Source organism: Bufo bufo, chromosome 5 (assembly GCF_905171765.1).
Source record: "Bufo bufo chromosome 5, aBufBuf1.1, whole genome shotgun sequence".
In the NCBI taxonomy this organism is placed as follows: domain Eukaryota; kingdom Metazoa; phylum Chordata; class Amphibia; order Anura; family Bufonidae; genus Bufo; species Bufo bufo.
The window spans coordinates 556,345,071-556,489,249 of NC_053393.1; the positions used below are offsets into that span (position 1 = coordinate 556,345,071).

The 144,179-nt window shown below is 45.2% G+C and overlaps 2 protein-coding genes and 1 long non-coding RNA gene across 6 annotated transcripts; 1 reads left to right on the plus strand and 2 right to left on the minus strand.

Annotated features, from left to right (window-relative positions):
* The first annotated feature begins 26,903 nt into the window (after positions 1-26,903).
* Positions 26,904-106,261, plus strand: LOC121000887. Of its 2 annotated transcripts, none has more exons than XR_005778929.1 (3): positions 26,904-27,195; positions 27,869-27,927; positions 106,155-106,261. It is a non-coding gene; the product is annotated as an uncharacterized LOC121000887 (long non-coding RNA). The 2 variants fall into 2 exon arrangements; XR_005778928.1 differs by lacking the exon at positions 106,155-106,261 and adding an exon at positions 28,270-28,309.
* Positions 45,370-63,810, minus strand: LOC121000835 (oocyte zinc finger protein XlCOF6-like). Of its 3 annotated transcripts, none has more exons than XM_040431532.1 (3): positions 63,638-63,810; positions 61,212-61,282; positions 45,370-47,444 (listed from the first exon to the last, which is right to left on the minus strand). In XM_040431532.1, the coding sequence occupies exons 1-3, from the start codon at positions 63,673-63,675 to the stop codon at positions 45,370-45,372; spliced, it is 2,184 nt and encodes a 727-aa protein (XP_040287466.1). In that variant the 5' UTR covers positions 63,676-63,810. The 3 variants fall into 3 exon arrangements, with proteins under 3 accessions (XP_040287466.1, XP_040287465.1, XP_040287467.1); XM_040431531.1 differs by having other exon boundaries at positions 61,212-61,278; positions 63,631-63,810; XM_040431533.1 differs by lacking the exon at positions 63,638-63,810 and adding an exon at positions 61,358-61,521 and having other exon boundaries at positions 61,212-61,278.
* Positions 106,262-124,800: 18,539 nt separating the features above from the next.
* Positions 124,801-127,234, minus strand: LOC121000865 (oocyte zinc finger protein XlCOF7.1-like). The gene has a single exon (XM_040431604.1). It carries the CDS (start codon positions 127,077-127,079, stop codon positions 125,592-125,594), a length of 1,488 nt encoding a protein of 495 aa, XP_040287538.1. The 5' UTR covers positions 127,080-127,234; the 3' UTR covers positions 124,801-125,591.
* Between the last annotated feature and the right edge of the window lie 16,945 nt (positions 127,235-144,179).

Below are 144,179 nucleotides of genomic sequence, written 5' to 3' on the forward strand. Positions count from 1 at the left end.
GATGGTAAGGTAATGATACAAAAACCACTCCCATCCTGTGCGTCTGCACAAGAGGCGGAGTTGAAGGCACTCACTGATGCATGTACAATGGGTAAGGGACTGAGAATAAATTGTTACACAGATTCCAGATATGCTTTCGGGGTAGCACATGACTTTGGTGTTATCTGGAAAACCAGGGGATTTCTGACTTCATCGGGCAAACCAATTAAGAATTCAGAAGCAGTACAGAGCGTCATAGAGGCCCTAGAGCTGCCCACAGAGGTAGCCATTGTTAAAGTGCCAGCCCATGTGAAGCAAGATGATCCGCCAGCCGTGGGAAACGCTCAAGCAGACCAAGCAGCCGGTCTGCCGCTCCTGACATTGTTTTTTTCCAACTATGCCAGATTTGTCGCTCTTGCAGGAATTACAGGCCCAGATAACGCCTCAAGACAAAATGGTATGGATGGAGGCGGGGACCACGAAGACAGGAGAGCACTGGCAGGTAAATGGCAGAACATGTTTGCATCGGAGTCTGTATCCGATGATGGCCAGTTTTGCACATGGCCCTACATATTTGGTGAAAGGAGCTATGAGCGCACTAGTGTTAGAACATTGGTTTGCACCTGGAATTCAGACCCTCTTTGAAAAGTTTGTTCAGGGTTGTCTTACATGTGCCAGACATAACCCTGTGAGGTTTGTAAAGACCCCCAAGAAACACACTCCCAAACCCTTGTACCCGTTTCAAAGAGTGCAGGTGGATTACATACAGCTACCCAAGGTGAGCACATATGAGTATGTCCTTGTAGCCATTGATGTATTCTCAGGCTGGCCAGAAGCCTGGCCAGTAACTATGGCTACGGCCAAAAATACTGCTAAGAAAATATTGTCAGAGGTAGTCTGCAGATATGGGATTCCAGAGGTGATAGAGTCAGACAGAGGTACCCACTTCACTGTGGAGATAATGGGACACATACTGAAGACCCTAGGGATCACACAAGCTCTACGCTCTCAACAGTATGGAGTCACTATAGTGGTGGTCCCAGATGGAATCACTCAGGTTGTACGGTTATTGTGTTTATTACTTTCTGTTCTGTATTAAGTAGCTTTAGGACCTAAGTAGAAGTTCGGATGGAGGCTCATCTTTGGCAGGAAGGAAGTGTCCATCCAAGGTTTCCCATCACCGAAGTGTCCATAACGTTGACTAGAGGAGGACGGAGGTGGACTTTCAAGGCGGTTCGAGGCCTACTCCACGTAGCTACACTTCCAGGTCGCACCATATTGGTCAAGGGATATGCCATGATTGACAGCACTGTCCAACCAAGGGACAGCAACGCCCAAGATGATGTTCATCTTCCTGATTCTACAACAGAGGACCACAGCTACACAGAAACTTTTAGGCTTACTACTGATGCTCCTAGCGGTATAGCTGACCTACCAGCTCCTAGAGATTCCAACACAGGAGCAGAAGAAGGTGTATCCAGAACTATGGACAATAATGTATGGAACAACAATGCTGCACCTACATCCACTTAGATAGTGTGTGTTTGTGTGCTGTGGTTTTAATAAAATGTATGTATGCTTAATCAAATGACAACTACTAGACAGACTGGAATCGATGCTTGCATCGCATGGTCTATGCAGCTTATCTGTATACTCTGTGAAGTACGGGCTGTCTAAGGGCTCATTTGTTTGTTCAGGCAGGTTAGTAGTTAGCAACACACACACAGGATACAATGAAGCCTTCAGAACAAAACGTCTACCACGTGAACAGAAAAATTGAAAAAAAAAGGAGGGAAAATGTTAAGGAAATTATCCAGCTTTTCTGAAAGTGGATATAAAATTCATAGATGTTTTTCATTTTCTCGGTGTACGTGATATAATGTGGTGACATTTGGAAAAAAAACAAGCATATAACAAGCGCAACCACAAAAAAGAGTGCGAAACACACTATTAATGAATCATAAAATGTAATATTTATTAATAACAATAGTTATAAATGATGTTCACAATGCTTGCTTGTGAATAAGCAGGGACAAAAACACAGTTGCACACCACCTCAATAATGGACTCTCAGCTATAACAAGATGCAGCAGTATCGGCGACCTCTAAGGATGTAAATAACAATCCCAATACAGGGTAGAGCGGTCGAGTTTATATAAAGTGCGTATGCATATAAGGATGTGCCAAAAAGTGACTAGTGCATATAAAGAGCAGCGAAACTAAACTACAAATGCGACATAAATGGCAACATACCAATAAGAAGAAAGGCAAAGAGAGGGTGGTGGCGCTCCTCGACGCGCGTTTTGCGCGTGACTCCTCCTGAGGAAGCGATCACACGCGAAACGTGTATATTGGTCTCGGAGTACCCCTTAAAGGGTGCAAACATTCCTTTGATAAATGCAGTAATACTTTACTGGGGAATATGTCCTTATTATTCCAACATGAACCCTCTGTATTCTCAATCCTAGAGTTTTCTGTTCCATTGACCTTTATCAAAAAGTTGTAGCACGGACTTCCGACTTTGGTGCTGGTATGTGAGGACGCAGTGACTTCAGCTCCTCGCTGCCGAGAAATCAGAAGCCCGCTCCGACATATCCTCCTGAGGTAATGGGAGAGTACTTTAACAATTGCCGGCTCCCCTACGTGTATGGAGCGTTATTTACTCTGGTGCGGGCAGAAAATCACCTCCTCGGGCCGACTCAATAACATACAGGGACACGTGCTTCCCAAGATGGCACCGACTCAGCCCGCCGATGCAGTGGGACCTTTGAAAGAGCACTGTGAGAGATAGAAGTCCATCTTGTATATCCTATATCTATCTGAACCAGAGTTCAATTAGAGGTTATTAAAATTTTAGACAAGTGACAGCTCTTTGCAGGCACGCTAGGGGGAATTCAGCTGACAACCTATCGCCCCCTTCCTGTTCTATTTTTATAAATGCTAGTTTCTGGTTTTTGCTGTTCTAAGTTTAAAGGGAACCTGTCATGTGGATATTTGATTATAATCTGACTAAATATATACAATCATTAACTACTAAAAAATACCTTAGATGTATTCACTTACTGGTGTGACAGATGGTTCCCTCATATTATACACACAAAGATGCCGCATGCTAATGAGCTGATTTAAGTCCAGCGTGATGTCATTGAGTCCAGCGTATATTTAATTAACAGCTATAGCCACTCCCCTGCCCACCTGCTGCTGATTCATATGGAAAATAACTGTCATTCAGCAGCAGGTGGGCAGGGAGAGTCAGAAGCGCATGAATATTCAGGACTCATCATTATCAGCTGGAGCTTTTCAATACAAGATGTTGGCAGATTGACTGGGTCAATTAAAGAAAGTGACCCAGCATTTTGCTAAGAGAATCAGTCACTTATTTATGTTGCCCTTAGTTAGGACACCATAAAACTGCTGACAGGTTCCTTTTAAGATCCTCTTTCTAATAAAGGTTTCATTTCTTTTGTCTTTTTGTGATTTTATGTGACACACGGCTGTTGGGCGTCTACCAATAATTATGGTATAAGATTGTCTGCTAATGTTACAATAAAATAGATTACTGATTACAACCATTGCGTGTATCAGCCTTCTCTGTGCACATTACACTATTTGAATTCTAAACCCATAATCATAGATGCAGGGGTAATTGCCCTCACAAAACTTGGCCCCCAAAGTGGGGCTGGACTAATCGGCTCTCCTTCGACACCCCGATAACCACGGTAAGACAATCAGAGGATGTACAGATCCACTTAACCGCCTCCGGACCACCTAACGCAGGATTGCGTTCCGGAGGCGGTCAATTCATTTCTCCTCGACGCACCGGCGTGTCATCTCTCGAGACGCGAGATTACGCGCACAGCCGGCCCGCGCATGCGCATTGCGGGCCGGCAAAAGTTAGAGGAGTATTTCGTCACCAGCCTGCCAGCCAATGATCATTGCTGGCAGGCTGATGATTTTCAAAAAATCGAATCACAAGACAGTTAACACATTATATTTATAAATATAATGTGTTAAATGGCTTCTGTGCTCCTCTGCTGGTCCTTTTCGTCTGTTGGTCCCAGCAGAGGAGCACACATCACTGTGAGTACACCAAACAGCACACTTAGCCCCAGATCACCCCCCATCACCCCAATTAACCCCTTGATCACCCCTGTCAATCACTAGTGAAAGGGAAAAAAGTGATCAGTGTAAACTGTCACTTTTATTTTTCACTAGTATTGACGGTTAGGTTTTAGGTTAGTTTAGGCCCCTTTGTTAGGTAGTTAGCTCCCAGCCCACCGCACCGCAGTCACTGATTCGCTGATTAGTGTATCGCTAATCAGCATTGGTACTTTATAGTATCTGTAAGTGATCAGAACTGATCACAGTCAGATCTATAATAGTATTAGTGTCACCTTAGTTCGCCCTCCACCCAAAACGCAGTGTTTGCCCGATCAGGCCTGAACGGTCGCCCACACGTGCGTTCACCCACGCCCGCCCTGCCGCAGTGTCAAAAAAATTATTTTTTTTGATCACTGCACAATTACTTTACAAGCGCTGCGGCGATAAAAAAATCAGTTTTGATATTTTTTATCAATCGCAGTGGCTTCCTGTACTTCGCTAGCCTCCCATTTGTAAGACAGGCTTGCTTTTTTCTTGGGTAGTCTCAGGGAATACCCCCTAAATTGAGTTGACCAAATGGCAAGTAAGGGGTATTCTTCTGAAGAGGCCTACAGGCTTCTGACCCAGTCGGATGAGGAATGGCAACCCTCATCTGACGAATCCAGCGGGTCAGAATACGAACCTGTAGAAAGCAGTGGCAGTCTGACCCAAAGTTCGGACGATGAGGTTGAAGTCCCTGATATCACCAGGCGTACCCGGCCCTGTGTTGATAGACCACAGGTTGCGCAGGATCCGCTTCAAGGGCAGCAGAGTGGGGCTGGCGCTGTCGGATTACGTGGTGAGACATACACCAGCAGCACAGCCCATCCTGGACCTAGTATCAGCACTGCCGTACAACATGGTGAAGTACCAGAAGGGCAGTTGGGCTGGTACGGTGGCACGTGCATTAGTTCCCCCGTCGCAGCCACCGCACAGATAGGCCCGTAGAGCCCCTAGAGCCACTGAGGTGCTGGCAAACCCTGATTGGCAGCTCCCAACTTCAGCCGCACTAGTAGTTCCCCCTTTCACCGTCCAGTCTGGAGTTCGGGTTGAGACAGCTCAGATCGGATCAGCACTGGGGTTTTTTGAGCTGTTCTTGACTGCGGAGCTCTTGGACTTAGTCGTGGCAGAAACAAATCGGTATGCCACTCAATTTATAGCCGCCAGCCCGGGAAGCTTTTATGCCCAGTCTTTCCGGTGGAAACCTGTCCAAGTTTCCGAATTTAAAACTTTTCTGGGCCTTCTCCTCAACATGGGCCTGACAAAAAAGCATGAATTGCGGTCATATTGGTCCACGAACCCAATTCATCACATGCCCATGTTCTCTGCTGCCACGTCCAGGACACGATTTGAGGCCATCCTGCGTTTCCTGCACTTTAGTGACTTTGTAAGAAAAAAAATATATAAATAAATCATCATTTTCCGCTAACTTGTGCCAAAAAATAAATAAAAAAATTCTAGGAACTCGCCATGCCCCTCACGGAATACCTTGGGGTGTCTTCTTTCCAAAATGGGGTCACTTGTGGGGTATTTATACTGCCCTGGCATTTTAGGGGCCCTAATGCGTGAGAAGTAGTTTGAAATCCAAATGTGTTAAAAATGCCCTGTGAAATCCTAAAGGTGCTCTTTAGAATTTGGGCCCCTTTGCCCACCTAGGCTGCAAAAAGTGTCACACATGTGGTATCGCCGTACTCAGGAGAAGTAGGGCAATGTGTTTTGGGGTGTCTTTTTACATATACCCATGCTGGGTGAGATAAATATATCTCTGTCAAATGACAACTTTGTATAAAAAAAAAATGGGAAAAGTTGTCTTTTAGAGAGATATTTCTCTCACCCAGCATGGGTATATGTAAAAAGACACCCCAAAACACATTGCCCTACTTTTCCTGAGTACGGCGATACCACATGTGTGACACTTTTTTGCAGCCTAGGTGGGCAAAGGGGCCCAAATTCTAAAGAGCACCTTTAGGATTTCACAGGGCATTTTTTACACATTTGGATTTCAAACTACTTCTCACGCATTAGGGCCCCTAAAATGCCAGGGCAATATAAATACCCTACAAGTGACCCCATTTTGGAAAGAAGACACCCCAAGTTATTTCGTGATGGGCATAGTTAGTTCATGGAAGTTTTTATTTTTTGCCAAAAGTTAGTGGAATATGAGACTTTGTAAGAAAAAAAATAAGAAAATCATCATTTTCCGCTAACTTGTGACAAAAAATAAAAACTTCTATGAACTCACTATGCCCATCAGCGAATACCTTAGGGTGTCTACTTTCCGAAATGGGGTCATTTGTGGGGTGTTTCTACTGTCTGGCCATTGTAGAACCTCAGGAAACATGACAGGTGCTCAGAAAGTCAGAGCTGCTTCAAAATGCGGAAATTCACATTTTTGTACCATAGTTTGTAAACGCTATAACTTTTACCCAAACCAATAAATAAACACTTATTGCAATTTTTTTTTATCAAAGACATGTAGAACAATAAATTTAGATAAAAATTTATATATAAATGTAGTTTTATTTGAAAAATTTTACAACTGAAATTGAAAAATGTCATTTGTTTGCAAAAATTTTGGTAAATTTCGATTAATAACAAAAAAAGGAAAAATGTCAGCAGCAATGAAATACCACCAAATGAAAGCTCTATTAGTGAGAAGAAAAGGAGGTAAAATTCATTTGGGTGGTAAGTTGTATGACCGAGCAATAAACCGTGAAAGTAGTGTAGTGCAGAATTGTAAAAAGTGGCCTGGTCATTAAGGGAGTTTAAGCTAGGGGAGCTGAGGTGGTTAAAGCAGCGCTGCAAGGTAAGAGATTTTATCTTGCTAAAATCTGTGCCTCATCTTCTGTCTGTCCAGATCGGTGTGGAGTTGGAGTCTAAAAATCTGATTTACAGTCCAGCCTGTTTTTGGTAAAGAATAGTGTTGAGCGAACAGTTCGAGCATAGTTCGGGTCCGTACCGAATTTTGGGGTGTTCGTGACACGGACCCGAACCCGAACTTTTTCGTAAAAGTTCGGGTTCGTCGTTCGGCATGTATTTTGGCGCATTTTGAAAGGCTGCAAAGCAGCCAATCAACATGCATCATACTACTTGCCCTAAGATGCCATCGCAGCCATGCCTACTATTGGCAAGGCTGTGATTGGCCAAGTGCAGCATGTGACTCAGCCTCTTATAAGCTTGTGCGCACGTCGGGACGTGCTCACTCCCGATGTGAATAGAACAGGGATAGACGCAGCTGATGCTAGGGCGAGAATAGGCAGGGATAATTGAATAACTGGAAGCAAATTTCTCTCCTCCACCTGTGATTCATCTGAACAACTGCAGCTGAGCTGCTTTTTTGATAGGGATTGGCTATTTTTAGAGTGGCCAGAGTGATTTTTCCATCCACATGTACCCGGGCTGACCGCCGGCCGCCATTTTGCGACTTGTAGTGCTGCAGCAGAAGCTGCCACAGTGTGCATTCCAAAGCTCCAAACAAGTCAGACATCTACACCTGGGATTCAGACCAATAGCGATTTAGCAGCACAGTCCAAGGCTATTTTTTTTAAAGGTTGTGCAGACCATTTTGTGGCACATGTTACTGGGCTGATAGGCGGCGGCCATCTTGGGACTAGTGCTGCAGCACAATCTCTCCCAACGTCCATTAATCACTTGTAATAGTGGTCTGTGCCATAGAAATCCTACATCAGGGACTTGGGTGTGCTTGTGTCACCCCTACTAATACCAGTCCACCTGTAATCCATACAGTGAAAAGCCATAAAGTATTCCAGTGAGGGAATTTTTTTTTTATTTAAAAAAGGCCAAGTTAGTTTATCTGGCGTTCAATATACTAGATACAGTTAGGCATGCGTTTCATACATCTGGAATTAGCAAACTAATGTGCTGGGGTTGGGAAAACATATATGTACCCATACTAGAATCTGTCAAAGAAAGCGGTACTCACATATAACAGTCATTCCATCTGTAATCCATACAGTCAAAAGACTGAAAGTATTCCAGTGAGGGAATTTTTTTTATTTAAAAAAGGCCAAGTTAGTTTATCTGGCGTTCAATATACTAGATACAGTTAGGCCTGCGTTTCATACATCTGGAATTAGCAAACTAATGTGCTGGGGTTGGGAAAACATATATGTACCCATACTAGAATCTGTCAAAGAAAGCGGTACTCACATATAACAGTCATTCCATCTGTAATCCATACAGTCAAAAGACTGAAAGTATTCCAGTGAGGGAATTTTTTTTATTTAAAAAAGGCCAAGTTAGTTTATCTGGCGTTCAATATACTAGATACAGTTAGGCCTGCGTTTCATACATCTGGAATTAGCAAACTAATGTGCTGGGGTTGGGAAAACATATATGTACCCATACTAGAATCTGTCAAAGAAAGCGGTACTCACATATAACAGTCATTCCATCTGTAATCCATACAGTCAAAAGACTGAAAGTATTCCAGTGAGGGAATTTTTTTTATTTAAAAAAGGCCAAGTTAGTTTATCTGGCGTTCAATATACTAGATACAGTTAGGCCTGCGTTTCATACATCTGGAATTAGCAAACTAATGTGCTGGGGTTGGGAAAACATATATGTACCCATACTAGAATCTGTCAAAGAAAGCGGTACTCACATATAACAGTCATTCCATCTGTAATCCATACAGTCAAAAGACTGAAAGTATTCCAGTGAGGGAATTTTTTTTATTTAAAAAAGGCCAAGTTAGTTTATCTGGCGTTCAATATACTAGATACAGTTAGGCCTGCGTTTCATACATCTGGAATTAGCAAACTAATGTGCTGGGGTTGGGAAAACATATATGTACCCATACTAGAATCTGTCAAAGAAAGCGGTACTCACATATAACAGTCATTCCATCTGTAATCCATACAGTCAAAAGACTGAAAGTATTCCAGTGAGGGAATTTTTTTTATTTAAAAAAGGCCAAGTTAGTTTATCTGGCGTTCAATATACTAGATACAGTTAGGCCTGCGTTTCATACATCTGGAATTAGCAAACTAATGTGCTGGGGTTGGGAAAACATATATGTACCCATACTAGAATCTGTCAAAGAAAGCGGTACTCACATATAACAGTCATTCCATCTGTAATCCATACAGTCAAAAGACTGAAAGTATTCCAGTGAGGGAATTTTTTTTATTTAAAAAAGGCCAAGTTAGTTTATCTGGCGTTCAATATACTAGATACAGTTAGGCCTGCGTTTCATACATCTGGAATTAGCAAACTAATGTGCTGGGGTTGGGAAAACATATATGTACCCATACTAGAATCTGTCAAAGAAAGCGGTACTCACATATAACAGTCATTCCATCTGTAATCCATACAGTCAAAAGACTGAAAGTATTCCAGTGAGGGAATTTTTTTTTTATTTAAAAAAGGCCAAGTTAGTTTATCTGGCGTTCAATATACTAGATACAGTTAGGCCTGCGTTTCATACATCTGGAATTAGCAAACTAATGTGCTGGGGTTGGGAAAACATATATGTACCCATACTAGAATCTGTCAAAGAAAGCGGTACTCACATATAACAGTCATTCCATCTGTAATCCATACAGTCAAAAGACTGAAAGTATTCCAGTGAGGGAATTTTTTTTTTATTTAAAAAAGGCCAAGTTAGTTTATCTGGCGTTCAATATACTAGATACAGTTAGGCCTGCGTTTCATACATCTGGAATTAGCAAACTAATGTGCTGGGGTTGGGAAAACATATATGTACCCATACTAGAATCTGTCAAAGAAAGCGGTACTCACATATAACAGTCATTCCATCTGTAATCCATACAGTCAAAAGACTGAAAGTATTCCAGTGAGGGAATTTTTTTTATTTAAAAAAGGCCAAGTTAGTTTATCTGGCGTTCAATATACTAGATACAGTTAGGCCTGCGTTTCATACATCTGGAATTAGCAAACTAATGTGCTGGGGTTGGGAAAACATATATGTACCCATACTAGAATCTGTCAAAGAAAGCGGTACTCACATATAACAGTCATTCCATCTGTAATCCATACAGTCAAAAGACTGAAAGTATTCCAGTGAGGGAATTTTTTTTTTATTTAAAAAAGGCCAAGTTAGTTTATCTGGCGTTCAATATACTAGATACAGTTAGGCCTGCGTTTCATACATCTGGAATTAGCAAACTAATGTGCTGGGGTTGGGAAAACATATATGTACCCATACTAGAATCTGTCAAAGAAAGCGGTACTCACATATAACAGTCATTCCATCTGTAATCCATACAGTCAAAAGACTGAAAGTATTCCAGTGAGGGAATTTTTTTTATTTAAAAAAGGCCAAGTTAGTTTATCTGGCGTTCAATATACTAGATACAGTTAGGCCTGCGTTTCATACATCTGGAATTAGCAAACTAATGTGCTGGGGTTGGGAAAACATATATGTACCCATACTAGAATCTGTCAAAGAAAGCGGTACTCACATATAACAGTCATTCCATCTGTAATCCATACAGTCAAAAGACTGAAAGTATTCCAGTGAGGGAATTTTTTTTATTTAAAAAAGGCCAAGTTAGTTTATCTGGCGTTCAATATACTAGATACAGTTAGGCCTGCGTTTCATACATCTGGAATTAGCAAACTAATGTGCTGGGGTTGGGAAAACATATATGTACCCATACTAGAATCTGTCAAAGAAAGCGGTACTCACATATAACAGTCATTCCATCTGTAATCCATACAGTCAAAAGACTGAAAGTATTCCAGTGAGGGAATTTTTTTTATTTAAAAAAGGCCAAGTTAGTTTATCTGGCGTTCAATATACTAGATACAGTTAGGCCTGCGTTTCATACATCTGGAATTAGCAAACTAATTTGCTGGGGTTGGGAAAACATATATGTACCCATACTAGAATCTGTCAAAGAAAGCGGTACTCACATATAACAGTCATTCCATCTGTAATCCATACAGTCAAAAGCCATAAAGTATTCCAGTGAGGGGATTTTTTTTTTATTTAAAAAAGGCCAAGTTAGTTTATCTGGCGTTCAATATACTACATACAGTTAGGCCTGCGTTTCATACATCTGGAATTAGCAAACTAATGTGCTGGGGTTGGGAAAACATATATGTACCCATACTAGAATCTGTCAAAGAAAGCGGTACTCACATATAACAGTCATTCCATCTGTAATCCATACAGTCAAAAGACTGAAAGTATTCCAGTGAGGGAATTTTTTTTATTTAAAAAAGGCCAAGTTAGTTTATCTGGCGTTCAATATACTAGATACAGTTAGGCCTGCGTTTCATACATCTGGAATTAGCAAACTAATGTGCTGGGGTTGGGAAAACATATATGTACCCATACTAGAATCTGTCAAAGAAAGCGGTACTCACATATAACAGTCATTCCATCTGTAATCCATACAGTCAAAAGACTGAAAGTATTCCAGTGAGGGAATTTTTTTTATTTAAAAAAGGCCAAGTTAGTTTATCTGGCGTTCAATATACTAGATACAGTTAGGCCTGCGTTTCATACATCTGGAATTAGCAAACTAATGTGCTGGGGTTGGGAAAACATATATGTACCCATACTAGAATCTGTCAAAGAAAGCGGTACTCACATATAACAGTCATTCCATCTGTAATCCATACAGTCAAAAGACTGAAAGTATTCCAGTGAGGGAATTTTTTTTATTTAAAAAAGGCCAAGTTAGTTTATCTGGCGTTCAATATACTAGATACAGTTAGGCCTGCGTTTCATACATCTGGAATTAGCAAACTAATGTGCTGGGGTTGGGAAAACATATATGTACCCATACTAGAATCTGTCAAAGAAAGCGGTACTCACATATAACAGTCATTCCATCTGTAATCCATACAGTCAAAAGACTGAAAGTATTCCAGTGAGGGAATTTTTTTTTTATTTAAAAAAGGCCAAGTTAGTTTATCTGGCGTTCAATATACTAGATACAGTTAGGCATGCGTTTCATACATCTGGAATTAGCAAACTAATGTGCTGGGGTTGGGAAAACATATATGTACCCATACTAGAATCTGTCAAAGAAAGCGGTACTCACATATAACAGTCATTCCATCTGTAATCCATACAGTCAAAAGACTGAAAGTATTCCAGTGAGGGAATTTTTTTTATTTAAAAAAGGCCAAGTTAGTTTATCTGGCGTTCAATATACTAGATACAGTTAGGCCTGCGTTTCATACATCTGGAATTAGCAAACTAATGTGCTGGGGTTGGGAAAACATATATGTACCCATACTAGAATCTGTCAAAGAAAGCGGTACTCACATATAACAGTCATTCCATCTGTAATCCATACAGTCAAAAGACTGAAAGTATTCCAGTGAGGGAATTTTTTTTATTTAAAAAAGGCCAAGTTAGTTTATCTGGCGTTCAATATACTAGATACAGTTAGGCCTGCGTTTCATACATCTGGAATTAGCAAACTAATGTGCTGGGGTTGGGAAAACATATATGTACCCATACTAGAATCTGTCAAAGAAAGCGGTACTCACATATAACAGTCATTCCATCTGTAATCCATACAGTCAAAAGACTGAAAGTATTCCAGTGAGGGAATTTTTTTTATTTAAAAAAGGCCAAGTTAGTTTATCTGGCGTTCAATATACTAGATACAGTTAGGCCTGCGTTTCATACATCTGGAATTAGCAAACTAATGTGCTGGGGTTGGGAAAACATATATGTACCCATACTAGAATCTGTCAAAGAAAGCGGTACTCACATATAACAGTCATTCCATCTGTAATCCATACAGTCAAAAGACTGAAAGTATTCCAGTGAGGGAATTTTTTTTTTATTTAAAAAAGGCCAAGTTAGTTTATCTGGCGTTCAATATACTAGATACAGTTAGGCCTGCGTTTCATACATCTGGAATTAGCAAACTAATGTGCTGGGGTTGGGAAAACATATATGTACCCATACTAGAATCTGTCAAAGAAAGCGGTACTCACATATAACAGTCATTCCATCTGTAATCCATACAGTCAAAAGACTGAAAGTATTCCAGTGAGGGAATTTTTTTTATTTAAAAAAGGCCAAGTTAGTTTATCTGGCGTTCAATATACTAGATACAGTTAGGCCTGCGTTTCATACATCTGGAATTAGCAAACTAATGTGCTGGGGTTGGGAAAACATATATGTACCCATACTAGAATCTGTCAAAGAAAGCGGTACTCACATATAACAGTCATTCCATCTGTAATCCATACAGTCAAAAGACTGAAAGTATTCCAGTGAGGGAATTTTTTTTTTATTTAAAAAAGGCCAAGTTAGTTTATCTGGCGTTCAATATACTAGATACAGTTAGGCCTGCGTTTCATACATCTGGAATTAGCAAACTAATGTGCTGGGGTTGGGAAAACATATATGTACCCATACTAGAATCTGTCAAAGAAAGCGGTACTCACATATAACAGTCATTCCATCTGTAATCCATACAGTCAAAAGACTGAAAGTATTCCAGTGAGGGAATTTTTTTTTTATTTAAAAAAGGCCAAGTTAGTTTATCTGGCGTTCAATATACTAGATACAGTTAGGCCTGCGTTTCATACATCTGGAATTAGCAAACTAATGTGCTGGGGTTGGGAAAACATATATGTACCCATACTAGAATCTGTCAAAGAAAGCGGTACTCACATAAAACAGTCATTCCATCTGTAATCCATACAGTCAAAAGACTGAAAGTATTCCAGTGAGGGAATTTTTTTTATTTAAAAAGGCCAAGTTAGTTTATCTGGCGTTCAATATACTAGATACAGTTAGGCCTGCGTTTCATACATCTGGAATTAGCAAACTAATGTGCTGGGGTTGGGAAAACATATATGTACCCATACTAGAATCTGTCAAAGAAAGCGGTACTCACATATAACAGTCATTCCATCTGTAATCCATACAGTCAAAAGACTGAAAGTATTCCAGTGAGGGAATTTTTTTTTAATTTAAAAAAGGCCAAGTTAGTTTATCTGGCGTTCAATATACTAGATACAGTTAGGCCTGCGTTTCATACATCTGGAATTAGCAAACTAATGTGCTGGGGTTGGGAAAACATATATGTACCCATACTAGAATCTGTCAAAGAAAGCGGTACTCACATATAACAGTCATTCCATCTGTAATCCATACAGTCAAAAGACTGAAAGTATTCCAGTGAGGGAATTTTTTTTTTTATTTAAAAAAGGCCAAGTTAGTTTATCTGGCGTTCAATATACTAGATACAGTTAGGCCTGCGTTTCATACATCTGGAATTAGCAAACTAATGTGCTGGGGTTGGGAAAACATATATGTACCCATACTAGAATCTGTCAAAGAAAGCGGTACTCACATATAACAGTCATTCCATCTGTAATCCATACAGTCAAAAGACTGAAAGTATTCCAGTGAGGGAATTTTTTTTATTTAAAAAAGGCCAAGTTAGTTTATCTGGCGTTCAATATACTAGATACAGTTAGGCCTGCGTTTCATACATCTGGAATTAGCAAACTAATGTGCTGGGGTTGGGAAAACATATATGTACCCATACTAGAATCTGTCAAAGAAAGCGGTACTCACATATAACAGTCATTCCATCTGTAATCCATACAGTCAAAAGACTGAAAGTATTCCAGTGAGGGAATTTTTTTTATTTAAAAAAGGCCAAGTTAGTTTATCTGGCGTTCAATATACTAGATACAGTTAGGCCTGCGTTTCATACATCTGGAATTAGCAAACTAATGTGCTGGGGTTGGGAAAACATATATGTACCCATACTAGAATCTGTCAAAGAAAGCGGTACTCACATATAACAGTCATTCCATCTGTAATCCATACAGTCAAAAGACTGAAAGTATTCCAGTGAGGGAATTTTTTTTATTTAAAAAAGGCCAAGTTAGTTTATCTGGCGTTCAATATACTAGATACAGTTAGGCCTGCGTTTCATACATCTGGAATTAGCAAACTAATGTGCTGGGGTTGGGAAAACATATATGTACCCATACTAGAATCTGTCAAAGAAAGCGGTACTCACATATAACAGTCATTCCATCTGTAATCCATACAGTCAAAAGACTGAAAGTATTCCAGTGAGGGAATTTTTTTTATTTAAAAAAGGCCAAGTTAGTTTATCTGGGGTTCAATATACTAGATACAGTTAGGCCTGCGTTTCATACATCTGGAATTAGCAAACTAATTTGCTGGGGTTGGGAAAACATATATGTACCCATACTAGAATCTGTCAAAGAAAGCGGTACTCACATATAACAGTCATTCCATCTGTAATCCATACAGTCAAAAGACTGAAAGTATTCCAGTGAGGGAATTTTTTTTATTTAAAAAAGGCCAAGTTAGTTTATCTGGCGTTCAATATACTAGATACAGTTAGGCCTGCGTTTCATACATCTGGAATTAGCAAACTAATTTGCTGGGGTTGGGAAAACATATATGTACCCATACTAGAATCTGTCAAAGAAAGCGGTACTCACATATAACAGTCATTCCATCTGTAATCCATACAGTCAAAAGACTGAAAGTATTCCAGTGAGGGGATTTTGCTTATAAAAAATAATATATTTCATTGTGGTGCGAGTTGAATCGCAACAATGAAGAAAAATACTATTAAGGGACGAGGACGCGGTCGTGGTGGTGTCCGTGGAGCCTCTGTTGCTGGTAGAGGACGTGGCCGTTCGGCCCCAGGCGCACACAGTAGGGAACGAACTCCCTCAACTAGCCGGCAGAATGTACCGCAATATCTCGTGGGGCCCAATGCCGCTCTTAGGATGGTAAGGCCTGAGCAGGTACAGGCATTAATCGATTGGGTGGCCGACAGTGCTTCCAGCACGTTCACCACATGGTCTTCCACCCAGTCTTCTGCGGAAAGCGCACAGGTGGCACCTGAAAACCAAGCCCATCAGTCTGTCACATCACCCCCAAGCATATCAGGGAAACGGTCTGAGCCACAAGTTATGCAGCAGTCTCTTCTTCTGTTTGAAGACTCTGCTTCCAGGGTTTCCCAGGGGTGTCCACCTAGCCCTTCCCCAGTGGAGGAAGACATACCATGCACTGACGCACAACCACTTATGTCTCCAGATGAAGAGGACATGGGAATACCACCACAGCAGAGTCACCGACTCTCTGATGATGACGAAACACAGGTGCCCACTGCCGCGTCTTTTTGCAGTGTGCAGACTGAACAGGAGGAGGTCAGGGAGGGAGACTGGGTGGAAGACGATGCAGAGGACGATGAGGTCTTAGACCCCACATGGACTGAAGGTCGTGGCGATGACTTTCACAGTTCAGAGGAAGAGGTAGTGGTGAGACCGAGACAACAGCGAAGCCAAAGAGGGAGCAGGGGGCCAAAGCAGACGAGCCGCCGCCCCCAGAGTTCGCCTGCTACTGGACATCGCCAACAGGGACCCAGCCCCACAAAGGCAGCTTCAAAGAGTTCCCTGGCATGGCACTTCTTTAAACAATGTCCTACCGACAAGACCCGAGTGACTTGCACGCTCTGCCATCAGAGCCTGAGGCGAGGCATTAACGTTCTGAACCTCAGCACAACCTGCATGACCAGGCATCTACATGCAAAGCATGAACTGCAGTGGGGTACACACCTTAAAAACCAGGCACTCGCTGAGGCTCCCCCTGCTCCCTCTACCGCTGCTGCCTCAGCTTCCGCCTCGAGAGGAATGTTGCCACCTGCCGAGCAGCAAACAGAGGATGTGCCACCGACACCACCACCACCGCCACCGTCAACTAGCGTCTCCACTATATCACACAGCAGCGTTCAGCTCTCAATATCTCAAACCTTAGAGAGGAAGCGCAAATTCCCCCCGAGTCACCCTCGAGCCCTTGGCCTGAACGCCAGCATTTCTAAACTGCTGGCCTTTGAAATGCTGTCATTCCGGCTGGTGGACACAGACAGCTTCAAACAGCTGATGGCCATGGCTGTCCCGCAGTATGTGGTTCCCAGCCGCCACTACTTCTCCAAGACAGCCGTGCCTTCCCTGCACATGCAAGTGTCCGATAAAATCAAGTGTGCACTGCGCAACGCCATTTGTGGCAAGGTCCACCTAACCACAGATACGTGGACCAGTAAGCACGGCCAGGGACGCTATATCTCACTAACTGCACACTGGATGAATGTAGTGGCGGCTGGGCCCCCGGCGGACAGTTCCTTGGCGCACGTCCTTCCGCCCCCTAGGATCGCAGGGCATCATTCTCTGCCTCCTGTAGCCTCCTCCTCCTACTCGGCTTCCTCCTCCACTGCTTCCACCAGCTCATCCGGTCAGCCACACACCTTCACCACCAACTTCAGCACAGCCCGGGGTAAACGTCAGCAGGCCATTCTGAAACTCATATGTTTGGGGGACAGGCCCCACACCGCACAGGAGTTGTGGCGGGGTATTGAACAACAGACCGACGAGTGGTTTCTGCCGGTGGGCCTCAAGCCAGGCCTGGTGGTATGCGATAATGGGCGAAATCTCGTGGCAGCTCTGGGACTAGCCGGTTTGACGCACATCCCTTGCCTGGCGCATGTGCTGAACTTGGTGGTGCAGAGGTTCATTCACCACTACCCCAACATGTCAGAGCTGCTGCATAAAGTGCGGGCCGTCTGTGCGCGCTTCCGCCGTTCACATCCTGCCGCTGCTCGCCTGTCTGCGCTACAGCGGAACTTCGGCCTTCCCGCTCACCGCCTCATATGCGACGTGCCCACCCGGTGGAACTCCACCTTGCACATGCTGGAGAGACTGTGCGAGCAGCAGCAGGCCATAGTGGAGTTTCAGCTGCAGCACGCTCGCGTCAGTCGTACTGCCGAACAGCACCACTTCACCACCAATGATTGGGCCTCCATGCGAGACCTGTGTGCCCTGCTGCGCTGTTTCGAGTACTCCACCAACATGGCCAGTGGCGATGACACTGTTATCAGCGTTACAATACCACTTCTATGTCTCCTTGAGAAAACACTTAGGGCAATGATGTTAGAGGAGGTGGCCCAGGTGGAGGAGGATGAGGGCTCGTTTCTAACACTTTCGGGCCAGTCTGTTCGAAGTGGCTCAGAGGGAGGTTTGTTTAAGCAGCAGAGGACAGGTTCACAAGTCGCCAGCCAAGGCACTGTACTGGAGGACGAGGAGGATGAGGAGGAGGAGGTGGAGGGGGACGAGGATGACGCAAGTTCACAGCGGGGTGGCAGCCCAGGCCCATCACTGGTGCGTGGCTGGGGGGATACGGTGGACGATGACGATACGCCTCCCACAGAGGACAGCTTGTCCTTACCCATGGGTAGCCTGGCCCACATGAGCGAATATATGCTCCAATGCCTGCGCAACGACAGCAGAGTTGCCCACGTTTTAACGTGTGCAGACTACTGGGTGGCCACCCTGCTGGATCCCCGGTATAAAGACAATGTGCCCACTTTAATTCCTGAACTGGAGCGCGACCGTAAGATGCGCGAGTACAAGCGCACGCTGATAGAGGCGCTCTTGAGAGCATTCCCACATGTCACAGGGGAACAGGTGGAAGGTGAAGGCAGAGGAGTGGCAAGAGGTCGCCAACGCAGCTGTGTCACGGCCAGCTCATCTGAGGGCAGGGTTAGCATGGCAGAAATGTGGAAAAGTTTTGTCTCCACGCCACAGCTATCTGCACCGACACCTGATACGGAACGTGTTAGCAGGAGGCAGCATTTCACTAACATGGTTGAACAGTATGTCTGCACACCCCTCCACATCCTGACGGATGGTTCGGCCCCATTCAACTACTGGGTTTCGAAATTGTCCACGTGGCCAGAGTTAGCATGTTATGCCTTGGAGGTGCTTTCCTGCCCGGCGGCCAGCGTTTTATCTGAACGCGTATTCAGCACGGCAGGGGGCGTCATTACTGACAAGCGCAGCCGCCTGTCCACAGCCAACGTGGACAAGCTGACCTTCATAAAGATGAACCAGGCATGGATCCCACAGGACCTGTCCCTCCCTTGTGCAGAGTAGTCCTTATTAACTGCCTAAAACATGTCTTGTTGTGCTACGGGCCACTTCTTTATTTGATACAAATTTTATGAAACCCACAGTTGAATGAAACTCTTCTCTGTCTGGGCGCCGGGGCCTAACCAGATGAAAGTGGCCGGTTAAACTAACGGGTGACATGAAGCCATAACCTCTGCCATGCTACCTCTGTCTTCTGTCTGGGTGCTGAGGCCTAAGTCAAATAAAGCGGTCTTCTGCTGTGCTGGGGGATATGAAGCTAATCTCTGACCTCTCTCCTCTGTCTGGGTCCAAAGGCCTAAATCACTGAAAGAGGCCTTCTCCTGTGGTGTGTGATATGATGCCAGAATATGTGCTGTGGGGCCTCTCTCCTCTTCCTGGGTGCAGGGGTCAAATAAACTAAATTGTGGCCTACTCCTGTGGTGGTTGATATGATGCCTGATTCTCTGATGTGGAACCTCTCTCCTCTGTTTGGGTGAAGGGGTCAAAGTAACTAAATGGTGGCTTCTCCTGTGGTGGCTGATATGATGCCAGAATATGTGCTGTGGTGCCTCTCTCCTCTTCCTGGGTGCAGGGGTCAAAGTAACTAAATGGTGGCTTCTCCTGTGGTGGCTGATATGATGCCAGAATATGTGCTGTGGGGCCTCTCTCCTCTTCCTGGGTGCAGGGGTCAAAGTAACTCAATGGTGGCTTCTCCTGTGGTGGCTGATATGATGCCAGAATATGTGCTGTGGTGCCTCTCTCCTCTGTCTGGGTCCAAAGGCCTAAATCACTGAAAGAGGCCTTCTCCTGTGGTGTGTGATATGATGCCTGAATATGTGCTGTGGTGCCTCTCTCCTCTTCCTGGGTGCGGGGGTCAAAGTAACTCAATGGTGGCTTCTCCTGTGGTGGCTGATATGATGCCAGAATATGTGCTGTGGTGCCTCTCTCCTCTTCCTGGGTGCGGGGGTCAAAGTAACTCAATGGTGGCTTCTCCTGTGGTGGCTGATATGATGCCAGAATATGTGCTGTGGGGCCTCTCTCCTCTTCCTGGGTGCAGGGGTCAAAGTAACTTAATGGTGGCTTCTCCTGTGGTGGCTGATATGATGCCAGAATATGTGCTGTGGTGCCTATCTCCTCTGTCTGGGTCCAAAGGCCTAAATCACTGAAAGAGGCCTTCTCCTGTGGTGTGTGATATGATGCCTGAATATGTGCTGTGGTGCCTCTCTCCTCTTCCTGGGTGCGGGGGTCAAAGTAACTCAATGGTGGCTTCTCCTGTGGTGGCTGATATGATGCCAGAATATGTGCTGTGGGGCCTCTCTCCTCTTCCTGGGTGCAGGGGTCAAAGTAACTCAATGGTGGCTTCTCCTGTGCTGATTGATATAAAGCTGATGGTTGTGCCATCTGACATGGTTGCCAGGGTCTGATTCAATGGGGGCCTACTCCTGTGGTGGGTGATCTAAATGCCTGATTCTCTGCTGTGAAACCTCTCTCCTCCGTCTGGGTGTAGGGGTCAAAGTCTTTCAAAGTCGCCTTCTCCTGTGCTGATTGATATGAAGCTGATGGTTGTGCCATCTGACATGGTTGCCGGGGTCCCATTAAATTGTGGCCTACTCCTGTGGTGGTTGATATGATGCCTGATTCTCTGATGTGGAACCTCTCTCCTCTGTTTGGGTGAAGGGGTCAAAGTAACTAAATGGTGGCTTCTCCTGTGGTGGCTGATATGATGCCAGAATATGTGCTGTGGGGCCTCTCTCCTCTTCCTGGGTGCAGGGGTCAAAGTAACTCAATGGTGGCTTCTCCTGTGGTGGCTGATATGATGCCAGAATATGTGCTGTGGTGCCTCTCTCCTCTGTCTGGGTCCAAAGGCCTAAATCACTGAAAGAGGCCTTCTCCTGTGGTGTGTGATATGATGCCTGAATATGTGCTGTGGTGCCTCTCTCCTCTTCCTGGGTGCGGGGGTCAAAGTAACTCAATGGTGGCTTCTCCTATGGTGGCTGATATGATGCCAGAATATGTGCTGTGGTGCCTCTCTCCTCTTCCTGGGTGCGGGGGTCAAAGTAACTCAATGGTGGCTTCTCCTGTGGTGGCTGATATGATGCCAGAATATGTGCTGTGGGGCCTCTCTCCTCTTCCTGGGTGCAGGGGTCAAAGTAACTCAATGGTGGCTTCTCCTGTGGTGGCTGATATGATGCCAGAATATGTGCTGTGGTGCCTCTCTCCTCTGTCTGGGTCCAAAGGCCTAAATCACTGAAAGAGGCCTTCTCCTGTGGTGTGTGATATGATGCCTGAATATGTGCTGTGGTGCCTCTCTCCTCTTCCTGGGTGCGGGGGTCAAAGTAACTCAATGGTGGCTTCTCCTGTGGTGGCTGATATGATGCCAGAATATGTGCTGTGGTGCCTCTCTCCTCTTCCTGGGTGCGGGGGTCAAAGTAACTCAATGGTGGCTTCTCCTGTGGTGGCTGATATGATGCCAGAATATGTGCTGTGGGGCCTCTCTCCTCTTCCTGGGTGCAGGGGTCAAAGTAACTCAATGGTGGCTTCTCCTGTGGTGGTTAGTATGATGCCAGAATATGTGCTGTGGGGCCTCTCTCCTCTTCCTGGGTGCAGGGGTCAAAGTAACTCAATGGTGGCTTCTCCTGTGGTGGCTGATATGATGCCAGAATATGTGCTGTGGTGCCTCTCTCCTCTTCCTGGGTGCGGGGGTCAAAGTAACTCAATGGTGGCTTCTCCTGTGGTGGCTGATATGATGCCAGAATATGTGCTGTGGGGCCTCTCTCCTCTTCCTGGGTGCAGGGGTCAAAGTAACTCAATGGTGGCTTCTCCTGTGCTGATTGATATAAAGCTGATGGTTGTGCCATCTGACATGGTTGCCAGGGTCTGATTCAATGGGGGCCTACTCCTGTGGTGGGTGATCTAAATGCCTGATTCTCTGCTGTGAAACCTCTCTCCTCCGTCTGGGTGTAGGGGTCAAAGTCTTTCAAAGTCGCCTTCTCCTGTGCTGATTGATATGAAGCTGATGGTTGTGCCATCTGACATGGTTGCCGGGGTCCCATTAAATTGTGGCCTACTCCTGTGGTGGTTGATATGATGCCTGATTCTCTGATGTGGAACCTCTCTCCTCTGTTTGGGTGAAGGGGTCAAAGTAACTAAATGGTGGCTTCTCCTGTGGTGGCTGATATGATGCCAGAATATGTGCTGTGGGGCCTCTCTCCTCTTCCTGGGTGCAGGGGTCAAAGTAACTCAATGGTGGCTTCTCCTGTGGTGGCTGATATGATGCCAGAATATGTGTTGTGGTGCCTCTCTCCTCTTCCTGGGTGCGGGGGTCAAAGTAACTCAATGGTGGCTTCTCCTGTGGTGGCTGATATGATGCCAGAATATGTGCTGTGGGGCCTCTCTCCTCTTCCTGGGTGCAGGGGTCAAAGTAACTCAATGGTGGCTTCTCCTGTGGTGGTTAGTATGATGCCAGAATATGTGCTGTGGGGCCTCTCTCCTCTTCCTGGGTGCAGGGGTCAAAGTAACTCAATGGTGGCTTCTCCTGTGCTGATTGATATAAAGCTGATGGTTGTGCCATCTGACATGGTTGCCAGGGTCTGATTCAATGGGGGCCTACTCCTGTGGTGGGTGATCTAAATGCCTGATTCTCTGCTGTGAAACCTCTCTCCTCCGTCTGGGTGTAGGGGTCAAAGTCTTTCAAAGTCGCCTTCTCCTGTGCTGATTGATATGAAGCTGATGGTTGTGCCATCTGACATGGTTGCCGGGGTCCCATTAAATTGTGGCCTACTCCTGTGGTGGTTGATATGATGCCTGATTCTCTGATGTGGAACCTCTCTCCTCTGTTTGGGTGAAGGGGTCAAAGTAACTAAATGGTGGCTTCTCCTGTGGTGGCTGATATGATGCCAGAATATGTGCTGTGGGGCCTCTCTCCTCTTCCTGGGTGCAGGGGTCAAAGTAACTCAATGGTGGCTTCTCCTGTGGTGGCTGATATGATGCCAGAATATGTGCTGTGGTGCCTCTCTCCTTTTCCTGGGTGCGGGGGTCAAAGTAACTCAATGGTGGCTTCTCCTGTGGTGGCTGATATGATGCCAGAATATGTGCTGTGGGGCCTCTCTCCTCTTCCTGGGTGCGGGGGTCAAAGTAACTCAATGGTGGCTTCTCCTGTGGTGGCTGATATGATGCCAGAATATGTGCTGTGGTGCCTCTCTCCTCTTCCTGGGTGCAGGGGTCAAAGTAACTAAATGGTGGCTTCTCCTGTGGTGGTTGATATGATGCCTGATTCTCTGCTGTGAAACCTCTCTCCTCCATCTGGGTGTAGGGGTCAAAGTCTTTCAAAGTCGCCTTCTCCTGTGCTGATTGATATAAAGCTGATGGTTGTGCCATCTGACATGGTTGCCAGGGTCTGATTCAATGGGGGCCTACTCCTGTGGTGGGTGATCTAAATGCCTGATTCTCTGCTGTGAAACCTCTCTCCTCCGTCTGGGTGTAGGGGTCAAAGTCTTTCAAAGTCGCCTTCTCCTGTGCTGATTGATATGAAGCTGATGGTTGTGCCATCTGACATGGTTGCCGGGGTCCCATTAAATTGGGGCCTACTCCTGTGGTGGGTGATCTAAATGCCTGATTCTCTGCTTTGAAACCTCTCTCCTCCGTCCGGGTGTAGGGGTCAAAGTCTGTCAAAGTCGCCTTCTCCTGTGCTGATTGATATAAAGCTTATGCTTGTGCCATCTGACATGGTTGCCGGGGTCTGATTCAATGGTGGCCTACTCCTGTGGTGGGTGATCTAAATGCCTGATTCTCTGCTGTGTAACCTCTCTCCTCCGTCTGGGTGTAGGGGTCAAAGTAACTAAATGGTGGCCTACTCCTGTGGTGGGTGATATGATGCCTGGTTCTCTGCTGTGGGACCTCTCTCCTTTGTCTGGGTGCTGTGGTCAAAATAATAGTAAGTGACCTTCTCCATTGGTGGGTGACTTGAAGCCTGATTCTGTGCTATGGGACCTCACTCCAATTAATATTGTTTAATTTTTATTTATTTTATGTTAACTCATCATTTCCCTATCTACATTTGTTTGCAGGGGATTTAACTACATTTTGCTGCCTTTTGCAGCCCTCTAGCCCTTTCCGGGTGTGTTTTACAGCCTTTTTAGTGCCCAAAAGTTCGGGTCCCCATTGACTTCTATGGGGTTCGGGTTCGGGATGAAGTTCGGGTCGAGTTCGGATCCCGAACCCGAACATTTTTCGAAAGTTCGGCCGAACTCGTCGAACCCGAACATCCAGGTGTTCGCTCAACTCTAGTAAAGAACTCTAAAGAGATGATATTCCTATGATTATTGGGTAAGACTTTTGACTATGACGTTTGAGACAGTAAACTGGGATTGCTGACATAGATGTCTGTTGTCCGTTATGTTTTGCGGAAAATAACTAAGAACACCAAAAAGGGAAATAAGGAGCCCTGTAACCCCCTGAGAAGTTGAATAAGCTCAGGCTCAGTGCAGATTACACTAGGTATATAGTGGGAAAGTTCTGTGGAAAACTGAGTTGGGTTCCCTGAAAAGATAATTTTAGTCTTCTAGAGTACACTGGTACAAGTGAGGAAGCTCTAGGTAAGGACTAAGAGAAACTGACGTCAGGAAATTGTATTCTTTGGTGTTTAATAATAAAACTTGTGGACAACTGACAGATATGGCTAATAATCTTAGTGTCCCAAAGGGTTACAAGACAGCAAAGACTCTAGTGAAAGTGTTGGAAAAGTTCAAACAAACTTATGGTGGTTGGATTAGGGATCATGGATGCAAAGGAGTTGTTGACATATGTATAAAAGTAGTTTGTGAGGTTGAGAGAGAATAAAGCATCGGTAGCCAACATAAATGACCTCCGGGGCGTTACGAAAGGCACTTGAGGAGGGGACCGCGGCCCAATGAAAAGGTAAGCAATCTTGCCTGCCTCTAGTTGCTTTGTTTTGTTACATCACGGCTGTCTGTCTGCTGGACGATGATCATACTGTGAGTAGTAATTGGTGTTGACATTTTGGGTCTTTAGAACCAGACTGAGAAGGAACATTTTACTCTATTGTGGATATTCTTCTCTGTGTTTTCTGTGGTTTGTGTTGTGTGTCAGGCGCCTCCCAGGTAGCAATTAACCAGGGCAAGAGAATTCCCCTGGCAGGAGGTTGCGCTTTAAGTGCAGGGACGGGACTGATGGAGACCACCAGAGATTTCTGCCTATGAGAGTGTGGAGGAATTGCCAGACGAGGGGGCAGAAGGGGTGGTCCGACCAGCAGGCCAACCATGGAAGACGGTGAAAAATCCTGTCTGCCAGTGAGGTAAGCCCTGCATGTTGTTAAAGGGGAGGTGCCACTTGTTTTTGTCTTGTTAATGTTCAAGTAGGTAAACAAGAAGTTGAAAAGTTTATCTTTATTGTGTATACTTGTTGATTGTGTCTCCCCTTAGAAGAAGAAAAACAAACAAAAAGAAAAAACCTGAAGTTGCGACTCATCAAGTGCGGTTGTTACTGCCATCCCTCTCAGGAGTGAGGGGTAAATGTACATGCTGCAGAACCCGTAGGAACTCTGTTTGCTGAGATAGAGAACATATGGACACGGAGAGCTGGGTACTTGTAAGGGACACCCTGTGTTAAGGTTATTATAGATCTGGTGGGTTCCCAAGGTGGTCTGTGCTTAAGTCTTGACTAGGTGAACCAGAAGGACTGTCTGAGGCAGGATGACCTAGATTAGGTGAACCAGAAGGACTGTCTGAGGCAGGAGGACCTAAGGTAACGTTTTAACTAGGTGTACCAGAAGGATTATGATCCGAGGGAGGAGGACCTAGGCCCGGCCGGCAAATTATGTAATTCAGGATTTGGGGTGTTAAAGTGCCTTGTGAGCCAGACCCAAATCCTGGGATTGGACTGAGACAGACCATGGGGACCATACCAAATAAGTCCGGGGAGCAGAAGAGGAAAACTTCCAGACAAATAGTGAGAGAGAGAGAGAGTAGGAAAGAGTTTCTTGCAGCCTTATCAGTTAACCCCTTGTTATGTACCGGCTGTGGGATTTATGGGAGAAACAGTTTTTATCCGTGAATCTGAGCCAGTTAAACTAAAAGATAAGACAGTACGGTTGTTACCCAATTGTTACTAAAGAAGAAACCCAGTTAAGGGGCCGCCTGTCAGTTACAGGATGGTTCATGTTCCTAGAGAAGTTAACAAGGTGACAATTTTGAAAACCCAAGATAGAAGGGAGGCTGTTTAAAGGATTCAAGTGCCCAAAGGAGCACAAAGCCTAAGGGGGCTGGTGTCAAACTGTCGCCCCTGGATTAGACATGCCTCGATGTTAATGCAACCTCTGTATGATTGTCTGTTATCTGACCCATTTCATCTGACAGAAGAGGCAGTGAATAATTTTCATACAATGAAGCTGTGCATAACCTCAGCCCCAGCCCTGAGTATTCAAAAATATGATGAGGAATTTAACTTGTTCTATTCTGAAATTCAGGGTCACAGTCAGCCAGGTTATACCCTGTGGCCCCCTCCTGTGTCAGGGCAGTCACAGCAGTGCAGGCAATTAAATTAATGAGCAGCTGTGAAGACATGGCAGTTTCTGTGTATATATAGCACCCACACGCACCCCCTTCCCCTCAATTTTCTCTTCAGCAATCTGTTTGAGTTTCAGGAAGTGCAGGGGGGATGGAAACATACAGTTGTGCAAACACACAGGACATACTCACACAAGTGCAACCAAACCATATTTCTATGGCTAGACAACTCAGACTCCAATGTGCACTCCTCATTTCTTTCAAAAGATGTACTACTCTGAATCCTGCTACTTTGTTATCAATAACAGATTCAGAAATAAGGGAGGGTAGCACAGGTAGCCTTTTGTCTGATTTAGCTGAAAATGCTCCTCATGATTGTATACAGTTGATGCAACAAGAAACTTCTGGATTTTCTCATGAAAAACCTATTGATAACCCTGATTTTGAGTGTTTTGTAGATGGAAGCAGGAATATGGGAGAGGATGGCCGGTTCCACACTGGATATGCAGGGGTCACACAGCATGAGGTAGCCATTGCTGAACCACTCCCTCACACATGAGCTGAAGGCACTCACTGAGGCGTGTAAATTGGCTGAGGGGGAGAAGGTGAACATCTATACAGATTCAAGGTATGGTTTTGGTATTGCACATGACTATGGACCCATATGGTGGGCTGGAGACTTTCTAACCTCTGCAGGTCAGCCCATTAAAAACAAAGACTCAGTATTTGAACTAATGAACTCACTACTGCTTCCAGAGGAAGTAGCCATTGTCAAGGTTAAGGCACATACCAGACAACAAACCCCGTGAGGATAGGGGCAACAACAGGGCAGATGGGGCTGCAAAAGAGGCAGCAGTGAAGTCTTGGAAACCCGAGGTAATCCCTGTCGGTGTCCTGGAGCCTCACCACATGTCTGAAGACGTGTTGATTAAACTGTCTGCACAGGCAGATGAAGGAGAAAAGAGCTCCTGAACTCAGAGAGGAGCAGTGCCGAATGGGCAGGGACTCTGGGAAGTGTCAGAAAAAATATGCCTACCCAGAGCCCTCTATCCTATGATGGCTCAGGAGGCACAGGGGCCCGCTCACCTATCGAAAGGTGCCATGGTAAGTGTGGTTAATACAGGGTGGATTGCTCCAGGGTTTTCTCTGTGCACTGAATAACCCTGGTCAAGTGGTGAAGACTCCAAGCAAGCACACCCCCAGGCCACTTTAACCGTTTCAGAGACTGCAGATAGACTATATACAACTACAAAAGGTAGGAGTGTATGAATTTGTTCTCATGTGTGTTGATCTCTTTTCAGGTTGGCCGGAAGCCTTCCCAATAGCCAAAGCAAATGCCAAGAATACGGCAAAGAAAATGGTCAGTGAACTGATATGCAGGTATGGTGTTCCTGAAGTTATTGAGTCAGATAGAGGTTCTCATTTCACAGTTGAAGTTGAGCGTTTGAATGGATTAAAGGCCATGCGGGAGATCCAGAGGCTCTAGACAGAGTGCTTGCCTCTGGCTCTATATTCAGTAAGGACTTCCCCAAACAAGAGGACAGGGTTGTCCCCATTTGAGATCCTGTTTGGAAGTGCCCCCAGGTTATGGTTGTACTTTCCCCAGCAGCTGCAGATGAATAATGACAGTCTGACCAGTTACATACAGGCCCTCACAAAAAGGCTAGAATACACCATAAACAGGTGTTTGCTTCATTTCCAGATCCTGACTCAGTAGAAGGAACTCACAACTTGCAGCCCGGGGGCTGGGTGGTGATAAAAAGGCATGTGAGAAAAGGACTAGTTCCAAGATTTGATGGCCCATTTCAAGTACTGTTGACCACCCACACCACTGTAAAGGTTGAAGGAAAACCCAACTGGATACACGCTTCTCTTGGAACCACAGGATGAAGATCCTTCTGCTGACAGTGGCTCTGACCCTGAGCGTGTCAGCAGTGTTTCGTACACTGAATGATGATTGGGACAATGCTTTGATACAACACCATCAGGTGCTGTTTGAAGGAATGAATGAAAAATGATAGACTGTTGGATCTGTACTCACAGTCCTGTAAGTTCAGCCAGTATGCCCTATTTTGCTGTGCCCCTCAGTTTTTCTGAATTGACTGAACTGGCCAACTCTACTATCTTTTTCACAGGCATGAAGCAGGTTAAGCCCAAACTAAAACAGGGAGGTACCCTTACCCGTTGCAGGATGGGCTGAGCCCCCCTGGCTGATGGCAAACAGATCAGGGCCACCAGTTGATTATAGCTCTACCCCCTGGAACGAGAACATGAGGTACAATGTGTCATGCTTTACAAGTTGGACACACTGTTATTATTTGCAAATACGGTCGAAAGGTATGTCTTTTAGTCCTCATGACAAATTCGGCTGCAAATACTCTAACCCGAACAGCCTGGTGCAGTGTGTTGGTATACAGTCGTGGCCAAAAGTTTTGAGAATTACATAAATATTGGAAATTGGAAAAGTTGCTGCTTAAGTTTTTATAATAGCAATTTGCATATACTCCAGAGTGTTATGAAGAGTGATCAGATGAATTGCATAGTCCTTCTTTGCCATGAAAATTAACTTAATCCCAAAAAAAACTTTCCACTGCATTTCATTGCTGTCATTAAAGGACCTGCTGAGATCATTTCAGTAATTGTCTTGTTAACTCAGGTGAGAATGTTGACGAGCACAAGGCTGGAGATCATTATGTCAGGCTGATTGGGTTAAAATGGCAGACTTGACATGTTAAAAGGAGGGTGATGCTTGAAATCATTGTTCTTCCATTGTTAACCATGGTGACCTGCAAATAAACGCGTGCAGCCATCATTGCGTTGCATAAAAATGGCTTCACAGGCAAGGATATTGTGGCTACTAAGATTGCACCTCAATCAACAATTTATAGGATCATCAAGAACTTCAAGGAAAGAGGTTCAATTCTTGTTAAGAAGGCTTCAGGGCGTCCAAGAAAGTCCAGCAAGCTCCAGGATCGTATCCTAAAGAGGATTCAGCTGCAGGATCGGAGTGGCACCAGTGCAGAGCTTGCTCAGGAATGGCAGCAGGCAGGTGTGAGCGCATCTGCACGCACAGTGAGGCGAAGACTTTTGGAAGATGGCCTGGTGTCAAGAAGGGCAGCAAAGAAGCCACTTCTCTCCAAAAAAAACATCAGGGACAGATTGATCTTCTGCAGAGAGTATGGGGAATGGACTGCTGAGGACTGGGGCAAAGTCATATTCTCCAATTAAGCCTCTTTCCGATTGTTTGGGGCATCTGGAAAAAGGCTTGTCCGGAGAAGAAAAGGTGAGCGCTACCATCAGTCCTGTGTCATGCCAACCGTAAAGCATCCTGAGACCATTCATGTGTGGGGTTGCTTCTCATCCAAGGGAGTGGGCTCACTCACAATTTTACCCAAAAACACAGCCATGAATAAAGAATGGTACCAAAACACCCTCCAACAGCAACTTCTTCCAACAATCCAACAACAGTTTGGTAAAGAACAATGCATTTTCCAGCACAATGGAGCACCGTGCCATAAGGCAAAAGTGATAACTAAGTGGCTCGGGGACCAAAATGCCCCAGATCTTAATCCCATTGAGAACTTGTGGTCAATCCTCAAGAGGCGGGTGGACAAACAAAAACCCACTAATTCTGACAAACTCCAAGAAGTGATTATGAAAGAATGGGTTGCTATCAGTCAGGAATTGGCCCAGAAGTTGATTGAGAGCATGCTCAGTCGAATTGCAGAGGTCCTGAAAAAGAAGGGCCAACACTGCAAATACTGACTCTTTGCATAAATGTCATGTAATTGTCGATAAAAGCCTTTGAAACGTATGAAGTGCGTGTAATTATATTTCACTACATCCCAGAAACAACTGAAACAAAGATCTAAAAGCAGTTTAGCAGCAAACTTTGTGAAAACTAATATTTCTGTTATTCTCAAAACTTTTGGCCACGACTGTAGATCATGTAAAGGGTAAGAATCTGGCCTGCAGCAACCGTACCTTAATTGATTTAATTGCTGGAATAACCTCTAACTCCTCAGAGGGTCAGGAAAAGGGACCAAAACTGGCAGAAGGTGTCCAGCTGGCCAAATTGATAACTCAGTTGTTTAATAGTACGTGGTTGCAGTCCCAGAAGATATATTCCTGGTCTGTTGGCATAAGGAATACAAGTGGTTGCTCAGAAATGTCACTGGTTTATGTACAATCGCCCAGCTTACTCCTGCAACCTTTATAATACCCCATTCCGACATAGATATGTTTATTAATAAAGTTTGTAAGAAGGGAATCCTTAGGGCAGAATAGGATTAGCTTGTTCTGAAGTACCTTTGAGCGGTAACAGTTCACAGATTTCTCAAAATGAGGAATTGTGAGAGATAGAACTCCATCTTGTATATCAAATATCTATCTGAACCAGAGTTCAATTAGAGGTTATTAAAATTTTAGACAAGTGTCAGCTCTTTGCAGGCACGCTAGGGGGAATTCAGCTGACAACCTACCCCCCCCCCCCCCCGTTCTATTTTTATAAATGCTAGTTTCTGCTGTTCTAAATTTAAGATCCTCTTTCTGATAAAGGTTTCATTTCTTCTGTCTTTTTGTGGTTTTATGTGACGCACGGCTGTTGGGCGTCTATCAATAATTATGGTATAAGATTGTCTGCTAATGTTACAATAAAATAGATTACTGATTACAACCATTGCGTGTATCAGCCTTCTCTGTGCACATTACACAATTTGAATTCGGAACCCATAATCATAGACGCAGGGGTAATTGCCCTCACAAGCACCCTACAACAACCTCTTCAAATGCCAACCAAAGACAAAAACAAGTAATTGTTATTCAGATAAGGAAGATATATTGAGGGCATACAGAATATGGTGGGAACCGCTGATTATAAGGGGCACCAAAGTATTACTATTTGCTGATTACTCAGTGGAGGTCACAAGAAAGCGCAGAACCTTTAGTGGAATCTGCTCGGGACTCCACAAAAAGGGGATTAGATTTCAACTTGCATATCCTGCTATATTAAGAATCAGACAACGTGATGGTTCAACAAGACAGTTTGACAACCTGAAAGAAGTTGAAGACTACTTGCTGCTGCCAGACGACATCGAAGGGGAAAGAGGAGGAGTTGAGATACGATTGAGACCCTCAGCTGTACCTTCCAGACATAAAGAATGGAATCATGTTCCTCCAGAAAGAAATCCAACGTATGAGGGTCTCCAAAGGCTCAAAGACCCCACAGTGGAAAACACCTCAAGAATTTCAAGGGACAGTGATGCTCTCTCTCATTCTGAGAGGCAAAGACACTCCTATGGGTCTGGGTCGAGGAGGGAAATGTGGTGAGCTTTAAGTGTTGTGGCGGGGTTCTTACGTGATTACCAGAAAAAAAGGAAGTTCTAGTAAGAGAAATGTATAAGCTGAAGTTTTTCTAATTGTTTTATTATGTTTTATTAGTTTATACTGTTAAGTGTTCTGGGGTATCAGATCTGCATATCTTGGGTATTAGGAGGCGAGAAAGGTGCTGTGCTGGGATATACCCTTCCACTGAAAAAGGCTCCTACTTGGAGACTTGTTTGTAAGTTGTATAGAAATGGTCATGGATCTTCCTACAGTAATAGAATATGAAAATGATCTCCTGGAATGTTAAAGGGTTGCACTCCCCGAATAAGCTCATGAAAATCTTAAGACATCTTAAAAGATTGAAAGCAGATGTAGCGTTACTGCAGGACACCCATTTCCCAAAAGCAGATTATCATAGAATGAAGAAGATGTGGGTTGGAGAAGTGTTTGGCTCAGCGGCAGCAAGAAGAAAAGCTTGGGTGCTGATACTTATAGGACGTCATCTTTCACATGTTTATTCAACGGAAGAAGATAAAGATGGCAGGATGGTGGGTATCCATATACCGGGACCCTTTGGTGAGTACAATATATGTAATGTATATATCCCAAATAATGGCCAGAAGAGCTTTTTAGATTCATTATGCCAGAAGATACTTCAAGATACACACCCAAACAAAATAGTTGAGGGAGACTTTAACTTGGTCATAAACACACAAGAAGACAGAAGCTATGACAAAACTAAGGGCAAACAGGAGATTTTAGCAATACACTGTCTTTGAGAGATAGCTGATAAAAAAGAGGTTACAGCAGCATCTCCGGTGTATCCTTTATTGAAGCCTTGAGTGCGTACAAAAAGCAAAAATAAGACGTTTCGGCTTCATAGTAGCCTTTATCAAGCATGGTCGATGAGGTCCATTGTTGCTGCTCTACACCTTTGCCTTTATACTGTTTGAGAGATAGCATCACCTGCAGGGAAGAGAGTTCAAACATTATTCACATGTGCATATAAATTGGTCCCGAATTGATTTCATTTTCCTGTCCCAGGGGATTCTCCAGATTGTATCAGAGGTCATCATCAAAGACATGGTTATATCTGACCACTCTCTTCTGCTCCTGGATTTTATGGACCAATAGCCTAGAGGTGCAGACTTTATATGGAGATTCCCAAATTTTTTAATACAAGATGAGAACTTTACAAAGTTACTGCAGGGGTGGTGGATGGAATTTATAGATAATGATATGGAACACATCCACTCACCAATGATATTTTTAGAAACAGCTAAGGCTGTCTTGAGCGGTCGTTTAATGGCATATGTCTCGTCCATCAAAAAGCTGGCGAGAGCAAACTTTGAAAAAGCAAGTGATAACTTGAGAAAAGCATATGTGAATTTTCTCTTGGCCCAGACCCAAATCACAAAAGAGAAATGGGTTTTGGCCCAGAGGGACTTTGACGTGTGGGCTGATAAACAGGATAGTATTAAAAGGTCCCGACTTGAAATAGAGTTACATAAATACGGACACAAATCGGAGAAACTGTTAGCCTCCCTGGCGAAAGGTAGATGCCAAATGACACACAATAATAGCTTAAAGAGAGGGGATGAGACTAGGGAGTGTAGACCCAAACAAATCACTGGATTGTTTGGAGATTTCTTTGATAGGTTCTATCAAGAGGAATAGGAGAAGGCAGTGAGAGGAAGGACACTTCTACATGCATTGTCTTTACCAAAAATCACTGATAAACAACTTGCCTATTTAAATGCCCCAATAACAGCAACGGAGATTCAATCTACTATAAAATAATTTCCCTCTGGTAAAGCCCCGGGTCCAGATGGATACACCTCAGACTTTTAGAAAGCCATGTCCACCCAGATAGCTCCAGTACTAACTACTTTATATTCTTCTACAGTGGAAGGAAGCAGAATACCGGATCACATGAATACTGCTTTCATTACCCTAATACACAAAAAAGGAAAGGATCCGGTAGATTCATTGATAAATCAAGATATGAAAATACTTTCCAAATTACTAGCAAATAGATTAGCAGAAATACTCCCTACACTATTCTCACCCAGACAGGTGGGTTTTATTAAAGGTAGATCAGCGGTCACTAATATACGTAAGGTATTAGTGGCACTATCTGTGGCAAGATAAACGATGTATAAAGGGAAAAATCCAGCAATTGTCACGCTAGATGCCGAAAAGGCATTCGACAGTGTGAGATTGAAGTGGCTGGATTTAGTCTTAGATGATATGGGATTTACTGGTCTTTTTCGAGCAGTTCTTAATGAGATATACTTAAACCCAAAGGCTAGGATATATAATGTGGGATGTATGTCTAACCCCTTTACTCTACAGAGGTGGACTAGACAAGGATGTCCTCTGTCCCCTCTGTTGTTTGACCTGGCAATTGAACCTTTAGCCAGATATTAGGATTCGCCCGAAATCTTTGAGGGTCTGGAAGAAGGACAACATAAAATGTGTTTGGCGCTATTTGCAGATGACATTGTACTTTTCATGGCTGACCTTATCAACAACATGCTCAAAGTCATGCAAGTATTAAAAGCATTCAGGTCCTTTTTTGGACTTCGAATTAACTATTCAAAAAGTGAGATACTTTTTATGCAGAGTAAATATCCTGCTGACTAGATGATAGAAGTAGAGGGCATACCAGTAGCCAAGTCTTTTATAACTTATCTGGGGAATAAAATAGGAAACACCATGGAATCAATCTATAGATCGAACTATGTCCCCCTAATTGCTAAGATCTTGAGAGAATTGCAGCAATGGCATGATTTACAGTTATCACTGATGGGACGCAATCATTTACTTAAAATGATGTCCATGTCCAAATTGCTATACCCATTACAAACTATCCCTTTATTACTAAAGCACTCTGATGTTAATAAACTAACAAAAGTCTTTATGGTATTTTTGTGGCATGGAAAATGTCCCAGAATTAAAATGCACAAATTGATGAATACCAAAGAAAAATGTGGCATAGCTTTTCCAGATATTAGAGGGTACAATTTAGCGTGCATGGCTAGACATATAGCGGACTGGATTAATGGGACAAGTCACTATTCGGATTTGACCTTGGAGGGGTTCTGTGCTCCCTGGTCCTTGGTGGCGCTGCTTCATGCTAGGCTGACGTGCATTCCTGATTGGATTAAACAATCCATACTTATAAAGAACACTATAGCAATCTGGAGAATATTACGGAAACGATATTGGTTGTCGTATAGAATATCTAAACATCTCCCGCTATGGAATAACCCAGAGTTCATACATAGTCACACTAATAGCCTATTTGCAGAGTGGAAATCTAAAGGGATTATTCAGGTTAAGCACTTGTTGAATGACCTGGAGCCCAGATGGCTTCAAGAGAAAGAATTAATAGACAAATTCTCTCTGCGCCCTTTTCAGACAATTCAGTTTGCTCAGATCAAAGCAGCTCTTATTTCACACCTAATAGTGGTACACAAGGAAATGAATCAAAACATACTAGATAAAATTCTGGAGTTGGGAGGAGGAAGGGTTTCAGTCTCTTCTATATATTATAGAATGAGAGAAGCAGACTCTCAGATAGAGAAAAAATGGGAAGAGCAGTTAGGAGTGGAGAACATTACTCAAGTGATACAAAAAGGATGGATGCGAGTGAGAAGGCATATTCTAAATGAAGCATGGAGAGACACGCAATTGAGAATAACACATAGAGCCATTTATGGCTTCAACATACCTCCACACCCAGAAAAACCTGACCGAATAACAAATTGTCTCAAATGTGGTCAAGGATATACTGACTTATATCATGGGCTTTGGACTTGTCCAAAAAGTAAGCAGCTCTGGAATGAGGTAGGACTTAGTGGGACTTTAGTAGGAATGAGATATGATCAGGATTTTATGGGGAGTGGAAGTTACCCCGCAACTCTTTATATTTCATTTTGAGGGTGAGGAGAGTAACAAGATCTCTTCCTGGCCTATTTAATTCGATTTGTATGGTCGTTAAAAGATATATACTGCAAATATGGTTACAAAAAGAAATGCCAACAATACATACCATTAAAGAGCAATTAAAAAAAACGATTTCATATGGAACGCTTAGACATAATGAAATCCAAGGATAGACATACACACAAACTCTTTCAAAAGTGGAAATGCTTTATTATCACATATATTTCTGACACAGAAATACAAAACATAATGCAACCTTTTTCTCTAAAAGAATGGTATTTGATTGAGCAGATGAAGGGGACATTGGGTAGATTGTTACTACAGCACATGAGCCTGAGACCTGCACAAAATACCTACTAAATAAGGTATCACTGGTTAACACAGGGACGGCTCAAGATAGAGTCAATCGGTAGAAGTAGAGTGATATGAGTTTACATCTGAATAAAAATATTGCTTTTTATAATTGAATGATGCTCAATTGATGTGCTGAGTGGTACCCTAGATTTATATGATACAGTTTGAAGATTTACGGATTTGTTTGGTCTGTAAATAAGTTTAGGGGTTTGCGTACCCCAAATCATAATTATATTTACATATTGTAAAAAAAAAAAATTGTTTGGGTCTGCGTACCCAGCTGTTATTTAATAATAAAAACTAAAACTACAAAAAAGCACTGCTGATGAGGAGGATCCAGGCGATCACGCGTGCCGTGAAGCTTCCTTTTTGTTAATGGGAGGCTACATGTTCCCATAACTTATTGGTATAGTCACATACCATAACATATAGCAATCAAGTCATAAAAATATGTAGGGAAAAAAGAAATCTGATGGGAGCAGAGAGGCATATACTGAATGATAACATGGATGGACAGATCAACAGCACACATCAATCACAGGAACGAGATAGTAAGAGTAGAAGAACAGGTCTGAATGGTGACGGTGATGGACCTGCTGTATGGTGCCATCAGATGACAGGAGTCATCACATGTGTGGAGCGGTGATGAAAGCTATATCCAAACTATTGTTGAAGTCGCTTTTAATTGAAGCATTTAAGATACACTCTGCGGCTACAAATCAAGGTTCCCCAAGGAATTTATATCCACGCGTGGAGAGACTAGACGCCGACACTAAGAGGGTCAAGGCAATCTCTTTCTTTATTACAATGAGTTAAGCTGTATATACATCTTCAGGCTCATGCCATTATTTCATTAGCTAAGAAGATAAGATAACACTTGGCTTCTGCGCAGTGTGCACTGTCTTACAAACCTTGGTATGTGAACATCTGGGTGTCAGCCGCCATCTTGTAATGGCCTCTTACTAATATCAATACTGCATATGTCATATGTGACACTTCAAGGGGGTGCTTTTTTATAGGCAGTGAGTATACATGTGTATTATCTAACCAAGTCATTGGTTCAAGCTTTCTTCCACAGTCTATACATATGTGAGACCAGGGGGCCTTCGATGCTCGCAGCTTCACCCCCCCTCCTTCTCTCTCCAGAGTTGTATACACATACAGCTTGGCTAGCAAAGGGGGAAGCACTTAAAGGGGTATTATCATCTTGGTAATCATCTTTCATCCCCCCCACCCCCTCTGAGGCTTTTCCTAAATATATTCCTTTTTCTAAAACATATAGTTTTTTAATAAAAATGAAAAATCATATATGCTTGTTTATACTCGCTGCCCATGGATACGGCCAACTATCGCCGGCCGCATCCATGGGCCGCGCCTGCGCACCGCTTACCCTGGTGATCTAGTGGCCGGCCTGCATTAGAAGATGTGAATGCGCACGTCGGGCGGTCGCGCATGTTGAGATCAAGTATACTTCGTGCTGAGGCTCCAAAGAAAGGAACATACTTCTGCGCATGCGCCCGAATACTTCGGTGGATGAAGAAAGGAGTCGGATGTCTTTAGAACAGCCAGCGCAGGACATGGGTAAGTATTATTTGTAAATGCCCCACCAACGATTTAATAATGAGAGCATCATCAATGGGGGGCATCATTCTAACTGGTGGAGGGGCACTAATGGGGGCATTATTTTACATGGGGGCATAACAGGAGGCATCATTTTAACTGGGGTGGCACTAAAGGGGGCATTATTTTACATGGGGGCATAACAGGAGGCATCATTCTAACTCGGGGGCACTAAAGGGGGCATTATTTTACATGGGGGCATAACAGGACAGTATTATTCTTATGGGCACTAAAGGGGGCATTATTATTCTTGGGGGCACTAATGAGACAGTATTATTCTCAGGGACACTAAAGGGGGCATTATTTTACCTGGCACAACTGGAGGCATTATTCTAACTGGTGGGGCACTAATGGGGGCATTATTTTACCTGGCACAACTGGAGGCATTATTCTAACCGGGGGGGGGGGGGGGCACTAATGGGGGCATTATTTTTCCTGGGGGCACTAATAAGACAGTATTATTCTTATGGGCACTAATGGGGGCATTATTTTACCTGGCTCAACTGGAGGTATTATTCTAACTGGGGGGGCACTAAAGGGGGCATTATTTTACCTGGCACAACTGGAGGCATTATTCTAACTGGGGGGGGGGCACCAAAGGGGGCATTATTTTACCTGGCACAACTGGAGGCATTATTCTAACTGGAGGGGGGCACTAATGGGGGCATTATTTTTCCTGGGGGCACTAATGACATGTAGCAGTGCTGTATAAGAAGTTGATCAGCCACAGTGCTAGTGGTGGAGACAGATGTAGCAGAGCTGTATAGGAAGCTTTTCATCAAAAATGCTAGTGGTGGAGGGGGAGACAGATGTAGCAAAGCTGTATGAAAAGTTGTTCAGCAACAGTGCTAGTGTGGAAATGACTATATATATATTTATATATGTAGCTGAGCTGTATAAGCGGATGGTCAGCCTCAGTGATGGTGGAATAAAGAGTTGTAGCAGAGCTTTATATGCGGACCGTCAACCTGAAGGATGGTGGGAGAGTATAATAAAGATGTAGCTGAGCTGTATAGGAAGCCCTTGAGCCAAACTTATGATAGGAGACTGGAGAAGAAACATGTTCCTGAGCTGTATATGCATCTATACATATACATAGTGTAAGGTTTATACACAATTGTATTATAGCTGTAATAGAAAGAAATCTGCATCAGTGCTGGTGGGTGGTCATGTTTTATGGGAATCAAATGCACAGATTATAAGTCTACTGGCTGACAATCTTTAGAGCTAATGTATAATATGGAATTATAGTTTTTGCTGCACAGAATTCGTTTGTAAAAGATCAGACTGAGATTGTGTATAAAACTGTGCAGAAGAGCCACATGTTACTGTACACTGAGCTCACTTATTACAGCTCTCTGAGGATTCCACAGCAGGGGGAGGGGACTCAGACACTGCAGGCTGCCAGACTGAAGAGTCATACTTTTCACATGAACGAGCACATAAGAACTCAGTGCTCAGTGTGATGTCATAAGGAGGTGTGGCCGGCCTTCACTCTAGCTGCCTAAGCCCGCCCAGCCTTATCTGCAGAAAACCAGGAAGTGGACAGCTAGCTGACTGCAGGGAAGGCTGAATAAGCGAGATGAGAATACCCATTTAAGATAAGAAAGAAGCAGCTTAAAGTAAATACATAAGAAAATCATCTAGTTATACAAAAATTATATTCACATCTCTATCACTACCACGAGGTAAGAACAGAAAATACTCCATTATTATGTAAGCAATCTCTCTAATGGTTTGTTTATGGTAGCTATGGTAAAGGCCTTGAACTACAATCCATTCTCTGTTATATCTTTTATTCACTATACATTATGTGGCTATTGTTATATTTGGTTTTATGAAGTTATCTATGGTTCTAATTCATATGCTCTTCAAGCTGTAACACCTCGCTCGCTCCCAGTAAATGATTGCTCAGATGCTGTGGTTGCAGTTGGCTATAGCATCTGATGGAATGTCAGCGATCAGAGCTATCTCCAATCATGTCAACGCTGCTGTGTGAAACCGCACGCATGCTTCGCCTATGGCACTTAACTCTTCAGTGGGCACCATCTTTATATTCCCGACATCCGCCATACATGTATGGAGGATGTTGGGAAGGGGTTAGAACTTCTTCTCCCCTGTATGAATTCTCTGATATTGAAAAAGGGCTTATTTCTGAATAAAACAGTTTCCACATTCTGAACATAAACATGGCTGCACCTAATGATTCTCAAATTTACATTCTTTAGTAAAACACGTTCTGGCCATTAACCACCTCCGGACCGCTATACGCACAGACGCGTCCTGGAGGTGGTTGATTCATTCCGAGTGGACGCACCGGCGCGTCCTCTCGCGAGACGCGAGATTTCCTGTGAACGCGCGCACACAGGCGCGCGCGTTCACATGATCGGAAGGTAAGCGAGTGGATCTCCAGCCTGCCAGCGGCGATCGTTCGCTGGCAGGCTGGAGATGTGATTTTTTTTAACCCCTAACAGGTATATTAGACGCTGTTATGATAACAGCGTCTAATATACCTGCTACCTGGTCCTCTGGTGGTCCCTTTTGCTTGGATCGACCACCAGAGGACACAGGCAGCTCAGTAATATGTTGCACCAAGCACCACTACACTACACCCCCCCCCCCCCCGGTCACTTATTAACCCCTTATTCACCCTATATAGACTCCCTGATCACCCCCCCTGTCATTGATCACCCCCCTGTCATTGATAACCCCCTGTATGGCTCCATTCAGAGGTCCGTATGAATTTTACGGATCCACTGATCGATGGATCGGATCCGCAAAACGCATACGGACGTCTGAATGGAGCCTTACAGGGGAGTGATCAATGACGGGGAGTGATCAATGACGGAGGTGATCACCCCATATAGACTCCCTGATCACCCCCTGTTATTGATCACCCCCCTGTCATTGATCACCCCCCTGTAAGGCTGCATTCAGATGTCCGTATGATTTTTACGGATCCACTGATACATGGATCGGATCCGCAAAACACATACGGACATCTGAATGGAGCCTTATAGGGGGGTGATCAATGACAGGGGGGTGATCACCCTGATCACCCCCCCTGTCATTGATGACCCCCCTGTCATTGATCACCCCTTAAAAATGTTTAGACATTTATATTCCAGACTTCTTCTCACGCTTTAGGGCCCCTGGAATGCCAGGGCAGTATAAATACCCCACATGTGACCCCATTTCGGAAAGAAGACACCCCAAGGAATTCCGTGAGGGGCATATTGAGTCCATGAAAGATTGAAATTTTTGTCCCAAGTTAGCGGAAAGGGAGACTTTGTGAGAAAAAAATAAATAAATCAATTTCCGCTAACTTGTGCCAAAAAAAAATAATTTCTATGAACTTGCCATGCCCCTCATTGAATACCTTGGGGTGTCTTCTTTCCAAAATGGGGTCACATGTGGGGTATTTATACTGCCCTGGCATTCTAGGGGCCCTAAAGCGTGAGAAGAAGTCTAAGATCCAAATGTGTAAAAATGGCCTCATAAAATGAATGTAGGCCCCTTTGCGCATCTAGGCTGCAAAAAAGTGTCACACATGTGGTATCGCCGTACTCAGGAGAAGTTGGGCAATGTGTTTTGGGGTGTCATTTTACATATACCCATGCTGGGTGAGAAAAATAGCTTGGTCAAATGCCAACTTTGTATAAAAAATGGGAAAAGTTGTCTTTTGCCGAGCTATTTCTCTCACCCAGCATGAGTATATGTAAAAAGACACCCCAAAACACATTGCCCAACTTCTCCTGAATACGGCGATACCACGTGTGACACTTTTTTGCAGCCTAGGTGGGCAAAGGGGCCCACATTCCAAAGAGCACCTTTAGGATTTCACAGGTCATTTACCTACTTACCACACATTAGGGCCCCTGGAAAATGCCAGGGCAGTATAACTACCCCACAAGTGACCCCATTTTGGAAAGAAGACACCCCAAGGTATTCCGTGAGGGGCATGGCGAGTTCCTAGAATTTTTTATTTTTTGTCACAAGTTAGTGGAAAATGATGATTTATTTTTTTTTTTTCTTACAAAGTCTCATATTCCACTAAGGCCTCCTGCACACGACCGTTGTGTGCACCCGTGGCCGTTGTGCCGTTTTCCGTTTTTTTTCGCGGACCCATTGACTTTCAATGGGTCCGTGGAAAAAACGGAAAATGCACCGTTTTGCAGCCGCATCCGTGATCCGTGTTTCATGGCCGTGAAAAAAATAAGACCTGTCCTATTTTTTTCACGGCCAACGGTTCACGGACCCATTCAAGTCAATGGGTCCGTGAAAGAACACGGATGCACACAAGATTGGCATCCGTGTCCGTGATCCGTGGCCGTAGGTTACTTTTTATACAGACGGATCTTCGGATCCGTCTGCATAAAGCTTTTTCAAAGCTGAGTTTTCACTTCGTGAAAACTCAGAACCGACAGTATATTCTAACACAGAAGCGTTCCCATGGTGATGGGGACGCTTCTAGTTAGAATACACTACAAACTGTGTACAAGACTGCCCCCTGCTGCCTGGCAGCACCCGATCTCTTACAGGGGGCCGTGATCAGCACAATTAACCCCTTCAGGTGCGGCACCTGAAAGGGTTAATTGTACTATCATATCCCCCTGTAAGAGATCAGGGCTGCCAGGCAGCAGGGGGCAGACCCCCCCCCCCCCCTCCCCAGTTTGAATATCATTGATGGCCAGTGCGGCCCCCCCCCCTCTATTGTAATTATTCGTTGGTGGCACAGTGTGCGCCCCCCCCTCCCTCCCTCTATTGTAATAATTCGTTGGTGGCACAGTGTGCGCCCCCCATCGCCCCCCCCCTCCCTCTATAGCATTAACAACATTGGTGGCCAGTGTGCGGCCTCCCATCTCCCCCCCCCCCCCCCCATCATCATCATTGGTGGCAGCGGAGTTCCGATCGGAGTCCCAGTTTAATCGCTGGGGCTCCGATCGGTAACCATGGCAACCGGGACGCTACTACAGTCCTGATTGCCATGGTTACTTAGCAATAGTACAATAGTAGAAGATTCATACTTACCTGCTGCTGGCTGCTGCTGCGCTGTTCGTGTCCGGCCGGGAGCTCCACCTACTGGTAAGTGACAGCCTCAGGTCTGTGCGGCGCATTGCTAAATGAACTGTCACTTACCAGTAGGAGGAGCTCCCGGCCGGATACGAACATCGCAGATCCCAGGTAAGTATGAATCTTTGCTAGTGACCCGCTGCCACCAATGATCGGGGGGGGGGGGGGGAGATGGGAGGCCGCACACTGGCCACCAATGTTGTTAATGCTATAGAGGGAGGGGGGGGGGCGATGGGGGGCGCACACTGTGCCACCAACGATTTATTACAATAGAGGGAGGAAGGGGGGGGGGGCGGTGGGGCGCACACTGGCCACCAATGTTGTTAATGCTATAGAGGGAGGGGGGGGCCGATGGGCGCACACTGTGCCACCAACAATTTATTACAATAGAGGGAGGAAGGGGGGGGGGGGGCGCACACTGTGCCACCAACGATTTATTACAATAGATATTCAAACTGGGGAGGGGGGGGGGTCTGCCCCCTGCTGCCTGGCAGCCCTGATCTCTTACAGGGGGATATGATAGTACAATTAACCCCTTCAGGTGCGGCACTTGAGGGGTTAATTGTGCTGATCACGGCCCCTTGTAAGAGATCGGATGCTGCTAGGCAGCAGGGGGCAGTCATGTACACAGTTTGTAGTATATTCTAACTAGAAGCGTCCCCATCACCATGGGAACGCCTCTGTGTTAGAATATACTGTCGGAAATGAGGTTTCACGATCTAACTCATATCCGACAGTATATTCTAACATAGGGGCGTTCCCATGGTGATGGGGACGCTTCAAGTTAAAATATACCATCGGATTGGAGAAAACTCCGATCCGATGGTATAAAAGGGACTCCTGACTTTACATTGAAAGTCAATGGGGGACGGATCCGTTTGAAATGGCACCATATTGTGTCAACGTCAAACGGATCCGTCCCCATTGACTTGCATTGTAATTCAGGACGGATCCGTTTGGCTCCGCACGGCCAGGCGGACACCAAAACGACTTTTTTTTCATGTCCGTGGATCCTCCAAAAATCAAGGAAGACCCACGGACGAAAAAACGGTCACGGAAAAACGGGACCCGTTTTTGCGGACCGCAAAAAAATACGTTCGTGTGCAGGAGGCCTAACTTGTGACAAAAAATAAAAACTTCCATGAACTCACTATGCCCATCACGAAATACCTTGGGGTGTCTTCTTTCCAAAATGGGGTCACTTGTGGGGTAGTTATACTGCCCTGGCATTCTAGGGGCCCAAATGTGTGGTAAGAAGTTTGAAATCAAAATGTGTAAAAAGTGCCCGGTGAAATCCGAAAGGTGCTCTTTGGAATGTGGGCCCCTTTGCCCACCTAGGCTGCAAAAAAGTGTCACACATGTGGTATCTCCGTACTCAGGAGAAATTGTGGAATGTGTTTTGGGGTGTCATTTTACATATACCCATGCTGGGTGAGAGAAATATCTTGGCAAAAGACAACTTTTCCCATTTTTTTTATACAAAGTTGGCATTTGACCAAGATATTTCTCTCACCCAGCATGGGTATATGTAAAATGACACCCCAAAACACATTCCCCAACTTCTCCTGAGTACGGAGATACCACGTGTGACACTTTTTTGCAACCTAGGTGGGCAAAGGGGCCCACATTCCAAAGAGCACCTTTCGGATTTCACCGGCCATTTTTTACAGAATTTGATTTCAAACTCCTTACCACACATTTGGGCCCCTAGAATGCCAGGGCAGTATAACTACCCCACAAGTGACCCCATTTTGGAAAGAAGACACCCAAAGGTATTCGCTGATGGGCATAGTGAGTTCATAGAAGTTTTTATTTTTGTCACAAGTTAGTGGAATTTGAGACTTTGTAAGAAAAAAAAAAAAAATCAAAAAAAAAATCATCATTTTCCGCTAACTTGTGACAAAAAATAAAAAGTTCTATGAACTCACTATGCCCATCAGCGAATACCTTAGGGTGTCTACTTTCCGAAATGGGGTCATTTGTGGGGTGTTTGTACTGTCTGGCCATTGTAGAACCTCAGGAAACATGACAGGTACTCAGAAAGTCAGAGCTGCTTCAAAAAGCAGAAATTCACATTTTTGTACCATAGTTTGTAAACGCTATAACTTTTACCCAAACCATTTTATTTTTACCCAAACATTTTTTTTTTATCAAAGACATGTATAACAATAAATTTAGAGCAAAATTTATATATGGATGTCGATTTTTTTGCAAAATTTTACAACTGAAAGTGAAAAATTTCATTTTTTTGCAAAAAAATCGTTAAATTTCGATTAATAACAAAAAAAGTAAAAATGTCAGCAGCAATGAAATACCACCAAATGAAAGCTCTATTAGTGAGAAGAAAAGGAGGTAAAATTCATTTGGGTGGTAAGTTGCATGACCGAGCAATAAACGGTGAAAGTAGGGTAGGTCAGAAGTGTAAAAAGTGGCCTGGTCTTTCAGGGTGTTTAAGCCATAGGGGCTGAGGTGGTTAATATCACTTCTCCTCTGTGTGAGATTTCAGATGATTAACAAGATTTGCTTTCCGAGTAAACCATTTTCCACATTCTGGACAGGAAAATGACCTCTCCCCTGTGTGAATTTTTAAATGCTTAGCAAGATGATTTTTCCTAGCAAAACATTTTCCACATTCTGAACATGAAAACGACTTCACCCCTGTGTGAATTCTCTGATGGTTATGAAGAATTGATTTGTCAGCAAAACGTTTACCACATTCTGAACATGAATATGGCTTCTCCCCTGTGTGATGTCTTTGGTGGATATTAAGATGTGATTTCAGAGTAAAACATTTGCCACATTCTGAACATGAATACGGCTTCTCCCCTGTGTGATGTAATCGATGGATATCAAGACTTGATTTCAGAGTAAAACATTTGCCACATTCTGAACATGAATACGGCTTCTCCCCTGTGTGATGTCTTTGATGGATATCAAGATGTGATTTTTGAGGAAAACATTTGCCACATTCTGAACATGAATATGGCTTCTCCCCTGTGTGATGTCTTTGATGGATATCAAGCTGTGATTTCAGAGTAAAACATTTGCCACATTCTAAACATGAATACGGCTTCTCCCCTGTGTGATGTCTTTGATGGCTCTTAAGACTTGATTTCTGAGAAAAACATTTGCCACATTCTGAACATGAATACGGCTTCTCCCCTGTGTGAATTCTCTGATGGATATCAAGATGTGATTTCAGAGTAAAACATTTGCCACATTCTGAACATGAATACGGCTTCTCCCCTGTGTGATGTCTTTGATGGCTCTCAAGATTTGATTTTCGAGTAAAACATTTGCCACATTCTGAACATGAATATGGCTTCTCCCCTGTGTGATGTCTTTGATGGATATCAAGCTGTGATTTCAGAGTAAAACATTTGCCACATTCTGAACATGAATACGGCTTCTCCCCTGTGTGATGTCTTTGATGGATATCAAGCTGTGATTTCAGAGTAAAACATTTGCCACATTCTGAACATGAATATGGCTTCTCCCCTGTGTGAGGTCTTTGATGGATATTAAGATGTGATTTTCGAGTAAAACATTTGCCACATTCTGAACATGAATACGGCTTCTCCCCTGTGTGATGTTTTTGATGGATATCAAGATGTGATTTTTGAGGAAAACATTTGCCACATTCTGAACATGAATACAGCTTCTCCCCTGTGTGATGTCTTTGATGAATATCAAGCTGTGATTTCTGAGTAAAACATTTGCCACATTCTGAACATGAATACGGCTTCTCCCCTGTGTGAACTATCTGATGCCTCTCAAGATTTGATTTCACAGTAAAACATTTGCCACATTCTGAACATGAATACGGCTTCTCCCCTGTGTGAATTTTCTGATGCCTCTCAAGATGTGATTTCCGAGTAAAACATTTGCCACATTCTGAACATAAATACGGCTTCTCCCCTGTGTGAACTATCTGATGCCTCTCAAGACTTGATTTCACAGTAAAACATTTGCCACATTCTGAACATGAATACGGCTTCTCCCCTGTGTGATGTCTTTGATGGCTCTTAAGACTTGATTTCTGAGAAAAACATTTGCCACATTCTGAACATGAATATGGCTTCTCCCCTGTGTGATGTCTTTGATGGATATCAAGATGTGATTTTCGAGGAAAACATTTGCCACATTCTGAACATGAATACGGCTTCTCCCCTGTGTGATGTCTTTGATGGCTCTTAAGACTTGATTTCTGAGAAAAACATTTGCCACATTCTGAACATGAATATGGCTTCTCCCCTGTGTGATGTCTTTGATGGATATCAAGATGTGATTTTCGAGGAAAACATTTGCCACATTCTGAACATGAATAAGACTTCTTCCCTTTCTGAGCTCTTTGGGATCCAGCACCACTTCTGTGGTTTGCATTCTGTATAACAGTCTTTTTTAAAGGATCAGGTGGCAGATTTTTAATTTGAAGGTCTGAGAATACAACTGGGATAATGGCACGTTTTTCATATGTATCTGGTGCGACAACCGAATCATCTGCATCATAATATGTAGGTATCAGGTGTTCCTCTGTGCTCCCGGTACAGTCGTCTGTCAAGAACAAAACTTTTAAAAATAATTCTTAAATAATATAATCTTTAAAATGATATAAAAGATCAATAACATAAAAATTCTGATACAAATTGCAAAACATGAAGCAAAATTCTATGATAAATTGACAAAGACAGTAGACCTCAGACCAACAGGCTCGAATGCCAAGTGGAGAATCATAAAGGGACCTGCGAGTCAGTGCTATTAGGTGGTGCCCGTGTCCCTGACAGCTACATGCACTGTCATACAGGGTAGTGGAGAGGAACAGTGCGGTGATATATGAGGAGGCTATGGAGCCAGCGTAAGGCTGGATTACCATTCCCTATTAGAATGTTCTCTTCCCTTAAAATAAAAAATTCAGCATTAAAAAGCATGTGTCAGCAGAATCAACCCTGCTAACCCAGATATACTGCCTCTTAGAGTTGATCACACTGAGTGAAACAACCTCTCTCTTCTTGAAATCCAGAGCCCTGTTTTTCAGAAATTATTTAATATGCTAATAAGGTGTTCACAGGGTCGCAGTGCCATATAAGCAATGTGAGGTGATTGTCTGAGGCGGTTCCGGGTAGGGTCAATTGGGGGTTGGTGGCAGGGACCTGGGCAATGAGCGCTTCCATTGTGGAAGGATTTATCTCTGCATATTAAACTGTAGGATGACTCCCTGCTCCGCCATCCCCTCTGCAAAGCTACAGACACTAGGCCTGAAGCCCATCAGAGGCGAGCGCAGCTCAGGGCACAGACCAGAAGAATCCTTTGCCCTGCATTGTATCCTGACAGACACATGGAGGTAAGTATTTGATTTCTTTTTCTTTGCAGCAGGCTGTTGGGCCAGGTCGGGTGCACATTATTATAACTGGGGGCGCTTGAAAAGGGCATTTTTCCACTAGCACACATTATTTAGTGGGTGGGGCACTAGGGGGCAAAGGTTCTGCTAAGGGCACTAAAAGGGGTATATTTTGTACTGGCACATATTGTAAGGGGGTATTTTTGTACTGGCACACAGAAGGGGAGATCTTTGTACTGGCACACATTATAAGGGGGATTACTACTACTGGGGGACTAGAGGAACATGATTAGTATGGGCACAATGCTGACATTATTACTATTGGGGGCACTGAGTGGGACTTTGGGTAGAAGTATTATTAGGTGGAGGCATCCATCTCAGTGCAATTATTTTTGGGGAACATTATGTTTACACTATTAGTGTCAGGGACACTATTTGCTGAGTGCAGTTATTTTTTAGGGAACCGTGTGCCAATAATGTTTGAAGGGGCAATATCTGTTTAAACAGTACAGTATTGGGGAGCACAACGGGCACAGTATTGGGGGTGGCAGGATGGGATGTTGAGAAGGTGGGAGGATGACGGAAAAGTAAGAAACAAAGATTTCCGTTTGTGAAACTCTGCAGAGACGAGAGATGCTGAAAGAAATCATCATGGCAGTCTGGGGTGAATAGAGAAGATGAAGAAAGAGAACATCTACATCAGAGAAGACCTCACTGGATGTAAGAGGTATGTGGTGCTGTATTACAGATGTCTGCTGGATTCTGCTACAATCACTGCTTATTAAATACCAGTCTTGGGCAGTGGCGCATGTCGTAGGAGTCTCAACAGCGTCCTGAAGCTAAGCGACTTCCTTATTTCTGCATGCTGCCTGCTTAATTATTCTGCATCTATCATATTTTGTATCTTTATCTGAGTACATTATATATAGAAACTACTGGTGTATTTCCATTTTTACTTCTCATCGTCTGATTACCATCCCCATCCTGGTCCAGTCATCTACTGATGGGTTCCTATCTTCTGGCTTTCTTCTTACCTGCTAGTGCTGTGATATGCGCTTTGTACAGTCCTGATCAAAAGTTTAAGACCACTTGAAAAATGGCAAAAAGAATCATATTTAGCATGGCTGGATCTTAACAAGGTTCCAAGTAGAGCTTCAACATGCAACAAGAAGAAATGGGAGTGAGACAAAAAAAATTTAAGCATTCAATTTAATGAAAACAATGAATAAACTGAAACAGGCTGTTTTTTAGCTGATCAAAAGTTTAGAAACACACCTCCAAAAAAAAACTAAACCCCCCTAAAACATGAACTCAGTAATTAGTAGCTCCGCCGTCATTGTTTATCACTCCCAAAATTCGTTTCGGCATGCTTGATGCAAGCGTTTCCATGAGGTGAGTGGGAACATTTCTCCAAGTGGTGAAGATGGCCGCATGAAGGCCATCTACTGTCTGGAACTGTTGTCCATTTTTGTAAACTTCCCTTGCCATCCATCCCCAAAGGTTCTGAATTGGATTTAGATCAGGGGAACATGCAGGATGGGCCAAAAGAGGGATGTTATTCTCCTGGAAGACGTCCCTTGTCCTGCGGGCATTGTGTACTGTAGCGTTGTCCTGTTGAAAAACCCAGTCGCTACCACACAGACGAGGGCCCTCAGTCATGAGGAATGCTCTCTGCAACATCTGGACATAGGCAGCGGCCGTTTGACGCCCCTGCACTTCCTGAAGCTCCATTGTTCCACTGAAGGAAAAAGCACCCCAGACCATTATGGCGCCCCCTCCACTGTGGCGTGTAGAAAAAATCTCAAGTGGGATCTGCTTGTCATGCCAGTAATGTTGGAAACCATCAGGACCATAAAGGTTACATTTTTTCTCATCAGATAATAAAACTTTCTTGTCCCATGTTTGGTGCTCTCTTGCAAAGTCCAAACGAGCAGTTCTGTGGCGTTCAAGGAGACGAGGTCTTTGAAGAAGTTTTTTGTTTTTGAAGCCCTTCAGTCTCAGATGCCGTCTGATGGTTATGGGGCTGCAGTCAGCATCAGTAAGGGCCTTAATTTGGGTCGAGGATCGTCCAGTATCTTGACGGACAGCCAATTGGATCCTCCGGCTCAGTGCTGATGAAATTTTTTTGGGTCTTCCACTTGACTTTGTTCCAAGAAATTCCAAATGACCTCAGCAGCAATGTGGCGCGCTGTGCGAGACCCTACTTATGCAGTTCAACAACCCGACCACGTTCAAAAAGGGAGAGTTTTTTTTGCCTTTGCCATCACAACGTGTGACTACCTGACAGAAAATGACAATGAATCCACATCTTTGCACAGATTTGGCCTTTTAAAGGCATGTGGTTCTAAGTCCAATTCAGGGTCGTTACAGTTACAGACTCATCTCTGCTTCATTTAGTGGTCACTACACACCTGGGCGTTTATCTGTAGGAATCTCCTCCTTACACTGATCATCACCCCTAACATCTGTCTCTGTAGCATTAACATTCTTTATCCTGTTATAAATTATGTTAAATACTGTAAAAATCAGTGCATTGTCTAAAAAAAACTGCATGGAAAATGAAAAACTGGGAGTAAAGCATGGCAATATTTGAAGTACAACCATGCAAAAAGTGCTGCTCTCCAGTGTAAGTTTCATCCTAGTTCGCTTCTTTACTCCCTCCTCTGCAGCTCTGGTCTCTTTATTTTACCAAGGGAGGCAGGAGCTCGTCCCATGTGAACATCAAGAACCTGCATCTCCCAGAAGTGCGCTGCAGCCAGGTTGTTTTAGGCTTTTCTCCAGATTTCCTCTTCCTCACACACAGCCCCAGCGAGTCCCATAATAGATGCCCCCTCCCCTCTAGCCCCACTGTCTAGAGAGATATAGCTATATACCTCCATGAATATACAAGTAGGGATGAATTAAAGGAGTCTGCACCACTTCTCCATGAGATGACTGCACCGGCACTGACAGGAGGAAGGGAGCAGGGAAGATACTGAGCATGTGTCCATCCCAAAATGCAGGACCAGAATTTTAGCCACAGGATAAACAGCAGGGGGCGCTACCAGAAGGAAAGTGTAAAGTACAAAATAATGCAAACAATATTATTACAGCATGTACACTGTATTTAACCCTTTCTATGCCAGTTTTCACCTTCCTGCCCAGGCCATTTTTTGCAAATATGATGTGTCACTTTATGTAGTGAGTACTATGGCACTGGTCGGGAAGTCACTTCCCGCAGCTCCGTACTTTTACAGCGCTGGTCGGAAAGGGGTTAAACCGCATAAAACCTTTTCATTGCACAGTTATACTTTTCAACCCTTTTATGGCCTCATTTACACAACCATATGAGTTTTACAGTCTGCAAACTGCAGATCTGCGAAATATGAGTCAGGTCTGTGTGTGGCCGACCTGTGCACTTTGCAGCATCCGTATTTTCATTCCCAAAACAGTGGGAACATGTCCTTTACTGGTCTGCAAAACGTGAACTCATTATAGTTCATGCGATCACATAAAATGGCGGATGGCACATGGGCTACATCCGTATTTTGTAGTTTTACAGTTTGTACACCGCACAATGGATACAGCCCTGTGCAGGGGGCCTAATTATCATGACAACCGAAAATAGAAACACAGAAGAAGATTGACGGCAGAAAATGATAATTACTTACCGTTAATTTGATTTTCCAGAGCGCATGACAGCACCACAAGAGGAGAGAGAATCCGCCCCCACAGACAGGAAACCTGCAGAATAAAAGGGCGGACACTCTCCTCCTCAGTGTAATATCCAAGCATCGGAGGAAGGCCACCAACATAACGTTAGATAGTCAATAATAAATTCAGTTTAACAAGATTCTCTTTTTTTTTTTTTGCTACACCCGTGCGAACATAAGATAACCATAAAGAACCAAAGGGAGGGAATATAAGGGTGCTGTCATGAGCTCTGGAAAATCTAATTACCGGTAAGTAATCATAATTTTACCCTTCGCCCATGACAGCACCACGAGAGAGTTACCAGAGGAAATTTCAGGGTGGGAGAGTAGAAAGAAGCACCTTTTCCCCAAAGGATGACCCCGAAGGAGAGGAGTTTAAATCAAGCCGATAGTGCTTAAAAAAGGTTGAAGGAGAAGACCAGGTGGCATCTCTGCAAATATTCTCTATGGGACCTCAGGATCTTTCCGCCCAGGAGGTAGCCACTTCCCTGGTAGAGTGTGCCTTGAGACCCGCTGGAGGAGATAATCCAGAAGACAGGCAAGACAAGGAAATAGCTGAAACAATCCACCTAGCAATATAACTTTTAGAGGCTGCAACACCCTTATTAACTCCTTGAAAAAGAATAAAGAGTGAAGAAGATTTGCGCCAATCTTTAGTGCGAGAAACATAGTTAATCAAAGCCCTTCTGACGTCTAGGCAGTGAAGGGATTTCTCTTCTTCTGACCCAGGGTTTTTAAACAGGGTAGGAAGAATATTCTCTTAATATCTATAAAATTTGGAAACAACTTTTGGAAGAAAAGCCGGATCTGGACGTATCACAACCTTGTCTTCTAAAATTATGGTATAAGGAGGATTTATAAAAATGGCCTGAATCTCATTAATCCTGCGAGCAGATGTTAAAGCTATTAGGAGACATAACTTCAAGGTGAGACATTTTATGGAGCTGGACTCTATAGGTTCAAATGGAGGATGAGTTAAAGCCTTTAAAACTACATCTAAATCCCAAAGAGGAGGTCTAACTGAAGCTATCAGGGTGGATCTGTCCACTGCTGTAAAGAATCTAGATACCCATGGGCATCCTGCAATGTCCTGATTAAACCGGGCCGACAGATCTGAGACATGCACTTTTAAGCCATTTCCTGCTAGTCCCAGATCTAGACCCTTCTGAAGGAACTCCAATATTAGATAAATGGGAGCAGAAGATGGGATGTCATTAATCTGGATATGCGCAAAATCTAAAAATTTCTGCCACACTCTGGCGTAGATGGCTACTGTTACTTTCTTCCTACTCTTAAGAAGAGTCAAAATCAAGGCATCGGAAAATCCCTTCCTCCCTAGCATGTACCTTTCGAGTTCCAGGAAGTTAAGTGGAGATTTTTTATGTCTGGATGGAATACTGAACCTTGGCTCAACAGACCCCGGATCTCTGGAAGGACCCATGGATCCCAGATTGACATGATCAGGAGCCACATGAAGCAAGACCTTCTTGGCTAGAATGGAGCAATGAGGATAACCCTCGCCCCTTCTTCCCTGATTTTCCATAACACACGAGGAATCAAAGGAAGAGGAGGAAAGGTGTAGTGTCAGGGGAAATTTCCATTTCTGCATCAAGGCATCAGACAGATCTATGTCCAGCTGTCCCCAGAGGGCTGTTATCTTCTTAAAAATGGATAGGTCTAGAGACCACTCGCCCTGAAAGAGAGGGTGACGACTGAGAAAGTCCGCCTGTCTGTTTTCCACGCCCCTCATATGTACCGCTGAGATCAACGCACATTATTTTCTGCTAGTAAGAGGATACTGTGGGCTTCCTGCATTAGAGTTCTGCACCTTGTGCCCCCCTGTTTGTTTAGGTACGAGACTACCATCTTGTTGTCCATCATAATTCTTCGATTTTTTCCTCTTATTCTTGGAAGAGCAGAATTCATCGCTAGGCTCACGGCCATCAGCTCCTTCAGGTTGATGGAGCCTCTTTCTTGGATACTTTCCCAACAACCTTGAAGGGAGATCTCCTGAATGTGAGCTCCCCACCCCCAGGGACTTGCGTTCGTAGTCAGACAAATCAGATCTTCCAGTTTCCACGGAACACCCTGAATTAGATTTTCCCTCTCCAGCCACCATGTCAAGCTTTGGAGAGTCTGATCTGATATCCTTATTTTTACATCTAGGGAGCTGTTTTCCTCCCAATTAGACAGGATTTCCCACTGGAGCGCCCTTGAGTGGAGTTGTGCCCATCGCACCGCTGGAATACAAGATGTGAGGGATCCAAGGATAGACATCCCTTTCCTTATTGAGGTCACCGGATTTCTGATCAGGCGCCTAGTTTATTTCTGGATGAGAATTACTTTTTCTTCTGGCAAAAAACAGCTCTGGCAAGAAGAATCTAAAATCAATCCCAGAAAAGACTGTCTTCTGGTGGGATGCGGTCTTGATTTTTCTTGATTTAAAATCCATCCTAATCTGTTCAGGATCTCTGATACCGCAGCTACAGCTTTTTTACAGGCATTTTCTGTTTTTCCTACAATCAGAAAATCATCCAGGTATGGTATGAAAAGAATATTCCTCTCCCTTATATAAGCCGCCATCTCTGCGATTATTTTCGTAAACACTCTTGGAACCATGGATAGGCCAAAGAACTGAATCTAAAAATGCTGTAACTGAACCCCTATTCTGACTGCGACTCTTAGGAATTTCTGATGCCCTGCAAAAATTGGAACGTGATAGTATGCGTCCTTGAGATCGAGTACTGCCATGAAGCAGCGAGGAGAAAGAAGCTTTATGACCGATTTTATAGTTTCCATTTTGAACTTTTTGATCTGAAGAAAATGATTAAATCTCTTTAGGTTTATTACAGTTCTGAATAAACCATCTGTTTTTTTAGTTTTTTTTTTACTAAAAACGGGGGGGGGGGGGGGGGGGGGGATAGAATACCTCGCCTTTTTCCTCCTCTGCTACCGGGACTAAAATTCTTCTACTAATTTTAGAACCTCGCTTTCCATGGCCGAATTTCCTAGAGCTGAGACTTGATCTTTTGTAATTAAGAATCTTACTGGAGGGGCCAGATAGAATTTTAATTTTAACCCATTGAGAATGGAGTCTAGAATTCACTAACTTGACAAATTCTGGCACCAGGCTGCAAAGAAATTTTTTAATCTGCCCCCACCTGACTTCTGGCATCATTGTTGATCCTGTTTATTTTTATCTCCAAAGGACTGATTGAAGAAATAACTTCTACCTCTCCTTTGGATCTGGAACCTGTCCTTCCTGGACTTTTTATCTGATTTCTGATTACTTTTGAAGGGGCGAAAGGAACGGTTAAACCTATTCTTAGAGGGGAAAGAGCTCTGGAACCCCGGAAATTTTCTCTTTTTATCCGCAGCATTATCTAATAAGTCATCCAGAGTTGGCCCGAACAGGTATTCCCCTTCACAGGGGACACCACATAGTTTGTTTTCAGATGGGAGATCTCCACCCCAATTGTTTAACCAAAACGCTCTTTGTGCCGAATTTGACAAGGCGGCAGATTTGGCCTCCAGTCTGACAGAATCAGCAGAGGCATCTGCCAAGAAGTCAGCCGCTTTTTTAATTGTTGGCAGGGATGCTAAAATCTCTTCCCTGGGGCATCTGTTCTTTAGCTGATTTTCTAATTCATAGAGCGAGACTATAAGGGACCGGGCCGTACAGGTAGAGGCTATACTTGGTCTGAAGGAAGAAGTGGATGCCTCCCAAGCCCCTTTTAAAAAGGTATCGGTTTTTCTATCTAATGGGTCCTTCAAAATCCCCATATCATCAAAAGGGAAGAGCCGTCTTCCTTGAAACTTTAGAGATCGCTACAACTATCCTGGGAGCCTTATCCCATGTAGCAGCATCATCTTCTTTAAAGGGGTATTTACTCTTAATATTTTTTGAGATGTAAACCTTCCTGTTAGGCTTTCTCTATTCTCCTTTAATTAAGGCAGAAACATTCTTGTGAACTGGGAAAGTGCTGTGGTGTCTGGATTCTAGACCCCAAACATAATGTCCTGTATAGACCGGGGCTCTTTTGTCTCCTCAATGCCCATAGTCGAGCGTACAGCTTTCAGGAGTTTTTCCGTATCTTCTATGGGGAAAACAGTGTCTACCACTAATCTCACCATCTTCAGGAGGAAGATAGAGATGAATCATCAGAATGTCCAAATAAAGAAAAGTGTATCTCCTCTTCCTCATATTCAGATGATAAATGTTCTTGTACAGACTCATGGTGCCTCATTTTAGGATCTTTCTCCCCCAAGACTTTTTTGGATGACAGAGTAGAATAAACTTCTAATCTGACTAATGCCTGGAGACATTAATAAAAAGATGGTGATTCTTCAGCCACTGTTCTATCAATCCAGGACTGACATTTTCTTTTCCCAATCCGAAGACAACCCAGTTTTACACAGAGCACATTCCTTATTCTTCCTCTTAGTAACCACTTTCCTAGGTTTTGTCTGAAATGACATTAATACAACTGTATCAGCATAAGGAGGCATAACATAATGCCCCAAAACACTCACCCCCTCAGAGGTACCAACACTGGAGGGACTGCAGACTCCACAGTGAGTTTGTCCTCCTCCATGCCGATCACGTGACCTCCCTGCTTTCCCCGACATTCTCACTGCCGGAAGCTCCTCTTCTTCCCCCTGGGGTTCGGCGCCTGTGCTTCTAGCGCATCAGCGATGCCAATAGGCACTACAAGCTCCAGCACACAATCACCCCCTCCGGAGCTCTGCCTCTGCCCGCCCTCAGGCGCACCAACTGATGCCGCCTTACTTACTAAGGGACTGCAGGTATGTTAGGGAGCACCACCAGAGGGAAGGACCTAAAAAAAAACTGCAGGCTTCTCCAGAGACAGGAAACCACACTGAATTGGGAGGAGAGTGTCCGTCCTTTTATTCTGCAGGTTTCCTGTCTGTGGGGGCAGATCCTCTCTCTCTCGTGGTGCTGTCATGGGGCGAAGGGAAAAAAAGACCACCTGGTCCATCTAGTCGCCCTTTATCTTTGGATATACCTGCGCTTATCCCGGGCAGGTTACAGTCACTTACTGTAGACTAACCACTTCTGCTGGAGGTTTGTTCCAAGCTTCAGCCAGTCTTTCAGTAAAATAATATCTGACATTGCTCCTCATCGTACCCCCGGCTGATTTCACACTGCGGTTTCCATTGTTTGGACCATTTATCTAGTGCGGATGAATCTTCTCCATGTTACAAACCCCTCCAGGAACATCAACCCTCTTACATACTCAGAATGCACCCCATTAACAACAAGCCTCTGATATCTGTCCAACAGCCGACCGCGGATCCACTGGACTATCCGCGGATTAAGTCCAATCTTCAGCCATTTATCTGTCAGCTTTGGCTGTGGCTTTGTATCAAAGGCTTTGCTAAAATCCAGGCCAGCAACATCCACGGCACCTCCTTCATAGTCAAAGAAATCTATAAGATTAGTCTGACGTGATCGGCCCTTGGAGCAGCCATGCTGTTTTAGGGCCAGTACATTGTTAGTTTTTAGGTGGTCGATCATCTTCTTTTTCAGGAGGGTTTCCATCATTTTACTACTACAGATGTTAGGCTCACGGGTCTGTGTTTTCTCCCCGCACGCGATTGTGGCTCTCAATAACTGATGGAAATTACTGAAGTGTGAACTCGGCCTAAGAGGGACTGGTTAAACAAATCAAGTCACAGACTGGAGTTCTTTAAGGACTCGGATGCCATCTGGCCCCATGGCCTTGTTCGACTTTAAAGGGGTTATCTCATCTCAGACATTGGGGGCATATCGCTAGGATATGTTCCCATTGTCTTATAGGTGCGGGTCCCACCGCTGGGACCTGCACCTATATCGCGAATGGAGTCATGCAAGGTGGTGGCTGGAGTACTCCGGTCCGGCCACCACCAAGCGCGGCCCCTTATAGAAGTGAATGGGAGCACACCGCGCATGACTGCCCATCGCTCCCATTCACTTCTATGGGCTCAAGGGAAATAGCTATATTCGCCGGCCCCATAGAAAATGAATGGAGGGCGGATACGCATGCACAGTGCGCTCTCCTTCACTTGCGGGGCTCTGTGTCCCAGCGGTTGGACCCGCACCTATAAAACAATAGGGACATACCCTAGCAATACGCCCCCATTGTTTGTCATGAGACAAACCCTTTGAGCCTCTGAAATCCCTGAAGCTCCTCTCTTACGACTGTAACTGCCCTGCCCATAGAAGTGACGATTCTGAGAGCTGCCGACTCAAAATACTGAACAAAAGAAGATATTCAGACGCTCAGCCATAGCCTGATCCCCATTTCTGATTGTTGTAATGGTAGTTTTTCTTCTATCACTAATAGACCTGAAGAAGGCTTTATCTCTTGGCTTCACTTCTAGTCTTTAGACTTCCTATATGCTTCTTCTCATCTTTTACTATATTTCTTACTTCTCTAGTAAACTTGGGAGGGCTCCCCTTTCTTTTACTAATCTGTCTGACATATAGTTTGGTTGCCTTTAAGACGACAACTTTTAATGGAGTCCACTGGGTGCTCGCTCCTGCTGCGTTATCCTCCCCCAATTCCTTGAAGTTCTTCTTTCTAAAGTCTAACACTTTGGTTGTAGTGTAGGATCGTTCCCATAAACATTAGTCATCGCTGGAACCCAAATGTTCCTCCACATGAACCTCCGACACCAGATCTCTACGACTAGTTTCACACTAGCATTGGAAGATCCAGCAGGGAACATCCTACTGGGTCTCTCTGGATCTGCCAGAAGCCACTGCGATCCTGTCCGGACTACTTACCGCTGCACGCAGTGGATTCCAGCAATGCCGGATCCAGAGAGACCGGCCGACTGTTCTCCGGATCGCACAATACTAGCGTGAAGCTAGCCTAAATCTAGAACGTCCTCTCCTCTGTGGGGGATGTGACGAGCTGCTGCTCCTGTAAGTGCATCCATTAGATTCCTGCTCCAACATGTAAGAGCACTGGAAATATCCCAGTCTACACCAGTCACTCATAACTACAAGATCCCCCTTTAATGCCATTTCAAGAATGTCATCCACCAAGTTGATATGGTAATCCTTACTTTGCCCTGGAGGCCAATACCCCCCGGCACCAGTTCTAATATCACTTCCCTCCTTCATCTGCATCCAGCTCTGAACTACCCCCCCCCCCCCGACACCCTGAGCCGACTGTCTGCAGGTCTCCCAGAAGCTGGACCTAGATGGCGGCTCACGGCCAAAAACCTTGTACACATGCATCCTCGGCAAAGATGGACACAGAGGCGGGGGGGACGGGGGGGGTGCTTCTATCAATACAGATGGAAGTGTTCATTGCTAGAGCCCCAATAAACTTATCACTGACCGCTCTGCTCCCCGCGCTCCTTCCCTTCTCTGCTTCAACATTAAGACCTGCAGACACAGATCGCGCTGCCGGACCGTGTAGGAGGAGCCGGGAATCTGGTTGTGCTCCTCCCACACAGCACTGCAGCGCTATCTGTGTCCACAGGGGAGTACGAGAGGGCATTACCACTGTTCGGGGGGGCCCAGAGAGGGCATTACCACTGTTCGGGGGGGCCCAGAGAGGGCATTACCACTGTTCGGGGGGGGGGGGGCACAGAGAGGGCATTACCACTGTTCGGGGGGGGGGGCACAGAGAGGGCATTACCACTGTTCGGGGGGGGGGCACAGAGAGGGCATTACCACTGTTCGGGGGGGGGGCACAGAGAGGGCATTACCACTGTTCGGGGGGGGGGGCACAGAGAGGGCATTACCACTGTTCGGGGGGGGGGCACAGAGAGGGCATTACCACTGTTCGGGGGGGGGGGGCACAGAGAGGGCATTACCACTGTTCGGGGGGGGGCACAGAGAGGGCATTACCACTGTTCGGGGGGGGGCACAGAGAGGGCATTACCACTGTTCGGGGGGGGCACAGAGAGGGCATTACCACTGTTCGGGGGGGGGCACAGAGAGGGCATTACCACTGTTCGGGGGGGGCACAGAGAGGGCATTACCACTGTTCGGGGGGGGGCACAGAGAGGGCATTACCACTGTTCGGGGGGGCACAGAGAGGGCATTACCACTGTTCGGGGGGGCACAGAGAGGGCATTACCACTGTTTGGGGGGGGCACAGAGAGGGCATTACCACTGTTTGGGGGGGGGGGCACAGAGAGGGCATTACCACTGTTTGGGGGGGGGGGCACAGAGAGGGCATTACCACTGTTTGGGGGGGGGGCACAGAGAGGGCATTACCACTGTTTGGGGGGGGGGCACAGAGAGGGCATTACCCCTCTCAGGGGGGCACAGAGAGGGCATTACCCCTCTCAGGGGGGCACAGAGAGGGCATTACCCCTCTCAGGGGGGCACAGAGAGGGCATTACCCCTCTCAGGGGGGCACAGAGAGGGCATTACCCCTCTCAGGGGGGCACAGAGAGGGCATTACCCCTCTCAGGGGGGCACAGAGAGGGCATTACCCCTCTCAGGGGGGCACAGAGAGGGCATTACCCCTCTCAGGGGGGCACAGAGAGGGCATTACCCCTCTCAGGGGGGCACAGAGAGGGCATTACCCCTCTCAGGGGGGCACAGAGAGGGCATTACCCCTCTCAGGGGGGCACAGAGAGGGCATTACCCCTCTCAGGGGGGCACAGAGAGGGCATTACCCCTCTCGGGGGGCACAGAGAGGGCATTACCCCTCTCAGGGGGGCACAGAGAGGGCATTACCCCTCTCAGGGGGGCACAGAGAGGGCATTACCCCTCTCAGGGGGGCACAGAGAGGGCATTACCCCTCTCAGGGGGGCACAGAGAGGGCATTACCCCTCTCAGGGGGGCACAGAGAGGGCATTACCCCTATCAGGGGGGCACAGAGAGGGCATTACCCCTCTCAGGGGGGTACAGAGAGGGCATTACCCCTCTCAGGGGGGCACAGAGAGGGCATTACCACTCTCAGGGGGGCACAGAGAGGGCATTACTACTCTCAGGGGGGCACTACTACTCTCAGGGGGGCACAGAGAACATGGAGCGTCTGTGGTCGGCTGTAATCCTCTCAGGGGGGCACAGAGAGGGCATTACTACTCTTAGGGGGGCACAGAGAGGGCATTACTACTCTCAGGGGGGCACAGAGAGGGCATTACTACTCTCAGAATGGCACTACTACTCTCAGGGGGGCACAGAGAACATGGAGCGTCTGTGGTCGGCTGTAATCCCGCCATCTCCAGCTCATTACACCAGTATAAACCAGTATAAACCTAGAAAAGTACTGGATAAAACAAGGCGTCCTCCTACAGAGGAGGAGACATCTCCATTACCTGACCATCCTGTGGAAGAAGAGGACGCGGACATCTCTCTGGTGTTGTCCTCTGACTGTAGCTCTTTCTGCAGGAGACACAGAGACTGGACTCAGACTTTACAGACAGAGAATTCCAGGACATTTGTATTTAGTCTTGTCCGTTACCTGGAGATGTGAGGGGCTGGTCCTCCTCCATCATCACCTCCTTCTACAGCCGTCCTATCCTCCATCATCACCTCCTTCTACAGCCGTCCTGTCCTCCTCCATCATCACCTCCTTCTACAGCCGTCCTGTCCTCCTCCATCATCACCTCCTTCTACAGCCGTCCTGTCCTCCTCCATCATCACCTCCTTCTACAGCCGTCCTGTCCTCCTCCATCATCACCTCCTTCTACAGCCGTCCTGTCCTCCTCCATCATCACCTCCTTCTACAGCCGTCCTGTCCTCCTCCATCATCACCTCCTTCTACAGCCGTCCTGTCCTCCTCCATCATCACCTCCTTCTACAGCCGTCCTGTCCTCCTCCATCATCACCTCCTTCTACAGCCGTCCTGTCCTCCTCCATCATCACCTCCTTCTACAGCCGTCCTGTCCTCCTCCATCATCACCTCCTTCTACAGCCGTCCTGTCCTCCTCCATCATCACCTCCTTCTACAGCCGTCCTGTCCTCCTCCATCATCACCTCCTTCTACAGCCGTCCTGTCCTCCTCCATCATCACCTCCTTCTACAGCCGTCCTGTCCTCCTCCATCATCACCTCCTTCTACAGCCGTCCTGTCCTCCTCCATCATCACCTCCTTCTACAGCCGTCCTGTCCTCCTCCATCATCACCTCCTTCTACAGCCGTCCTGTCCTCCTCCATCATCACCTCCTTCTACAGCCGTCCTATCCTCCTCCATCATCACCTCCTTCTACAGCCGTCCTATCCTCCTCCATCATCACCTCCTTCTACAGCCGTCCTATCCTCCTCCATCATCACCTCCTTCTACAGCCGTCCTATCCTCCTCCATCATTACCTCCTTCTACAGCCGTCCTATCCTCCTCCATCATCACCTCCTTCTACAGCCCTCCTGTCCTCCTCCATCATCACCTCCTCCTCCAGCTGTCCGGACATCATACACTGCACTACTGAAGCATCAACTGTCAGACATCATACACTGCACTACTGAAGCATCAGCTGTGACAGACATTATACACTGCACTACTGAAGCATCAACTGCCACAGACATCATACACTGCACTACTGAAGCACCAGCTGCCACAGACATCACACACTGCACTACTGAAGCATCAGCTGCTACAGATATCATACACTGCACTACTGAAGCATCAGCTGCTACAGATATCATACACTGCACTACTGAAGCATCAGCTGTGACAGACATCACACACTGCACTACTGAAGCATCAGCTGTGACAGACATCACACACTGCACTACTGAAGCACCAGCTGTGACAGACATCACACACTGCACTACTGAAGCACCAGCTGTGACAGACATCATACACTGCACTACTGAAGCATCAGCTGTGACAGACATCACACACTGCACTACTGAAGCACCAGCTGTGACAGACATCACACACTGCACTACTGAAGCACCAGCTGTGACAGTCATCAAACACTGCACTACTGAAGCACCAGCTGTGACAGACATCATACACTGCACTACTGAAGCACCAGCTGTGACAGACATCACACACTGCACTACTGAAGCATGAACTGTGACAGACATCACACACTGCACTACTGAAGCACCAGCTGCCACAGACATCATACACTGCACTACTGAAGCATCAGCTGTGACAGACATCACACACTGCACTACTGAAGCATCAGCTGTGACAGACATCATACACTGCACTACTGAAGCATCAGCTGCCACAGACATCATACACTGCACTACTGAAGCACCAGCTGTGACAGACATCACACACTGCACTACTGAAGCATCAACTGCCACAGACATCATACACTGCACTACTGAAGCATCAGCTGTGACAGACATCACACACTGCACTACTGAAGCATCAGCTGTGACAGACATCACACACTGCACTACTGAAGCATCCACTGCCACAGACATCATACACTGCACTACTGAAGCACCAGCTGTGACAGACATCACACACTGCACTACTGAAGCATCAGCTGTGACAGACATCATACACTGCACTACTGAAGCACCAGCTGTGACAGACATCACACACTGCACTACTGAAGCATCAGCTGCCACAGACATCACACACTGCACTACTGAAGCATCCGCTGTGACAGACATCATACACTGCACTACTGAAGCACCAGCTGTGACAGACATCATACACTGCACTACTGAAGCATCAGCTGTGACAGACATAATACACTGCACTACTGAAGCATCAGCTGTGACAGACATCACACACTGCACTACTGACTGCGGCCCCCGGCTCCCCGGTACCTGCTCCTCCTCATGCCGGGGCTCTCCCTCCCGCTGTCCGGACATCAGAGCCTCTTTACAGGACGTTTCCAGCAGAACTTCCTCTTTCCCTCAGGTTCCTGGAGTTTTCCTCTCCCAGCATGCTTTGCGGTGTGACGTCACAGGGCTGGCCCCGCCCGGCACACTGGTCAGTCAGCACTAGCCCCGCCCCCTACACCTCCGGCGGCCATGTTAGTACACCCAGACATGGCTCCTGCTCCTCTCCTCACATCTCTGAGGGCCACAGGCGCTTCCCTCACCATCTCCAGAGCCCCAAACACTGGGAGCGGCCAGCACAGCCGTATCTAAGCCTCTCATGTGAGATACAGCCTGCTGAGCCTGGATCACAGCTTCTCTTGTGTGATACTGTCTGCTGAGCTGTGTATCTAATCCTATCCTGTGTGATACTGTCTGCTGAGCGGTGTATCTAATCCTCTCCTGTGTGATACTGTCTGCTGAGCTGTGTATCTAATCCTATCCCGTGTGATACTGCCTGCTGAGCTGTGTATCTAATCCTCTCCTGTGTGATACTGTCTGCTGAGCTGTGTATCTAATCCTATCCTGTGTGATACCGTCTGCTGAGCTGTGTATCTAATCCTATCCTGTGTGATACTGTCTGCTGAGCTGTGTATCTAATCCTATCCTGTGTGATACTGTCTGCTGAGCTGTGTATCTAATCCTATCCTGTGTGATACCGTCTGCTGAGCTGTGTATCTAATCCTATCCTGTGTGATACTGTCTGCTGAGCTGTGTATCTAATCCTATCCTGTGTGATACTGTCTGCTGAGCTGTGTATCTAATCCTATCCTGTGTGATACCGTCTGCTGAGCTGTGTATCTAATCCTATCCTGTGTGATACTGTCTGCTGAGCTGTGTATCTAATCCTATCCTGTGTGATACTGTCTGCTGAGCTGTGTATCTAATCCTATCCTGTGTGATACTGTCTGCTGAGCTGTGTATCTAATCCTATCCTGTGTGATACTGTCTGCTGAGCTGTGTATCTAATCCTCTCCTGTGTGATAATGTCTGCTGAGCTGTGTATCTAATCCTCTCCTGTGTGATACTGTCTGCTGAGCCGTGTATCTAATCCTATCCTGTGTGATACTGCCTGCTGAGCTGTGTATCTAATCCTATCCTGTGTGATACTGTCTGCTGAGCTGTGTATCTAATCCTATCCTGTGTGATACTGTCTGCTGAGCTGTGTATCTAATCCTATCCTGTGTGATACTGTCTGCTGAGCTGTGTATCTAATCCTATCCTGTGTGATACTGTCTGCTGAGCTGTGTATCTAATCCTATCCTGTGTGATACTGCCTGCTGAGCTGTGTATCTAATCCTATCCTGTGTGATACTGTCTGCTGAGCTGTGTATCTAATCCTATCCTGTGTGATACAGTCTGCTGAGCTGTGTATCTAATCCTATCCTGTGTGATACTGTCTGCTGAGCTGTGTATCTAATCCTGTCCTGTGTGATACTGCCTGCTGAGCTGTGTATCTAATCCTGTCCTGTGTGATACTGCCTGCTGAGCTGTGTATCTAAGCCTCTCCCGTGATGAATGATTGGTCGGTGACTGGTATAGGCCGGAGTGCACTGGCACCGCTCTACCCAGCACCACCGTCTCTGCTGTACTCGTTAGGATAGCCGACTGTGCCCGATGTCTACTAAGCCGCCATACTTGGGGTGTAACTTGTGGCATCGACCTGTTGGCAATGAGTGTTTTTCATCAAGCACACAGGTTTTAGCGTAACTCAATGGAGTGCAGCAAATGAAAACCTAAATTCCGCCCCCGACATGTTTCGCCAGCTCCTCTGGCTTCATCAGGGGTATCGGGCAGACTTCAACTGCTCCGACCCCAAACACTGTAGCGTGTTTCTCATTGGGGGAGCAGTCCCACCGCATGTGGACCGCAGCAAACGACCATCCCCAGCAAAACAATGCGTACAATGGAGGATGCCGGCGCGGTCCACATGCACCACAAAGGCATCCTACAAAAAACGGAGCATTGTGCGGATGAAAATATATAAATCACAGAAAAAAAATGCACCAAACGGATATGGCACTGACTATACTAGCTACTACGCTCACTATGGTGTGAACACGGTCTGAAGGTGATGAAATGTGATTTATATATATATATGACCAAATTGCGCTTAATCGGAACGTCCAGGTTTCTATGCCGAGGTATAATGACCGTTCTTTAGAGAGATTCTAGAATTGTGATGTCTCTCATGGTCGCCAATTAGTTTATCGCAGGATTAATGCAGTCCCTTCTCTCCTAATATCGCTCTCCGGTCGGTGGGATAGTAATCTGTGACGATAGTAGCTCACAATACAGTTAGTGCGGTTAGTCATGTTGTTCCAGAGCCAGACCGCAGTATTTCTGCTGTTAATTAGTCACTGCAGCTGCTCTTACAGTCCGGTTGTGATCCGAATAATATATACGGCAAAAACTTGAGAAAACGAATGAATCTGTTGCAAAAAGGACACTTTATGTGTTAGTCAATTAAAGTTCATCTGCAATGTTGCCACTTCATAAGTGGTCCGACGTCAGAGACAATGGATAAAGAGGCGTGGTCTTTTACTCACTATTTAGTCGGTGGGCAATACCGCTGTGGCGTCCCACGTGGTTTCTCTTACCTAACTTGATGCGAGTCTTTCTATAGGATCTTTGCGGTGTCAGTTAGCAGATTCAGCCCGAATTCTGGCAGCGCTAGATGTCGGCGTCTCACGTGTTCCACTCTACATCTCGCGAGACAAGATATTTAGATTTAATGTTAGTGTGTCTCTGATCCTGTGGGCATAACTACTGTATGGGGGCATAATGTGGGTATAATTACTGTGAGAGGGCACAATGTGAGAATAACTACTGTGTCGGGCCACAACAGAAGCATAACTACTGTGTGGGGACACAATGGAGGCATAACTACCATGTGAGGGCACCGTGTGGGCATAACTACTGTGTGAAGAACAATGTGGGCATATCTACTATATTGGGGCACAATGTGGATATAACTACTGTTTTGTGGCACAATGGAAGCACAACTACTGTATGGGGGCACAAGGTGGGCATAACTACTGTATGGGGGCACAGTGTGGGTATATCTACTGTATAAGGGCACAATGTGGGCATAACCTGTTTCTGAGGGCAAAGTGTAGGCATAACTGCTGTGTGAGAGCACCATGTAGGCATAACTACTGTGTGAGAGCATAATGCAAGCATAACTACTGTGTGAGGGCACAATGTGAGAATAACTACTGTTTCAGGGCACAATGGAGGCATAACTGCTGTGTGGGGGCACAATGAAGGCACAACTACTATGTAGGGGCAGAATAACTACTGTGTGGGATACAATGAAGGCATAACCACTGTGTTGGGGCACAATGTGGGTATAACTACTGTGTGGGGGCACAATGGAGGCATAACTACCATGTGAGGGCACAGTGTGGGCATAACTACTGTGTGAAGAACAATTTGGGCATAACTACTATATCGGGGCACAATGGGGATATAACTACTGTTTTGTGGTACAATGGAAGCATAACTAATGTATGGGAGGCACAATATGGGCATAACTACTGTATGGGGGCACAATGTGGGCATAACTACTGTATGGGGGGCATAATGTGGTGTAACGGGATTAGCTCACGGGATCGCCGTCTCCTGGGATAGACGGGCGCTATAGGCACACAAATCACAGTCCAGTCCACACAAGTTTGATGCCTCCGCCAGTTTTATTGACTTTCTCAGAAAAAGAATTAAAAAAAGAATTAAAGGGGTTGTCCCACTTTGCTTTTTCAATCTTACCAGCAGTAGATGTCCTGATAACTTCCTGGTTTGGCTCCGGCAGTTGAGTGAAGGCCGGCCACGCCTCCTCATGACTCACCCTGAGAGTGAAGGCCGGCCACGCCTCCTCATGACTCACCCTGAGAGTGAAGGCCGGCCACGCCTCCTCATGACTCACCCTGAGAGTGAAGGCCGGCCACGCCTCCTCAAGACTCACCCTGAGAGTGAAGGCCGGCCACGCCTCCTCATGACTCACCCTGAGAGCTCAGTCCTTGCTGCTCGTTCATGTGGATGAGTCATCCTTCTGGAGCCTGCAGAGTATGTAAAGCCCATCCCCCTGCTGGGGAATCACTCAGTGACCACTGACCAATGCTAGTGAACTAATGTAGTAGTAACTTGTGGCTGTCCTACATAAAACCTGTCTTACAAACCCATTCTGTGCAGCAAAAACAATAAATCACTACAGCCCAAATGCATGTTAGCTAGTAGCCATATGATCTGTGCTAGATATAGATAGATATATTCACTGACTTATTACCCAGCTTTCCCGGTGTCAGATATTATCACTGACTTATTACCCAGCTTTCCCGGTATCAGATATTATCACTGACTTATTACCCAGCTTTCCCGGTGTCAGATATTATCACTGACTTATTACCCAGCTTTCCCGGTGTCAGATATTATCACTGGCTTATTACCCAGCTTATGGGGGGGGGGGGGGAATCTGTGGATAGCACTTATGGGGGGGGGGGGCATCTGTGGATAGCACTTATGGGGGGCATCTGTGGATGGCACTTATGGGGGGAGGGCATCTGTGGATGGCACTTATGGGGAGGGCATCTGTGGATAGCACTTATGGGGGGAGGGCATCTGTGGATGGCACTTATGGGGTGAGGGCATCTGTGGATAGCACTTATTGGGGCATCTGTGGATGGCACTTATGGGGGGGAGCATCTGTGGATGGCACTTATGGGGGGGAGCATCTGGGGATAGCACTTATGGGGGGGGGATCTGTGGATAGCACTTATGGGGGGGCATCTGTGGATGGCACTTATGGGGGGGGATCTGTGGATAGCACTTATGGGGGGGGCATCTGTAAATAGCACTTATGGGGGGGCATCTGTGGATGGCACTTATGGGGGGGAGCATCTGTGGATAGCACTTATGGGGGGGGCATCTGTGGATGGCACTTATGGGGGGGCATCTGTGGATGGCACTTATGGGGGGGGCATCTGTGGATAGCACTTATGGGGGGGCATCTGTGGATTGCACTTATGGGGGGGGGCATCTGTGGATAGCACTTATGGGGTGGGGGGCATCTGTGAATGGCACTTGTGGGGGGCATCTGTGGATGGCACTTATGGGGTGGGGGGCATCTGTGGATGGCACTTATGGGGTGGGGGGCATCTGTGGATGGCACTTATGGGGTGGGGGGCATCTGTGGATGGCACTTATGGGGTGAGGGGATCTGTGGATGGCACTTATGGGGTGGGGGGCATCTGTGGATTGCCGCCTGGACTCCTTCTGGGCACCAGAGAGCACGGCGTCCTCGGTTGCTATGGCGCCGTGCGCTCCCTCCTGCTGCCAGAAAACAGTAATACACTGCTATGATCGGGCGCCCGCTCATGCGCAAAACTATGCGACGTGCGTGCTCACAGTGTGAGTGAGAGGCCGGCTGCAGGATCGCAATAGATACCAGTGCGCAGGTGCGGCATGGATGTGGCCGGCGAGATGTGGCCGTATCCATGGGATACCAGCACAAACAAAGGGGAGTGAAAGGAGCATTTTTAGGCTGAATAGTAGTTTTTTTTTAATTACATGTATTATAAGAAATGTTCAGTGGGGGGCAATGATTTAATGTAACCCTATTTAATAAAGTGGGACAACCCCTTTAAACAAAAACTGTTGAAAATAAATGAAATACCTGGCCGTCTGGCCACTATGTCTAAACAGGCGTTGTTTTCCGGGAGGGGGGAACTTTGAAGACCCGGGTCCCATTTTGGCTGAATTGGAGGCAGAGGTTCAGGCAGCCCAGGCAGAGAGGCTCCTGATCTTTGTCCTCCTGGGAGGTTGTTTGTGCCTCTCGCTTTAAGACACAAGATTTTTAAGGAACACCGCAATACTGTCCTTGCTGGGCACCCGGGGGGTAGAGCCACAGTGGATCTCATTGCTCGGAGATTCTGGTGGCCGGCGCTTCGTAAGTCGGTTGAGGGTTTTGTGGCAGCCTGCGAGACCTGCGCTCGTGCCAAAGTCCCTCATTCACGGCCATCAGGTCCTCTCCTCCCGTTACCCATTCCTTCCCGTCCTTGGACACATCTGTCCATGGACTTCATTACGGACCTGCCTCGTTCCTCGGAGAAGACTGTGATTCTGGTGGTGGTGGACCGTTTTAGCAAAATGGCGCATTTCATTCCTTTTCCTGGGTTGCCCAATGCTAAAACGCTGGCGCAGGCATTTATTGATCACATTGTCAAATTGCATGGTATTCCTTCAGACATAGTCTCTGATAGGAGCACGCAGTTTGTTTCCAGATTCTGGAAGGCTTTCTGTTCTCGCTTGGGGGTTCGGTTGTCATTCTCTTCTGCTTTCCACCCGCAGTCGAATGGCCAGACAGAGTGCGTCAATCAGAATCTGGAGACATATCTGCGCTGTTTTGTGGTGGAGAATTTAGGATTAGTGTTCTTTTTTGTCCCTTGCTGAGTTTGCTTTAAATAACCGTCGTCAGGAGTCCTCTGATAAGTCAGCATTTTTTGGTGCATATGGGTTTCATCCGCAGTTTGGGACATTCTCTGGAGAGGGGGCTTCTGGTTTACCTGATGAGGAGAGATTCTCCTCGTCTTTGTCATCTATTTGGCAAAAGATTCAGGATAATCTAAAGAGCATGAGTGAGAGATATAAGCGTGTGGCGGATAAGAGACGTGTGCCTGGTCCGAACCTGAATGTTGGTGATCTGGTGTGGTTGTCTACTAAGAATATCAAATTGAAGGTTCCCTCCTGGAAGTTGGGTCCTAAGTTTATTGGGCCTTACAAAATCTTGTCCGTCATTAATCCCGTTGCCTACCGTCTTGATCTTCCTCAGACTTGGAAGATCCATAATGTTTTTCACAAGTCCCTATTAAAACCTTATGTCCAACCCACTGTACCCTCCTCTTTGCCTCCTCCTCCGATTGTGGTTGATGGTAATCTTGAATTTCAGGTCTCTAAGGTTGTGGACTCTCGTATTATCCGCGGTTCTCTTCAGTACCTCGTTCATTGGGAGGGTTATGGTCCTGAGGAGAGGATGTGGGTTCCAGTGGCGGACATTTAGGCCACTCGTCTTATCAAGGCGTTCCATAGGTCCCATCCTGAGAAGGTGGGCTCTGAGTGTCCGGAGTCCACTCGTAGAGGGAGGGGTACTGTCACCGCCAGATCTCTGAGAAGTTCTGACAGACGTTCTTCAGTACCTTCTGCATGATGTTCTGTTGTTTTGGTTTTGCTTTGACATCTCTTCTCCCTCTCCCAGCTGTCATCTATTAGCAGTGATTGCCTCCCTTTATATACCCTCCCATACGGCCTCACTTTGTGATTTATACTACTTCCTGGATTGTGCTCACTGCTAGAAGTTTCTACTGCTGGTTCCTCAGATAAGTCTATCCCTTTATTTGTGTTTTCCTGTTGGCTTGATTCTAGGTGACCCTGACTCCCTCCGTATTTAGTGCAGGGAGCCGGTGGTCGTGTCCCATCAATATTATAGGGTTTTCAGGTGTCATTCAGTCTAGGTACGTGGACATGCAACTTTATATCACAGAGATCTTTGCATGGGCTGAGCAGTCAGGGAGAGCTCTAGGGCTTTTATAGGGCTCACCCTTTTGTTCCTTAGTTTGGGATCAAGTCAGTCGGATCTTTATTTGTTACTTCTTGTTTTCTGCAAGACCATCCGTGACAGGGGACTACTATCACCAGATTGGCCCGTTGCCGGTGCAACTGGCTCCGGACCCGCGGGATAATGGCGAATGGTGGAAATGCGTACATTAGGGATCCGGACCAATCCTGGAGGAAGGCATCTACTGCTTCTGCGTCTGGATCCGGGCACCAACTGTAGAATCGGGGAAGCTGCGCATTCAGTCGGGAGGCGAAGAGGTCAATAGAGAAGGGACACCAAAGAGATGAGATAGCAGAGAACACCTTCTCGTCCAACTTCCAGTCGCTGCCGTCCGAGAGATAACAAGAACTCCAATCCGCCTGTGAGTTGTGCAGGCCCGGGAGATACTCCGCCAGCACAGTAATGTCTCTGGAAAGACAATATGACCAAAAATCCATCGCTAGATGAGTAAGCATGGCCGAGTGTGTACCTCCCATGGAGTTGACGTAACGGACAGCCAAGATGTTGTCCATGCGCAGCCTGATGCAAGCCCTGGCCATGCCGTTCGAGAAACTCTGAATAGCAAACGAGCCCGCCAGAAGCTCCAGGGCATTGATGTGAAGTCTGGATTAATCTTCTGACCAGCGTCCTCCTGTGGTTACACCATCACAATGCGCGCCCCAACCTTGAAAACTGGCGTCTGACTCCACCGTAAAGTCTGGTCGTAGACCGCAAATCGCCTTGCCATTCAAAGGAGAGAGATTGTGGATCCACCAGGTCAGTTCGTCCCTGGTCTCCGAATCCAAAGATATTAGGTCCGCATATGAAGCTCCGGAGTGGAGATGAGCAGTCTTCAGACGTTGAAGGGCCCGGTAATGGAGTAGGGCTGGGAAGACCGCCTGGATAGAAGAAGACAGGAGGCCGATGATCCGGGCCAGGTGACGAAGAGAGATCTGCGACATTGCCAACGCCCTGCGCAATTCCTTGCGGATCGCTCAGACCTTCGCTGGAGGGAGGCTTAAAGTCTCCATTAAGGAGTCTACCGTAAAGCTTAGGATCTCTATGGTCTGAGATGGGACCAGCAGAGACTTTTCTCGATTGAGTAGGAAGCCTAACCGGGAGAGGAGGTTCACTGTCCAATTCAGATGTTTCAGCAGAACAGAACGATCCTGAGCTAAGATGAGAATATCGTCCAGGTAAATAACCAGGCGCACTCCTCGACTGCGGAGCCACGCCATAGCTGGTCACATCAGCTTGGTGAAATACCAAGGGGCGGATGAAAGACCAAAAGGAAGACAGGTGAAACACCAGACCTCCCCTTTCCATAAGAAGCGAAGGAGGTCTCTACGACCAAAACAGTCAGGTACGTGTCCTTGAGATCGAGTTTCACCATCCAATCCCACTGAAGAAGTAAGTCTCTGAGAAGGTGAATTCCTTCCATCTTGAAATGTCGGTATCGAACAAACCTGTTCAAGGCCCGGAGGTTGATAACGGGGTGCATCTGACCCCCTTTCTTCTCCACTAGAAAGATGTTGCTAAGAACCCCTGAATGCAAGTCTGGAGCTCGCTCCACCGCCTCTTTTTGGCAAAGGTCTGACAGCTCCCTGTCTATCAAAAGTTGAGATGACCCCAAGAGAACCTGAGGGTGAGGAAAAGGAAAATGACGCGGGCAGTCAACCAGCTCTATGTGGAACCCCCGGACTGTGGACAGGACCCACTGGTCCGAGGTGATGCATGACCAGGCGTGAGAAAAATGACGGAGTCTGCCCCCTACACAAGCATTCGAAAAATTTTGAGGTAGGATGCTTACCGTAAGGTCATCTTGAATTCGTGGTCCCTCTGTAACCTCTAGCGCAACCTGGTCCACCTCTGGTAGGGAAGAATCCCGATGGTTGTCGGGCCTCCTGGTAAGAGGATCTTCGTGCAAAGGAAGATCAATGCGAGTAGGAGCCTCGACCCGAGCCACGGGTCTGGTATGAAGAACGGCCGGACAGATGGCCCCTTGAACTGCGGGCCCTGGTGAAAACCCTACCGTGAAAAACCCTCTTCATAGAGGACTGGGCTTTGTCAAGAGCCGTAAAGGCGCCCACAAACTGGCTCAAATCTTTAATAAAGGAGTCTCCAAAAAGCAAACCTTGTGCCTCCTTGCCTGCCTCAGTAAGGGCGAGATTGGCCAGTTTAGGCTCAATCTTGAACAGAATGGCCTTGCGTCTTTCAATGGAAAGGGACGTGTTGACATTGCCGGCTATACAAATGGCCCTTTGGATCCAACCCCGAAGCTCTTCCGGGTCCACCTTTCTATTGTCCGCCCTAGCGGATTCCGCCAATTAAAGAATTCTGGCTAAGGGGCCAAAGATATCCAGAAGCTTATCCTGGCAGGCTTTAAGGGCCGACTTCAGGCCCTTGCGGGGAATCCAACCCAACTTAGACAGGAACTGTGCCGTCTTTGGGTCTACTACCGGGGTATCGCAGACCTTGCTGGGCACTAGCGGTCTAGGACATTCCGCCCTAAGTTTGTTACGAGCCTCCTTACCAAGAGGACAACGCACCCGGGCCTCTAAATACTTGGCCACATGGTCCACCGGGAGCCACTCTGCCAATCTCGGATGATGGAGGACGTCCGGATTGAAAAGTGGTTCGCCGGATGGATCTATCAAGGAGAAAAGGCTGCAGCGCGGGAAGCGGGACGAGGCGGGCGCCGACCGGTAAGAGAGGAGATAACCCACGCCAGTCCACCAAGGGGACTGGCGTGGTGAAGAAAACAGAAAAGACCCCAAAGGAGAGGCTAAAAGGGGAAAAACTGGAAATGGAAACCCAATATATCTATATAAATATATACACTGCTCAAAAAAATAAAGGGAACAAAAAAATAACACATCCTAGATCTGAGTTAATTAAATATTATTATGAAATACTTTGTTCTTTACATAGTTGAATGTGCTGACAACAAAATCACAAAAATAAAAAAAAAATGGAAATCAAATTTTTCAACCCATGGAGGTCTGGATTTGGAGTCACACTCAAAATTAAAGTGGAAAAACACACTACAGGCTGATCCAACTTTGATGTAAAGTCAAAATGAGGCTCAGTAGTGTGTGTGGCCTCCACGTGCCTGTATGACCTCCCTACAACGCCTGTGCATGCTCCTGATGAGGTGGCGGACGGTCTCCTGAGGGATCTCCTCCCAGACCTGGACTAAAGCATCTGCCAACTCCTGGACAGTCTGTGGTGCAACGTGACGTTGGTGGATAGAGCGAGACATGATGTCCCAGATGTGTTCAATTGGATTCAGGTCTGGGGAACGGGCGGGCCAGTCCATAGCATCAATGCCTTCATCTTGCAGGAACTGCTGACACACTCCAGCCACATGAGGTCTAGCATTGTCTTGCATTAGGAGGAACCTAGAGCCAACCGCACCAGCATATGGTCTCACAAGGGGTCTGAGGATCTCATCCCGGTACCTAATGGCAGTCAGGCTACCTCTGGCGAGCACATGGAGGGCTGTGCGCCCTCCAAAGAAATGCCACCCCACACCATTACTGACCCAATGCCAAACCGGTCATGCTGGAGGATGTTGCAGGCAGAAGAACGTTCTCCACGGCGTCTCCAGACTCTGTCACGTCTGTCACATGTGCTCAGTGTGAACCTGCTTACATCTGTGAAGAGCACAGGGCACCAGTGGCGAATTTGCCAATCTTGGTGTTCTCTGGCAAATGCCAAACGTCCTGCACGGTGTTGGGCTGTAAGCACAACCCCCACCTGTGGACGTCGGGCCCTCATATCACCCTCATGGAGTCTGTTTCTGACCGTTTGAGCAGACACATGCACATTTGTGACCTGCTGGAGGTCATTTTGCAGGGCTCGGGCAGTGCTCCTCCTGTTCCTCCTTGCACAAAGGCGGAGGTAGCTGTCCTGCTGCTGGGTTGTTGCCCTCCTACGGCTTCCTCCACGTCTCCTGATGTACTGGCCTGTCTCCTGGTAGCGCCTCCATGCTCTGGACACTACACTGACAGACACAGCAAACCTTCTTGCCACAGCTCGCATTGATGTGCCATCCTGGATAAGCTGCACTACCTGAGCCACTTGTGTGGGTTGTAGACTCCGTCTCATGCTACCACTAGAGTGAAAGCACCGCCAGCATTCAGAGTGGGGGGGAAATAGCAGTGCGTCTTATGGGGCGAATGCTGCATTTTGCAGAATTTTCAATGATACGCCGCGCAGCGGGTGTATCAGCTGAGAGGGAGGAGGGGCTGGGGGCCGGCATCTGCTTTTATAATGTCAGCGGGGCCCACTCACTGTATATAATCGTATCTGTAATTGTAGGCATTGTTAATGTATAGAAATTCTGGGTAATCAGCGCCTTTATTACTTACAAGCGCTCGGTAGGAGGGAGGAGGCAGGCCGGAAGGACGGGCGCTGGCAGAGTGAGTCACTACGTCATGCGCCCACGCCGCCTGCTTCATTCATAAAGTGGGCGGCGCAGGCGCATGAAGTAGTGACTCACGCTGCCAGCGCCCATCCTCCCGGCCTGCCTCGTCCCTCCTCTCTGCTACTGAGCGCTTGTAAGTAATACAGGCACTGATTACCCTGAATTTTTATATATTAACAATGCCTACAATTATAGATAAGATTATATACAGTGAGCGGGGCCCGTGTAGTAGAATACAGTCACTGCAAAGGCCCCGCTGTCATTATAAAACCAGATGCGACCCCCACCCCCTATATTGGGGGTCATTCACACTACAGGGCCACTGTTATGGAGGGGATCTGTGGATGACACATAGCATAAGATGCTATATATGTGTCATCCACAGATCCCCCCCATAACAGTGTCATCCACAGATCCCCATAACAGTGCCATCCAGAGACCCCAATAAGAGCCATCCAGAGATCACCATAACAGTGTCACCCACAGATCCCCCTTAACAGTGTCACCCACAGATCCCCCTTAACAGTGTCACCCACAGATCCCCCTTAACAGTGTCACCCACAGATCCCCCATAACAGTGTCACCCACAGATCCCCCATAACAGTGTCACCCACAGATCCCCCATAACAGTGTCACCCACAGATCCCCCATAACAGTGTCACCCACAGATCCCCCATAACAGTGTCACCCACAGATCCCCCATAACAGTGTCACCTACAGATCCCCCATAATAGTGTCACCAACAGATCCCCCATAACAGTGTCACCCACAGATCTCCCATAACAGTGTCCTCAACAGATCCCCCATAATAGTGTCATCCACAGACCACCATTAGTTTAAATCCCACCAAAATATTTTTTTTCTTATTTTCCTCCTCAAAAACCTAGGTGCGTCTTATAGGGCGAAAAATACGGTACTTATCTGGTGGCAGCAGCAAAGAAAGCGGGAGGATTTAGGGAAATATGGACTTTATATACTGGTTCGACATGGGAGGGGCCTGTTGTCATGGTATTATTCTAATGGCTTTGTTCTTTTTCTTTGCTGCTGTGGTGGACAGTAAAGAAAGATATAAGCAATAGGAGCCTCCGTTTCTTGAAAAAAAATTGGAGCAAGGACCCACCCAACTCTCCCTGCTCCAAGCAGCCAGGCCCTTCTAACCAGGTTTTTTTTTAAAAAAAAACCTTGCAAAGAAAAAAACTAGTCTTCCTTGCTGTCAATTCCCTGGTTGCTTTTTAGAACGTATAAGACAGGAACCTAGGTGAAATGTAGACTCCTTCTACCACTTTCCCCCTGGTCCTGTCACAGTGGGCATAACTGCTGTATGGGAGCACAATGTGGGCATAACTACTGTATGGGGGCACAATGTGGGCATAACTAGTTTGTGAGGGCAAAATGTTGGTATAACTGCTGTGTGGGGGCACAATGGAGACATAACTACTGTTTGACGGCACAATATGAGCATAACTAGTTTCTGAGGGCACAGTGTGGGCATAACTACTGTGTGAGAGCACAATGTGGGCATAACTGCTGTGGAATGGAATAGTGATGAGCGGGAGGTGCCATATTCGATTTTGCGATATTTCGCGAATATTCAATTGAATATTCATCTTATATTCGTCAAAATCGAATATTCGTCATCATTCTATTTATCGCGAATAATATGTGATTTAATAATTTGTGTATTGCGATTTTCTTTTAACTGTATAAGGCAACTTTCCTATTGGTTGGCTATGGCTAATATGTGTATTTTACGAATATTCGCTATATTGCTATATATTCTTGTTTTAGAATATTCGTCATATTCTAAGACAAGAATATATAGCAATATAGCGAATATTCGGAAAATACATATATAGACTGCAATTTAGCTAATATAGTGCTATAATCTTTTTTTATAGTCTAATTTTTTTTGTCTCTTCTGAAGTTCAGATTTGGAAAAAATTTACACTTATAAAAAAAATACTATAGCACTATATTAGCTAAATTGCAGTCTATGTGTATTTCACGAATATTCACTATATTGCTATAACTTTGTGTTTTAGAATATGACGAATATTCAAAAAAACTAAGTTATAGCAATATAGCGAATATATTCGTTATTTACAATATTCGTCTTTTTTTTTTTTTTCAATCTGTACTGTTATTCCACTTTGGCATACTTCTCCCCGACAAGCGTCCCCATCACCATGGGAACGTCTGTGGGTTAGAATATACCATCCGATCTGAGTTTTCACGATCTCAGGGAAAACTCAGATCCGATGGTATTTTCTAACCCACAGGGGTTCCCATAGTGACGAGGACGCTTGTCGGGGAGGAGTATGCGAACGACCATACAGATTGGAAAAAATAATGTGAATATTCTAAATAACGAATATATTCCCTATATTGCTATATATTAGTTTTTTTTAGAATATTCGTAATTTTATTTTCCATATGAAAACATGATTCCTTCCTGCTTAAGTTGCTTGTGGGCCAATGACTCATTGACCCACAAGAAAGAAGCAGGGGGGAATCATGTTTTCAGATGTTAAAAAATGACAAATATTCGATATAGAGAATATATAGCACTATATTCGTAATATTCCCGAATTAGCAATATTCACGATTAATATTCGCTATAGTGTCGCTGCTCAACACTACAATGGAAGCATAACTACTGTATGGGGGCACAATGTGGGCATAACTGCTGTGTGGGGGCACAATGGAGGCATAACTACTGTATGGGGGCACAATGTGGGCATAACTGCTGTGTGGGGGCACAATGGAAGCATAACTACTGTATGGGGGCACAATGTGGGCATAACTGCTGTGTGGGGGCACAATGGAAGCATAACTACTGTATGGGGGCACAATGGAAGCATAACTACTGCATGGGGGCACAATGTGGGCATAACTGCTGTGTGGGGGCACAGTCGAAGCATAACTACTGTATGGGGGCACAATGTGAGGATAACTACTGTGTGATGGCACAATGTGAGAATAACTACTGTTTCAGGGGGACAATGTGGGCATATCTACTGTGTGGGGGGCACAATGGAGGCATAACCACTGTGTGGGGGCACAATGGAGGCACAACTACCATGTGAGGGCACAGTGTGGGCATAACTACTATATTGGGGCACAATGTGGATATAACTACTGTTTTTGTGGCACAATGGAAGCATAACTACGGTATGGGGGGCAATGTGGGCATTACTGTATTGGGGCACAGTGTGGGCATAACTACTGTATGGGGGTACAATGGGGGTATATCTACTGTATAAGGGCACAATGTGGGCATAACAAGTTTGTGAGGACACAATGTTGGTATAACTACTGTTTAAGGGCAAAATGTGGGCATAACTAGTTTATGAGGGTACAGTGTGGGCATAACTACTGTGTGGGGGCACAATGGAGGCATAACTACAATGTGAGGGCACAGTGTGGGTATGACTACTGTATCGGAGCACAATATGGATATAACTACTGTTTCGTGGCACAATAAAAGAATAACTACTTTGTGGGGGCACAATGTAAACATAACTACTTTGTGAGGGCATAACTGATGTACAGGGAGTGCAGAATTATTAGGCAAATGAGTATTTTGACCACATCATCCTCTTTATGCATGTTGTCTTACTCCAAGCTGTATAGGCTCGAAAGCCTACTACCAATTAAGCATATTAGGTGATGTGCATCTCTGTAATGAGAAGGGGTGTGGTCTAATGACATCAACACCCTATATTAGGTGTGCATAATTATTAGGCAACTTCCTTTCCTTTGACAAAATGGGTCAAAAGAAGGACTTGACAGGCTCAGAAAAGTCAAAAATAGTGAGATATCTTGCAGAGGGATGCAGCACTCTTAAAATTGCAAAGCTTCTGAAGCGTGATCATCGAACAATCAAGCGTTTCATTCAAAATAGTCAACGGGGTCGCAAGAAGCGTGTGGAAAAACCAAGGCGCAAAATAACTGCCCATGAACTGAGAAAAGTCAAGCGTGCAGCTGCCAAGATGCCACTTGCCACCAGTTTGGCCATATTTCAGAGCTGCAACATCACTGGAGTGCCCAAAAGCACAAGGTGTGCAATACTCAGAGACATGGCCAAGGTAAGAAAGGCTAAAAGACGACCACCACTGAACAAGACAAACAAGCTGAAACGTCAAGACTGGGCCAAGAAATATCTCAAGACTGATTTTTCTAAGGTTTTATGGACTGATGAAATGAGAGTGAGTCTTGATGGGCCAGATGGATGGGCCCGTGGCTGGATTGGTAAAGGGCAGAGAGCTCCAGTCCGACTCAGACGCCAGCAAGGTGGAGGTGGAGTACTGGTTTGGGCTGGTATCATCAAAGATGAGCTTGTGGGGCCTTTTCGGGTTGAGGATGGAGTCAAGCTCAACTCCCAGTCCTACTGCCAGTTTCTGGAAGACACCTTCTTCAAGCAGTGGTACAGGAAGAAGTCTGCATCCTTCAATAAAAACATGATTTTCATGCAGGACAATGCTCCATCACACGTGTCCAAGTACTCCACAGCGTGGCTGGCAAGAAAGGGTATAAAAGAAGAAAATCTAATGACATGGCCTCCTTGTTCACCTGATCTGAACCCCATTGAGAACCTGTGGTCCATCATCAAATGTGAGATTTACAAGGAGGGAAAACAGTACACCTCTCTGAACAGTGTCTGGGAGGCTGTGGTTGCTGCTGCACGCAATGTTGATGGTGAGCAGATCAAAACACTGACAGAATCCATGGATGGCAGGCTTTTAAGTGTCCTTGCAAAGAAAGGTGGCTATATTGGTCACTGATTTGTTTTTGTTTTGTTTTTGAATGTCAGAAATGTATATTTGTGAATGTTGAGATGTTATATTGGTTTCACTGGTAAAAATAAATAATTGAAATGGGTATATATTTGTTTTTTGTTAAGTTGCCTAATAATTATGCACAGTAATAGTCACCTGCACACACAGATATCCCCCTAAAATAGCTAAAACTAAAAACAAACTAAAAACTACTTCCAAAAATATTCAGCTTTGATATTAATGAGTTTTTTGGGTTCATTGAGAACATGGTTGTTGTTCAATAATAAAATTAATCCTCAAAAATACAACTTGCCTAATAATTCTGCACTCCCTGTATGGTGGGCACAAATGGGTAATAATTACCATTTGAGGGCACTATGGGGACTGGAGGGAATTAGTAGCACATAGATAGGCGATGGGTACAGTTAGAGACGTGTCTGCGCCTGTGTAGGGGTAGTAATAGTAGTACTGGTATTAGTAGCGGCCTCATCAGTACTCTATGGATGTTTTACTATGGAATCTGGGATATGGGAAAAAAATAGTCTTAAACAGCAGGTAAGTGAAAAATGATTTACTGAATAATATCAAAAAGGCATAAACAGGTACAGCAGCACTTCTACCATATAAAAACATATAAAGGAACAGTCACTTAGGGGCAATCGCCTGGTCGTTTGCGGAGGAGACCGCTGCTATTACATGGGGAGAAGCGATCGCTATGCCATCATTCCTCCCCATGCTGTAAAGTTGTGTAGCGTAAATGGTGAGAGTGAGAAGGCGCTCATAGGGTTAGTGGGTAAGGCATCGCACTAACGAAGTGACTGGTGATGATAGGCAGTACAGCTTCCTAACAAGGATCAGTGCCATCATGGCTGAGTTGGATACTAGCGCCTACCGTATACAAAAATGGAAAAAGACTTGATAAAGGGCCCTAGAACCCTGAACCGCATTGGTTGTTTTTCACCCACAAATAAAGCCCCTCTTATTCATCTGCTGGTCGTCCCCTGCGCCTATACCTCCCCTACTCACCCTTTTATAAAGTTGTATGGGGAGGCGGAGGTCCCATGAGGCTAGTCAGGGCTGGCTCCACCCTCCCTCTCTAGGAGGAAGATTCTGGCGTTAATGGCTGACTGCTGAGGAGTGAAGACCTCAGAGCAGCTCCTGGAGGGAGACTGTCACGAGTTGGAGGTCCCAGGAGAGACTACCGCGTCGTCAAGCAATAAACGGAAATCAGGTACAGACACATAAGAGTTTATTGCACAAACAGAAACATGGAAAACAGCACAGATAAAACATGAGCTCTATGTACCGTCAGCACAGTGGGAGAAAACCCCCACTGCGCCACTGTCTAGTAATACTCCAGAGGGGCGTAACTAAGCAACTCCTGTTTTTCACTAGAGCCCTAGATGGTAGGGTTAGACTTAGCCACAGAAAGTTGCCAGGGTCCACTCTGGAGCGTGACCTAGACAGTGACAGTAGGAGCGAATGGACAACAGGTACCAGAAGGTACCGACGGCACATAGGCAAACATAACAGACAGGTAAATACAAAACAGAGCAACTAATGATACAAGCAGGAATTCACGCAAGGGAGCAGGAGTGGCAATGAGCAGAGAAGGACTTGCTCCACCAGTAGAAAACTGCATGGCCTTGTCATGCCACTCTGCTGCAAAGGCTTGCTGAACACAGACATATGAATACAAAGTAACTAAAACATAACTGGCAGAACAGAAAGACAGGAAAAAGGACGCAAATGAACAAGTAGGGAAACCCACAGAGCACAGACAGACAGACACGGATCCCATGGGTCAGCAGCATGGGAAAGAAAGTACAAACCAGGAGCAGGACAAGACAACACACACCAGGAGAGCTGACACAGAACTGAGGAAACCTCAGCCTTATATACAGGTTCCATGGGTGCAGCAGAGAGACCACACCCATGGAGCAGACAGAGGATTAACTCCAAATAGGCACACAGGGGAGTTAACCCATACAGAACCACAAATAACACACAGGAACAGAACTTCAGCGAGGAGCGCCGAACAGGCAAGAATGGAAGGTCACAGCCAGAGGTAACGACTGTGACACTCCCACCCCTCAAAGCCCCCCCCTCTCCTCCCAAACAGAAAGTGGAAGTGGGGCAACAAACCAAACAGAACCAGGCAAGGGGACAGAAATCAAAGGGGTGACGAGGTACAAGGGCAGGAACACATACGACGACCGCAACCAGCCCAACCCCTGAAAACCAGCCTACACGGAGGGTCCGCAGCCAGTACACCAGGGGAAGATAGCCAGCCAACACGGCATACACGTCAAGTGAACCGCACCATGCAGTTACCTCCCCCTCCACTCTCCCTCCGGAGAATGACATGTCTGCCAAGAACTAATTGGCCAAACATGCAGACACCCCCTTCCGGAGGATTAGGACCAGGAACAGGAACCAGACAGGAAATGAAAATCAGAATCAAAGGGGTACAGAGGTACACAAGCAGAACACATAAGACGACCGCAGCCAGCACGCAGCCCCTAGAAACCAGCCTACACGATAAACGCAGCCAGTACGCCAAGAGGAATGCAGCCAGCCTACACGGCCACAAAAGTCATGGTGAACTGCAGTGTGCTAACACCTCCCCCTCCACTCTCCCTCCGGAGAATGGCATGTTTGCCAAGAACTGATTGGTCAGACATGCTGACACCCCCTTCCGGAGGCACGGGACCAGGAACAGGAACCAGACAGGAAACGAAAATCAGAATCAAAGGGGTACAGAGGTACACAAGCAGAACACATAAGACGACCGCAGCCAGCACGCAGCCCCTAGCAACCAGCCTACACGGTAAACGCAGCCAGTACGCCAAGAGGAATGCAGCCAGCCTACACGGCCACAAAAGTCATGGTGAACTGCAATGTGCTAACACCTCCCCCTCCACTCTCCCTCCGGAGAATGGCATGTCTGCCAAGAACTGATTGGTCAGACATGCTGACACCCCCTTCCGGAGGCCCAAGAGCAGATACCTGCGCCGATAACGGAAAACACGGCCGTAGGCAGAACTGCAAGCAAAAAAGGTTAAACCGGACGTCACCCCTGGCAACCAGCATACACGGAGAACACCGCGTCGTCAAGCAATAAACGGAAATCAGGTACAGACACATTAGAGTTTATTGCACAAACATGGAAAACAGCACAGATAAAACATGAGCTCTATGTACCGTCAGCACAGTGGGAGAAAACCCCCACTGCGCCACTGTCTAGTAATACTCCAGAGGGGCGTAACTAAGCAACTCCTGGTTTTCACTAGAGCCCTAGATGGTAGGGTTAGACTTAGCCGCAGAAAGTTGCCAGGGTCCACTCTGGAGCGTGACCTAGACAGTGACAGCAGGAGCGAATGGACAACAGGTACCAGAAGGTACCGACGGCACATAGGCAAACATAACAGACAGGTAAATACAAAACAGAGCAACTAATGATACAAGCAGGAGTTCACGCAAGGGAGCAGGAGTGGCAATGAGCAGAGAAGGACTTGCTCCACCAGTAGAAAACTGCATGGCCTTGTCATGCCACTCTGCTGCAAAGGCTTGCTGAACACAGACATATGAATACAAAGTAACTAAAACATAACTGGCAGAACAGAAAGACAGGAAAAAGGACGCAAATGAACAAGTAGGGAAACCCACAGAGCACAGACAGACAGACACGGATCCCATGGGTCAGCAGCATGGGAAAAAAAGTACAAACCAGGAGCAGGACAAGACAACACACACCAGGAGAGCTGACACAGAACTGAGGAAACCTCAGCCTTATATACAGGTTCCATGGGTGCAGCAGAGAGACCACACCCATGGAGCAGACAGAGGATTAACTCCAAATAGGCACACAGGGGAGGTAACCCATACAGAACCACAAATAACACACAGGAACAGAACTTCAGCGAGGAGCGCCGAACGGGCAAGAACGGAAGGTCACAGCCAGAGGTAACGACTGTGACAGAGACACCATCCCCCTACAGGCCACAAGCAACTTATCTGCCAGCCCTCAGAAGGGAGAAGATCTGCAGAAGGTTTAGCCGACAGAAAGAGATTACAGATTTTGGCAAAGAAGGTAATGGCCGCTAATCTAGCTACAGCCTCCTCTGCATGTGGTGGAAACACTGTAAGCTTCAAGCTGCCCACCATAACCAAAGGACAGGAGGGCCCCTGTTCAGAGACTATACGCCTCTGAGGATACTGTGGATATCATATACTTATACACTCACCTAAAGAATTATTAGGAACACCTGTTCTATTTCTCATTAATGCAATTATCTAGTCAACCAATCACATGGCATTTGCTTCAATGCATTTAGGGATGTGGTCCTGGTCAAGACCATCTCCTGAACTCCAAACTGAATGTCAGAATGGGAAAGAAAGGTGATTTAAGAAATTTTGAGCGTGGCATGGTTGTTGGTGCCAGACGGGCCGGTCTGATATTTCACAATCTGCTCAGTTACTGGGATTTTCACGCACAACCATTTCTAGGGTTTACAAAGAATGGTGTGAAAAGGGAAAAACATCCAGTATGCGGCAGTCCTGTGGGCAAAAATGCCTTGTGGATGCTAGAGGTCAGAGGAGAATGGGCCGACTGATTCAAGCTGATAGAAGAGCAACGTTGACTGAAATAACCACTCGTTACAACCGAGGTATGCAGCAAAGCATTTGTGAAGCCACAACACGCACAACCTTGAGGCGGATGGGCTACAACAGCAGAAGACCCCGCCGGGTACCACTCATCTCCACTACAAATAGGAAAAAGAGGCTACAATTTGCACGAGCTCACCAAAATTGGACTGTTGAAGACTGGAAAAATGTTGCTTGGTCTGATGAGTCTCAATTTCTGTTGAGACATTCAAATGGTAGAGTCCGAATTTGGCGTAAACAGAATGAGAACATGTATCCATCCTCTGATGGCTACTTCCAGCAGGATAATGCACCATGTCACAAAGCTCGAATCATTTCAAATTGGTTTCTTGAACATGACAATGAGTTCACTGTACTAAAATGGCCCCCACAGTCACCAGATCTCAACCCAATAGAGCATCTTTGTGATGTGGTGGAAGGGGAGCTTTGTGCCCTGGATGTGCATCCCTCAAATCTCCATCAACTGCAAGATGCTATCCTATCAATAGGGGCCAACATTTCTAAAGAATGCTATCAGCACCTTGTTGAATCAATGCCACGTAGAATTAAGGCAGTTCTGAAGGCAAAAGGGGGTCCAACACCGTATTAGTATGGTGTTCCTAATAATTCTTTAGGTGAGTGTATATCTGATGATAGAGAAAGTGCATCCCTTTAGGAGAGATTGACAAGTCTGAAAGAGAGAGAAGCTAGCCTTCATATACCCAGTCTGATAGAGAAGCTAGCCTCCATATAGTCAGTCGGATAGAAGCTAGCCTCCATATAGTCAGTCTGATAGAGAAGCTAGCCTCCATGTACCCAGTCTGATAGAGAAGCTAGCCTCCATGTACCCAGTCTGATAGAGAAGCTAGCCTCCATATAGTCAGTCTGATAGAGAAGCTAGCCTCCATATATCCAGTCTTTCTCCAGGTTTGTCCCCAACAGCTAGATGACAGCAAGATGTCAAAGCTGTTCTTCCATGTTAAGGAAATTATCCAGCTTTTCTGAAAGTGGATATAAAATTCATAGATGTTTTTCATTTTCTCTGTGTACGTGATATAATGTGGTGACATTTGGAAAAAAACAAGCATATAACAAGCGTAAGCTAAAAACCTATAGAAGTGAGCCGTGTGTGCTAAGATAAGATAAGATTTGTACGTGCTAAATCGCAAATATGCATCTCTTGCAAAAAAAAATACTAAACTCATCAGTTAACAAATTTTTGGAAAAATGAAACTTGTAAAATACTAACCAATCAATAGATGGATTCAGTTCTAACCAATCAAGAAGTATTATTTGTGTACCAATCAAAAGCCATTATTGAAATGTCTGTAAACCAATCATGTTTTACTTTGAGGGGTTACACCCTTTGAACTGGGTATAAATAAAGAGCCCAGGACACTCCCACTTTGGGTTCCTGACAAGGTTTTGAACTATACTCAGACTTCTGTCATTTTCCTCCGTCGAAGTCATTCACCTGAACACGAGGCAACGATCCTCACGTGACTAACCCTAGGTCTGCCACAACATTTTCTGGTGGAGAATGCGGGCACCACAACAACGCTCCTAGCTGCAGATCGCGATACGGAGACCAGGACCCAGGAAGACCGCGGTAAGTAACCCATTGTGTTACTGTCTGTCTCCTGAGCTCTGCTCGCTGTTCTGCAGTGTGGTGTGTGAACGTGGTGCCTGCACCGTGTTCTGGTGAATGTATTATTTCCCCTATATGTGCAAAATTGTCTCTAGCCGTATGAATGCATGAATGTGCGAGTGGCTGAGATAAGCTGAATCTTGGAGAGGTCTGATCCTGCTCCCCCTGAGCAAGCTGAAAGTCTGGAGCTCGCTGACTGGATTGTCCGGTCCCTGACTCTGGAGGCCTCTGGTTCTGGTGGAGAAAGGGTTGACGGACCTATCCTGGATGAGGCTGTGAGAAGTGGCAGTGTATAAAGCTGTCCAGTAAGATTGGATAGGGGCCCTGCAGTTCCTTGTTGGTACCTAAAAAGGCGCCTGAGGTCAGGGGTTGTTCCAAAGTTATGTCATACTGTGTGGTTTCACATGTACTGAGTGCCTGCTGATATTGTATGAGGAAGAATTACTGCGTTACTGCTAACTCCTGTGCTGTATATTGTATACATGCGTGGGTATTATGATACCAGTTTGGATTGTAGTATTTGTTTGCTTCCTGTGCCATAGAAAGAACGTAGAGGGGTTTAAGGGGTTTCCAGCGAGTAACCCCAGAGAGGACGTGTGAGTTACTCTGTGTGAGGGCAAGACTATACCGTAGTATTGCCAAACCAGTGGATAGTGCTGCCTCGGAAGTGTGCCCACAACACCACTGGTAGTAGAAGAAAGTGGTGCCGCCTCGGAAGTGTGTCCACGGCACCACTAATAGTGCTGCCTCGGAAGTGTGTCCACAGCACTGTTGTAATTCACCAGGTGTGTGAGTACCTGGATAGTGAATTACAAGGAGCCACCCACGGGATGGGGTCTACACAGAGTAAGCATTCCTCTGAAAAGGGAGCAGAGAAATGGGTCCCTGCAATTGATATTATGCAATGCGCAAAGGACACTGAGGCAACCAAAGACTGTAGACAAATGCTAAAGAAATTGGGAGCAGGTGTGAATGGAACATTGGATGAACCAGTATGGTAGAAATTTCTCACTAATTTTAAGGGGTGGTTGGAAGACCATAACAAATATGACCAGGCCACAATGTGGTATGATGTAGCCCAGGGAATGTCTATGACTGCCCATAAGGCAAAAGACACTGACAAAGGGACTATGTATGAAATATGGGATGAAATTAAATTGCCAACAAAAGAATTAAGCATCCCTTCTGAAGTACGGTGTATTATCCCCCATAAACCACAAAAATCTCTCCCTCCCACAGCACCACCTCCAAATAATGGCCCGGAGGGGTGGACTTGTTCTAATTGTGGACAACAGAACCCAGACTCAAGAGAGAGTAATGCTCAGCCTGTGGGGGGCCCAAGCCACACTCTCGTGTAGGCTTATACCCACTGGTTAATAAGACCCTCCCCACAGTCAAAGCTGGGCAACTGGAAACACATGATTATGAGGTTTATCGGCCATGGACTCCTAGTGAGTTGCTGGCCATGTGTAACACTTTGCCAGACCCCCGTACTGTCCCCAGTACTTTCCTTCGTAAATTGGAAAGTATCCAGACCGCATATAAAGCCACTTGGGCGGATCTGGAGAGTCTTCTAGAGACTAAAGGAGGGAAAGTACTTAAGAATCAAATAATAGCAAAGGCCCCTGGTACTGTCCCTGTGGATAAGGCCACAGACCAGTCAGGCCAGGAATTTATCATGGCCCTTAAACCCTTGGTAAAAGAGGAACAGGACAATCAGACTGATACCTTTATGACGCAAACACAAGACGCTAAGCAGACTGTAGCTGACTACGCCACAGCTCTAGAACAGCTCTGGTTTGACTATGGGTATGAGACAGGAGACAGTAAGGACATGAGACTACTAAAACATACATTTATGTCTGGATTAAAAGCACCCATACAGGATGCTGTAAAGAAGGCTCGCCCTGATTGGCGGACCTGCCAGTTCCCTGACCTAGTGGCCATAGCAAAGGGAGCTGAGCTAGACTTGCAAAATAAAAAAAGAAGCCAATGATGGCTAACCAACGCTTTAAACCTAAGGGCAGGTTCCAGGAAAGGGTACCAGGTGGGGTTCAGTCTCCACGTAACTGGGACCAAGTAACATGCTCGAATTGTGGGAAAAAGGGTGTTAAACTTAACATTCATGATGCTGCATCTATTGTCACGCGTGTGTTGGTAAGCTCAGATATATTTTCTCTACTGCCCTACATTCTGTGTTGCAGTCCTGGCAGCTGGCCTATCCGGATACTGTTCTTTTACAATTGTCACCGCCAGATATCTGAGAAGTTCTGACAGACGTTCTTCAGTACCTCTTGCTTGAGGTTCTTTTGTTTTGCTTTCGTTTTGTCATTTCGTTTCCCTCTCTCAGCTGTCATCTAGTTGCACTGATTGCATCCCTTTATATCCCCTCCCATACTGCATCACTTTGCAGTTTATACTACTTCCTGGATTGTGTTCACTGCTTGAAGTTGCCACTGCTGGTTCCTCAGATAAGTCTATTTCTGTATTTGTGTTTTCCTGTTGGCTTGATCCTAGGTGACCCTGACTCCCTCCGTATTAAGTGTAGGGAGCCGGTGGTCGTGTCCCCTCACTATTATAGGGTGTTCAGGTTTCACACAGTCGAGGTACGTGGACATGCAATTTTCTATCATAAAGATCTTTGCATGGGCTGAGCAGTCAGGGAGAGCTCTAGGGCTTTTATAGGGCTCACCCATTTGTTCCTTAGTTTGGAATCAAGTCAGTCGGATCTTTATTTGTTACTTCTTGTTTTCTGCAACACCATCCGTGACAACAATATATTGATGATCTGTTGCTTTGTTGCCACAGCTCAGAACAGTGTAATGAAGAAAGTTTATCTTTGCTTATTTTCCTTGCTGAAAATGGTTGTAAAGCCTCCAAAGAGAAGCTGCAACTTTGTAAATCTACTGTGATTTTCCTAGGTCACTGTATTTCCCCAGGTATTAAACACCTTACATCTGGGAGGGTTACTGCTATACAGCAGCACCCCCTGCCAAGTACTCCAAGGGCTCTGCGTGCCTTTATTGGACTTGTCAGTTACTGTCGCCCCTGGATTAAGGATTGCTCTCAGATGATGCAGCCACTATATGACTGCCTCAAAGAAGAGACTTTTGAACTAACACCAGAAGCTGTGAGTGCATTTCATGCAGTTGCTGAACTACTACACACCACCAAGCTGAAACATTTGTCTCAAGCCAGAATCACAAACTATGAGATGACACTACTCAGTCACCACATTACCTTACAGCGATGTACTCTTCTAAATCCAGCTACTTTGATGCCAGTGGATTTAGAAGAGGAGGAGGGAGTAGAAGGAGTAGAAATGTCTGATCCGGTTGCAAATCATAACTGTCATGAATTGATGATTGCAGAAACAAAAGGGTTACCAAAGGTTACTGAAACACCATTAACTAACCCTGATGCTGTATTTTGTAGATGGCTCCAGATGGTGGAATGATGAACAAGGACACCATCACCGGGTATGCGGTAATCCAGGATAGTAAGGTAATGATACAAAAACCACTCCCATCCTGTGCGTCTGCACAAGAGGCGGAATTGAAGGCACTCACTGATGCATGTACAATGGGTAAGGGACTGAGAATAAATTGTTACACTGATTCCAGATATGCTTTCGGGGTAGCACATGACTTTGGTGTTATCTGGAAAACCAGGGGATTTCTGACTTCATCGGGCAAACCAATTAAGAATTCAGAAGCAGTACAGAGCGTCATAGAGGCCCTAGAGATGCCCACAGAGGTAGCCATTGTTAAAGTGCCAGCCCATGTGAAGCAAGATGATCCGCCAGCCGTGGGAAACGCTCAAGCAGACCAAGCAGCCGGTCTGCCGCTCCTGACATTGTTTTTTTCCCAACTATGCCAGATTTGTCGCTCTTGCAGGAATTACAGGCCCAGATAACGCCTCAAGACAAAAAGGTATGGATGGAGGCGGGGACCACGAAGACAGGAGAGCACTGGCAGGTAAATAGCAGAACATGTTTGCCTCGGAGTATGTCGACAGGAGCTATGAGCGCACTAGTATTAGAACATTGGTTTGCACCTGGAATTCAGACCCTCTTTGAAAAGTTTGTTCAGGGTTGTCTTACATGTGCCAGACATAACCCTGGGAGGTTTGTAAAGACCCCCAAGAAACACACTCCCAAACCCTTGTACCCTTTTCAAAGAGTGCAGGTGGATTACATACAGCTACCCAAGGTGAGCACATATGAGTATGTCCTTGTAGCCATTGATGTATTCTCAGGCTGGCCAAAAGCCTGGTCAATAACTATGGCTACGGCCAAAAATAGTGCTAAGAAAATATTGTCAGAGGTAGTCTGCAGATATGGGATTCCAGAGGTGATATAGTCAGACAGAGGTACCCACTTCACTGGGGAGATAATGGGACACATACTGAAGACCCTAGGGATCACACAAGCTCTACGCTCTCAACAGTATGGAGTCACTATAGTGGTGGTCCCAGATGGAATCACTCAGGTTGTACGGTTATTGCGTTTATTATTTTCTGTTCAGTATTAAGTAGCTTTAGGACCTAAGTAGAAGTTCGGATGGAGGCTCATCTTTGGCAGGAAGGAAGTGTCCGTCCCAGGTTTCCCATCACCGAAGTGTCCATAACGTTGACTAGAGGAGGACGGAGGTGGACTTTCAAGGCGGTTTGAGGCCTACTCCACGTAGCTACACTTCCAGGTCGCACCATATTGGTCAAGGGATATGTCATGATTGACAGCACTGTCCAACCAAGGGACAGCAACGCCCAAGATGATGTTCGTCTTCCTGATTCTACAACAGAGGACCACAGCTACACAGAAACTTTTAGGCTTACTACTGATGCTCCTAGCGGTATAGCTGACCTACCAGCTCCTAGAGATTCCAACACAGGAGCAGAAGAAGGTGTATCCAGAACTATGGACAATAATGTATGGAACAACAATGCTGCACTTACATCCACTTAGATAGTGTGTGTTTGTGTGCTGTGGTTTTAATAAAATGTATGTATGCTTAATCAAATGACAACTACTAGACAGACTGGAATCGATGCTTGCATCGCATGGTCTATGCAGCTTATCTGTATACTCTGTGAAGTACGGGCTGTCTAAGGGCTCATTTGTTTGTTCAGGCAGGTTAGTAGTTAGCAACACACACAATACAATGAAGCCTTCAGAACAAAACGTCTACCACGTGAACAGAAAAATTGAAAAAAAAAGGAGGGAAAATGTTAAGGAAATTATCCAGCGTTTCTGAAAATGGATATAAAATTCATAGATGTTTTTCATTTTCTCGGTGTACGTGATATAATGTGGTGACATTTGGAAAAAAACAAGCATATAACAAGCGCAACCACAAAAAAGAGTGCGAAACACACCATTAATGAATCATAAAATGTAATATTTATTAATAACAATAGTTAAAAATGATGTTCACAATGCTTGCTTGTGAATAAGCAAGGACAAAAACACAGTTGCACAACACCTCAATAATGGACTCTCAGCTATAACAAGATGCAGCAGTATCGGCGACCTCTAAGGATGTAAATAACAAATCCCAACACAGGGTAGAGCGGTCGAGTTTATATAAAGTGCGTATGCATATAAGGATGTGCCAAAAAGTGACTAGTGCATATAAAGAGCAGCGAAGTAACATGTATGCTCGCTAAACTACAAATGCGACATAAATGGCAACATACCAATAAGAAGAAAGGCAAAGAGAGGGTGGTGGCGCTCCTCAACGCGCATTTTGCGCGTGACTCCTCCTGAGGAAGCGATCACACGCAAAACGTGTATATTGGTCTCGGAGTACCCCTTAACCACCTCAGCCCCTATAGCTTAAACACCCTTAATGACCAGGCCACTTTTTACACTTCTGCACTACACTACTTTCACGGTTTATTGCTCGGTCCTACAACTTACCACCCAAATGAATTTTACCTCCTTTTCTTCTCACTAATAGAGCTTTCATTTGGTGGTATTTCATTGCTGCTGACATTTTTTGTTATTAATCGAAATTTAACGATTTTTTTGCAAAAAAATGACATTTTTCACTTTCAGTTGTAAAATTTAGCAAAAAAAAACAACATCCATATATAAATTTTGCTCTAAATTTATTGTTCTACATGTCTTTGATAAAAAAAAAATGGTTTGGGTAAAAGTTATAGCGTTTACAAACTATGGTACAAAAATGTGAATTTCCGCTTTTTGAAGCAGCTCTGACTTTCTGAGCACCTGTCATGTTTCCTGAGGTTCTACAATGGCCAGACAGTAGAAACACCCCACAAATGACCCCATTTCGGAAAGTAGACACCCTAAGGTATTCGCTGATGGGCATAGTGAGTTCATAGAACTTTTTATTTTTTGTCACAAGTTAGCGGAAAATGATGATTATTTTTTATTTTTTTTCTTACAAAGTCTCATATTCCACTAACTTGTGACAAAAAATAAAAAGTTCTATGAACTCACTCTGCCCATCTTTCCAAAATGGGGTCACTTGTGGAGTAGCTATACTGCCCTGGCATTCTAGGGGCCCAAATGTGTGGTAAGGAGTTTGAAATCAAATTCTGTAATAAATGGCCAGTGAAATCCGAAAGGTGCTCTTTGGAATGTGGGCCCCTTTGCCCACCTAGGCTGCAAAAAAGTGTCACACATGTGGTATCTCCGTATTCAGGAGAAGTTGGGTGAGATAAATATCTTGGTCAAATGCCAACTTTGTATAAAAAAATGGGAAAAGTTGTCTTTTGCCAAGATATTTCTCTCACCCAGCATGGGTATATGTAAAATGACACCCCAAAACACATTCCCCAACTTCTCCTGAATACGGAGATACCAGATGTGTGACACTTTTTTGCAGCCTAGGTGGGCAAAGGGGCCCATATTCCAAAGAGCACCTTTCGGATTTTTCTCTGGTTATTTTTACAGAATTTGATTTCAAACTCCTTACCACACATTTGGGCCCCTAGAATGCCAGGGCAGAATAACTACCCCACAAGTGACCCCATTTTGGAAAGAAGACACCCCAAGGTATTCGCTGATGGGCATAGTGAGTTCATGGAAGTTTTTATTTTTTGTCACAAGTTAGTGGAATATGAGACTTTGTAAGAAAAAAAAAAAAATCATCATTTTCCACTAACTTGTGACAAAAAGGACGGAGACGTTATCCACTTACCCACGAAAGACAAACGAAGTGTTGGAAGACTCACGCAAGCGCAGTAGGCAATTCAGGTCTCTCACGAGAGTTGAGACGGGATCCAAGCAAAGACTGGACCCGAGACAAGCGGAGCGGAGAAAGGCTGAAGCGTGGGACGCCACGGCAGAAGTCCTTCCGCAGACCTGAGTGAGTGAGCCCACAGAGGACGCAGTGAGTAATGATACAAGTGGAAATATACCGAACCGCTACAAGCGGTATCAGCACTGAGATAACCAACGTGCTGGACAATTGACTTTGTACATCTAGCATACTGAGACCCCGATACCGCTACATATGACAATTCGATCTCGGTCTAAAACACTATTTTCATCCTAGACCAGTCAATATTTTGTATTTCAGATGATGTTATAAGACCTCAATTGCTACGCATTTAGGACTGTGTGGCTTTATACGAAACTATGAAGTGTTGAATACATCAGATAATCATTATTGAATTTATTTGAAGTGCAATATTTATCGGCTTCTGTTTGCTCCGCAGACGACTGTGATCCAATAGCCCTACCTAATAGGAGGGACACGGATGCAGCCTGCCGCGGTTGGCAGTCAGAACTTGATATATTAGAGATACCCATCTCTCTGGCTTACACATAAGCTATATATACATTTTATGTCATTTTATGAATTTTATCCTGGTGCACACAGGACACATATTGATTGTTTAATAAATAATTTTATTTGATTCCTACGTGTATTCCGAATTGTTTGAGTGCCGGTTCTATCCAATTTTTACTAAATCCTAAAGGTGCTCTTTGGAATGTGGGCCCCTTTGCCTACCTAGGCTGCAAAAAAGTGTCACACATGTGGTATCGCCGTATTCAGGAGAAGTTGGGGAATGTGTTTTGGGGTGTCTTTTTACATATACTCATGCTGGGTGAGAGAAATATCTCGGCAAAAGACAACTTTTCCCATTTTTTTTTTATACAAAGTTGGCATTTGACCAAGATATTTATCTCACCCAGCATGGGTTTATGTAAAATGACACCCCAAAACACATTCCCCAACTTCTCCTGAGTACGGAGATACCACATGTGTGACACTTTTTTGCAGCCTAGATCCGCAAAGGGGCCCACATTCATTTTATGAGGGCATTTTTAGACATTTAGATCCCAGACTTCTTCTCACGCTTTGGGGCCCCTAAAATGCCAGGGCAGTATAAATACCCCACATGTGACCCCATTTTGGAAAGAAGACACCCCAAGGTATTCAATGAGGGGCATGGCGAGTTCATAGAAATTATTTTTTTTTGGCACAAGTTAGCAAAAATTGATTTATTTATTTTTTTCTCACAAAGTCTCCCTTTCCGCTAACTTGGGACAAAAATTTCAATCTTTCATGGACTCAATATGCCCCTCACGGAATACCTGGGGGTGTCTTCTTTCCGAAATGGGGTCATATGTGGGGTATTTATACTGCCCTGGCATTCTAGGGGCCCTAAAGCGTGAGAAGAAGTCTGGAATATAAATGTCTAAAAAATTTTACGCATTTGGATTCCGTGAGGGGTATGGTGAGTTCATGTGAGACTTTATTTTTTGACACAAGTTAGTGGAATATGAGACTTTGTAAGGAAAAAATAATAATTTCCGCTAACTTGGGCCAAAAAAAATTCTAAATGGAGCCTTACAGGGGGGTGATCAATGACAGGGGGGTGATCAGGGAGTCTATATGGGGTGATTACCCCCCTGTCATTGATCACCCCCCTATAAGGCTCCATTCAGACGTCCGTATGCGTTTTGCGGATCCGATCCATCTATCAGTGGATCCGTAAAAACCATGCGGACGTCTGAATGGAGCTTTACAGGGGTGTGATCAATGACAGGGGGGTGATCAGGGAGTCTATATGGGGTGATCACCACAGTCATTGATCACGCCCCTGTAAGGCTCCATTCAGACGTCCGTATGCGTTTTGCGGATCCGATCCATCTATCAGTGGATCCATAAAAATCATGCGGACGTCTGAATGGAGCTTTACAGGGGTGTGATCAATGACAGGGGGGTAATCAATGACAGGGGGGTGATCAGGGAGTCTATATGGGGTGATCACCACAGTCATTGATCACGCCCCTGTAAGGCTCCATTCAGACGTCCGTATGCGTTTTGCGGATCCGATCCATCTATCAGTGCATCCGTAAAAATCATGCGGAAGTCTGAATGGAGCTTTACAGGGGTGTGATCAATGACAGGGGTGTAATCAATGACAGGGGGGTGATCAGGGAGTCTATATGGGGTGATCAGGGGCTAATAAGGGGTTAATAAGTGAAAGGGGGGGTCGTAGTGTAGTGTGGTGCTTGGTGCAACATATTACTGAGCTACCTGTGTCCTCTGGTGGTCGATCCAAGCAAAAGGGACCACCAGAGGACCAGGTAGCAGGTATATTAGACGCTGTTATCAAAACAGCGTCTAATATACCTGTTAGGGGTTAAAAAAATCACATCTCCAGCCTGCCAGCGAACGATCGCCGCTGGCAGGCTGGAGATCCACTCTCTTACCTTCCGTTCCTGTGAGCGCGCGCGCGTTCACAGGAAATCTTGCGTCTTGCGAGAGGACGCGCCGGCACGTCCAGGCGGAATGAATCAACCACCTCCAGGACGCGTCGCTGCGTACGGCGGTCCGGAGGTGGTTAAAGGGTGCAAACATTCCTTTGATAAATGCAGTAATACTTTACTGGGGAATATGTCCTTATTATTCCAACATAAACCCTCTGTATTCTCAATCCTAGAGTTTTCTGTTCCATTGACGTTTAGCAAAAAGTTGTAGCACGGACTTCCGACTTCGGCGCTGGTATGTGAGGACGCAGTGACTTCAGCTCCTCGCCGCCGAGAAATCAGAAGCCCGCTCCGACATATCCTCCTGAGGTAATGGGAGAGTATTTTAATAATTGCCGGCTCCCCTACGTGTATGGAGCGTTATTTACTCTGGAGCGGGCAGAAAATCACCTCCTCGGGCCGACTCAATAACATACAGGGACACGTGCTTCCCAAGATGGCACCGACTCAGCCCGCCGATGCAGTGGGACCTTTGAAAGAGCACTGTGAGAGATAGAAGTCCATCTTGTATATCCTATATCTATCTGAACCAGAGTTCAATTAGAGGAGGGGGGGATTCAGCTGACAACCCCCCCCCCCCTTCCTGTTCTATTTTTATAAATGCTAGTTTCTGTTTTTTGCTGTTCTAAGTTTAAAGGGAACCTGTCATGTGGATATTTGATTATAATCTGACTAATTATATACAATCATTAACTACAAAAAAGTACCTTAGATGTATTCACTTACTGGTGTGACAGATGGTTCCCTCATAATATACACACAAAGATGCCGCATGCTAATGAGCTGATTTAAGTCCAGCGTGATGTCATTGAGTCCAGCGTATATTTAATTAACAGCTATAGCTACTCCCCTGCCCACCTGCTGCTGATTCATATGGAAAATAACTGTCATTCAGCAGCAGGTGGGCGGGGAGAGTCAGGAGCTCATAAATATTCAGGACTCATCATTATCAGCTGAAGCTTTTCAATACAAGATGTTGGCAGATTGACCGGGTCAATTAAAGAAAGTGACCCAGCATTTTGCTAAGAGAATCAGTCACTTATTTATGTTGCCCTTAGTTAGGACACCATAAAACTGGTGACAGGTTCCCTTTAAGATCCTCTTTCTGATAAAGGTTTCATTTCTTTTGTCTTTTTGTGGTTTTATGTGACACACGGCTGTTGGGCGTCTACCAATAATTATGGTATAAGATTGTCTGCTAATGTTACAATAAAATAGATTACTGATTACAACCATTGCGTGTATCAGCCTTCTCTGTGCACATTACACTATTTGAATTCTAAACCCATAATCATAGATGCAGGGGTAATTGCCCTCACAAAACTTGGCCCCCAAAGTGGGGCTGGACTAATCGGCTCTCCTTCGACACCCCGATAACCACGGTAAGACAATCAGAGGATGTACAGATCCACTTAACCGCCTCCGGACCACCTAACGCAGGATTGCGTTCCGGAGGCGGTCGATTCATTCCTCCTCGACGCGCACAGCCGGCCCGCGCATGCGCATTGCGGGCCGGCAAAAGTTAGAGGAGTATTTTGTCACCAGCCTGCCAGCCAATGATCATTGCTGGCAGGCTGATGATTTTAAAAAATCGAATCACAAGACAGTTAACACATTATACAGTCTTGTGAAAAAATTAGGACACCCTTTGAAAGCATGTGGTTTTTTGTAACATTTTTAATAAATGGTTATTTCATCTCCGTTTCAACAATACAGAGAGATTAAAGTAATCCGACTAAACAAAGAAAACTGAAGAAAAGTCTTTTCAAGATCTTCTGTAAATGTCATTCTACAAAAATGCCTATTCTAACTGAGGAAAAAGATAGGACACCCTTGCCCCTAATAGCGAGTGTTACCTCCTTTGGCTGAAATAACTGCAGTGAGACGGTTCTTGTAGCCATCTACCAGTCTTCGACATCGGTCTGAGGAAATTTTACCCCACTCCTCAATGCAGAACTTTTTCAGCTGTGAGATGTTTGAGGGGTTTCTTGCATGTACAGCCCTTTTCAAGTCACCCCACAGCATCTCAATGGGATTCAAATCTGGACTTTGACTTGGCCATTCCAGGACTCTCCATTTCTTCTTTTTCAGCCAATCTTTGGTTGATTTACTAGTATGTTTTGGGTCATTGTCATGTTGCATGGTCCAGTTCCGCTTCAGCTTTAATTTTCTAACTGATGGTCTCACATGTTCTTCAAGCACCTTCTGATATACAGTAGAATTCATCGTGGATTCTATGATGGTGAGCTGACCAGGTCCTGCTGCAGCAAAGCAGCCCCAAACCATGACACTTCCACCTCCATGCTTCACAGTTGGTATGAGGTTCTTTTCTTGGAATGCTGTGTTTGGTTTACGCCAAACATGTCCTCTGCTGTTGTGTCCAAATAATTCAATTTTGGACTCATCTGTCCAAAGAACATTATTCCAGAAGTCCTGGTCTTTGTCAACTTTATCGCTGGCAAATGTCAGTCTGGCCTCGATGTTTCTCTTGGAAAGCAAAGGTTTCCTCCTTGCACACCTCCCATGCAAGTTAAACTTGTACAGTCTCTTTCTGATTGTAGAGGCATGTACTTCTACATCAACAGTAGCCAGAGCCTGCTGTAGTTCTCGAGATGACACTTTAGGGTTTTTGGATACCTCTTTTAGCATCTTGCGGTCTGCTCTTGGGGTGAACTTGCTGGGGCGACCAGTCCTGGGCATGTTGGCAGTTGTTTTGAAAGCCCTCCACTTGTAGACTATCTTCCGGACAGTGGAATGGCTAATTTCAAAATCTTTTGAGATCTTTTTAAATCCCTTCCCAGACTCATAGGCTGCTACAATCTTTTTTCTGAAGTCCTCTGACAGCTCTTTTGCTCTCACCATGGTGCTCACTCTCACTTCAACAGTCAGGAGCACACCAAACTAAATGTCTGAGGTTTAAATAGGGCAAGCCTCATTCAACATGCAGAGTAACGATCTACTAATTATGTGCACCTGGTGTGATATACCTGTGTGAGATCTGAGCCAATTTAAGAGGGAATACATGTGAGGGTGTCCTATCTTTTTCCTCAGTTAGAATAGGCATTTTTGTAGAATGACATTTACAGAAGATCTTGAAAAGACTTTTCTTCAGTTTTCTTTGTTTAGTTGGATTACTTTAATCTCTCTGTATTGTTGAAACGGAGATGAAATAACCATTTATTAAAAATGTTACAAAAAACCACATGCTTTCAAAGGGTGTCCTAATTTTTTCACATGACTGTATTTATAAATATAATGTGTTAAATGGCTTCTGTGCTCCTCTGCTGGTCCTTTTCGTCTGTTGGTCCCAGCAGAGGAGCACACATCACAGTGAGTACACACCAAACAGCACACTTAGCCCCAGATCACCCCCCATCACCCCAATTAACCCCTTGATCGCCCCCTGTCAATCACTAGTGAAAGGGAAAAAAGTGATCAGTGTAAACTGTCACTTTTATTTTTCACTAGTATTGACGGTTAGGTTTTAGGTTAGTTTAGGCCCCTTGGTTAGGTAGTTAGCGCCCAGCCCACCGCACCGCAGTCACTGATTCGCTGAATAGCGTATCGCTAATCAGCATTAGTACTTTATAGTATCTGTAAGTGATCAGAACTGATCACAGTCAGATCTATAATAGTGTCACCTTAGTTCGCCCTCCACCCAAAACGCAGTGTTTGCCCGATCAGGCCTGAACGGTCGCCCACACGTGCGTTCACCCACGCCCGCCCCGCCGCAGTGACAAAAAAAAAATTTTTTGGGATCACTGCACAATCACTTTACAAGCGCTGCGGCGATAAAAAAATCTGTTTTGATATTTTTTATCAATCGCAGTGGCTTCCTGTACTTCGCTAGCCTCCCATTTGTAAGACAGGCTTGCTTTTTTTCTTGGGTAGTCTCAGGGAATACCCCCTAAATTTAGTAGTCCAAATGTCAAACAGGGGGTATTCTTCTGAAGAGGCCTACAGGCTTCTGACCCAGTCGGATGAGGAATGGGAACCCTCATCTGATGAATCCAGAGGGTCAGAATATGAACCTGTAGAAAGCAGTGGCAGTCTGACCCAAAGTTCGGACGATGAGGTTGAGGTCCCTGATATCACCAGGCGTACCCGGCCCTGTGTTGCTAGACCACAGGTTGCGCAGGATCCGCTTCAAGGGCAGCAGAGTGGGGCTGGCGCTGTCGGATTACGTGGTGAGGCATACACCAGCAGCACAGCCCATCCTGGACCTAGTATCAGCACTGCCGTACAACATGGTGAAGTGGCGAGCACCAGAAGGGCAGTTGAAGCTGGTACGGTGGCACATGCATTAGTTACCCCGTCGCAGCCACCGCACAGACAGGCCCGTAGAGCCCTTAGAGTCCCTGAGGTGCTGGCAAACCCTGATTGGCAGCCCCCAACTTCAGCCGCACCAGTAGTTCCCCCTTTCACCGCCCAGTCTGGAGTTCGGGTTGAGACAGCTCAGATCGGATCGGCACTGGGGTTTTTTGAGCTGTTCTTGACTGCGGAGCTCTTGGACTTAGTCGTGGCAGAAACAAATCGGTATGCCACTCAATTTAAAGCCGCCAGCTCGGGAAGCTTTTATGCCCAGTCTTTCCGGTGGAAACCTGTCCAAGTTTCCAAATTTAAAACTTTTCTGGGCCTTATCCTCAACATGGGCCTGACAAAAAAGCATGAATTGCGGTCATATTGGTCAACAAACCCAATTCATCACATGCCCATGTTCTCTGCTGCCATGTCCAGGACACGATTTGAGGCCATCCTGCGTTTCCTGCACTTTAGTGACAACAGCACCTCTCGTCCCAGAGGCCACCCAGCTTTTGATCGGCTCCACAAAATTCGGCCCCAAGGTATTTTGTGGTGGGCATAGTGAGTTCATGGAAGTTTTTATTTTTTGTCACAAGTTAGTGGAATATGAGACTTTGTAAGAAAAAAAATATATAAATAAATCATCATTTTCTGCTAATTTGTGCCAAAAAAAAAAAAAATTCTAGGAACTCGCTATGCCCCTCACGGAATACCTTGGGGTGTCTTCTTTCCAAAATGGGGTCACTTGTGGGGTATTTATACTGCCCTGGCATTTTAGGGGCCCTAATGCGTGAGAAGTAGTTTGAAATCCAAAAGTGATAAAAATGCCCTGTGAAATCCTAAAGGTGCTCTTTAGAATTTGGGCCCCTTTGCCTACCTAGGCTGCAAAAAAGTGTCAGACATGTGGTATCGCCGTACTCAGGAGAAGTAGGGCAATGTGTTTTGGGGTGTCTTTTTACATATACCCATGCTGGGTGAGATAAATATCTCTGTCAAATGACAACTTTGTATAAAAAAATTGGAAAAGTTGTCTTTTAGAGAGATATTTCTCTCACTCAGCATGGGTATATGTAAACAGACACCCCAAAACACATTGCCTCATCTTCTGTCTGTCAAAATCGGTGTGGAGTTGGAGTCTAAAAATCTGATTTACAGTCCAGCCTGTTTTTGGTAAAGAACTCTAAAGAGATGATATTCCTATGATTATTGGGTAAGACTTTTGACTATCATGTTTGAGACAGTAAATTGGGATTGCTGACATAGATGTCTGTTGTCCGTTATGTTTTGCGGAAAATAACTAAGAACACCAAAAAGGGAAATAAGGAGCCCTGTAACCCCCTGAGAAGTTGAATAAGCTCAGGCTCAGTGCAGAATACACTAGGTATATAGTGGGAAAGTTCTGTGGAAAACTGAGTTGGGTTTCCTGAAAAGATAATTTTAGTCTTCTAGAGTACACTGGTACAAGTGAGGAAGCTCTAGGTAAGGACTAGGAGAAACTGACGTCAGGAAATTGTATTCTTTGGTGTTTAATAATAAAACTTGAGGACAACTGACAGATATGGCTAATAATCTTAGTGTCCCAGAGGGTTACAAGACACCAAAGACTCTAGTGGAAGTGTTGGAAAAGTTCAAACAAACTTATGGTGGTTGAATTATGGATCATGGATGCAAAGGAGTTGTTGACATATGTATAAAAGTAGTTTGTGAGGTTGAAACTGGGTGTTTGAGAGAGAATGAAGCATCAGTAGCCAACATAAATGACCTCCGGGGCGTTACGAAAGGCACTTGAGGAGGGGACCGCGGCCCAATGAAAAGGTAAGCAATCTTGCCTGCCTCTAGTTGCTTTGTTTCGTTACATCACGGCTGTCTGACTGCTGGACGATGATCATACTGTGAGTAGTAATTGGTGTTGACATTTTGGGTCTTTAGAACCAGACTGAGAAGGAACATTTTACTCTATTGTGGATATTCTTCTCTGTGTTTTCTGTGGTTTGTGTTGTGTGTCAGGCGCCTCCCAGGTAGCAATTAACCAGGGCAAGAGAATTCCCCTGGCAGGAGGTTGCGCTTTTAGCGCAGGGACGGGACTGATGGAGACAACAAGAGATTTCTGCCTATGAGAGTGTGGAGGAATTGCCAGACGAGGGGGCAGAGGCGGTGGTCCGACCAGCAGGCCAACCATGGAAGCCGGTGAAAAATCCTGTCTGCCAGTGAGGTGAGCCCTGCATGTTGTTAAAGGGGAGGTGCCACTTGTTTTTGTCTTGTTAATCTTCAAGTAGGTAAACAAGAAGTTGAAAAGTTTATCTTTATTGTGTATACTTGTTGATTGTGTCTCCCCTCAGAAGAAGAAGAAAAACAAACAAAAAAAAAAAACTGAAGTTGCGACTCATCAAGTGCGGTTGTTACTGCCATCCCTCTCAGGAGTGAGGGGTAAATGTACATGCTGCAGAACCCGTAGGAACTCTGTTTGCTAAGATAGAGAACATATGGAGACGGAGAGCTGGGTACTTGTAAGGGACACCCCGTGTTAAGGTTATTATAGATCTGGTGGGTCCCCAAGGTGGTCTGTGCTTAAGTCTTGACTAAGTGAACCAGAAGGACTGTCCAAGGCAGGATGACCTAGATTAGGTGAACTAGAAGGACTGTCTGAGGCAGGAGGACCTAAGGTAACGTTTTAACTAGGTGTACCAGAAGGATTATGATCCGAGGGAGGAGGACCTAGGCCCGGCCGGCAAATTATGTAATTCAGGATTTGGGGTGTTAAAGTGCCTTGTGAGCCAGACCCAAATCCTGGGATTGGACTGAGACAGACCATGGGGACCATACCAAATAAGTCTGGGGAGCAGAAGAGGAAAACTTCCAGACAAATAGTGAGAGAGAGAGAGAATAGGAAAGAGTTTCTTGCAGCCTTATCAGTTAACCCCTTGTTATGTACCGGCTGTGGGATTTATGGGAGAAACTGTTTTTATCCGTGAATCTGAGCCAGTTAAACTAAAAGATAAGACAGTACGGTTGTTACCCAATTGTTACTAAAGAAGAAACCCAGTTAAGGGGCCGCCTGTCAGTTACAGGATGGTTCATGTTCCTAGAGAAGTTAACAAGGTGACAATTTTGAAAACCCCAGATAGAAGGGAGGCTGTTTAAAGGATTCAAAGCCTAAGGGGGCTGGTGTCATACTGTCGCCCCTGGATTAGACATGCCTCGATGTTAATGCAGCCTCTGTATGATTGTCTGTTATCTGACCCATTTCATCTGACAGAAGAGGCAGTGAATAATTTTCATACAATGAAGATGTGCATAACCTCAGACCCAGCCCTGAGTATTCAAAAATATGATGAGGAATTTAACTTGTTCTATTCTGAAATTCAGGGTCACAGTCAGCCAGGTTATACCCTGTGGCCCCCTCCTGTGTCAGGGCAGTCACAGCAGTGCAGGCAATTAAATTAATGAGCAGCTGTGAAGACATGGCAGTTTCTGTGTATATATAGCACCCACACGCACCCCCTTCCCCTCAATTTCCTCTTCAGCAATCAGTTTGAGTTTCAGGAAGTGCAGGGGGGATGGGAACATACAGTTGTGCAAACACACAGGACATACTCACACAAGTGCAACCAAACCATATTTCTATGGCTAGACAACTCAGACTCCAATGTGCACTCCTCATTTCTTTCAAAAGATGTACTACTCTGAATCCTGCTACTTTGTTACCAATTACAGATTCAGAAATGGGGGAGGGTAGCACAGGTAGCCTTTTGTCTGATTTAGCTGAAAATGCTCCTCATGATTGTATACAGTTGATGCAACAAGAAACTTCTGGATTTTCTCATGAAAAACCTCTTGATAACCCTGATTTTTAGTGTTTTGTAGATGGAAGCAGAAATATGGGAGAGGATGGCCGCTTCCACACTGGATATGCAGGGGTCACACAGCATGAGGTAGCCATTGCTGAACCACTCCCTCCGCACATGTCTGTGCAGGAGGGAGAGCTGAAGGCACTCACTGAGGCGTGTAAATTGGCTGAGGGGGAGAAGGTGAACATCTATACAGATTCAAGATATGGTTTTGGTATTGCACATGACTATGGACCCATATGGTGGGCTGGAGACTTTCTAACCTCTGCAGGTCAGCCCATTAAAAACAAAGACTCAGTATTAAAACTAATGAACTCACTCCTGCTTCCAGAGGAAGTAGCCATTGTCAAGGTTAAGGCACATACCAGACAACAAACCCCGTGAGGATAGGGGCAACAACAGGGCAGATGGGGCTGCAAAAGAGGCAGCAGTGAAGTCTTGGAAATCCCTGTCGGTGTCCTGGAGCCTCACCACATGTCTGAAGACGTGTTGATTAAACTGTCTGCACAGGCAGATGAAGGAGAAAAGAGCTCCTGAACTCAGAGAGGAGCAGTGCCGAATGGGCAGGGACTCTGGGAAGGTTCAGAAAAAATATGCCTACCCAGAGCCCTCTATCCTATGATGGCTCAGGAGGCACAGGGGCCCACTCACCTATCGAAAGGTGCCATGGTAAGTGTGGTTAATACAGGGTGGATTGCTCCAGGGTTTTCTCTGTGCACTGAATAACCCTGGTCAAGTGGTGAAGACTCCAAGCAAGCACACACCCAGGCCACTTTAACCGTTTCAGAGACTGCAGATAGACTATATACAACTACAAAAGGTAGGAGTGTATGAATTTGTTCTCATGTGTGTTGATCTCTTTTCAGGTTGGCCGGAAGCCTGGGTGGCTTTGATGCATGGAATAGCCTTCCTGCAGAAGTGGTAGCTGCAAATACAGTGAAGGGGTTTAAGCATGCATGGGATAGGCACAAGATCATCCTTCACATAAAATAGGGCCGGGGGCTATCCATAGTATTCAGTATATTGGGCAGACTAGATGGGCCAAATGGTTCTCATCTGCCGACACATTCTATGTTTCTATGTTTCTATGTTTCAATATCCAAAGCAAATGCCAAGAATACGGCAAAGAAAATGGTCAGTGAACTGATATGCAGGTATGGTGTTCCTGAAGTTATTGAGTTAGATAGAGGTTCTCATTTCACAGTTGAAGTTGAGCATTTGAATGGATAAAAGGCCATGCGGGAGATCCAGAGGCCCTAGACAGAGTGCTTGCCTCTGGCTCTATATTCAGTAAGGACTTCCCCAAACAAGAGGACAGGGTTGTCCCCATTTGAGATCCTGTTTGGAAGTGCCCCCAGGTTATGGTTGTACTTTCCCCAGCAGCTGCAGATGAATAATGACAGTCTGACCAGTTACATACGGGCCCTCACAAAAAGGCTAGAATACACCATAAACAGGTGTTTGCTTCATTTCCAGATCCTGACTCAGTAGAAGGAACTCACAACTTGCAGCCCGGGGACTGGGTGGTGATAAAAAGGCATGTGAGAAAAGGACTAGTTCCAAGATTTGATGGCCCATTTCAAGTACTGTTGACCACCCACACTACTGTAAAGTTCTAAGGAAAACCCAACTGGATACACGCTTCTCTTGGAACCACAGGATGAAGATCCTTCTGCTGACAGTGGCTCTGACCCTGAGCGTGTCAGCAGTGTTTCGTACACTGAATGATGATTGGGACAATGCTTTGATACAACACCATCAGGTGCTGTTTGAAGGAATGAATGAAAAATGATAGACTGTTGGATCTGTACTCACAGTCCTGTAAGTTCAGCCAGTATGCCCTATTTCGCTGTGCCCCTCAGTTTTTCTGAATTGACTAAACTGGCCAACTCTACTATCTTTTTCACAGGCATGAAGCAGGTTAAGTCCAAACTAAAACAGGGAGGTACCCTTACCCGTTGCAGGATGGGCTGAGCCCCCCTGGCTGATGGCAAACAGATCAGGGCCACCAGTTGATTATAGCTCTACCCCCTGGAACGAGAACATGTGGTACAATGTGTCATGCTTTACAAGTTGGACACACTGTTATTATTTGCAAATACAGTCGAAAGGTATGTCTTTTAGTCCTCATGACAAATTCGGCTGCAAATACTCTAACCCGAACAGCCTGGTGCAGTGTGTTGGTATAGATCCTGTAAAGGGTAAGAATCTGGCCTGCAGCAACCGTACCTTAGTTGATTTAATTGCTGGAATAACCTCTAACTCCTCAGAGGGTCAGGAAAAGGGACCAAAACTGGCAGAAGGTGTCCAGCTGGCCAAATTGATAACTCAGTTGTTTAATAGTACGGTGGTTGCAGTCCCAGAAGATATATTCCTGGTCTGTTGGCATAAGGAATACAAGTGGTTGCTCAGAAATGTCACTGGTTTATGTACAATCGCCCAGCTTACTCCTGCAACCTCTATAATACCCCCATTCCGACATAGATATGTTTATTAATAAAGTTTGTAAGAAGGGAATCCTTAGGGCAGAATAGGATTAGCTTGTTCTGAAGTACCTTTGAGCGGTAACAGTTCACAGATTTCTCAAAATGGGGAATTGTGAGAGATAGAACTCCATCTTGTATATCATATATCTATCTGAACCAGAGTTCAATTAGAGGTTATTAAAATTTTAGACAAGTGTCAGCTCTTTGCAGGCACGCTAGGGGGAATTCAGCTGACAACCTACCCCCCCCCCCCCCCCGTTCTATTTTTATAAATGCTAGTTTCTGCTGTTCTAAGTTTAAGATCCTCTTTCTGATAAAGGTTTCATTTCTTCTGTCTTTTTGTGGTTTTATGTGACGCACGGCTGTTGGGCGTCTACCAATAATTATGGTATAAGATTGTCTGCTAATGTTACAATAAAATAGATTACTGATTACAACCATTGCGTGTATCAGCCTTCTCTGTGCACATTACACAATTTGAATTCGGAACCCATAATCATAGACGCAGGGGTAATTGCCCTCACAAGCATCCTACAACAACCTCTTCAAATGCCAACCAAAGACCAAAACAAGTAATTTGCAAATGCTTGGACTATTCAGATAAGGAAGATATATTGAGGGCATACAGAATATGGTGGGAAACGATGATTATAAGGGGCACCAAAGTATTACTATTTGCTGAGTACTCAGTGGAGGTCACAAGAAAGCGCAGAACCTTTAGTGGAATCTGCTCGGGACTCCACAAAAAGGGGATTAGATTTCAACTTGCATATCCTGCTATATTAAGAATCAGACAACGTGATGGTTCAACAAGACAGTTTCACAACCCGAAAGAAGTTGAAGACTACTTGCTGCTGCCAGACGACATCGAAGGGGAAAGAGATACGATTGAGACCCTCAGCTTTACCTTCCAGACATAAAGAATGGAATCATGTTCCTCCAGAAAGAAATCCATCGTATGAGGGTCTCCAAAGGCTCAAAGACCCCACAGTGGAAAACACTTCAAGAATTTCAAGGGACAGTGATGCTCTCTCTCATTCTGAGAGGCAAAGACACTCCTATGGGCAGGGCCGTCTTTAATATTGATTGGACCCTGGGCAAGAATTTACTTGGGCCCCCTGGATCCCGCCTTCTCACACCCTAAAAAAAAGCAAAAATCTAATACTCTCACGTGTGTCCTTTCACTGGCGCTCACTAGCTGCTGGTACGGCGAGGGATGGTGCAATGCGTCCTGGCACAGGCGGGCGTGATGACATCATCCCGCCTGCCTGTGCTGGAATTTCACTACCAAATAGACCTCAGGCCTGTAGCCTATGACAAGTCTTGTCGCCATCTGCAAATTTTAAGGCGCATTGGCGACCATTTTGGTCGCCATCTGGAGCGCTGTATTGCATCAGTGACATGAACACTCTCCACATATAATGATATATTACATCAGTGACATCACCGCTGTCCACATATAATGTTATATTACATCAGTGACATCACCGCTCTCCACATATAAGTGATATTTTACATCAGTGACATCACCGCTCTCCACATATAATGTTAAATTACATCAGTGACATCACCGCTCTCCACATATAAGTGATATTTTACATCAGTGACATCACCGCTGTCCACATATAGGCGATATATTACATCAGTGACATCACCGCTCTCCACATATAAGTGATATTTTACATCAGTGACATCACCGCTCTCCACATATAATGTTATATTACATCAGTGACATCACCGCTCTCCAGATATAAGTGATATTTTACATCAGTGACATCACCGCTCTCCACATATAAGTGATATATTACATCAGTGACATCACCGCAGTCCACATATAGGCGATATATTACATCAGTGACATCACCGCTCTCCACATATATGTGGAGAGCGGTGATGTGTCACGGATGGTGTACAGGAAACAAGACAATGCAATACAATTAATGACTCACTGGATCCACAACTAAGGAACAAAAAGGGAGACCCCTACATGAGACCTGCCACTCTCCCTAATTGCTCAGCCTATGCGAACACCCCAAAGGTGGATGGGCGCATATCCACGTACCTCGGCTATCTAATACCTGAAGACCCTACAATAGTGAGGGGACACGACCACCGGCTCCCTACACAAGACACGGAGGGAGTCAGGGTCACCTGAAAATCCAGCAGACAGAAAATCACAAATAAAGGAACAGCACTTATAAAGAAACAGCATGCACACACACTCCAGGAAGTTGTATAAGCCGCACACTACTGCATTATGGGGAGGAACTTAAAGGGAAGCAATCAGTCCAACTGCATGACAGCTGAGATAGACTAACGAGATGAGGAACTTAACCAAAACAAAGAAACTCAAGGAGGAGGATCTGGAAAGCTCCTGTCAGAGCTTCTCCGCTGTCTGGTTGTGACAGTACCCCTCCCTCTACGAGTGGACTCCGGACACTCAGGGCCCACCTTCTCAGGATGGGACCTATGGAAAGCCCTGATGAGACGAATGGCCTTAATGTCCGTCACTGGGACCCACATCCTCTCCTCAGGACCATAACCCTCCCAATGAACGAGGTACTGGAGGGAACCGCGGACAAGACGAGAATCCACAATCCTAGAGACCTGAAATTCAAGATTTCCATCAACCATAATCGGAGGAGGAGGCAAAGGCGAGGGTACAATAGGTTGAACATAAGGTTTCAATAAGGACTTATGAAAAACATTATGGATCTTCCAAGTCTGAGGAAGATCAAGACGGTAGGCAACAGGATTGATGACAGACAGGATCTTGTAAGGCCCAATAAACCTAGGACCCAATTTCCAGGAGGGAACCTTCAATTTGATATTCTTGGTAGACAACCACACCAGATCACCAACATTCAGGTCCGGACCAGGCACACGTCTCTTATCTGCCACACGCTTATATCTCTCACTCATGCTCTTTAGATTATCCTGAATCTTTTGCCAAATAGATGACAAAGACGAGGAGAATCTGTCCTCATCAGGTAAACCAGAAGACCCCTCTCCCGAGAAAGTCCCAAACTGCGGATGAAACCCATATGCACCAAAAAATGGTGACTTATCAGAGGACTCCTGACGACGGTTATTTAAAGCGAACTCAACAAGGGACAAAAAAGAACACCAATCCTCCTGATTCTCCGCCACAAAACAGCGCAGATATGTCTCCAGATTCTGATTGACGCGCTCTGTCTGGCCATTCGACTGCGGGTGGAAAGCAGAAGAGAATGACAACCGAACCGCCAAGCGAGAACAGAAAGCCTTCCAGAATCTGGAAACAAACTGCGTGCCCCTATCAGAGACTATGTCTGAAGGAATACCATGCAATTTGACAATGTGGTCAATAAATGCCTGCGCCAGCGTCTTAGCATTGGGCAAACCAGGAAAAGGGATGAAATGCACCATTTTGCTAAAACGGTCCACCACCACCAGAATCACAGTCTTCCCCGAGGAACGAGGCAAGTCCGTTATGAAGTCCATGGACAGATGTGTCCAAGGACGGGAAGGAATGGGTAAGGGAAGGAGAGGACCTGATGGCCGTGAATGAGGGACTTTGGCACGAGCGCAAGTCTCGCAAGCTGCCACAAAACCCTCAACCGACTTACGAAGCGCAGGCCACCAGAATCTCCGAGCGATGAGATCCAGTGTGACTCTTGCCCCCGGGTGCCCAGCAAGGACCGTATCGTGGTGTTCCTTAAAAATCTTGTGTCTCAAAGCGAGAGGCACAAACAACCTCCCAGGAGGACAAAGATCAGGAGCCTCTGACTGGGCTGCCTGCACCTCTGCCTACAATTCAGGAAAAAGAGCAGAGACCACCACAAAGAAACTCAAGGAGGAGGATCTGGAAAGCTCCTGTCAGAGCTTCTCCGCTGTCTGGTTGTGACATGATGTCACTGATGTAATATATTACTTACCGGTATATGTGGACAGCAGTGATGTCAATGATGTAATATATTACTTATATGTGGAGAGTGGTGATGTCACTGATGTAATATATCACTTATAAGTAATATATTACATAAGTGACATCACCGCTGTCCATATATAGGTGATATATTACATCTGTGACATCACCGCTCTCCACATATAAGAGGCATATTGCATCAGTGACGTCATCCCTTGGCGCTGGGGTGCGCAGCCAGGGCCGGCCTTAGGTGTTCAGGCGCCCTGTGCGAGCTAACCTTGTGGTAGTGTTACCTGCAGTCCTATGTAAAACCACAGATAACACTAGTGTAGATCATGTGGAAGTGTTACCTTCGTCCTTAGTGTGCCTCCCTGTGTCTATCGCACGGACTCCATGCTGGCGCTGCCTCCTCTTCCATCTTCTTCCTCTTGCCCCGCACAGAACGTTCTGAAGCAGCTGCGTCAAGACATAGGAACACTGTGGGCATGGTACACACAGGGAGAGACACACACACACACAGGGACGGACACACACAAAGGGACGGACACACACACAAAGGGACGGACACACACACACACACACAGGGACGGACACACCCAAAGGGACAGACACACCCAAATGGACAGACACACCCAAAGGGACACACACACACAAAGGGACACACACACACACAGGGACGGACACACACACACACACACACACAGGGATGGACACACACACACACAGGGATGGACACACACACAAAAGGGATGGACACACACAAAGGGACAGACACACACACACACAGGGGACGGACACACACACAGGGACGGACAGTCACACACACAGGGACGGACATACACACTGGCACACTCAACATCAGCAGCAAGGAGTTAAAGTCCAACCCTTAATGGCGCCCAAAATCCCTGGGGGGGGGGGGTTGATGTAGTAGCAGGAAAGCACACACTGCCCCCCTGTCCTATATGAGCCCCCCATGGCACATTTCTCCCACTCCATCATGGGCCAGTGGCAGATGGGATCCATCCAGTTTTTATCTTTGTACAAAATTGTACTTTGTACTACCAAATACCTGTAAGTTCTGTTAGTTGCTTGGCTGGCTCAGGCTGTGTCTGTTGTGGCTGCTGCGTCCTCCGCCTTCTTCTGCTCTCTGCCTGTGCGGCAGCTGCGTCACGCTCCAGCAGCCACTGGTCTGCTCTGTTAAAGGGACAGGCAGGCCAGGCAGCAGAGCGTAAAATATAGGGGGCCCAAGTAAATTCCAAGTAAAATGCTGCTTGGGCCCCCCAGGAGCAACTGGGCCCGGGGCAGCTGCCCCTTTTGCCCCGCGGTAAAGACGGCCCTGCCTATGGGTCTGGGTCGAGGAGGGAAATGTGGTGAGCTTTAAGTGTTGCGGCGGGGTTCTGACGTGATTACCAGAAAAAAAGGAAGTTCTAGTAAGAGAAATGTATAAGCTGAAGTTTTTCTAATTGTTTTATTAGTTTATGCTGTTAAGTGTTCTGGGGTATCAGATCTGCATATCTTGGGTATTAGGAGGCGAGGAAGGTGCTGTGCTGGGATATACCCTTCCACTGAAAAAGGCTCCTACTTGGAGACTTGTTTGTAAGTTGTATAGAAATGGTCATGGATCTTCTTACAGTAATAGAATATGAAAATGATCTCCTGGAATGTTAAAGGGTTGCACTCCCCGAATAAGCTCATGAAAATCTTAAGACATCTTAAAAGATTGAAAGCAGATGTAGCGTTACTGCAGGACACCCATCTCCCAAAAGCAGATTATCATAGAATGAAGAAGATGTGGGTTGGAGAAGTGTTTGGCTCAGAGGCAGCAAGAAGAAAAGCTGGGGTGCTGATACTTATAGGACGTCATCTTTCACATGTTCATTCAACGGAAGAAGATAAAGATGGCAGGATGGTTGGTATCCATATACCGGGACCCTTTGGTGAGTACAATATATGTAATGTATATGCCCCAAATAATGGCCAGAATAGCTTTTTAGATTCATTATGCCAGAAGATACTTCAAGATACACACCCAAACAAAATAGTTGAGGGAGACTTTAACTTGGTCATAAACACACAAGAAGACAGAAGATATGACAAAACTAAGGGCAAACAGGAGATTTTCGCAATACACTGTCTTTGAGAGATAGCTGATAGAAAAGAGGTTACAGCAGCATCTCCGGTGTATCCTTTATTGAAGCCTTGAGTGCGTACAAAAAGCAAAAATAAGACGTTTCGGCTTCATAGTAGCCTTTATCAAGCATGGTCGGTGAGGTCCATTGTTGCTGCTCTACACCTTTGCCTTTATACTATTTGAGAGATAGCATCACCTGCAGGGAAGAGAGTTCACACATTATTCACATGTGCATATAAATTGGTCCCGAATTGATTACATTTTCCTGTCCCAGGGGATTCTCCAGATTGTATCAGAGGTCATCATCAAAGACATGGTTATATCTGACCACTCTCCTCTGCTCCTGGATTTTATGGACCAATAGCCTAGAGGTGCAGACTTTATATGGAGATTCCCAAATTTTTTAATACAAGATGAGAACTTTACAAAGTTACTGCAGGGGTGGTGGATGGAATTTGTAGATAATGATATGGAACACATCCACTCACCAATGATATTTTTGGAAACAGCTAAGGCTGTCTTGAGAGGTCGTTTAATGGCATATGTCTCGTCCATCAAAAAGCTGGCGAGAGCAAACTTTGAAAAAGCAAGTAATAACTTGAGAAAAGCATATGTGGATTTTCTCTCGGCCCAGACCCAAATCACAAAAGAGAAATGGGTTTTGGCCCAGAGGGACTTCGACGTGTGGGCTGATAAACAGGATAGTATTAAAAGGTCCCGACTTGAAATAGAGTTACATAAATACGGACACAAATTGGAGAAACTGTTAGCCTCCCTGGCGAAAGGTAGATGCCAAATGACACACAATAATAGCATAAAGAGAGGGGATGAGACTAGGGAGTGTAGACCCAAACAAATCCCTGGATTGTTTGGAGATTTCTTTGCTAGGTTCTATCAAGAGGAATAGGAGAAGGCAGTGAGCGGAAGGACACTTCTACATGCATTGTCTCTAACAAAAATCACTGATAAACAACTTGCCTATTTAAATGCCCCAATAACAGCAACGGAGATTCAATCTACTATAAAATCATTTCCCTCTGGTAAAGCCCCGGGTCCAAATGGATACACCTCAGACTTTTAGAAAGCCATGTCCACCCAGATAGCTCCAGTACTACCTACTTTATATTCTTCTACAGTGGAAGGAAGCAGAATACCGGATCACATGAATACTGCTTTCATTACCCTAATACACAAAAAAGAAAAGGATCCGGTAGATTCATTGATAAATCAAGATCTGAAAATACTTTCCAAATTGCTAGCAAATAGATTAGCAGAAATACTCCCTACACTATTCTCACCCAGACAGGTGGGTTTTATTAAAGGTAGATCAGCGGTCACTAATATACGTAAGGTATTACTGGCACTATCTGTGGCAAGATAAACGATGTATAAAGGGAAAAATCCAGCAATTGTCACGCTAGATGCCGAAAAGGCATTCGACAGTGTGAGATTGAAGTGGCTGGATTTAGTCTTAGATGATATGGTATTTACTGGTCTTTTTCGAGCAGTTCTTAATGAGATATTGGAAAGCAAATAAAGGCTGGCACTCATATATGTGGAATCAAAAGAAGGTGACCGTTTAATACATAAAGGCTATACAATACACAATCAGTTAATAAAATACATAAATAATACACATGGTGTAGGATAAAAATGAAAATTGCCGCGGAGTCCAAGTCCACTGTGGGCTACAGACTGAGGGGTGGTATGCCCCTTAAGAAGCTCAGGGTATATCTCTTGGTTCACTTAGTGGGAAATTGACAAAAGGACCGTTTCTCTGTAATGTAAAATAGAATAATATCCTCCTTGAGGTGATCCTCTATTGGGATGCAGGCTATGATGTAAATAGCACTATGAACAGATGGTAGTGATACATCAGAGAGGCAAAGTCCAGTTCCGACTAGTGTGAGTATGTCACAGAGTCACTGTAAGGCTGCAGGTGGGAGTAGGGTATAACCGGTGTGTCTTACCCTAATTGGATCGGGTCCGGTGGATAGGAGATTTCTTCCTCTTTACCGCTGCTCACCACGATGCGCCGGCTTCTTCTCACGCTGTTTGGCGTCCTCGAGTGTCGTGTCACGTGACGTTAGTCTCGCGGGATCTGCCTCACGGGAAGTTAAGCCTGTTCTTTCCTCCGATTGCTTTCACTTTAGATCTCTAGTGGAGCGCTCCAACATCCGATAGTTTTGAGAACTAATTTAGTGACTCCAGGTCATTCTCTGGGGGTGAACTCGCCAGACGCGTTTCGGGGACGTCTCTCCCCTAGGAGCCACTGAAGAAGGGGAGAGACGTCCCCGAAACGCGTCTGGCGAGTTCACCCCCAGAGAATGACCTGGAGTCACTAAATTAGTTCTCAAAACTATCGGATGTTGGAGCGCTCCACTAGAGATCTAAAGTGAAAGCAATCGGAGGAAAGAACAGGCTTAACTTCCCGTGAGGCAGATCCCGCGAGACTAACGTCACGTGACACGACACTCGAGGACGCCAAACAGCGTGAGAAGAAGCCGGCGCATCGTGGTGAGCAGCGGTAAAGAGGAAGAAATCTCCTATCCACCGGACCCGATCCAATTAGGGTAAGACACACCGGTTATACCCTACTCCCACCTGCAGCCTTACAGTGACTCTGTGACATACTCACACTAGTCGGAACTGGACTTTGCCTCTCTGATGTATCACTACCATCTGTTCATAGTGCTATTTACATCATAGCCTGCATCCCAATAGAGGATCACCTCAAGGAGGATATTATTCTATTTTACATTACAGAGAAACGGTCCTTTTGTCAATTTCCCACTAAGTGAACCAAGAGATATACCCTGAGCTTCTTAAGGGGCATACCACCCCTCAGTCTGTAGCCCACAGTGGACTTGGACTCCGCGGCAATTTTCATTTTTATCCTACACCATGTGTATTATTTATGTATTTTATTAACTGATTGTGTATTGTATAGCCTTTATGTATTAAACGGTCACCTTCTTTTGATTCCACATATATGAGTGCCAGCCTTTATTTGCTTTCCATTATTTTACCCTTCTGACTGATTGGGTGATCAGTCTTTAGGCTAGAGCACCTGTTCTGTCTGGGGAGAGGTGGTGAGCTATCCACTAGTGTGTTACCCATCTTAATGAGATATACTTAAACCCAAAGGCTAGGATATATAATGCGGGATGTATGTCTAACCCCTTTACTCTACAGAGGGGGACTAGACAAGGATGTCCTCTGTCCCCTCTGTTGTTTGACCTGGCAATTGAACCTTTAGCCAGATATTAGGATTCACCCGAAATATTTGAGGGTCTGGAAGAAGGACAACATAAAATGTGTTTGGCACTATTTGCGGATGACATAGTACTTTTCATGGCTGACCTTATCAACAACATGCTCAAAGTCATGCAAGCATTAAAAGCATTTAGGTCCTTTTTTGGACTTCAAATTAACTATTCAAAAAGTGAGATACTTTTTATGCAGAGTAAATATCCTGCTGACTAGATGATAGAAGTAGAGGGCATACCAGTAGCCAAGTCTTTTATAACTTATCTGGGGATTAAAATAGGAAGCACCATGGAATCAATCTATAGATCGAACTATGTCCCCCTAATTGCTAAGATCTTGAGAGAATTGCAGCAATGGCATGATTTACCGTTATCACTGATGGGACGCAATCATTTACTTAAAATGATGTCCATGTCCAAATTGCTATACCCATTACAAGCTATCCCTTTATTACTAAAGCACTCTGATGTTAATAAACTAACAAAAGCCTTTATGGTATTTTTGTGGCATGGAAAATGTCCCAGAATTAAAATGCACAAATTGATGAACACCAAAGAAAAATGTGGCATAGCTTTTCCAGATATTAGAGGGTACAATTTAGCGTGTATGGCTAGACATATAGCGGACTGGATTAATGGGACAAGTCACTATTCGGATTTGTCCTTGGAAAAGGGGTTCTGTGCTCCCTGGTCCTTGGTGGCGCTGCTTCATGCTAGGCTGACGTGCACTCCTGATTGGATTAAACAATCTATACTTATAAAGAACACTATAGCAATCTGGAGAATATTACGGAAACGATATTGGTTGTCGTATAGAATATCTAAACATCTCCCGCTATGGAATAACCCAGAGTTCATACATAGTCACACTAATAGCCTATTTGCAGAGTGGAAATCTAAAGGGATTATTCAGGTTAAGCTCTTGTTGAATGACCTGGAGCCCAGATGGCTTCAAGAGAAAGAATTAATAGACAAATTCTCTCTGCGCCCTTTTCAGACAATTCAGTTTGCTCAGATCAAAGCAGCTCTTATTTCACACCTAATAGTGGTACACAAGGAAATGAATCAAAACATACTAGACACAATTCTGGAGTTGGGAGGAGGAAGGGTTTCAGTCTCTTCTATATATTATAGAATGAGAGAAGCAGACTCTCAGATAGAGAGGACTGAGGATAAAAAAAAAATGGGAAGAGCAGTTAAGAGTGGAGAACATTACTCAAGTGATACAAAAAGGATGGATGCGAGTGAGAAGGCATATTCTAAATGAAGCACGGAGAGACACGCAATTGAGAATAACACATAGAGCTATTTATGGCTTCAACATACCTCCACACCCAGAAAAACCTGACCGAATAACAAATTGTCTCAAATGTGGTCAAGGATATACTGACTTATATCATGGGCTTTGGACTTGTCCAAAAAGTAAGCAGCTCTGGAATGAGGTAGGACTTAGTGGGACTTTAGTAGGAATGAGATATGATCAGGATTTTATGGGGAGTGGAAGTTACCCCACAACTCTTTATATTTCATTTTGAGGGTGAGGAGAGTAACAAGATCTCTTCCTGGCCTATTTCATTCGATTTGTATGGTCGTTAAAAGATATATACTGCAAATATGGTTACAAAAAGAAATGCCAACAATACATACCATTAAAGAGCAATAAAAAAAAACGATTTCATATGGAACGCTTAGACATAATGAAATCCAAGGATAGACATACACACAAACTCTTTCAAAAGTGGAAATGCTTTATTATCACATATATGTCTGACACAGAAATACAAAACATAATGCAACCTTTTTCTCTAACAGAATGGTATTTGATTGAGCAGATGAAGGGGACATTGGGTAGATTGTTACTAAAGCCCATGAGCATGAGACCTGCACAAAATACCTACTAAATAAGGTATCACTGGTTAACACAGGGACGGCTCAAGATAGAGTCAATCAGTAGAAGGAGAAAGTGATAGGAGTTTACATCTGAATAAAAATATTGCTTTTTATAATTGAATGATGCTCAATTGATGTGCTGAGTGGTACCCTAGATTTATATGATACAGTTTGAAAATGTAAGGATTTGTTTGGTCTGTAAATAAGTTTAGGGGTTTGCGTACCCCAAATCATAATTATATTTACATATTGTAAAAAAAAAAATTGTTTGGGTCTGCGTACCCAGCTGTTATTTAATAATAATAATAAAAACTAAAACTACAAAAAAGCACTGCTGATGAGGAGGATCCAGGCGATCACGCGTGCCGTGAAGCTTTCTTTTTGTTAATGGGAGGCTACATGATCCCATAACTTATTGGTATATTCACATACCATAACATATAGCAATCAAGTCATAAAAATATGTAGGGAAAAAAGAAATCTGATGGGAGCAGAGAGGCATATACTGAATGATAACATCAATCACAGGAACAAGATAGTAAGAGTAGAAGAACAGGTCTGAATGGTGACGGTGATGGACCTGCTGTATGGTGCCATCAGATGACAGGAGTCATCACATGTGTGGAGCGGTGATGAAAGCTATATCCAAACTATTGTTGAAGTCGCTTTTAATTGAAGCATTTAAGATACACTCTGCGGCTACAAATCAAGGTTCCCCAAGGAATTTATATCCACGCGTGGAGAGACTAGACGCCGACACAAAGATGGTCAAGGCAATCTCTTTCTTTATTACAATGAGTTAAGCTGTATATACATCTTCAGGCTCATGCCATTATTTCATTAGCTAAGAAGATAAGATAACACTTGGCTTCTGCGCAGTGTGCACTGTCTTACAAACCTTGGTATGTGAACTAATGTGAACATCTGGGTGTCAGCCGCCATCTTGTAATGGCCTCTTACTAATATCAATACTGCATATGTCATATGTGACACTTCAAGGAGGTGCTTTTTTATAGGCAGTGAGTATACATGTGTATTATCTAACCAAGTCATTGGTTCAAGCTTTCTTCTGCAGTCTATACATATGTGAGACCAGGGGGCCTTCGATGCTCGCAGCTTCACACCACCCCCCCTTCTCTCTCCAGAGTTGTATACACATACAGCTTGGCTAGCAAAGGGGGAAGCACTTAAAGGGGTATTATCATCTTGGTAATCATCTTTCATCCCCCCCCCCCCCCCCCGAGGCTTTTCCTAAATATATTCCTTTTTCTAAAACATATTGTTTTTTAATAGAAATGAAAAATCATATATGCTTGTTTATACTCGCTGCCCATGGATACGGCCACCTATCGCCGGCCGCATTCATGGGCCGCACCTGCGCACCGCTTACCCTGGTGATCTAGTGGCCGGCCTGCATTAGAAGATGTGAATGCGCACGTCGGGCGGTCGCGCATGTGCAGATCAAGTATACTTCGTGCTGCGGCTCCAAAGAAAGGAAGATACCTCTGCGCATGCGCGGGCGCCCGAATACTTCGGTGGATGAAGAAAGGAGTCGGATGTCTTTAAAACAGCCAGCGCAGGACATGGGTAAGTATTATTTGTAAATGCCCCACCAACGATTTAATAAGAGCATCATCAATGGGGGGCATCATTCTAACTGGGGGAGGGGCACTAATGGGGGCATTATTTTACATGGGGGCATAACAGGACGCATCATTTTAACTGGGGGGGCACTAAAGGGGGCATTATTTTACATGGGGGCATAACAGGAGGCATAATTCTAACTGGGGGGGGCACTATTTTACATGGGGTCATACCAGGAGGCATCATTCTAACTGAAGGGGGGGCACTATTTTACATGGAGGCATCATTCTAACTGGGGGGGCACTAAAGGGGGCATTATTTTACATGGGGGCATACCAGGAGGCATCATTCTAACTGGGGGGGGCACTAAAGGGGGCATTATTTTACATGGGGGCATACCAGGAGGCATCATTCTAACTGGGGGGGCACTAAAGGGGGCATTATTTTACATGGGGGCATACCAGGAGGCATCATTCTAACTGGGGGGCACTAAAGGGGGCATTATTTTATATGGGGGCATAACAGGAGGCATCATTCTAACTGGGGGGCACTAAAGGGGGCATTATTTTACATGGGGGCATAACAGGAGGCATTATTCTAACTGGGGGGGGGCACTATAGGGAGCATTATTTTACCTGGCACAACTGGAGGCATTATTCTAACTGGGGGGGGGGCACTAATGGGGGCATTATTTTTCCTGGGGGCACTGAGACAGTATTATTCTTATGGGCACTAAAGGGGGCTTTATTATTCTTGGGGGCACTAATGAGACAGTATTATTCTCAAGGACACTAAAGGGGGCATTATTTTACCTGGCACAACTGGAGGCATTATTCTAACTGGGTGGGCACTAATGGGGGCATTATTTTACCTGGCACAACTGGAGGCATTATTCTAACTGGGAAGGGGGGCACTAATGGGGGCATTATTTTTCCTGGCGGCACTAATGAGACAGTATTATTCTTATGGGCACTAAAGGGGGCATTATTATTCTTGGGGGCAATAATGGCATTATTTTTCCTGGGGGCACTAATGAGACAGTATTATTCTCAGGGGCACTAAGGGGGCATTATTTTACCTGGCACAACTGGAGGCATTATTCTAACTGGGGGGGGGGCACTAAAGGGGGCATTATTTTACCTGGCACAACTGGAGGCATTATTCTAACTGGGGGAGGGGGGCACTAATGGGGGCATTATTTTTCCTGGGGGCACTAATGACATGTAGCAGTGCTGTATAAGAAGTTGATCAGCCACAGTGCTAGTGGTGGAGACAGATGTAGCAGAGCTGTATAGGAAGCGTTTCATCAAAAATGCTAGTGGTGGAGGGGGAGACAGATGTAGCAAAGCTGTATAAAAAGTTGTTCAGCAACAGTGCTAGTGTGGAAATGACTATATATATATATATATATATATATATATATAATGTAGCAGAGCTGTATAAGCGGATGTGGTGTATGGGGGGGGAGCTCGTCTGCACTAGGTTCGTGCGGTGAGCGGATGGACACAAGGCGCAATTCACAACCCAGTTGAGGATACAAAGTATTTTTTAGGTATGCAAAGACGACGCGTTTCGGGGTACGCAGACCCCTTTATCAAGTCTGTATCCTTGTCACCGTAGGCTAAATGGAGGTCACTCTTGTTGGAGATCCCTTTTAGGGGGGGTATGGCGGTCCGCACTGCTTAATGATGCGGCCGATGAGTGTCCTCCTGTGGTAGCGCTTCTGCACGTGTAGCCTGCGGTGGTCAGCCTCAGTGATGGTGAAAGAGAGAGATGAACTCAAAGTGTATGAGGCCGTTGAGCAACAGCGCTAGTGTGGAATTGACTATATATATATATATATATATATATGTAGCAGAGCTGTATAAGCGGATGGTCAGCCTCAGTGATGGTGGAATAAAGAGTTGTAGCAGAGCTTTATATGCGGACCGTTAACCTGAAGGATGGTGGGAGAGTACAATAAAGATGTAGCTGAGCTGTATAGGAAGCCCTTGAGCCAAACTTATGATAGGAGACTGGAGAAGAAACATGTTCCTGAGCTGTATATGCATCTATACCTATACATAGTGTAAGGTTTATACACAATTGTGATACAGCTGTAATAGAAAGAAATCTGCATCAGTGCTGGTGGGTGGGGGGTGGTCATGTTTTATGGGAATCAAATGCACAGATTATAAGTCTACTGGCTAACAATCTTTAGAGCTAATGTATAATATGGAATTATAGTGTTTGCTGCACAGAATTGGTTTGTATGACTGATGAGTCATACTTTTCACATGAACGAGCACATAAGAACTCAGTGCTCAGTGTGATGTCATAAGGAGGAGTGGCCGGCCTTCACTCTAGCTGCCTAAGCCCGCCCAGCCTTATCTGCAGAAAACCAGGAAGTGGACAGCTAGCTGACTGCAGGGAAGGCTGAATAAGCGAGATGAGAATACCCCTTTAACCCTTTCATGACCAAGGGTCATTGATGCCCCAGTGTCCAGGTCAAAATTTACAAATCTGACATGAGTCACTTTATGTGGTAATAGCTTTGGAACACTTTTTTTTATCCACGCCATTCTGAGATTGTTTTCTCGTGACACATTGTACTTCATGATAGTCATATATTTGAGTCAATATATTTCACCTTTATTTATGAAAAAATCCCAAATTTACCAAAAATTTGGAAAAATTCACAATTTTCCAAATTTCAATTTCTCTGCTTCTAAAACAGAAAGTCATACCTAATAAAATATTTATTACTTAACATTCCCCATATGTCTACTTTATGTTTGCATCATTTTGGAAATGTCATTTTATTTTTTGAGGACGTTAGAAGGCTTAGAAGTTTAGAAGCCATTCTTACAATTTTTAAGAAAATTTCCAAAACCCACTTTTTAAGGACCAGTTCAGGTCTGAAGTCCCTTTGTGGGGCTTACATAGTGGAAACCCCCATAAATGACCCCATTGTAGAAACTACACCCCTCAAGTTACTCAAAACTGATTTTAAAAACTTTGTTAACCCTTTAGGCGTTCCACAAGAATTAAAGGAAAATGGAGATGAAATTTCTAAATTTCACTTTTTTGGCAGATTTTCCATGTTATAATTTTTTTTTCTTTAACACATTGAGAGTTAACAGCCAAACAAAACTCAATATTTATGACCCTGATTCCGCGGTTTACAGAAACACCCCACATGTGGTCGTAAACTGCTGTACGGGCACACGGCAGGGCGCAGAAGGAAAGGAATGCCATACGGTTTTTGGAAGGTAGATTGTGCTGGATTGGTTTTCTGAACGCCATATGTTTTTTATTTTTGTGCCGATCGTCTTGTGCAGGGGCTCGTTTTTTGCAGAAAGTGTTGAGGTTTTTATTAGTACCATTTTTGGGTACATAGGATTTTTTGATCATTCATTATTACACTTTATGGGGCAAGGTGACCCAAAAATTGGCTGTTTTGGAACAATTTTCATTTATTTATTTTTACAGCGTTCATCTGAGGAGTTAGGTCATGTGATAGTTTTATAGAAAAGATCGTTACGGACGTGGCAATACCTAATATGTATACTTTTTCTTATTTATTTAAGTTTTACACAATAATAGCATTTTTGAAACCCAAAAAATTATGTTTTAGTGTCTTTACAGTCTGAGAGCCATAGCTTTTTTATTTTTTGGGCGATTGTCTTAAATAGGGTTTCATTTTTTGCGGGACGAGGTGACGGTTTGATTGGTACTATTTTGGGGGTCATAAGCCTTTTTGATCGCTTGCTGTTGCACTTTTTGTGATGTAAGGTGACAAAAATAGCTTTTTGGGCACTGTTTTTTTAACTTTATTTTTATGGTGTTTATCGGACGGGGTCTATCATGTGATATATTTATAGAGATGGTTGTTACGGACGCGGTGACACCTAATATGTGTATTTTATTTTTTCATTTTTTTTATAGGAAAAGGCAATTTTCTTTTTTCTAATTTTACATTTTTATTTATTTATTTTTACTTTTATTATTTTCACTTTTTTTTTATCAGTTCCCTCTTGGATCTTGAAGATCCAGTGGGGCTGATAGTTGTACTATACTTTGCAATGCTCTTACATTCCAAAGTATAGTACTTCCAGATTGCCTGTAGGTGGCAGCACTGGACGCCCTTGCCATGGCAACCATCGGGTGCTGCAATCACAGCGCTGCAGCCCCGATGGTGGAGAGAGGGAGCTCCCTCCCTCTGTTAACCCCATGGATGCCGCAACCGCGGCATCTATAGGGGTTACAGGAGAGTGTCAGCATAGAGCTGACACTCTCTGCTGATGGCGGCGGCTCAGTAATGGAGCCGCCGCCATCGCACACAGCAGGGGGATCGGGGGGGGGGGCAGTGCTGGAAAGGGGGGGTTCGGGAGGCTGCCCACAATATCGAGGAAGGCTGGGGCAGGAGGGGCGGCTAGAAAATTAATGCAGGGGGCGGACCGCATGCCATCAGCGCAGGAGAGGGGCACAGATCGTCGGGGCACTAAGGGCTTGGAGGGGCACAGATCGGGGGGGCATGAGGAACACTATCGGCTTTCAGGCTCTGATCTGCAGAGCGCAGATCAGAGCCTGAAACCGGAATTTTAACACTGCCGCGATCCGATTGGTTAGTCTGCACAGACTAACCAATCGGATCGATTGCCGGCAAGGGGCCACTCTGATTGGCCCCTTGCTGGCATTACTAGACTGTATGCTGTCCGTGACAGCAGCAGGGCAGGGGCAGAAGCTTTAATCCAAGTGCTTTGCAGCGCTTGGATTAAAGAGCTGCCATGACGTCTATACATGTGGTAGCTGCACGGGGCATGTGCAGCTATCACGTATATATACAGATTGCGGTCGTGAAGAGGTTAAGATAAGAAAGAAGCAGCTTAAAGTAAATACATAAGAAAATCATCTAGTTATACAAAAATTATATTCACATCTCTATCACTATCACGAGGATACATCTGTGTAACGAAAATGAGAGGGGGGCTCCACACATCGTATGTTATCATAGCAGGGAAACTAAGGGCTGTTGTTGTCGGGTAGTCAAACACCAGTGTGCAAATGACTCATTAATATAGGTAAGAACAGAAAATACTCCATTATCATGTAAGCAATCTCTCTAATGGTTTGTTTATGGTAGCTATGGTAAAGGCCTTGAACTACAATCCATTCTCTGTTATATCTTTTATTCACTATACATCATGTGGCTATTGTTATATTTGGTTTTATGAAGTTATCTATGGTTCTAATTCATATGCTCTTCAAGCTGTAACACCTCGCTCGCTCCCAGTAAATGATTGCTCAGATGCTGTGGTTGCAGTTGGCTATAGCATCTGATGGAATGTCAGCGATCAGAGCTATCTCCAATCATGTGGACGCTGCTGTGTGAAACCGCACGCATGCTTCGCCTATGGCACTTACTTAACTCTTGAGTGGGCACCATCTTTATATTCCCGACATCCGCCATACATGTATGGAGGATGTTGGGAAGGGGTTAGAACTTCTTCTCCCCTGTATGAATTCTCTGATATTGAACAAAAGCTTATTTCTGAATAAAACAGTTTCCACATTCTGAACATAAACATGGCTGCACCCCTGTGTGACTTCCCTAATGATTCTCAAATTTACATTCTTTAGTAAAACACGTTCTGGCCATTAATATCACTTCTCCTCTGTGTGAGATTTCAGATGATTAACAAGATTTGCTTTCCGAGTAAACCATTTTCCACATTCTGGACAGGAAAATGACCTCTCCCCTGTGTGAATTTTTAAATGCTCAGCAAGATGATTTTTCCTAGCAAAACATTTTCCACATTCTGGACATGAATACGACTTCTCCCCTGTGTGAATTCTCTGATGGTTATGAAGAGTTGTTTTATCAGCAAAACGTTTACCACATTCTGAACATGAATATGGCTTCTCCCCTGTGTGATGTCTTTGGTGGATATTAAGATGTGATTTCAGAGTAAAACATTTGCCACATTCTGAACATGAATACGGCTTCTCCCCTGTGTGATGTAATCGATGAATATCAAGACTTGATTTATGAGAAAAACATTTGCCACATTCTGAACATGAATATGGCTTCTCCCCTGTGTGATGTCTTTGATGGATATCAAGATGTGATTTTCGATTAAAACATTTGCCACATTCTGAACATGAATACGGCTTCTCCCCTGTGTGATGTCTTTGATGGCTCTTAAGACTTGATTTCTGAGAAAAACATTTGCCACATTCTGAACATGAATATGGCTTCTCCCCTGTGTGATGTCTTTGATGGATATCAAGATGTGATTTTCGATTAAAACATTTGCCACATTCTGAACATGAATACGGCTTCTCCCCTGTGTGATGTCTTTGATGGATATCAAGATGTGATTTGAGAGTAAAACATTTGCCACATTCTGAACATGAATACGGCTTCTCCCCTGTGTGATGTCTTTGATGGCTCTTAAGACTTGATTTCTGAGAAAAACATTTGCCACATTCTGAACATGAATACGGCTTCTCCCCTGTGTGATGTAATTGATGGATATCAAGATGGGATTTCAGAGTAAAACATTTGCCACATTCTGAACATGAATACGGCTTCTCCCCTGTGTGATGTCTTTGATGGCTCATAAGACTTGATTTCTGAGAAAAACATTTGCCACATTCTGAACATGAATATGGCTTCTCCCCTGTGTGATGTCTTTGATGGATATCAAGATGTGATTTTCGAGTAAAACATTTGCCACATTCTGAACATGAATACGGCTTCTCCCCTGTGTGAACTATCTGATGCCTCTCAAGACTTGATTTCTCAGTAAAACATTTGCCACATTCTGAACATGAATACAGCTTCTCCCCTGTGTGATGTCTTTGATGGCTCTCAAGCTTTGATTTCCGAGTAAAACATTTGCCACATTCTGAACATGAATACGGCTTCTCCCCTGTGTGAACTATCTGATGCCTCTCAAGATTTGATTTCTGATTAAAACATTTGCCACATTCTGAACATGAATACGGCTTCTCCCCTGTGTGAATTTTCTGATGGCTCTCAAGATTTGATTTCAGAGTAAAACATTTGCCACATTCTGAACATGAATAAGACTTCTTCCCTTTCTGAGCTCTTTGGGATCCAGCACTTCTGTGGTTTGCATTCTGCATAACAGTCTTTTTTAAAGAATCAGGTGGCAGATTTTTGATTTGAAGGTTTGAGTGTACAACTGGGATAATGGCACGTTTTTCATAAGTATCTGGTGCGACAACTGAATCATCTGCATCATAATATGTAGGTATCAGGTGTTCCTCTGTGCTCCCTCCTGTACAGTCATCTGTCAAGAACAAAACTTTTAAGAATAATTCTTAAATAATATAATCTTTAAAATGATATTGATCTTTTATAACATAAAAATTCTGATACAAGTTGCAAAACATGAAGCAAAATTCTATGATAAATTGACAAAGACAGTAGACCTCAGACCACCAGGCTCGAATGCAGAGTGGAGAATCATAAAGGAACCTGCGAGTCAATGCAATTAGGTGGTGCCCGTGTCGTACAGGGCAGTGGAGAGGAACAGTGCGGTGATATATGAGGAGGCTATGGCTATGGAGCCAGCGTAAGGCTGGATTACCATTCCCTATTAGAATGTTCTCTTCCCTTAAAATAAAAAATTCAGCATTAAAAAGCATGTGTCAGCAGAATGAACCCTGCTAACCCAGATATAATGCCTCTTAGAGTTGATCACACTGAGTGAAACAACCTCTCTCTTCTTGAAATCCAGTGCCCTGTTTTTCAGAAATTATTTAATATGCTAATAAGGTGTTCACAGGGTCGCAGTGCCAAATAAGCAATGTGAGGTGATTGTCTGAGGCGGTTCCGGGTAGGGTCAATTAGGGGTTGGTGGCAGGGACCTGGGCAATGAGCGCTTCCATTGTGGAAGGATTCATCTCTGCATATTAAACTGTAGGATGCCTCCCTGCTCCGCCATCCCCTCTGAAAAGCTACAGACACCAGGCCTGAAGCCCATCAGAGGCCAGCGCAGCTCAGGGCACAGACCAGAAGAGGCCTTTGCCCTGCATTGTATCCTGACAGACACATGGAGGTAAGTATTTGATTTCTTTTTCTTTGCAGCATGCTGTTGGGCCAGGTCGGGGTGCACATTATTATAACTGGGGGCGCTTGAAAAGGGCATTTTTCCACTAGCACACATTATTTAGTGGGTGGGGCACTAGGGGGACAAAGGTTCTGCTAGGGGCACTAAAAGGGGTATTTTTTGTACTGGCACATATTGTAAGGGGGTATTTTTGTACTGGCACACAGAAGGGGAGATATTTGTACTGGCACACATTATAAGGGGGATTACTACTACTAGGGGACTAGAGGAACATGAGTAGTATGGGCACAATGCTGACATTATTACTATTGGGGGCACTCTGGCAGAGATGTGCATTCTGGCAGAGATGTATTACTATTAGTGGGACTTTGGGTAGAAGTATTATTATGGGGAGGCATCCATCTCCGTGCAATTATTTTTGGGGAACATTATGTTTACACTATTAGTGTCACGGACACTATTTGCTGAGTGCAGTTATTTTTTAGGGAACCGTGTGCCAATAATGTTTGAAGGGGCAATATCTGTTTCTACAGTACAGTATTGGGGAGCACAACGGGCACAGTATTGGGGGTGGCAGGATGGGATGTTGAGAAGGTGGGAGGATGATGGAAAAGTAAGAAACAAAGATTTCCGTTTGTGAAACTCTGCAGAGATGAGAGATGCTGAAAGAAATCATCATGGCAGTCTGGGGTGAATAGAGAAGATGAGGAAAGAGAACATCTACATCAGAGAAGACCTCACTGGATGTAAGAGGTATGTGGTGCTGTATTACAGATGTCTGCTGGATTCTGCTACAATCACTGCTTATTAAACACCAGTCTTGGGCAGTGGCGCATGTCGTAGGAGACTCGACAGCGTCCTGAAGCTAAGCGACTTCCTTATTTCTGCATGCTGCCTGCTTAATTATTCTGCATCTATCATATTTTGTATCTTTATATATAGAAACTACTGGTGTGTTTCCATTTTTACTTCTCATCGTCTGATTACCATCCCCATCCTGGTCCAGTCATCTACTGATTGGTTCCTATCTCATGGCTTTCTTCTTACCTGCTAGTGCTGTGATATGTGCTTTGTACAGTCCTGATCAAAAGTTTAAGACCACTTGAAAAATGGCAAAAAATCATATTTAGCATGGCTGGATCTTAACAAGGTTCCAAGTAGAGCTTCAACATGCAACAAGAAGAAATGGGAGTGAGACAAAACATTTTTTTAAGCATTCAATTTAATGAAAACAACGAATAAACTGAAACAGACTGTTTTTCAGCTGATCAAAAGTTTAGGACCACACCTCCAAAAAAAAAATAAACCCCCCTAAAACATGAACTCAGTAATTAGTAGCTCCGCCGTTATTGTAAACTTCCCTTGCCATCCATCCCCAAAGGTTCTCAATTGGATTTAGATCAGGGGAACACGCAGGATGGGCCAAAAAAAAGTGATGTTATTATCCTGGAAGAAGTCCCTTGTCCTGCGGGCATTGTGTACTGTAGCGTTGTCCTGTTGAAAAACCCAGTCGCTACCACACAGACGAGGGCCCTCAGTCATGAGGAATGCTCTCTGCAACATCTGGACATAGCCAGCGGCCGTTTGACGCCCCTGCACTTCCTGAAGCTCTATTGTTCCACTGAAGGAAAAAGCACCCCAGACCATTATGGCGCGTAGAAAACATCTGAAGTGGGATTTGCTTGTCATGCCAGTAATGTTGGAAACCATCAGGACCATAAAGGTAAAAAAAATTCTCATCAGAGAATAAAACTTTCTTCCACCTTTGAATGTACCATGTTTGGTACTCTCTTGCAAAGTCCAAACGAGCAGTTCTGTGGCGTTCAAGGAGACGAGGTCTTAGAAGAAGTTTTTTGTTTTTGAAGCCCTTCAGTCTCAGATGCCGTCTGATGGTTATGGGGCTGCAGTCAGCACCAGTATGGGCCTTAATTTGGGTCGAGGATCGTCCGGTATCTTGACGGACAGCCAATTGGATCCTCCGACTCAGTGCTGATGAAATTTTTTGGGGTCTTTCACTTGACTTTGTTCCATAACCCTCAGGATCATTTAAGAAATTCTGCAGTCTTACTGCGTCCCACCTCAGCAGCAATGTGGCGCGCTGTGAGAGACCCTGCTTATGCAGTTCAACAACCTGACCACGTTCAAAAAGGGAGAGTTTTTTTTGCCTTTACCATCACAACGTGTGACTACATGACAGAAAATGACAATAAATCCACATCTTTACACAGATTTGGCCTTTTAACCACCTCAGCTCCCCTAGCTTAAACACCCTGAAAGACCAGGCCACTTTTTACACTTCTGACCTACACTACTTTCACCGTTTATTGCTCGGTCATGCAACTTACCACCCAAATGAATTTTACCTCCCTTTCTTCTCACTAATAGAGCTTTCATTTGGTGGTATTTCATTGCTGCTGACATTTTTACTTTTTTTGTTATTAATCAAAAAATTTTGCCAAAAAATGACATTTTTCACTTTCAGTTGTAAAATTTTGCAAAAAAAAAAAAAAACGACATCCATATATAAATTTTTCTCTAAATTTATTGTTCTACATGTCTTTGATAAAAAAAAAAAGTTTGGGTAAAAAAAAAATGGTTTGGGAAAAAGTTATAGCGTTTACAAACTATGGTACAAAAATGTGAATTTCTGCTTTTTGAAGCAGCTCTGACTTTCTGAGCACCTGTCATGTTTCCTGAGGTTCTACAATGGCCAGACAGTACAAACACCCCACAAATGACCCCATTTCGGAAAGTAGACACCCTAAGGTATTCGCTGATGGGCATAGTGAGTTCATAGAACTTTTTATTTTTTGTCACAAGTTAGCGGAAAATGATGATTTTTTTATTTTTTTTTCTTACAAAGTCTCATATTCCACTAACTTGTGACAAAAAATAAAAACTTCTATGAACTCCCTATGCCCTTCAGCGAATACCTTGGGGTGTCTTCTTTCCAAAATGGGGTCACTTGTGGGGTAGTTATACTGCCCTGGCATTCTAGGGGCCATAATGTGTGGTAAGTAGTTTGAAATCAAAATCTGTAAAAAATGGCCGGTGAAATCCGAAAGGTGCTCTTTGGAATGTGGGCCCCTTTGCCCACCTAGGCTGCAAAAAAGTGTCACACATGTGGTATCTCCGTACTCAGGAGAAGTTGGGCAATGTGTTTTGGGGTGTCATTTTACATATACCCATGCTGGGTGAGATAAATATCTTGGTCAAATGCCAACTTTGTATAAAAAAATTGGAAAAGTTGTCTTTTGCCAAGATATTTCTCTCACCCAGCATGGGTATATGTAAAATGACACCCCAAAACACATTGCCCAACTTCTCCTGAGTACAGCGATACCACATGTGACACTTTTTTGCAGCCTAGGTGGGCAAAGGGGCCCACATTCCAAAGAGCACCTTTCGGATTTCACCGGCCATTTTTTACAGATTTTGATTTCAAACCACTTCTCACGCATTCGGACCCCTAAAATGCCAGGGCAGTATAACTACCCCACAAGTGACCCCATTTTGGAAAAAAGACACCCCCAGGTATTCGCTGATGGGCATAGTGAGTTCATGGAAGTTTTTATTTTTTGTCACAAGTTAGTGGAATATGAGACTTTGTAAGAAAAAAATAAATAAATAAAAAATCATCATTTTCCGCTAACTTGTGACAAAAAATAAAAAAATTCTAGGAACTCTCCATGCTTCTCACGTTATACCTTGGGGTGTCTTCTTTCCAAAATGGGGTCACTTGTGGGGTAGTTATACTGCCCTGGCATTTTCCAGGGGCCTTAATGTGTGGTAAGTAGGTAAATGACCTGTGATATCCTAAAGGTGCTCTTTGGAATGTGGGCCCCTTTGCCCACCTAGGCTGCAGAAAAGTGTCACACATCTGGTATTACCGTACTCAGGAGAAGTTGGGCAATGTGTTTTGGGGTGTCATTTTACATATACTCATGCTGGGTGAGAGAAATATCTCGGCAAAAGACAACTTTTCACATTTTTTATACAAAGTTGGCATTTGACCAAGATATTTATCTCACCCAGCATGGGTATATGTAAAATGACACCCCAAAACACATTGCCTAACTTCTCCTGAGTACGGCGATACCAGATGTGTGACACTTTTTTGCAGCCTAGATGCGCAAAGGGGCCCAAATTCCTTTTATGAGGGCATTTTTAGACATTTGGATCCCAGACTTCTTCTCACGCTTTAGGGCCCCTAAAATGCCAGGGCAGTATAAATACCCCACATGTGACCCCATTTTGGAAAGAAGACACCCCAAGGTATTCAATGAGGGGCATGGCGAGTTCATATACATTTTTTCTTTTTGGCACAAGTTAGCGGAAATTGATTTTTTTTTTCTCACAAAGTCTCCCTTTCCGCTAACTTGGGACAAAAATTTCAATCTTTCATGGACTCAATATGCCCCTCACGGAATACCTGGGGGTGTCTTCTTTCCGAAATGGGGTCACATGTGGGGTATTTATACTGCACTGGCATTCTAGGGGCCCTAAAGCGTGAGAAGAAGTCTGGAATATAAATGTCCAAAAATTTTTACGCATTTGGATTCCGTGAGGGGTATGGTGAGTTCATGTGAGATTTTATTTTTTGACACAAGTTTGTGGAATATGAGACTTTGTAAGAAAAAAAAAAAAATTTCCGCTAACTTGGGCCAAAAAAATGTCTGAATGAAGCCTTACAGGGGGGTGATCAATGACAGGGGGGTGATCAATGACAGGGGGGTGATCAATGAGTCTATATGGGGTGATCAACCCCCTGTCATTGATCACCCCCCTATAAGGTTCCATTCAGATGTCCGTATGTGTTTTGCGGATCCGATCCATGTACCCGTGGATCCGTAAAAAACATACGGACATCTGAATGCAGCCTTACAGGAGGGTGATCAATGACAGGGGGGTGATCAGGGAGTCTATATGGGGTGATCACCCTCCTGTCATTGATCACCCCCCTGTAAGGCTCCATTCAGACGTCCGTATGTAGTTTGCGGATCCGATCCATGTATCCGTGGATCCGTAAAATTCATGCGGACGTCTGAATGGAGCCTTACAGGGGAGTGATCAATGACAGGGGGGTGATCAATGACAGGGGGGTGATCAGGGAGTCTATATGGGGTGATCACCCCCGTCATTGATCACCCCCCTGTAAGGCTCCATTCAGACGTCCGTATGTGTTTTGCGGATCCGATCCATGTATCAGTGGATCCGTAAAATTCATGCGGACGTCTGAATGGAGCCTTACAAGGGGGTGATCAATGACAGTGGGGTGATCAATGACAGGGGGGTGATCAATGACAGGGGGGTCTATATGGGGTGATCAGGGGTGAATAAGGGGTTAATAAGTGACAGGGGGGGGGGTGTAGTGTAGTGGTGTTTGGTGCTACATATTACTGAGCTACCTGTGTGCTCTGGTGGTCGATCCAAACAAAGGGGACCACCAGAGGACCAGGTAGCAGGTATATTAGACGCTGTTATCAAAACAGCGTCTAATATACCTGTTAGGGGTTAAAAAAAATCGCATCTCCAGCCTGCCAGCGAACGATCGCCGCTGTCAGGCTGGAGATCCACTTGCTCACCTTCCGATCCTGTGAGCGCGCGCCTGTGTGCGCGCGCGTTCACAGGAAATCTCGCGTCTCGCAAAAGGACGCGTATATGCGTCCACCCAGAAGAGCAGGGCCGCCGCCAGGACGCAATCCTGCGTACGGCGGTCCTGAGGCGGTTAAAAGGCATGTGGTCCTAAAATTTGGATCAGCTGAAAAACAGCCTGTTTCAGTTTAATCGTTATTTTCAATTAATTGAATGCTCAAAAAAGGTTTTTTTCTCACTCTCATTTCTTCTTGTTGCATGTTGAAGCTCTACTTGGAACCATGGTCCTACTGCAAGTCCTGGGGGTATCTGAGTACTGGGGGACACCAAGTACCTGGGGAAGGCGTCTGCTATTGGGGAAGTCCAATTCAGGGTCGTTACAGTTACAGACTCATCTCTGCTTCATTTAGTGGTCACTACTCACCTGGGCTCTTATCTGTAGGAATGTCCTCCTTACACTGATCATCACCCCTCACATCTGTCTCTGTAGGAATGTCCTCTTTACACTGGTCATCACCCCTCACATCTGTCTTTGTAGGAATGTCCTCCTTACACTGGTCATCACCCCTCACATCTGTCTTTGTAGGAATGTCCTCCTTGTATCTCTCATCACCCCTCACATGTGTCTCTGTAGGAATGTCCTCCTTACACTGGTCAACACCCCTCAAATCTGTCTCTGTAGGAATGTCCTCCTTACACGGGTCATCGTCCCTCACATCTGTGTCTGTAGGAATGTCCTCCTTACACTGGTCATCACCCCTCACATCTGTCTCTGTAGGAATGTCCTCCTTACACTGGTCATCACCCCTCACATCTGTCTTTGTAGGAATGTCCTCCTTGTATCTCTCATCACCCCTCACATGTGTCTCTGTAGGAATGTCCTCCTTACACTGGTCAACACCCCTCAAATCTGTCTCTGTAGGAATGTCCTCCTTACACGGGTCATCGTCCCTCACATCTGTGTCTGTAGGAATGTCCTCCTTACACTGGTCATCACCCCTCACATCTGTCTCTGTAGGAATGTCCTCCTTACACTGGTCATCACCCCTCACATCTGTCTCTGTAGGAATGTCCTCCTTACACTGGTCATCGTCCCTCACATCTGTCTCTGTAGGAATGTCCTCCTTACACTGGTCATCACCCCTCACATCTGTCTTTGTAGGAATGTCCTCCTCGTATCTCTCATCACCCCTCACATGTGTCTGTAGGAATCTCCTCCTTACACTGGTCATCACCCCTCACACCTGTCTCTGTAGCATTAACATTCTTTATCCTGTTATAAATTCTGTTAAATACTGTAAAAATCAGTGCATTGTCTAAAAAAACTGCATGAAAAATGAAAAACTGGGAGTAAAGCATGCCAATATTTGAAGTACAACCATGCAAAAACTGCTGCTCTCCAGTGTAAGTTTCATCCTAGTTCGCTTCTTTACTCCCTCCTCTGCAGCTCTGGTCTCTTTATTTTCCAAGGGAGGCAGGAGCTTGTCCCATGTGACTATCAAGAACCTGCATCTCCCAGAAGTGCGCTGCAGCCAGCTCTTTTTAGGCTCTTTTCACGATTTCCTCTTCCTCACACACAGCCCCAGCGAGTCCCATAATAGATGCCCCCCTCCCCTCTAGCCCCACTGTCTAGAGAGATATAGCTATATACCTCCATGAATATACAAGTAGGGATGAATGAAAGGAGTCTGCACTGCTTCACCACGAGAGGACTGCACCGGCACTGACAGGAGGAAGGGAGCAGGGAAGATACTGAGCATGTGTCCATCCCAAAATGCAGGACCAGAATTTTAGCCACAGGATAAACAGCAGGGGGCGCTACCAGAAGGAAAGTGTAAAGTACAAAATAATGCAAACAATATTATTACAGCATGTACATTGTATTTAACCCTTTCTACGCCAGTTTTCACCTTCCTGCCCAGGCCATTTTTTGCAAATATGATGTGTCACTTTATGTAGTGAGTACTATGGCACTGGTCGGGAAGTCACTTCCCGCAGCTCCGTACTTTTACAGCGCTGGTCGGAAAGGGGTTAAACGCCATAAAACCTTTTCATTGCACAGTTATACTTTTCAACCCTTTTAAGGCCTCATTTACAATATGAGTTTTACAGTCTGCAAACTGCAGATCTGCAAAATATGAGTCAGGTCTGTGTGTGGCCGACCTGTGCGCTTTGCAGCATCCGTATTTTCATTCCCAAAACAGAACATGTCCTATACTGGTCTGCAAAACGTGGGCTCATTTGTCACGGCCATGCCCATGACCGTGACTCCTTTACCGCATGCGGTTGCCTGCGGTTTTGTATGGGCGTTCAACCACGGGTGAGGGCCGCTTGTCTGTGGCCTCACTTGTGGTTGCCGCGGGCAACCAGTGTTTTTAGCAGCAGAGCAGCCTGAGCGTCGCTAGGTAGCTTGCTGCCCTGGCATGCGGTCACACCTAGCAACCTTCTGTTAGGTGTGTGTGTTGTGTGCACCGTGTTTTATGTTATTGTGTGCACGTCCCCTTTAAGTTGTGTTTTCCCTTCCCTGGTGTTGGAAGGGTTAATCTCCTTCCTTGTGTGTGTGCACTGGGTGTGTCCGTTTGTGGGTGTGGCTGCCTGGGCTATATAGCCTCAGTTGAGACAGACTTCTGAGGGGTACTCCAGCCTTGTAAGCTGGAGGAACTCTCCTGGTCTTTTCCATCTGCCAGTGTGGGCCACCCTTGTGATCATAAATTGTCATACATTATGTTATGATCAGTTGGTTTGTTCCTGTGTATATTTGTGCAGCTATGGATCTGGGTTCCTGTGTGTGGTTGTGTGTTTGCTGGGTTCATTGAATCTTGTCTGGACTTCAGCTTGCCTGCACAGGGATCCAGTCAGCAAGGCTGTGGCAGGTAAGTGGAGCTAGTTCACATTACCTGCCATATCCATAGTACTGTTTGTGTTTCCCAACAGCTTGGCCGTTGAGACTCCTGCTCCTCCGTGCCTAGGAGGAGTGGGGCGTCTTACTCTGACTCCTAGCGCTGGGACCGGACGGAGAATGAGTTAGGGATCCGAGGTTCCTGCGCATGGGTCCTCCTACCTTTAAAGGTCGGCCCATGCTGTTAGGAGTTAGGGTCAGGGTAGGGACGCTGTTAGGAGGTGACCTGCTCCCTATCCTGTTCTCCTGGCCGAGTAGGCCATAACATGACCTGGCGCTACACGGCTGAGGATTTCCCCCATCCTCAGTCGTGACATCATTATAGTTCATGCGATCACCAAAAATGGCGGATGGCACATGGGCTGCATCCGTATTTTGTAGTTTTACAGTTTGTACACCGCACAATGGATACAGCCCTGTGCAGGGGGCCTAATTATCATGACAACCGAAAATAGAAATACAGAAGATTGACGGCAGAAAATGATGATTACTTACCGTTAAATTTGATTTTCCAGAGCGCATGACAGCACCACAAGAGACAGAGAGGAGCCGCCCCCACAGACAGGAAACCTGCAGAATAAAAGGACGGACACTCTCCTCCTCAGTGTGATATCCAAGCATCGAGGAAGGCCACCAACATAATGTTAGACAGTCAATAATAAATTCAGTTTAACAAGATTCTCTTTTATTTTCTTTTGCTACACCCGTGTGAACATAAGATAACCATAAAGAACCAAAGGGAGGGAATATAAGGGTGCTGTCATGGGCTCTGGAAAATAAAATTACCAGTAAGTAATCATCATTTTTCCCTTCGCCCGTGACAGCACCACGAGAGAATTACCAGAGGAAATTTCAGGGTGGGAGAGTAGAAAGAAGCACCTTTTCCCCAAAGGATGACCCCGAAGGAGAGGAGTTTAAATCAAGCCGATAGTGCTTAAAAAAGGTTGAAGGAGAAGACCAGGTGGCATCTCTGCAAATATTCTCTATGGGACCTGAGGATCTTTCCGCCCAGGAGGTAGCCACTGCCCTGGAAGAGTGTGCCTTGAGACCCGCTGGAGAAGATAATCCAGAAGACAGGCAAGACAAGGAAATAGCTGAAACAATCCACCTAGCAATATCACTTTTAGAGGCTGCAACACCCTTATTCACTCCTTGAAAAAAAAAAAATAGTGAAGAAGATTTGCGCCAATCTTTAGTGCGAGAAAGATAGTTAATCAAAGCCCTTCTGACGTCTAGGCAGTGAAGGGATTTCTCTTCTTCTGACCCAGGGTTTTTAAACAGAGTAGGAAGAATATTCTCTTAATATCTATAAAATTTTGAAACAACTTTAGGAAGAAAAGCCGGATCTGGACGTATCACAACCTTGTCCTCTAAAATTACCCATGGGCATCCTGCAATGTCCTGATTAAACAGGGCCGACAGAGGTGAGACATGCACTTTTAAGGTATTTCCTGCTAGTCCCAGATCTAGACCCTTCTGAAGGAACTCCAATATTAGATAAATGGGAGCAGAAGATGGGTTGTCATTAATCTGGATATGCGCAAAATCTAAAAATTTCTGCTACACTCTGGTGTAGATGGCTACTGTTACTTTCTTCCTACTCTTAAGAAGAGTCAAAATCAAGGCATCGGAAAATCCCTTCCTCCCTAGCATGTACCTTTCAAGTTCCAGGCAGTTAAGTGGAGATTTTTTATGTCTGGATGGAATACTGAACCTTAGCTCAACAGACCCCGGATCTCTGGAAGGACCCATGGATCCCAGATTGACATGATCAGGAGCCACGTGAACCAAGACCTTCTTGGCTAGAATGGAGCAATGAGGATAACCCTCGCCCTATCTTCCCTGATTTTCCATAACACACTAGGAATCAAAAGGAAGAGGAGGAAAGGCGTAGGGTCAGGGCAAATTTCCATTTCTGCATCAAGGCATCAGACAGATCTATGTCCAGCTGTCCCCAGAGGGCTGTTATCTTCTTGAAAATGGATAGGTCTAGAGACTACTCGCCCTGAGAGAGAGGGTGACGACTGAGAAAGTCCGCCTGTCTATTTTCCACGCCCCTCATTTGTACCGCTGAGACCGACGCACATTATTTTCTGCTAGTAAGAGGATACTGTGGGCTTCCTGCATTAGAGTTCTGCACCTTGTGCCCCCCTGTTTGTTTAGGTACGAGACTACCATCTTGTTGTCCACCATAATTCTTCGAATTTCTCCTCTTATTCTTGGAAGAGCAGAATTCATCGCTAGGCTCACGGCCATCAGCTCCTTGGTTGATGGAGCCTCTTTCTTGAATACTTTCCCAACAACCTTGAAGCGAGATCTCCTGAATGTGAGCTCCCCACCCCCAGGGACTTGCGTTCGTAGTCAGACAAATCAGATCTTCCAGCTTCCACGGAACACCCTGAATTAGATTTTCTCTCTCCAGCCACCATGTCAAGCTTTGGAGAGTCTGATCTGATATCCTTATTTTTACATCTAGGGAGCTGTTTTCCTCCCAAAGAGACAGGATTTCCCACTGGAGCGCCCTTGAGTGGAGTTGTGCCCATCTTACCTCTGGAATACAAGATGTGAGGGATCCAAGGATAGACATCCCTTTCCTTATTGAGGTCACCGGATTTCTGATCAGGCGCCTAGTTTTTTTCTGGATGAGAATTACTTTTTCTTCTGGCAAAAAACAGCTCTGGCAAGAAGAATCTAAAATCAATCCCAGAAAAGACTGTCTTCTGGTTGGATGTGGTCTTGATTTTTCTTGATTTAAAATCCATCCTAATCTGTTCAGGATCTCTGATACCGCAGCTACTGCTTTTTTACAGGCATTTTCTGTTTTTCCTACAATCAGAAAATCATCCAGGTATGGTATGAAAAGAATATCCCTCTCCCTTATATGAGCCGCCATCTCTGCGATTATTTTCGTAAACACTCTTGGAGCCATGGATAGGCCAAAGAACTGAATCTAAAAATGCCATAACTGACCCCCTATTCTGACTGCAACTCTTAGGAATTTCTGATGCCCTGCAAAAATTGGAACGCGATAGTATGCGTCCTTGAGATCGAGTACTGCCATGAAGCAGCGAGGAGAAAGAAGCTTTATGACTGATTTTATAGTTTCCATTTTGAACTTTTTGATCTGAAGAAAATGATTCAATCTCTTTAGGTTTATTACAGTTCTGAATGAACCATCCGTTTTTTTGTTTTTTTTAAACTAAAAACGGGGGGGAATAAAATACCTCGCCTTTTTCCTCCTCTGCTACCGGGACTAAAATAGATTTTTCTACTAATTTTAGAACCTCGCTTTCCATGGCCGAATTTCCTAGAGCTGAGACTTGATCTTTTGTAATTAAGAATCTTACTGGAGGGGCCAGACGGAATTTTAATTTTAACCTATTGAGAATGGAGTCTAGAATTCACTAACTTGACAAAATCTGGCACCAGGCTGCAGAGAAATGTTTTAATCTGCCCCCACCTGACTTCTGGCATCATTGTTGATCCTGTTTATTTTTATCTCCAAAGGACTGATTGAAGAAATAACTTCTACCTCTCCTTTGGATCTGGAACCTGTCCTTCCAGGACTTTTTATCTGATTTCTGATTACTTTTGAAGGGGCGAAAGGAACGGTTAAACCTATTCTTAGAGGGGAAAGAGCTCTGGAACCTCGGAAATTTTCTCTTTTTATTCGCAGCATTATCTAATAAGTCGTCCAGAGTTGGCCCGAACAGGTATTCCCCTTCACAGGGGACACCACATAGTTTGTTTTCAGATGGGAGATCTACACCCCAATTGTTTAACCAAAGCGCTCTTTGTGCCGAATTTGACAAGGCGGCAGATTTGGCCTCCAATCTGACAGAATCAGCAGAGGCATCTGCCAGGAAGTCAGCCGCTTTTTTAATTGTTGGCAGGGATGCTAAAATCTCTTCCCTGGGGCATCTGTTCTTTAGCTGATTTTCTAATTCAGAGAGCCAGACTATAAGGGACCGGGCCGTACAGGTAGAGGCTATACTTGGTCTGAAGGAAGAAGTGGATGCCTCCCAAGCCCCTTTTAAAAAGGGATCGGCTTTTCTATCTAATGGGTCCTTCAAAATCCCCATATCATCAAAGGGAAGAGCCGTCTTCCTTGAAACTTTAGAGATCGCTACATCTATCCTGGGAGCCTTATCCCATGTAGCAGAATCTTCTTCTTTAAAGGGGTATTTACTCTTAATATTTTTTGAGATGTAAACCTTCCTGTTAGGCTTTCTCCATTCTCCTTTAATTAAGGCAGAAACATTCTTGTGAACTGGGAAAGTGCTGTGGTGTCTGGATTCTAGACCCCAAACATAATGTCCTGTATAGACCGGGGCTCTTTTGTCTCCTCAATGCCCATAGTCGAGCGTACAGCTTTCAGGAGTTTTTCCGTATCTTCTATGGGAAAACAGTGTCTACCACTAATCTCACCATCTTCAGGAGGAAGATAGAGATGAATCATCAGAATGTCCAAATAAAGAAAAGTGTATCTCCTCTTCCTCAGAGTCAGATGATAAATGTTCTTGTACAGACTCTTGGCGCCTCGTTTTAGGATCTTTCTCCCCCAAGACTTTTTTGGATGACAGAGTAGAATAAACCTCTGATCTGACTAATGCCTGGAGACATTTATAAAAAGATGGTGATTCTTCAGCCACTGTTCTATCAATCTAGAACTGACACATTTTCGTTTCCCAATCTGAAGACAACCCAGTTTTACACAGAGCACATTCTTTATTCTTCCTCTTAGTAACCACTTTCCTAGGTTTTGTCTGAAATTACATTAATACAACTGTATCAGCATAAGGAAGCATAACATTGGTACCTCACCCCCTCAGAGGTACCAACACTGGAGGGACTGCAGACTCCTCAGTGAGTTTGTCCTCCTCCATGCCGATCACGTGACCTCCCTGCTATCCCCGAAATTCTCTCTGCCGGAAGCTCCTCTTCTTCCCCCTGGGGTTCGGCGTCTGTGCTTCTAGCGCATCAGTGATGCCGATAGGCACTACAAGCTCCAGCACACAATCACCCCCTTCGGAGCTCTGCCTCTGCCCGCCCTCAGGTGCACCAACTGATGCCGCCTTACCTACTAAGGGACTACAGGGATGTTAGGGAGCACCACCAGAGGAAGGACCTAAAAAAAAAACTGCAGGCTTCCCCAGAGACAGGAAACCACACTGAATTGGGAGGAGAGTGTCCGTCCTTTTATTCTGCAGGTTTCCTGTCTGTGGGGGCAGATCCTCTCTCTCTCGTGGTGCTGTCATGGGCGAAGGGAAAAAAAGACCACCTGCTCCATCTAGTCGCCCTTTATCTTTGGATAGACCTGCGCTTATCCCGGGCAGGTTACCGTCACTTACTGTAGGCTTTTCAACCACTTCTGCTAGAGGTTTGTTCCAAGCTTCAGCCAGTCTTTCAGTAAAATAATATCTGACATTGCTCCTCATCGTACCCCCGGCTGATTTCAGACTGCGGTTTCCATTGTTTGGACCATTTATCTAGTGCGGATGAATCTTCTCCATGTTACAAACCCCTCCAGGAACGTCAACCCTCTTACATACTCAGAATGCACCCCATTAACAACAAGCCTCTGATATCTGTCCAACAGCCGACCGCGGATCCCCTGGACTATCCGCGGATTAAGTCCAATCTTCAGCCATTTATCTGTCAGCTTTGGCTGTGGCTTTGTATCAAAGGCTTTGCTAAAATCCAGGCCAGAAACATCCACGTAACCTCCTTCATAGTCAAAGAAATCTATAAGATTAGTCTGACGTGATCGGCCCTTGGAGCAGCCATGCTGTTTTAGGGCCAGTACATTGTTAGTTTTTAGGTGGTCGATGATCATCTTTTTCAGGAGGGTTTCCATCATTTTACTACTACAGATGTTAGGCTCACTGCTTTGGGTTTTCTCCCCGCAATCGGTTGTAGCTCTCAATAACTGATGGAAATTACTGGAGTGTGAACTCGGCCTAAGAGGGACTGGTTAAACAAATCAAGTCACAGACTGGAGTTCTTTAACCTCTTAAGGACACATGACGTACCGGTACGTCATGATGTCCTGGTACTTAAGGACACATGACGTACCGGTACGTCATGAATGGTTCCGATCACTGCCGCTCGGCCGGCGGTGATCGGAACCCGGTACCTGCTCAAATCATCGAGCAGGCACCTGGGGCAAATGCGTCGGGGGGTCCTGTGACCCCCCCATGTCGGCGATCGCAGAAAACCGCAGGTCAATTCAGACCTGCGGTTTTCTGCGTTTCCGGGATATTCGGGTCTCTGAAGACCCGATAACCCGGAACAGGATGGTGATGGTGGTGTGATTTCACTCCACCAATCACCATCCAGCGATCCTGAGTGGTGATGGCGACATCACCACTCAGGATCGCTTTCTGATTGGTCTGTGGGCGGTCCGGCGGCAAATTCAAAAGAGGCAGGCGCTCCTCTCCTCCTCCTTTTGTGTTCCGGAGCCGGAGGAGAGAGGAGCTGCCTGCACGTGTCTCTGCCAGCACCCCAGGACCCGATCTGTGCCCCCAGGACCCGATCTGTGCCCCAGCACCCCCCATCAGGTACATAGGGACAGCACAGGGAAAGTTTGGTTTAGGCAGGGAAAAAAAAGGGAAAGTTAGTTTGTGAACTTTTATTGCATCACCCTAAGTTAGGGTGTCTGGGGTCCACAGCACAGCTGTGTGACCCTAGACCCCCCAGGGGTGCTGCCACTTCCCCCCCCCCCACTCCCTGCCCCCCCCCCACCTTTTTTGGGGTGCATTTTTTTCTTTTTTTTTTCTTTTTTGGTGTACGCTGACTGTGGCCGGCACTTAGTGTCCGGCCGCTGTTAGCGCATCGCACTCCTCACCGCTGATCAACTTCGGACGGTTGATCAGCGGTTTTGAATTTTTTTTTCCACATTTTTTGGCCTTTTTTTAGTTAGTTGTTTTTTTTTTTTTTCTGTTAGTTTTAGGGTTAAGTCCGCGAACACCCGTGCTCCCACACACACGCACACAAAATAAAGAGTTACACACACGCACATATACACGCAGACACACACTCCCCTATGGCCCGCCGGACGTTCTCGGCCGAGGAGGCATACGCCCAGCTTGCCTCTGACTCCGAGAGTCCCAGTGAGGATGAGGATGACCCCACATTCCTGTTGTCATCCGCGTCCTCCTCATCATCTAGCGATGATGATGAGCCCCCAAGGCGGCGGAGACGCCGCCAGGCGGAGCAAGGGGACCGCCATGTTAGGGACCCTGTGGCCCAGCCTGGTACGAGCAGCTCTGGGGCTCGTACTGGTTTCCCGGCCCACCAGTTAAATCCACCGGAGCCCCCTGCCGGTGAACTTGTCTGGTGTAGCCCAGAGCGATACGAGCCTGTGATTCCTGATTTTGTAGGCCAATCAGGAATCCAGATTTCCACAGTGGGCTACACTGAATATGACTTTTTTTGTCATTTTTTCAGTGACCCACTGGTAAATCTGATGGTGGAGCAGACGAATCTGTACGCCCAACAGTTCGTCGCTCAACACCCGGGCTCCTTTTTGGCCAGGCCCGGTGGCTGGACGCCGGTCAGTGCAGCCGAAATGAGGACATTTTGGGGCCTCGTGCTGCATATGGGCCTGGTCAAGAAACCCAGTGTCAGGCTGTACTGGAGTGGGGACGTCCTATA

What these genes read in the sequence shown, in the direction of transcription:
- LOC121000835 (XM_040431531.1), bottom strand. Translation starts at nt 63,675, where the DNA reads ATGTCCGGACAGCGGGAGGGAGAGCCCCGGCATGAGGAGGAGCAG. An exon ending in CCCGGCATGAGGAGGAGCAG is followed by an intron (nt 61,279 to 63,630) that starts GTACCGGGGAGC and finishes TGTCTCCTGCAG; the next exon opens with AAAGAGCTACAGTCAGAGGA. An exon ending in TTCTTCCACAGGATGGTCAG is followed by an intron (nt 47,445 to 61,211) that starts GTAATGGAGATG and finishes TGTTCTTGACAG; the next exon opens with ACGACTGTACCGGGAGCACA.
- LOC121000865 (XM_040431604.1), bottom strand. Translation starts at nt 127,079, where the DNA reads ATGCAGAATGCAAACCACAGAAGTGCTGGATCCCAAAGAGCTCAGAAA.